At 41.4% G+C, this 144,179-nt stretch overlaps 2 protein-coding genes across 2 annotated transcripts; both read right to left on the bottom strand.

The window, feature by feature from the left end:
- Positions 1–21,307: 21,307 nt before the first annotated feature.
- On the bottom strand, positions 21,308–30,433 carry LOC118770627 (amphoterin-induced protein 2-like). The gene is made up of 3 exons (XM_036518391.1): positions 29,983–30,433; positions 22,721–22,822; positions 21,308–22,662 (listed from the first exon to the last, which is right to left on the bottom strand). Exons 1-3 carry the CDS (start codon positions 30,431–30,433, stop codon positions 21,308–21,310), a joined length of 1,908 nt encoding a protein of 635 aa, XP_036374284.1.
- A 13,477-nt stretch (positions 30,434–43,910) lies between these two features.
- Positions 43,911–137,865, bottom strand: LOC118770626 (anoctamin-4-like). Its single transcript, XM_036518390.1, has 30 exons — positions 137,767–137,865; positions 136,227–136,287; positions 134,354–134,431; positions 127,945–128,169; positions 115,607–115,789; positions 114,155–114,291; positions 105,758–105,910; positions 103,521–103,621; positions 100,533–100,577; positions 97,946–98,077; positions 96,972–97,078; positions 90,936–90,991; positions 87,355–87,476; positions 86,171–86,305; positions 85,918–86,014; positions 85,358–85,418; positions 83,155–83,237; positions 82,527–82,667; positions 81,934–82,098; positions 77,359–77,395; positions 75,907–76,018; positions 75,260–75,317; positions 64,270–64,367; positions 58,491–58,627; positions 58,084–58,236; positions 57,672–57,819; positions 55,212–55,331; positions 54,407–54,512; positions 46,587–46,794; positions 43,911–44,226 (listed from the first exon to the last, which is right to left on the bottom strand). The coding sequence occupies exons 1-29, from the start codon at positions 137,863–137,865 to the stop codon at positions 46,606–46,608; spliced, it is 3,339 nt and encodes a 1,112-aa protein (XP_036374283.1). The 3' UTR covers positions 43,911–44,226; positions 46,587–46,605.
- Positions 137,866–144,179: the final 6,314 nt, after the last annotated feature.

The following is a 144,179-nucleotide window of genomic DNA, read 5'->3' as shown; positions in this document are numbered from 1 at the left end:
CTTCACTTTCCTCAGAACAATGCAGTACAATGATACTATACTAGTATGATAATATCTATGTTAAGATTTTAACAATCCAAGACCTTGGAAAGTCAGCATTTCTTTGGAAGGATCATTTTCCTGGAATAGTCTGCCGTATGATTTGAAAATCATTAACCAAACATCTTAGGCCAAAAGGTCTTTATTCATGATATTACAGTCCTGTAACTTTTTCAAAATACTCTGTTTGGAAATTATAATTATTTCATTTATTTTTTAAAATGAACTTTTGTTTGTCCTTTCTGTCAGCTGCCTTTATAGGACACCTTTGGTAAAGAGGTTACATATCAATAAACTCACTTAAAGTATATGTATAAACAATACATATATAGTCTATAGCAACTACACTCAAGCTAAATTACAGCTGCATTAGACAAAAGCAACACCAGTATCTCCACTCACATAACTCCCCAATTCTTCCGCTCTCCTGTCTTCCTTTGAATGGTGGGGAGCCGTTATGTAAAAGTTATGTAATTTATTTTCCTGCCTGTCCTCCCATTGTGACACTCGTGCACTAATGGGTCAGGGGTGATGAGGTTGCGTCCCTCTGTTTGTGTTCACATCCCCATGAAAGAAGCCTAGCCTTTGCCTGCTGGTGGGAACAAAATGGGGCCCCAGGACGTGTCCCACTCTGGAAACCACCTGCACACAGCCATCAAATAACAAATCTGCCACGAGCCAGCAACCCACTGCACATAGCCATTAAATAACAAATACAAGACATAAGTACTGCATTTCCCACAGAATGTCTTTTATAGCCATTTCATAGCAGCTCTGTAACCCCACCCTACTGAGTAATGTACAAAGTATTCAGATAAAAAATACAACCAAATAATAATCCATATTCTCTTTTTCGATTGAAATAAAATGGCATAGGAACACAAGGCCATTCATGTAATCCAAACTGAACCTCTCACCGTCTAATCTGGCCTGGCAAGATACCACATTCTCTGAGTCTACTACAAATCCCAGCTAGTTATTCTACACATTTTTAACTGTATGTGAGGAAGTGCTTTCTAGTGTCTGTGTGAAAATTATATTTAACTTGTCTGCACCTCTGCACCGGTTGAAAGGAGTTAAAAGTAAAAATCACTCAGATAGTACATTTGTTTCCTTAACTAATATGAACTCTGGCTTGCTGGAATTTGAGCAACAGCCAGACCCAAGGCCATGCTAGTTTTCATAGAGGCTGTGTGTTCCATGCCAAGACTGGCTGCTTGTCTGTTGCTGAGGTTCAGAAATCACCACAATTTATTATTATACTCATCTTGACAAGAACATATTTTAAGGCTCAAGTTTCTCACACTGAGAGAATTTCCAGTCTTGATCATTCAGAACAATCTAATACAATACAACTGAACCATACCCTAAAAGCTCATGGTGAAAGCTCAGTATCCTGAAGTACAGAACCTCCATTTCTTCTCTGATGGCCCTGCCACCCCATACAGACACTTTTACCTGATCAGTACTGAGGGTACAAGTACAAAAAGGGCTTCCACAGTACAGAGTGGAGCTTCTTCCAAGCAAGAAAGCTCTAGACAGGGTCAGAGGTTAACTCGAGGATGACTGATGCCTTGGCCCTCCAGGAGAGGGGTATCCCTTATGCAGAGTCGTTCTCTGGGAACTGAAGGAAGCAGGATCAGTAGTGAGGCTGTTCTATGTCAGCCACCAGAATCTGGAGCCCATGGCACAGAGAATACCGGAGGTGCCCCCTGACCATGAAAACACACCAGGTTCACAGTATCACACCTAACCTTATCAAGTATAGCAATGTTAGCTGCTTCTGGCCTCCAGAAAAAGGACTGTATGATTGTTCATGCTGTGGACTTTAAAAACTCACCCTTGAAAAAGTGGAGACCAAAGATCTTTATGCCTCTGTTCCATATCCATATCCAGAAGTTATTCAGCCTCACCATTGTGGTTGACGATGCATTGTGAACTATGACGAACAGCCATACCCAGGCACAAAACTGGAGGCTTAAGAGCATATCCTAAAACACAACATAAACATTAACATAAAAATAACACACCATGCTCAGAAATGGAGTCAAGAAGTCCAGGAGAAGACAATAACTGGTGTGATAATAGCCACATAATTTGCCTCATATCAGAACCACTTCCAGTCAACAAGAGGTCAGCTCAGATTGACCAAAAGATCTGGAAGTTGCTGGAAGAGCACCTAAGTATGCTAAAATATATGATAATGGACAACAGATGTTTAGGTCTGGGTTTAAGAACTGGTAACTTTTAACACTCAGATGATGAATTGGGTCTTTAGCAACTGAATGTTTCAGTAGCCATGTATTACATTTTGTATCAGATAACAAAAATGTTTTAATGTGTTAATTAACATGCATTTAAGTTTCAGTTATTTCTTGTTGACAATGTTATATCATGAAGTTCACATTTTTATGGTTAGGTTGATCTTCATCGGAAAATAGACTTCAATATTTCAATCATGAGTCAAATTTTTTTCACTAATGAATGCTTTTACCTTTGTTTCCATTATGAGATGGGTCTCATGTAATGGGAGTGCTCTGGTTCTCCTGTAATATAAATGCTCCAAATGTTGAAGTGGCCACTTACTGACTTTTTTAGAGGTCAATGATTATGAATTGATACTTCAGGAATGGAAGTGCTTCAGATATTTGTTGAACACACATATGCATTTCATTGACAGTGTTGTGTATGTGTCACAGGCTGCTGTTAGGCCTTCAACTTCTCTCCCTGGGGGTGAGAGTAAGACTTGTATTTCAATTAACAAGAAGAAGAAATAATTTCTAATAAAATGATTTCTGAGGCATATAATAACAACAAAATGATGGGGTTTGAAATAGTGCTTTCTAAAATCATTATAATATGTCCTTGGTGTTATGAGATGGATTTTTTTACGTCTCAGCAACTTACCTTCCAAATTACTAACTAACTTAACTTCCAAATGTTATTGTTTTTAACCTTAAAAATAGTGGTTTCATTCAATAGTATTGCACAGAGTCCACAAAATATAATTGTGTGAATTGTATATTTTACAGCAAATATGAGAGTAATACAAACAGAAAAAATGTCTTGAAATGGATTTTTTTGCATTCATGATTAAAATAAATCCATTATACTTCACATCTTCACCATCATTATGTGGGAAAATAATTTGCATGGTGTGACACAGGATTTAAAAGATAGGGTTCAGTCCTGTAGGTATTTTTAAACATGCAATGTATGTAACTTAATACCTTGTGCCAACTGTCTTCTTCCTGCTATTCCTAAACGCTGTGTGCAGAGCTGTCTGTTGGTTTGGGTCTGGTATTTTATTACATTCTGTACATAAATGCAGAATGAGCACACAGACACGCTAAAAGAAGTGTGCTTTTCTGATGATAGACTTAGTTGCGGTACAGGAGGTGTGTTCCTGATGCAAAATGAAATGTAATAATGCAAAAAAGTGTTTGTTTATGTACATAAATAGACAATACAATTATACAATGGTCAACAAAGCCTGGAATGAGAATGAAAGTGTTTTATAACTTTTTTTTTTATAAATTTTTTCAAATTTTTTTAATGGTTAAAATTGCTTTAATTTGAAAAATATCCAGAATTCACTTGTTTTTTAAGGAGAAAAAGTCTTCTATATTATCTTCTATATTATTAATAATAACAATACTATGCCCTTAAAGGGCAATAACTAAGTCATGAAAGCGCCAGTCATTCTGAAAATAGCCATTGCCCTGTAGTGCCTATACAGTACAGTATTAAATTCAGATCAGCACTCTACAAACACACACATCACACAGTATTCATCAAATACCAACACAGAGGGTGCAGTGCTTTCAAGCCGCACAGCCACAAGGACTTAGTATTTGTGTAACTTGTGTTAGTCAGAAAACTATTTGCATTATATGGTTAGCACAAGACAGAATGTTAAGCTGTCCAGCGTGTTTTGAGGGGATAATTTAATTGGGTTGTTTTTGCAGATTTTGCAGGAGTTGCCATGGGAATGCTACAGCCACTGCAGGGAGCGGATGCAGTGGGTCAGAGTGATGATAATCTGATGTTCTGAGCTGTGGTCATGTGGAAATACAGAGGGTCTGGTAGATTTCCATCACATCAGTCTGCACTATATCCATAGCAACTAGCACAGCAGGTGCACTTCATTAGTCTGTAAGCACAATGCAATACTGCACCATGTTCACGGCAGCTACCATAACGGCTATGTCTGATTTACCCTGTCAGTACAACAGTACAATTCCGCACATTCTGTACTTGTGTGGCTGAATATGTACTGATGTAATCCGCATTAAGTAGTAACTCAGCTATAAGGGATCACATCTGAGCAAGGGGATATGGGAAATGGAGTCCCTCAGAGAACAGTATTCCGATACTTGCTGTTCTCTGATATTAGAAGCAAAGTAATTCTCAGCAAACAGTTTGATAGGTACTAAAGGCAGGATTATTCTGTCAAAGGTGCTAATTTACAATATGTGAACTATGAAGCTGAAATTTGCCTGGGCAGCTGTAAAAAAGGAAAATATGATGCCCTTGTAAGACCCCATTTGGAGTACTGTGTCCAGGTCTTGGCACCACACTATACAGCCATAGAAGCTCTTGAAACACTAAACAGAAGGTCAACAAGACTCCAGGTGTCAAACATATATATTATTGAGAGAGTCTCAACACACTTACTAGGTTTCAACAGGTACTGTTTGAGTTTTATCAGCTACCAATTAAAAGTTTAAATCCTTTTTACCTGCAGTCTAAGAATGGGTGATGGATAGACTATAAGCTTTAATCTCAGACAGAAGGCACTTCCACAGGTCTGCAGGTAGGCACTGCTTTGAGTAAAGCACTCATACCTTCACTCAACGTTGACCTGTGGAAATGTAAGCTGTGCTGGGACAAGAGAGCCTGCCCAGAAAAAGAATAAAATCCTCTTTCATTTTCACTACAACAAGTAAATGCTGTAATAATAACTTAAACTGAGCTTTGATTATGTCTGTAATTTATATTCCATTGAACATTATATTGCTTTAAACATAAAATTCAATGTGTAATTCAAACCTGTAAGTCTCCTCTAGAGGGCAGTGTAATTCCCCAGAACAGTATTCCGCCTGCCGATGAGGGCGGTTTGTTGCACACCCTACCTAGTCATAAAACTAATTTAGGATACCTTTAATTCCATTTTGACCAGTCATGTTGGAGGACTATTTATCAGTGACTTCTATGTCATTCCATTTAAGATAGCTACAATGAGTTTATGACAAGCTACAATTAGTTTATTCATAATTCCAAGTGAACAAATCCAAGATGTAATTTTGACTAGCCACAATTTCAATACATTCAAATTAAAATTCAATTCAAATTGATTGATGAATTGTTGATTTCTTGAGGCACAATTTCAACTAGTCAGAATGTCATTTTGACCAGTCATCATGGAATTTTTACTTTTTATCATGAAATTTTGGATGTCTGAAAGGAAATTATGACTAGTAAGAAGGAAAGATCAATTAATGTTGCAATATCTAGCAACCACATTTCAAAGTAAGCATCAAGCCCTGTGAATTTCAAGACTCAAACTGATCTGAACCACTGTGATGTTTATCTGGTTATCAAGTGGCAGTTGTCAAGAGTTAGGAAGACACATGTTTCATGCCAATCATTAGCCTTTTTCACAATGAAGCTGGATTTATAAGTGGCTGTCCTTCCCTACAATATAGTTAATCAACTGAGCTACAGTGGGTATCTTAAATTGCTACATTGGTAAAACTGGGAGATTAATGAGAGGGGGACACAAGTGTTAATGTCATGTTTTGCAAATTGTGCCTTTATCAAGAATTTTTTTTATTTTTTATTTTGCATATAACATTACTTCCCAGATTTACTCTGATGTACCCACAAGTTGTGTTTTGTAATAATGGGAACGGTCAGTGTGTGGGAGAGGGCATGATCTTGTGTAATGATACAACCCACTTTTAGATTTTTATTTAATGTTTTTTAGCATTGCTAGCATCATGATTCTGCATGATTGACAGATTCAGCTGTTTTCAAAGAGTCATATATTTTTTAAGTTGCTCTTGTTTCATCAAGCCACGTTCTTGACGGAGATTTGCTCTGTTAAAATCCCACAAAACAACAAGAAAAGAGTCTGGTTGTTTTTGCTCCACACTGATTATCTGGTCGGCCAAGAGCAATTGTGCCTCACTCACGCATACTTGAGGTGGAATGTACTAAGCCAGGTTTCCGTGAAGGACAGGGCAGCAGAGCGAGAGAAATCCTTGTTGGTCCCTTTAAAGACTGACAGCTCAGTGGATCACCAGACCCTGAGGTTGAGAAGGCCTCCACTTATCTTCTGTCTCTTCTATAACTGCCCATTTGATAGCGATGGTGAGGTGATTATGGGGGGAGGGCTCCCTGTTGGGGATGTGGGTGGGGGTGAGCTCTGTTTTTACCTGCTATAACTGTAGTAGCAAGGGGATGTGTGCTCTGTTAGGTGGAAATACATGCTATTACTGGGAATACTAGCTGTAGACTGTGGGGGAGTGCAGGTTTTATTGTCATGGTGGGGTAGTATAAAGAGTGTGACACTGCTAAAAGTGGGAGCACTTTTAGTTCTCAAGAGAACAGTGCTATCTGGTCAGACTGTGATGTGTGTTTGCCACATTCAGGCTCAGTGATGTGTGTTTTCCCCAACAGTCTCATGCCAGGCCAAGTGAGAAAGCACCTAAAATAAGATTTTCTGAGATACCGGGATATACAGTCTGTAAACCAGATCAAGCTGGTTTGCAGAAGGTACAGTAAAAACGCACTATAAACCCTGTTTTTTGCCTAAAGCAGAATTCAGAATTAATACTTCCCTTTAAGTAATCGAGTCACACACGCTCAGAACTCTGCAGCTCAGATTCAAGTTCCAGTTGAAATTCACTTTTTATTGGCATGAAATACATTTTCTTGCTCATTCCACTTGAATTGTGCAGCTCCTGAAAAAATAAGATCAAGTTTGTTACCTGCTTTATGTGTAACAGATGATTGCTGAAGGTTGAGGTCAAATAATTAGAGCATAAAAAGGAAACCAGTAGCCTGGGAGGTCTCAAGTCAGAAACATTAAATTACATACAGTACCAGTGAAACATCAACATATACATCTTATATGAACCTTATATGAGCAATAGTGAAAGTGTACAAGCTTGCTTTTTTTACTCTGTTATATGATTGAAAGCCACAAACACACTGAGGCATCCCTTGGGAGCCATGACCTGATTCTGCCCTGCTCACAGTGATGGGTGGAGCCTCAGGGGAATTAATTGTCCTCTCTGTGTGCACAGGATGGGTTCTCTCCCTCGCGCCTCCCTCTCTGACAAGAACAGGGCCATGAGTCACAGGAGGAATGTCATTGAAACCTAGATCTGTCATGTGAGAGGGTTCCCATTGTACCTAAAGCTGCTTTGCTTCTGGACACAGGCATGTGCGGGGAGGTGAAGAGAATAATTTGCTGTGACCACTAGTGTACTGGAGTGGTCAGGAAACTGGAACAGCCTTCATCGGGTCATAAGGTCAAACTAACTATCACTGTAATTTAGCTATCATCATACCTTATTTTATATCCTGCTGTCTTCCTGCAATCACGCTGCAGTTTTTATTGTACATTGCCAGAATGCCATTGTGGCATGGTTAAAGATAATGTGAGTCCTGACTGGCCAGTACATTTTCAAAGATAATGTGACTAAGTCCTGATTTGCCAGTACTTGGTTAAAGGTAATGTGAGGAGGTCCTAATTGGCCAGTACATTGGCATTTTTCTTAATTGATCTGTTGGGTTATGAATTCACATCTCCTGGAAAAACCAGGTTTACATTTACTGTTACATTTTGCCCCTTGTTGCTGTTATCCAGAGCAACGTATAAGATGAGTACCTATAACATCTTCAGGAGCTTTCAGGAGCAATGAGACCTACAGCATATTCTAAATTGCTGGCTGGCTCACTGGTGTGTATTTGGGCTTCATAGACAATTGGAAATGGACAATTGAAACCTGCCTTAGTGAAGAGAGACGGATTTCATCCAAGCTTCAGGGGTTCCCTTCTCTGAAATATAGCCAATAATCTTACTGGCCACAGTTGACAGATTCAGGCCCTTGCCAGGAGGCAGGCTTTACAGCCCTACAATAATGTCTGCCAGATTCTCAGAACCAGTAACTCATTTTGCTTTTGAGATTATGTCCTTCCCCTTATTTATGCCACAGGGGCATCTGCTATGATAATTGATATTAATACCTCTAAGTCTTCCGGTGAAATGACAGATTATAAGAGTGTATTTCATCAGTTCTAGAAGGAGTATCTACTGTTCTACTACATCAAGTTAGTTTCACTGTCAATAGCCAATTAGTGTTAGCAACATTATTTGAAGCTAATACTCATGTTAATTTGTGCTTTGTCCCTATATTGTATAGCTTTTTACATTGTTTTGTAATATCTAGTAGTTTCTTTGTTCCATATGTACTGCAGTGTTATTGTTTTGATAATTAGCTGGGCATGGAAGTTTTGGTAGCAGGGCAACCAAAACTTCCAGGTTGTTGGTAGGGGTCATTGACAGTGGATCACCCCGGACAACACTGCAATGCCAGCAGCCCTCTCTGGGGCATAATCCTTCTGGGCTGGGCTGCTCATATCTCAGTCCTGGAGATTCTGTGTTCTCTTCCCTCTCATCTCTATCTACTTTTTTGAATTTCATTTTACAATCACTAACCCCTCTATAATGTACATTGTTGTTGTTTACAGACAACCTAGACCCCAGAGAGCCTTCCTTGAGGAACTGGATATTCTCCTCAGCTCTGTCCCTGAGGACGAAACCCCCGATCCTATTAGGGGACTTCAACATTCTCCCAGAGTCCTCAATCTTCTGGATTCTTCCCCCTGCTCCACTCCTTTGACTTTATCCTAATATAGTCACCTCTGACACACAAGGCAGGAAAACAGCTGGACCTGGTCTTCTTGAGGGAGTGGTCCACCTCAGACCTGAAAGTTACCCCCTCCACCTCTCTGACCACTATTTTGTCTAATTTTCTGCACCTCCTCCTCCATGACCTTCCCCTGAGCCTACCTTTGTCACTTCACGAAGTAACATATGCAACCTCCCATCTTCAGCTTTTTCTTCCACAGTTTTTGCTTCTCTCCCGCCCCTTGATTCTTTCACCAAACTTTCTACTTTTCTACAAAATTCCACTGCATTCACCTTTCTCTTCTCTCTCATCTGCCCTTGATTCTTTCTGTCTGGGCTGGTCATACTACAGAGACTGCCCTCTTTTCCATTACTGAAGCACTTCAATCAGGTAGAGCATCCTCTCACTCCTCAGTCTTAATTCTTCTGGACATTTCTGAAAACTTTGATAGAGTGGATTATACTTTACGCCTGTCTACCCTGGCTAAACTGGGGAATGCTGACACTGCTCCTCTTTGGTTCAATCCTACCTCCCTGGATGCTCTTTCAGGATGTCCTGGAATGGTGGTTTCTCTAGACCCCACAGTCTGTCCACAGCCACAGCTGTGTTTTCCTCTGTGACACACAGGTCTCTGTGTGCATCTCAGCCTGACTGAAAGACATTTCACGCCAGATGGTTGACTGCCACCTAAAGCTTAACCTGGCTAATACTGAGATCCTTTACATCCCCTCCAGGTCTTCCCCATTTCAAGACCTCTCCCTCGGCTCAGGCATTATAACCTATTTCACTGTCAGAAGCCTTGGGGTAACCTTTGATAACCAACTGTTCTTCTCTTCACAGGTTGCAGTGATGTGTTGGGCGTGCAGATTCTTTTTGTACAACATCTGAAGGATCTACCCTACCTTACTGTGTATTCTATGTAGCTCCTTGTTCAGGCCCTGGTGCTCTCATGTCTGGATTACTGTAACTCCCTTCTTACTTGTCTTCGTGCCTGCGCCATCAAACCTCTGCAACTAATCCAGAATGCAGCTGTTTACAGCTCCCTAAACATAGCCAAGTCACACCCCTCCTCACCTCACTTCACTAGCTTCCTGAGACAGCGTGCATCAAAGTCAAAACCTTTGTGCTGGCATACAGGACAGTGATGATAGCCCCCTCATATCTACAGTCAGTCTTCAACCTGTATGTACCACCCAGATCATTATACGCTGCAACCATGAGGAAACTGACTGTCCCTTCCCAAGGAGGTTGCTCCTCCTACCTGTCTGTACTGGTCCCCCAGTGGTGAAGTAAACTTACCAAGGGGGTCAGGACAATGGAATCACTGGTTATCTTTTGACACAGACTGAAGACCCACCTCTTCTGACTGCATCTTGGTTTTACTTCAATCCTCACCTCCTAACACCTGCTACTTGTATTACTTGATGTTTATTTTAAGTGTAGTATCACAATGTGTAATGAATGTTGTGATCTAGTGAATGTGATGTATGGTAGTGTGTGTACTTGCTTTCCCTTACTTTCTAGGCTGTATAGTCAGGTTAGCACAATTTGTGGAGGAAAAAATCACACTCCAGTCTGTTTAGGTTAATACATTAAAGTCATTGTGACGGAGAAAGAATTCTCCGCACAAACATGCCCATCCCTTCGCTGTGAGGAAGTGGGGGGAGTGCAGCAATAGATTTATTTGCAAAATTTTATTTATAAAAAAAATAATTATTATTTGTAAAATAATACACAGACTCAGTTTTAAATTGCACCTGTTTATTTCTTTGTTGCAGATCATGCTGGCTAGCCGGGTTGTGTTCAGTCCTGTAAAAGAAAAGAAGAGATTGTTACAACAATGTATAGCATTGTTAGCTTGTTTTTTGTCGCTCGAGGTTTTTAAAACTGTAACATAATGAACACTTTGTTCTCGGGTGAACACGAAAACAAGCAATCATGTTTGTTAATATAACAGCCAATAATTATGGTTTACACTTTAGCCCTGTTTACACTTGGTCTTGGGCGATTGGATCACAAGTGGACAGCCAAGACACACCGCCGTTTACACCTGCGTCTAACATGCATCTCCAAGGGGTCCAGCTGACCGCTTGTGTTCAGATTTCTTCACTGCCTATGTCACCCCACTATGTCAGTCTCTGTCTCCAGATTTGTTTAGCACGGGCTAGCTAAGAAAACAGAAATGTTTCAAGAACTAATATACATGTACAGGCTATTCCAACTGTTGAGATTGGCAGGACAAAGTCATTTGCGACTTGCAAAAGAGCGCAGGACAAGACGAAAAAGGAAGAATGTTAGAAAAGCATTTTTTCGAGCGTTGGCGCACTGTCACCAGGGGTGTTTCTCAAAGTTAAGGAAGGATCCTTAACAGCTGCATTTCAAGGATGCTACGTCATCGAATCCCGCCAAAGGACTGTTCTGATGTTGAGGATCCTTCGAATTCTGCCAAGGACTGAGTCCTTCATTCAGACAATTTTCAAGGATGCATAGCTTGTATCCTCAGTGTCCTTAAAGCACCCACAATCCTATGCGCACGTACAAGAGTCTGTGGCGCGGAATTGAAGGCGGGACCTTTTCAATGACGCACACCTGCATGACCTTCGTAGACCCTGAAGGCCGAACCGAAATGAGACGGTCTGGTCTACGTAAGGATTTCCTATTTGCATCACCAGCTGTTCCAGCCCTTACCGTTGCTTCATCAAGCGCCACTCCTGTCATCAACCAACCTTGACAGCTGCAGTTAAAAACCGGGACACAGCTAGCTAGCTAAAAGATGGAGCCAGAAATTTTCATTTTATTTTTTTGCTTCACCAGCGCCGGCAGGTGATGTATCTCAGGCTGAGAGCAGCAAGTCTTTGCATTTATATAAAGTTTCTATCTTCCAAAATGTGATCTACTGAATAAACATGAAGTTGAACCCCTACATGAAAAAACACTCGTTAATACTCGAAAAAAATCAACCGCTAATGAAATTTACAAAGAAACATCAAAAATCGTTTATCAGCTATAACTCTGTGATAAGAGGACATAACAGGAAGATGTTAGGCAGATAGATGAAGGTTAAAATGCCCTATGTGCTGACCTTAGGATGTGTGTCTATCATCATTGTATTCGAAGAAAACGAAAGTGTTACTTTCACCCCATGTTACTTTCGACCCGCTTCCGTCCTACTTTTAGCCAACAATAATGTTATCATTAGCTAGTTAACAACAGTTAGTTAATGTATGACTAATGTCATTTAACTTTGACAATATAATTTCATATTTATAATTTCAATAACCAGTGGTGGAATGTAACTAAGTACATTTACTCATAAAAGTGTACTCCTCGGCCACTGTGTTGTTTGTAGTGTTTGTTGTGTCCACCATTTTCTTTTTGAAAAGTGATTCATCACCGGCACGCAGTGAATCCTGGGATAGGTTGGCCAGTGAAGGACCCACCTGTTGCATCCTTCGTTGCCTGGGAAAGGAAGGGCGCATTTCTCGGCCGCATTTGAAGGAGCCCTTGAAATGGGACAGCATTGTCACGCCGACTGGGACACAGTCAGTCTTCAAATGCAGCCTTCGGAGGATGCAGCCCCTGAATTGGGACACAGCCCTTGACTTTGAGAAACAGCTCAACAACGTCCTGCACTGATGACGTATTTTCCTGTTACGTCCTTGTCGGGAACGCATCAGGACGCATTACACTACAAAAGATATGTGGTCAAATGCGTCCCAGACCACCTGGGAGTGGTTTGAGTGATCGGATCACAATGCGTCTTGGTGGTTGTTTACACTTGTATTTAGCGCTGTCCACTTGTGATCTGATCGCCCAAGACGCATTATAAAACCAAGTGTAAAAGGGGCCTTTAAGACAATTGTGTTAATTGTAATTAAAAGTTTAAATAACTCACCTGTGGGTTAAAGCTGCTGTCGAGAACACACAGGCAAAAGGAGTGCATACCCTAGTCATGAGAGCTATATAGGATTATGGGTAGTGTAGTAATCATGTGGGGTTGTCAATGAAATGTGTATATTTCATTAGAATTTGAATTACTGTCATAATTTTATGCTTTATTTTCTTGTAGTTGATTTTAATATTTTCGCCAAGGTCAATGGGTCAGGGTGGGGCTAACAACATTTAAGCACTCCTTTAAGGTTCCTTCATTTGAGGAGAGGCTGTAGGAGGGTAATTCCGTAAACCAGTGTGAGAAGGAGATGCTTGGGGCCCTGTTGGTTAGTCGTTATTGTAAATAGTTATTGCTTTATTTTGTCTGTCTTTGTTGTATAGCACTATTAAACGTCTTGTCTGCGTTCACCCCAGTCTCTGTTGTCGTCACCTGTTTGCCGCTTGCTGTCCTGTCACATTCATTTATCACAAATGCACTTGAAGACTAATGCATTAAAGCACATACAAAAGGTACAGTATGCAGAAATCTGCCGCTGGGCAGAACCTCCCCTCAGATACTAAAAACATGTGTAACAACAATGTATGTAAACCAATCAAAATAGAAGCATCAAACATCATCCAATAGTAATGCGTGTGATCATTGTTTGTCAAAGTGAGAACTCCCTACTTTGGGAAATTGTACTTCTGGATTGTCCCTCGTATACCAAATCCATTAACTCTAATAATCACATGTGAAGGCACCATAATTGTAATACATATATGCAGCAGGGGTACCCCTTGAGGGCAGTTTAGGTTGTTTCTGACCCATTTTATGTCTTTGCTGACATTTAAAACTTTCACCAGCCTTTCTTACAGTAACCACTTACTTCACCATCTATTCACTTACTCAGACCTTGAGTGCTCATGCAAACCATTTTCCTGAAGTTTCATAACTTCAAATGGCCATGTACCAGAGATGCTTATCTGTAGGAATAGATTCCTATCAGCCTTTTATGGTAAGCGTGAAGCAATTACTCAACTGACCGGAGTTTCTTCCTTCAACCTAGTTCAGACAATGAGCTATTAGTCACCTGGAGAAGTGCAAAGCAATTCTACCACTAATACATCTCATTTAGCAAAAGAATAACCCTGGGGATGCCTTTCCCCTATGACGCCTTACCAGAATACAGTGTACACTATGGACCAGTCCAGACCTGATCATCTTCGCTGTATGACCTTAAAATGAATGGCATAAGTGGCTAAGATCCCAACAGGAATCCTGGTCACCCACATCACATACAACTAAGAATTGTGGAGGAAAAAGTCATTTATTACAAGTGCACTTGGAGACTAATACATTAAAGCACATACAAAAAGTACGCTTCACTGTTTATCTGTTAAATATCAGATTGACTTCAAAGTACTGCTTACTTATGAGGCTTTAAATGGACTTGTGCTTGTTTACCTGCAGGATCTATTAATTTCCTATAACCTGCCCAAATAACTGTGCTCATAAGAGGCTGGGTTGCTGGTAGTACCACATGTTTAAAAAGAAGTCTGGTGGTGGAGCTTTTTCACACAGAGCTACACTATTATGGAACAGATTACCTAATTATGTTCGGGAGTCGTGCACGATCTTGGATTTAAGACTAGATTGAAAACTTACCTTTACAGCATGCCTTATAGTGATTTGGGTACTGAGGAGAACGGTGGCTATAGAGCATATGAGGTGTTATTAACTGCCTTTGCTGCCACCTCATTTTAAATTTACATTTACATTTATTCATTTAGCAGACGCTTTTATCCAAAGCGACGTACAAAAGTGCATATAGTGGGCAAACAGGCACAAGGGCAAGATGTGTACAGGTCATACAATGCTGATAGTGCTGAAGCTGAGCACAAGGTCGGTGTAGCGAGCCAGAACTAATCTGATCTAAGGTTACATATATCGAATACAATCACTGGGTTAAAGTACCGCTATACTACCTAGGCAAAAACGTGCTACAAATACAAGGTAAGAGATAGAGCAATATAATACAAGACAAGACTCTTAGATTTACAAGGTCAAAATGGCAAGGGTGTCAGTCCAGGTAGAGTCTGAAGAGGTGTGTCTCCAGCCCACGTCTGAAGGGTTGGAGTAAAGGAGTTGTTCTCAGGGGGATGGAGAGTTCATTCCACCACTGGGGGGCGATGATGAAAAAGCGACGCTGTGAGGAGCGTGGGCCTTTCGTTCTCTTGGTGGGAGGAGCAAGGCGTCCGGATGTAGCAGAGTGAAGTTGTCGAGTAGGTGCGTAGGGTAGGATGAGGTCCTGGAGGTAGGTCGGGGCAGTCTTTTTTTCAGCAGAAAAGGTGAGAGACAAGGTTTTGAAGCGGATCCTGGCTGTGATCGGGAGTCAGTGGAGGGATCTCAGTAAGGGGGTGATGCCTGAAAACTTTGGGAGATTGTAGATCAGCCTAGCAGCTGCGTTTTGGATGAGCTGCAGCGGCTGAATGATGCAGGATGGGAGGCCTGCAAGGAGGGCATTGCAGTAGCCCAAGCGGGAGAGCACGGTGGCCTGGACAAGCAGCTGGGTTGAGTAGGTGGTCAAAAAGGGGTGAATCCACCTGATGTTGCAGAGGAGGAATCAACAGGAGCGTGTTGTCTGTGAGATGTAGTCGGTGCAGTCCAGCCTGTTGTCAAGGGTGACGCCCGGGCTCTTCACAGAAGTGGAGGAAGTTACTGTGGTGCCATTGGCAGTAACTGAGATCTCTTGAAGGGGAGAGGGCTTGGCCGGGATGAACAGCAGATCGGTCTTGTCCAGGTTAAGCTTGAGGTGGTTGGAGGCCATCCATCTGGAGACGTCAGCCAGGCATGCAGAGATCTTTTTGTTGACCTGGGGGGTGGAGGGAGGAAAAGAAAAGATTAGTTGAGTGTCATCAGTATAGCAGTGATAGGAGAAACCATGTGAGTTAATGACTGAACTAAGTGAGTTGGTGTAGATGGAGAAGAGGAGGGGTCCCAATACAGAGCCCTGGGGGACACCTGTAGTGAGGGGAGTGGGTGTGGAGGTGGAGCCTTTCCAGTAGACCTGGGAAGATCTACCGGTCAGGTAGGACCTGAACCAAGAAAGGGCGGTCCCAGAGATGTCAATCTCTGAGAGCTTGGTGATGAGCAGCTGGTGATTGACGGTATCAAACGCAGCAGAGAGGTCAAGGAGGATTAGGACCGAGGACAGGTTGGAGGCTCTAGCTGTGTAGAGTGCCGTTTCAGTTGCCCGAGTCTGAACCTGGACTGGTGGGGATCCAGGAGGTTGTGCTTGGAGAAAGGGAGACAGTTGGTTAAGTACAGCACATTCAAGGGATTTGGATACAAATGGCAGGAGGGATACTGGACAGTAATTGTTCATGTCAGATGGGTCAGCAGTAGGTTTGTGGGAACAATGCCAGTAGTTAGAGATGAGCTGATGATGGAGGAGAGATATGGGGCGATCTCACCGGATACAGACTGGAGAAGGGTGGAAGGAATGGGGTTGACAGGGCAGGTTGTAGCATGGTGGGTTGTGATGACTTGAAGAACTTCTGAGTCGCTGAGTGTAGAGAAGGAGGACAGGTGGTGACTGGATGCCTTTCCAGTGGTCAAGGTTGTAGCTGGAGGAGTGAAGGAGTCCCGGATGTTGGACCCCTTCTTCTCAAAGTGAACTCAAAGTCTTCTGCACTCTCCCTGAGTGGTTTCTGCTCTAAATGGGGTGGGACAGTCTGGGATCACCATCATGGCCATATGTCCTAAACTTTCTGCTCACCATAGTCATCCCAATCTAACCACTACATACTCTATTTCTTTCCCTTTTTCTCCTTCCTTTCTCTGTCTCTTCTCCCATCTGAGCAACAAGTGCATCTACAAGATCACTACCAGGCCACTTTGTTGTGGCCACTAACCGGCCACAACAAATGCATTACCCAAACTATTGCTGCACTTTCCGCTCTCAGAAAGAGCATCCCCACTCATAACCTGCCTACAGCCAATATTTCAATCCCACGTCCACCTCATTGGCAGTGGAATGGAACTATTTTGCTGTGAACTGTTGAGATGATGTGTTGCCTTCTGTGTTCTGCCAATGTCATCTTTTCTATTATTACTATAATATTACTTCTGTTATTTTTTCCAGGAATCTCTTGACTGCCTTTTCCCTAGGCCTTCCCTTCAGGTACACTCACAACCCAGAAACTAAACACCAGATTTTGTTCAATGATTGAATGGTATTTATTCCACAGAAATGTGAAACATGGTAGGTAATTTCAGGAAAAAAATTAAGATTTTTAATCCATTCATGAATTCTGAAAGGAAACCCCGATGTGATACCTTTTAAATTTATTTGACAAGTACAGATACAGTAGATAAAGGCGTTTTAGAGAAGATTATTTAAATTTTTCATGGTAGAATCAACACTTGGTGAAATGGCTCAATGACAGCACTCATTTCATGAGAATATGATTGCATTTTGTCAACGTGGCACAAAAACAAAGAAATCTACCATATTAAACATTTATCAAAGCAAACTGAAAGTACAATCTCATTAGCCTAACTAAGGAATCAGTAACAGGTCACACAAGACTGTTTCTCGAGGAATGGAATAGGAGGCTGGGAAAACACAGAACACTGAGAGAATATGGTTATACCAGCAGTTGTTTACATGGTTGTACCACTATCACTCAATATTGAGAAGAGAAAATAAAATGACATCAGTGCAGGAATTGGTAGAGTCTGCACTGAACTGACCAACTACATTCCATAAATGTGTAACTACAGACACCCCTGCCCTTTGACTGCTGCCACATGTGACGCAGCACCCTGCTGACCGGTATCATTACACCATCCACACAGAAATGAGAAAAACTGACTGACAAAGAAAGCTAGAAGCAGACGGCTTTTCCTATTCCCTGAGCAGCCCAAAAATGGGCTGACCCTGACTGCAAGGCAGGGAACTGCAAATCAGTAGAGGGTAAAAGTGTCCCTCAGGGGTCAGTGCTTGGGAACAGTGCTTCCTACTAGGGCTATTAACAATTAATCCACTATCGATTAACTGGTAATAATAATTTAATTGATGAAGATTTAATGAAACAATTAATTTATTTAAACTTCCAGAAGTTTAGAACCGTTTCCTCTTGTAATTAGGGCTGTCAACGTTAACGCGTTAATGCTCGATTGCGATTAATCTGGAAACTTTAACGCATTAATTTTTTAACGCAAATTAATCATATTATCAACTTTGACCGCAACTTCCTTCCGTATTTCCAGCACGGATATTTACCTGGCTGAATTACTGAAAGATGTGGCAAACGCAGATGTGCTGAACGGCAAATTTCGTTTTAACCCTTTCGCGCGTACGGTCGCACTGGTGTGATTAGCCGTTTAGCGCATATGCTAAAACTGGTGCTATCAGAAAACTAGATTGGAGAAATTCTAGCTAATTTTAGCTTTGAGGAAACAGCGATTTAACTCTAAAAATATAGCAAATGCTAACTGAAATCTATGAGAAACTTAATAACACAAATGAAAACATAACGAACCATATAAGGTAACACACGCGCTACATACCATAACAAATAAGTTACATATTCTCAGCAACTGGCCTTACTGTGAACAGACTGCGCACAAGACTCACCCCTGACCACGTAGATACGCTAATCTTCCTGAATAAAAATACTTAGGTTTTAGGTTATTTAGGTCTATGTGAGCATAGGAGATCAGACTCTGAAGTGTGTATGCTTAGTTCAGAAGGCTTAGTTTAGGCCACTGTCGTCTATATCGTTCAAGAGGGATAATGTTAGGCTATCGAATCACTTGAGACAAACGAAACAAACGAATTGTTTTAGTTTTTTCCCCCTTTTTCCTGTTGGCCTTAATAGGAAAACGAAACCTAGGCCTACACAACATTTCTTGATATGCTATACAAGAATGTCCTATATTTTCGATTTACAATAAACATTTAACTGAGGAATATAACATGCATTTGTGTTATGTATATATATATATATATATATATACAAGGTAACTATCGCTTTTATAATAGCCTAGAGTACAATAAACTTCAACGATAGTAGAATTTACGCCTAGCGTACTAAACGGTATTGGGTGGGCTGAGAAAAAAACCAGACAATTAATCGATTATTATTTGATAAGGTTAACAACAATCGATTAAGGACACTTCTTAAAATTCACATCCCTACTTCCTACTCTGCCCAGAGCCTGCCACATAGGACATCTGGGGGCCCACCTCCTGTTTTTCCACACTGTTTTTAAAAATAAAAAATGCTTCAAGGTAAGAACATGCTATTCCCCTAGTCATTCATCAGACAATATTTGTACCTGAGGGGGGAAAATGGATCTACAATGTCTTATAATCTGTGAGAACGTATTACAGAAATACCTAGTTTGTACTTCAATAATCTCATGAAAAAAATGAGTCTCCTTAATATAAATTCTTTCCTAAATGCAACACTTTCAAGTTAAAATCCTTTGTTAATTCCACCGTACTGACACTCCCACACCTATGCATAATAGGTGTAATAATGTAATACAATAATAACCTCGAATTTAAATAAGATCTTGTTGGTAAAATTGGTAAAATGGGTAAGATGTGTAAAATCTGTACTATGGCGTCACATTTATGTCAAAAGTCGCGAGCACAGAAAATATTCTCACGAGTGCAGGAAACATGCTGTGAGCGTATAAACCATTCTCGCGAGCGCAGAAAACATTCTCGCGCACAAAGAAGCCACCACGCGCGAGAGTGTTTCTGCTTAGCGAGCGCTGGAGGGCATACGCTCGCGCGAATCAAGTTTGGGGGCGGAAACCAAGGGAGTCACTAGCCCTCTTATGATTGGTCACTTTCAACGCAATCACACCCACACGACCTCCTTGAATCTTGATTGACAGCTTCCGTTAACTGAACGACAGGCAGACACTGTTTGGCCAGAGGCTTGTTATTTTACATTTACATTTATTCATTTAGCAGACGCTTTTATCCAAAGCGACATACAAAAATGCAAATAGTGGGCAAACAACAGGCACAAGGGCAAGCTGTGTGCAGGTCATACAATGCTGATAGTGCTGAAGCTGAGCGCAAGGTTGGTGTAGCGAGACAGAACTAATCTGATCTGAGGTTACATATATCAAATACAGTCACTGGGACAATAAAGTGCTGCTATACTGCCTAGGCAAAACGTGCTACAAATAAAACGTAACTTTCTACAAGCTACAAGTACGAGCCAAGAATCTTAGATTTACAAGTTCAAATGGCAATAGGGTGTCAGTCCAGGTAGAGTCTGAAGAGGTGTCTTCAGCCCACGTCTGAAATTGCAAACAACTGAGAAATTTCAAACATTTCAAAAAACTGAGTCCTGACAACAAGTTCGGAGTTGATTACACAGTGGACGGAATAATGGCGGCGATACCTTAAGATTTATATGTAAGTGATACTGATAGATGACTTTGTCTAACAACCCAGCAATTTACTTACTCTGAAATTTGGCTGGAACATGTAAATAGCTAACGTTAGCTAATTAACGTTAGCTATGCTTCCCCTATCATTTAGCCGATTGCATGCAATTGACGTTAGACGTAACGTTAACGTAAGTAAATTTCTGGGTTGTTAGATGAAGCCAGCTAGCAGTATCACTTACATGTAAATCTTAAGGTGTTACCGCCATTTTCCATCCACTGTGTCTTCAACTCCGAACTTGTTGTCAGGACTCAGTTGTTTGAAATAACAAGCCTCTGGCCAAACAGTGTCTGCCTGTCGTTCAGTTCACAGAAGCTGTCAATTAAGATTCAAGGAGGTCGTGTGGGTATGATTGCGTTGAAAGTGACCAATCATAAGAGGGCCAGTGACTCCCTTGGTTTCCACCCCCAAATTGTCAAAGCTCAGGTCGATTCGCACGAGCAGAGTTAACCCGCGTGAGCGCGTATGCCCTCCAGCGCTCGCTCCTTAACTCTGATACAAAAATAAACAACTTTTTTGGGACACATAGTTGTTTTGCAGCCTGAACACAAGATGGTCAAAACTATGATGGTAGGAAGATTCCGTCTGAAGAAAAAAAATCACATCCCTATAGATGCTGTGCTCGTTATTGTATTATGAGTTTGGTGGTAACTGAAATAAACTAATTGTGTGTCTGAAAATATGCATTTGTAATTTGGTGATATGTGATTTGGAAGCTGAGGACAAAGTGGTTATACTGAATTTGTGCTTCACCATGTCTCAATTTGACTCTGATCATTTTGAGACACAGCTTCTGTCCAGACAAATAAAAAACAGTTATGGCCAAAGTACTACATACAAAACTTAAAAAAAAAACATTTAATTGGAATTCCCGGTATACTGGCTCTTTGAGACACCATTTTAGGTGGTCTCTGAACTTTTTAACCCTGAGGCCTTTTCCAAGAAATGTCTCTCAAGTCTGGTTACAGGGGGACAGGACACCAAGTTCTTGACCTATAGGATGAGAGATGAATCCAAGAATCCAGCAGGTACGGTGTTGGGCATGGACTCACCAACCTTCAGAATGCCAACTGTGCTATCCCTGGAGACAGTCTTGACTTTGCCATTCTGAGCATGCTCAGCAGGAGACTCTAGAAACATCACTCTCTTCCCAGAACCTGCCCTTCTCTCAATGGAAGGCGTTTGGCTTGCCCAACATCGGCAGGGCGTCAAATACAGGTAGATCAGCACCAGCACAACACTGACCATGCAGGATGCTAGTGTGGTGAAGGCTGCGTGGACATTTTTTGTGGTACGGGAGTGTTCGCTGGATGAATTTGTCACCTGCACAGTCACCTGAATGGTCTCATTGAGGTTCTGTCTGTGGTGGGCCACGAAGCAGGTGTAGATACCTGAGTCATCGGAGCTCATGTGACTGAGGCCCAGGCTCCCATTGGGGAACATGCTTAGGTTCTCAGAACTAGCTCCTGGAGTAAGGACCTTCTGACCTGGAGACACCCAAAAGATAAGTGCATTCCCTGTTGGTATTTTGCTGTCACAGTGCATTACAAGATTGCTCCCCATGTAGGCCTCATAAGTCTTTCCAGAGAAGTAGAAAGAGATGTTTGCTGCCCTATTGGAACAGTTCATGAAGTCCATCTGTGTGAAGACGTTTATGGCCATGCTGAAATGAGGGAGGAGGCATTTGTAATCATCTCTGAAGTCCATGACAGGAGGGAAGTGTCTCTGAGACCAGTACATTAGCATGGCCCACAGTGTGCAGTCACAGGTTAGCTGGTTCTGGTGGAGGTAGAGCCCGGATTGCTGCCAGATTGGCAGAGAAATGATACTCTGAACTGGAATCTTGTGGAGTAGATTGTATGACAGGTCTAAAAATTTGAGCTGGGGGAGGCGGAGCTTTCCGACAAAAAGTTCCAGCGGAAATTGGGTGAGTCGATTCTGGCTGAGATATAGTCGCTGCAGTCTCTGCAGTCCACCAAAGGTCCCAGGACCTAGGACAGCCACATGGTTTCTGAACAGCAGCAACACCTCCAGCTCTGCCAAGTCCTGGAAGACAGATGTGTTCAGGATGCTGACTTTATTGGAGGACAAGTCTAAGTATTTAAGATGCGGCACCTGGGAGAAGGCGCTCAAGGAGATGTGGACAATGGAGTTGTGGTTTAGAATTAAGGTGTGGAGTTTGTCCAGGTGGGCCGTGGTCCAGTTAAAGCTAAGTATGGTGATCCTGTTGTAGCTGAGGTCCAACCATGAGACAAACGAGAAATAGTGGGTTGGCATGGTGGAAAGATTCTGGTTGCCGCACGTTATGATATCACTTGCACAAAGGCATGGCGCAGGACAACCCCCCACTGCATGGCTGATCAGGAGCATGCAACAGAGCAGCACCAATGCCCCGCTGCTCCTTACCCTGCATGGCCACTTCGCCAATTGGGGCATCGCAAGCATCCTTCACCCTCTCCTCCGCCACTTTACAGGATGGACCAGAAATTGCAGCAGCCACAGTGAAAACTGGAGCACACACCACAGCTTAAGGTGGTCTTGTTCCACAGGCTACTGTTCACCGCTTTGCATTGTAGACAAGAGAGTAAGAATAGTAGCAAACCTGTTTGTTTGAAGAAACACCACAATTAGGCAGTGTTTTATTAAGGCATATCAAGCATTTGAATGATCACATCTCACCAAACACATTTTAATGAACTGTTTCATCTTACCAACACAACTCAGATATTCTGTCACTTTACAAATTACCACAACTACTCTTATAATAGTAGTATGAGACAGAAATGCATTCTAGTTTGGTGGAGAAAAGAAAGGACATTAAGGAAGTTAATTTGTACTTCAATAGTATAACATATCCATAATTGTAAGAAATACATATAAAGTGCAATATATAACAAATAAAATAAATAGGCTCATTTACCTTTCTATCTTAATGTAAACTTTTTCAGCGTGGACTAGGTCCCATATTTGGTTCTTCAAAGTGATCGATCTGCACATGTGAAAGCGTCACGGTTTTAGTACAAAATGAAAGTATCTTCCGGTGAAAACTCGCGTATGAAATTCTAAGACCGCATACACATCAGTAAATTAAAACAAGGGATGTCCAACGCTGTGGGTTTTAGCAGTGAAAATTCTGAAAATTCTGTTCCTGTGATCTCCACAAACTGCGCACACTCCAGAATGTGGTTTTGTCTCTCTACAAAGCTCCAGGCGACAGGGAGACACGATACGGGTGTCGCCGAGTGCTGGTAGGAGGTGCTTGACAAAAAATGAACGTACGAGCACCGAATCCATAGTATAGTATAATGCAACGTGTTGCCTCGGGTCCTGGCAACCACTTCCGTTGCTAAGATGCTACGGCGTATCAGCCGTTACAATCTTAAATCCTATGAAAAAGCCGTTGTGTACCGTAAACTCGTGCCTCAAACACCGCCCGCTCATTCCAGCGTCACTTCTAGGAGCAATACAACTGCATATGACACTATGTATTTATACAGTAATATCATTGAATGATTAAAAATGCTAATGATCGATATTCTAACCAATGACGTATCTACTCGTCTTGCAGGACATCCGTGTTAAAACGGCATACATCACATAAATGGTGTGGGTGTGTGAGCGGGGTAACTATTATTTAAGTGAATAGTAAGCAAGGGGGCAAAAAATATGAAGAGACTTGGCTCTAGCGACCCAGTGATGACTCCTGCGTCCATTTGGGGACATTGCAGGGTAAGTGGGGTGGTTTCCTTTCGTTTTATGCACCTGAACTGTGGGAATGCCTCACCCAAGCACACCAGGGCAGCACTATCCTTTGAAATTTTAAAAAGCAACTAAAAACACATCTTTTCATGATTTTAAATTACTTTTATATTAATCTCAAATTTTTACTTATATTTAATAAGTAAAAATTTGAGATTAATTTTTAATATATTTACTTAATTTTTAATATATTTACTTTATTTTACTTAATGTTACATTTGTTGTGCATGTTCCTCTTGTTATTCTAACATTTTATTTTTTAAATGATTTTTTTTTCTGTTTTTGTTGTTGTTAATTTTGTGTTTGTCTCACTTTGCACTTTGGACCGTAAAACTGTGCATGGAAGGTGTTGTAAGTTTAATATTACTGGTTTAGGGAACATGCATAAGTTTAAATTTATACCACAACAGTTTCACAAGAGTATATTGACTAAAATGTGTGCAGTGGAAGCAGTTATGAAAAGTTTGCATTTATTAAAGTGCCATCTTTGCGCCTAAACTTTAATTTACTTGTGCAAATGATTGGTGTTGCAATGCATGTGTGCAGATAAAGACAACTCCCTACTGTAACCGGCATGCTCACTAAGCCTTATGACATCACCTTCAATATGAATTCATGCTCAGTAAAATAAAAATATGGTGAAATTGCCAGGCAAATACTTGGTGCCTTGCAGGTTTTATGAGAACTAGTTGTTCTAGTCATATAACAATATCTGGGGAACATAATACGCATTAATGTTTAATAACACAAATACAATTCAAGCTTCAATTATTATTATTATTATTAAAATATAGGAGAATTACAGTGTTATATGATATAAACACAGACACAAATATCAAAATACCAATAATGATATTGTAATTAGTGCCTGGGTTGATGTTAGCAGGTTTGATATGAAAATGGCTGAACAGATAGATCTGGTTTCCTGTCTTTGGGCTTGGGCAGTGGCTTCCATACACTCTACTGCAATGTAAATTTTGGATAAGCGATATCCTGCGGAACTGATTTCAGGTCAGCAGTTGGGACTAAACTGCTGCTTGTACTTTTGACCCTTGGATTACTAAGAATCTGGGGTTTTCCACTACTGAACTTTGCTGTGCAAGATGTAGCCGAGTGGTTGCTCGTGTGAGTCCTGCGTAAAGCCATAGGCAGCGGGTAGCAGGTAGCTGAGCGGTTGCAGCGGCTATGTCATTCCCCCAAGACCTGGGTTAAGCAGCGTTGTTGCCGACGGGCTAACGGCAATTTGCCTTTAGCTCAACTGGTAACGACGCTGGCTTTAAGGGGTTGGCAGCGAGCAGTGAGAACCTCAGTTAGAAACTTGCTTGCTCGCTTACTCCCGTTAACATCTAATACACAACGCAGCAAGAGACCACCCGTTACACCAGTTCAAAGTCAATGTAAGATGCTGCCACATTGATTGATTTAGCAGATGCTCTTGTCCAGAGCTGCAATGGCAGTAGTGACAGTTTGTGAGGAAGTACAGGACAAGGCTTCATGGGACTGGGGGTCTTTCATCATATGGAAGACAATATTTCACAGTACTGGAGTCTTTCAGCATATGGAAGAGGATAATTCACAGTGCTGGAGCTTCCAGAGTAGAGGGGATTTTACAAGTGAATGTTTCTAATATTGTGGATGTCTCACAGTATGGAAAACTTTCTCAAAATTAAAACTTTCACAGTGTGATTGATGCTGCGTTAAGGCTGCATTTCATAGTATTTGCAACAGTATGGAATCTTTCACAGTATGGTAATTAAATAAATACCTGTAGTTCTGTGTCTTTTGAGTCATGCCTACACACCAGTGCATGGACAGCTCAGGGCTGGAGCCCAGCAACTGCAAACAATAAATAATTCAGCAGGGCTTGAGGAAGTGCAGTCAGACATTATTGTAGAGCCAAGCGTGAAACCCATTTTAAAATGACTTTCATCTGTGATACAATGCCTGCTCCCACAACATGATACTGGATTTTACGTTTCCATGGTCACTAATGAATGCTATAGGTGCCTATTCTACAGGAACAGTAGAAGTAACCAAATCCGGTCTTTAAATATTCAAACGCTGTCCGCCCTGTAGAGTCCTGTGCTTCATAAATGGTAACAATGAGAAATGAATGTCATTTATATGGAAAACACATTTTGAGATGACCAGGCAAAGTAGTGCTTATAATCTCACCACAGAAACAATTCAACAATGACACTGCAAGAATATTACTTAACTGAATATGACTTTCATTTGTATTGCATTTTAGAAGTAATTTTACTCATGATAAAAGCTGTTGTCAATTATTCCAAGTTTCATTCAGAAACATCTGAATGGAAAATGGGATTGGTTCTGACATCTCAATAGACACAGAGGAAGTACAGAGAATACGTAGAAATACAGAGAAACAATGCATCAGTATCACACTGGACACATCAGTAGTGCAAAGAAATCCTAACGCCTCTTGAATATTACGAACAAAATAATTGTTTTCCATCTGAGCAATATTGAAATAAACATGGCTGCTCTCTCTTGTCAGTGCATTATCTTTACAAAAATGTCATTTAGTAGACACTTATCCAAAGTGACATGTTATATCCACTTATAAAGATGGATATTTACTGAGGCAATTGTGGATTAAGTACCGTGCCCAAGAGTTAAATATCAGTTGATTCAGCATGAAATATCATATTGATTCAGCAGGGAATCAAATCAGCAACCTTTTAGTTACAAGTCCTGCTCCTTACCACTACATTATACTGCGGCACTTATCATAAATCATACAATACTTTTACTAATGGTGAGCAACACACATACTGTATTCCCATTTCATTTACATACAAGTTCATTTTTAACATAGATAACCAAATTGAAAGCCTAGGCCTAGTATTTGATTCTCAGCTGGGCTACTGCCTTATTCAGATGTGCAACACACTGGCGTAAATTGCTCCATTGAATATCAAATGACATACTGAAATGGCAAGCTAATGTCTAAAATATACGTTATGTATGCCTAGAAAAGAATGTGGTGTACTAACATAAAACACTGAAACAATAGGCAGAAATATGTATGGATGGGAAGGGTTGGCTATGACCCAGTGTACTGAGGGGTTCGATATTAACAATACTATGGCTAACAGAATCACTTAGATCCTAATAGCAGCTCCTCATTAAGCATTTGTGCTGTGTAAAAGGTCACAGTCTTGTCAGGAAGAGCACAATGTTCTGTGTTTTCTACTGTGTAATTAGAGTTCATTATCACTGTAGAAATCAGTTGGAATTGGAGGCTACTTCAGGGTTGCCATAGCACTGGTAGCTGAATCTCCTTGTCAACACTTCAGTGCATTGAGGCTTCAATCACCCTGTCCAGACAATCTGTGAGGAGCCAAGAGGGGTGAATCTGAAACATCCTTGAGACTGTTATGCTTTTGCAATTCATCAAAAATGCATTCCAACTCTGTTACAGATTTACAGTGAACACATTTGATCTCTGTTATAGATTTATAGTAAACATATTCAATCTCTGTCACAGATTTATACTGAAAACATTCAGTTGTTGTACCAGATTTATTCTGAACAACAACTGAATTCGAAAAACTGTATTCGATCTCTGTAACAAATCTATAGTGAACACATCAATTATCAATTTATCAAGGATTTAATCATTTAAAAGTCTACAGTAAACATGATCTTGATAAGAACATTAGGAGAAAAGTACATAAATTTCAATCAGTGACACTGAACTTGTGGGTAATGCTAACAGTCTGGATGCTACTAACGTGATTTAAATAGAACCATGAACTAGGCCAGACACCTGACAAAATGAAATTTTTCATTGCCAAATGCAGCCTGTGTGTGGGCAATAACAATATAAGACAGAATTATTTTCTGGGAGGTAGAAAACTGGGAGACAGTGACAGAGAGAACCATTCAGTCCAACTGCTGTGCCACTCACAACCTTGTTCATAACCTTGAGTAAGAGCCTCACTGTAAAACTCCATGACATCTGTACCATGGTTACTGCATTGTAAATCTCATAATTTTCCTGCCCTGACTACAGCATTGTAAATCTCACATCATTCTTGATACTTCATGCCATTTCACTTTTTTCCAGGAGTCATCTGAGCTTTTCCAACCATAAGGAACCTTGCTTTTTTTGGGTTTTCAGTTTTTTTTATAAATTCACTCTGGAAAACACTCTATGCTTTATGTTCAGTGCTTTGTGACAATTCAATTGCAAAAAATGCATTGTAACAAAAATAATTAGATTGATTGATAGATTACTTGCCTGTTAGCCCAGAATTACTCCTATTTGCTACAACTGTGAATACAATGCAGTTAAATTCTGCTAAAATTTTGATAATATTTAAATATCTATGTATCTATCAAAGATACAAATGTCCATGGTAATTAACAAGTACTCAATATTGTATTTACACAGCTAAATACAGTGCAGTTAAAATCTGAGTGCAGTGTCGATAGAATACAAGTATCTTTGATAATGAACCTGTCCAGTGCTCAGTCCTGCATTTGCACAGGTAGCAGTGAACACAGGGAACAGTTGTTTTGAGCAAGGCACTAAATCTGCATTTATTCCTCTTTGAAAGCCTTAGGTGGGGACATCTATCATGCAGATGAATACAGAAGAAAGATAACTGGATATCACAACAACATAAGAACGAAAACAAAATGAAGTAGAACCACAGTACCAAAATGAGAAAATCCCAAAGGATGATAAAAGACAGACAGCTCAATTTACTCATCATCCTAGAGTTCGTCATTCTGTACCCATTTTTTCTCATCTGCAAATGTATTAAAGGTGTTGTGCAAATGATATTATTATTACTGTTATTATTATTAGCAGTAGTAGCAGTAACGGTAGCAGTAACAGTAGAAGTGGTGGTAGGAGTAGCAGCAGTAGTGGTAGGAGTAGCATTACTAGTAATATATGCAACATTAGCAGTAGCAGTAGTAGCAGCATCAGTGGTAGTAGCAGCAGTAGTAGTAGTAGTAGCAGCTGTAGCATTAGTAGTAGCAACAGTAATTTTTGTAAATGTAGGTATAATACAAGCAGGACACATCAAGAACTGACTGTCCTCCATCCAAACTCAGGATGATTGGATTAGCACCACACATTCCAGGTTCAAGTCCAGAATTGAGTGCGGCTCGGGCCGCATATTTCTGTCTGAACCGACCCGAGTCCGAGAGAGTAGTAACCGACCCCGACCTGAACCCCACAGGCATTCTGTTTTTTATGTCCGAACCCGACCCGAGCCCGATGCAGATAGTGAAGCCAGTAATAGTAATTTTTTTACACCGTCGCCGACGGTTTTTTCTTCAGCTCAGGGCGTTTTTTTCAGTTGAAAAAAGTTCAACTTCTCAGAAAAAAACGCCCTACGTCAAGCGCTTTTTTTGACGGCTGTCCAATCACAAGCGGAGTAGTGACACCTGTCGTTTCCCATAGTGTACCGAAGTGGGTATGTCATCACTGGTTTTTCGCTGATGTCGGAAGTAAATTCCCTATGGGAAATTACAATGGGCTTCGCACACTATCCATCTTTTCTCAAGTTTGGATTCATTTCAAGAGCTGGGAATTTCCTGAATTAACCTGTTCGGTGTGAGGATATATTTGGACTCATCAAATGTTTCGATATTTTCTGAAAATGTTAAGATTTAAGACTTGTAGTTCGAGAGTTGTAGTCCACTTTTCGAACGACATATCTAATAGAGCAATGTGGGGGGAACGTCCTGACAAAACAGATATCACCATCTCATCCGGGCATTCTGGGATATTCCGTTTAGAAAACCTTTGGCTCTGAACCCAGCTACATTTGCTAGTCAACGACGACCACATGGACATACATCCTTTGGCCAACGTAAAGTTGCGGCGATTCGTTCAAACACCGAGAAGTAGGTATCCACCTCACTTTCCCGGAACAGGGGTACCAGTCGAATGTGTTTAGTCACGTCAAAATCAGGGGAGTCAATAGAAGCACCACTGGATACAGGCACAGGAGAAGAGGCGCGGATGTGCACAGGTGCAGCGGGAGAGGCAGGTATCGGAGAAGGTGCAGACACTGCAGAGCCAGCCGCCGATGGGGATGTGCCGGTCTTTGACCGTCGCGGGAAAGGAGTAGGAGCGGGACGAGGTCTGTCCTCGATGGCTAACTCTAGCTCTTTAAGCTTGATTTCCCGGTCAGTTTCAAGCTCAAATGCCGGAAGTTGCAGAAGCCGGTTCTGGTACTCCTGCCTACACAACTCCAATTCGAGTTCCTTCATGCGCAGCGCAAGCATTTGATCACCCCGAGGCGAGTGCGGATCATCGGGATCTATGCGGGCGGGCGCTTCGGCTTCAGCTGTTGCCGCCCGAGACCTCATCTCCCTCAGGGAGGATCTGCTGCAACACCAGCTCCGCGTACAACGCGGCCTTAATCTCCTGCTTCCTTGCAGTACGAGGCACCGAAACATCAAAGAAGTCCGCTACTAGGAGCAAATCCTCTTTTCGGCACAGCTCGAATTGTTCCAGGGAAGGGCAAAGAACAAACTGCTCAAAGTTAAATCTTGAGGCCATCACCACAAGCTAACTGTAAGCCACAGTCCAACAAATACAAGCACCTACACCCCCCCACCGCAAGAACAAGCGCGGGAAAAGAAAAAAAAAGCGGACGAGCCCCCAAATCTGTTACGGCCCGGTCTAGGGTCAGACCGTAACAGGGGAAAAGAGGGGAGACCATGGTCGCGAACACTGGGGAAAGTGTAACAGAATTTATTACACTTAACATTTAAAGACAAATAAAACATATAACATAAATCAAGTGGGTAACCGGGAAACAAACTCAGGAGTCGACAAGCCAAAATAACAAACAAAACACAATCTAACGAGAGAGGGAAACTAACTGACCTAACAAAATAAATCTCAACACAAAAGATACAGAAAAACTTCCCTTTCTCCCTTCCTAACGAAACCAACGTGAAAAAAAGATGGAAAAGAAAATGGCATCGACTCCCTACTTCCCACACCCAACCACAGTGTCACGAAGACCAAAAACAATACTCACAGAAACATAAGGACGAGAACCTAAACATACGCACAACGATGAACAATCAATAATAACACAATGCAGAAACGACAAGTGGTCTGTTCCCTTGCGCGGACTGAGCCTCTTTGAAGGGAGCGGGCCGGCCAGGAAATGAGGGAAGGCTCCAATCATGGGCGAGGGGAGGAGACACCCAGCGAAGGACACACCTCGGGGAAGGGATGAGACGGACCTGGGGAAAACGTAAAACGACGCACGCACGCAGCCGGAGCAAAACACATATATCGGGGAAAACGAACAAACAAAAACACAAACAGTAACGACCATGGTCGTAACAGTTGCCCTATACCCTGTAGCTGTATAAATTACCTAGTACTGTGTCCTCAAACAGACCTTGCTCTCAGCTCAGAACTAGGCTACTGTCTCATTGTGGAACTGTACACATCCTGTCCCCGTACTGTCGATATACTTACTGTATGCACTTTTGTACGTCACTTTGGATAAAATAAATAAATGTAAAATAAATAAATGCTAAATAAATAAATGTAAAAAGCTTAACGTGCTTTAATGTCCCAAAACAGCAATCAACGATCACCAATTTGTCTGACATCTCACGTGTCATAAACACTATCTCCTATCAAAAAAGCAAAACTGAAATCCAATGAATGGGGTAACTGTCTTGCGTTAAGCCGTTTTTTCTCCATTGACCCCCATTAGGAAAAAGCTTAAAATAGCATTATGGGTCAAAACAGCGATGTACCCGGACTAGACTTCTCTAACACGTTTATGATCATAAACACATTCAAGGACCAATACGACGACCCCATGGGTTTAATATAAACATGTTTTCATTGAAGTTTTTCCCATAGGAACCCATTATAAAGACACTGCTTGCGGCTGGCCTACAGTTGGCCTGTTGGGAATAGCTTAATACAAATATTCCATGTTTAACCTCTTACGACATCACTTGAGCTACAGCCTACACTGTACACATTGTGTGCTGTGTGGCTATAATTGTGACAGTAGAGTGGGCTGTGGGCGTTCATTTTTCGTCTTAAGAATATGATAGGCCTGCCTTTTTCCAGGTTACGCCTTTACCAAAAAAGCAATTGGCTGTTTGGTGTAAAAGCGGGACTTCCCTTAATGCAACCGCCACACTGAGCGTTACGGCCAATGCCATTCATATTTCAAGGAGTGGTCTGTCTCTGACACCCCCCCCCCCCCCTCTCTCAATTTTCGATATCAAATTTGAATTCCAAAAAACCTTATTGGTATGACAAATATACACACATACACATACACATACACCTCTCTCTCTCGCTCTCTCAAATTCAAATTCAAATTCAAATGAGCTTCAAATGGCATGACAAAAACTCAATTTGTATTGCCAAAGCATTTCTACATACATAAAAACAAACAAACAACAAATACAGAAGTGTGTATGTGTGTGTGTGTGTGTGTGGTGTGAGTGTGTGTGTTTGTGTGTGTGTGTGTATTTATTTCTTTAAGTGTTTTACTGATGGAGTGACTCTCTTTCTCTGTGGCAGGCATCCACATACCTAGCTGCCACTCTGGCACTATCTTGTTCCTCGCCTAGTAATATTCTTAGAATCTTACTGTCCTCAAACTTTTCAAAGTCTGGGTAGATTGTTTTGAATTCAGGAAAGAATTCCTTCCAGATATCTTTGAATTTGCAGCATTCACTCTGTTTCTATCATGCCCTGGCTGCAATGGGTACATAGTCTCTCTTCTGTGGGCAGCCAGGTTTGCCTGCGTCTGCCTCTTTCAATAGCCAGGTTATGGTTGCTTAGTCTATACCTGGTCAGGGTTTTCCTTTGTTTTGTATTAGACACTGTGGACAGGTAGTCTGCCACAGTGTATTCTCTGTTTAGGGCCAAATAGCATTGAAGTTTACTTTGACTTTTTGTTGTTTCAATCCAATATGTCAGATAGTTTTCTTTTTGTGTTTTTATAATTTGGTTAGGCCGAATTGTTTGAGCAAGGGTGGCATAGTCCTGAGGCTGATTGTTAGTTGTATTAGTCTGGTTATTCTTGTTAGTCGTATTAGTTTGTGTGAGCCTCAAGACTAGCTGGCAGAGGGGACTTATTTTTGTGCTCATCTCTTGGCTTTTCAGGGCTTTAAAACAAGCGTTGGGGTTACTTGATTTGAGATGTTTCCAGAATTTGATGGCTCATTTCTCAATTTTAATTGATAGGGGATATTGGCCTCAGCCCTGCATGCATTGTTAGGTGTGCTCCTCTGTACTTTGAGGATACACTTAAGGAACTCTGCATGCAGGGTTTCAACTGGGTGTTTGTCCCATTTTTCAAACCCACTGTACATGAGTAGACCCCACACTTCACTGCCATATAATGCAATTGGTTCTATGACTGATTGGAAAATTTTGAGCCAGATTCTAATTGGTATGTCAAATTGGACAGATTTTTATAGAAAGCCCTTCTTGCTTTCTCTTTTCTCTTTTTCATAGAAAGCCCTTCTTGCTTTCTCTTTCAAGTCATTCACGGCCAGGTTAAAGTTACCAGTTGTATTAATCTTCAGCCCAAGGTATGTGTAATTTTTTGCATGTTCATTTGAACCAAAGGGTGATTTTTTTTCCCTGACATCTGGATTTTTTCTGAAATGTTAGTATTTTTGTTTTTTGGGGGTTAATAGTCAGGGCCCAAGTCTGACAGAATTTGAGCAAGAGATTTAGGTTCTGCTGTAGACCCTCTTCTGTTGGAGACAGCAGGACCAAGTCCTATTGAAGAGGGTCAGTGATAGTGGGCAGCCCTGTCTCACACCCCGTTCTTGAGTGAAGAATTCTGTTTGTTTCCAATTTTAATTGCACATTTGTTGTTTGAGTACATTGATTTTATTATGTTATACGTTTTTCTCCCTACACCAGTTTCAATAAGTTTAAAGAATAATCCATCATGCCAAATTGAATCAAAGGCCTTTAGAAAATCTACAAAGCAGGCGAATATTTTGGCTTTATTTTGGTTTACATATTTGTCGATTGTAGGGTGAAAATGTGATCTGAGTTTCTGCATTTAGGTAAAAAACCAATCTGACTTCTACTCAAGGCATTGTGTTCGATAAGGAAGTTTATAATTCTGTTGTTCAAAATACTACAAAATAACTTCCCCAGGTTACTGCTCACACCCTGTTGGGGTCGAATCTGTCTCCGCTTTTGAAAAGGGGTGTAATGAGTCCTTCGTTCCAGACAACAGGGAAGTATCCGACACTCAGAACCAAGTTGAACAGTTTTAGAATAGCCATACAGAGATTGTGGCTTGCGTTTTTGAGCATTTTGTTGAGAATGCCATCAGGCACGCTTGCCTTTCTTGGTTGCAGGTCTTGGATTTTTTCTAATAATTCTTTTTCTGTTATTAGGTCATCTAAAGGGTTTCAGGCTATCAGAATAGGAAATACAACATGTAGCAGCATCGTGATGAACACCGGCACCCCGCAAGGATGTGTCCTCAGCCCCATGCTCTACACACTGTTTACACATGACTGTGTCGCCTCTCACAAGGACAACACCATCCTGAAATTTGCTGACGACACCACTGTCATTGGACTCATTACTGGCGGTGACGAGACAGCGTACAGGGATGAGGTGGCAAATCTGGTGACATGGTGTGAGGAGAACAATCTCACCCTCAACACAGACAAGACCAAGGAAATGATCGTGGACATGAGAAAGGAGAAGAAAACTCATCAGCCACTGATCATCCATGGGCTTGAGGTGGAGAGGGTGAGCAGTTTCAAATTCCTGGGCTTCTACATCTGTGATGACCTCACTTGGACACTTAACACCACCCAGCTGGTCAAAAATGCACAACAGCGGCTGTATTTCCTGAGGAGGCTGAGGAAATTTGGCATGTCACCACAGATCCTCAGCAACTTCTATAGCTGCATCATTGAAGGCATCTTGACCAGCTGCATCATGGTGTAGTATGGGAGTACCACTGAAATGGACCGTAAGCGTCTGCAGAGAGTGGTAAAGACTGCCGAAAGGTAACAGTGTTGTTAAGACACCGTTACCCTCTCTGCAGGACATCTATCATCAAAGAGTCCAGAAAAGAACCTGCTCTGTTGTCAGGGACTACACCCACCCCCAGTGCGAACTGTTCACACTTCTACCCTCTTGCAGGAGGTACAGAAGTGTGAAATGCAGAACATCCAGACTCAGGAACAGCTTCTATTCAACAGCCATCAGACTCTTGAAAGGGTCAAATACACAAATACACACCTCCCTGGCCTAGCCCATGCATACATTCACACATACACACCCACACCGCAACCAACTGCACACAATATGCATTTTGCACAAAACTGTTGACGGGACTATAAACCTGCACCACTGGTTATTGGAACTGACATTGCTGACATTGCATCAACATTGCACATGTCCTTTTTGCACATTTAATGTATATATCCTTTAGTTTATTTATTTTTCTTACACTCTCAGACCTTTTTGTATATTTTCTTTCTTAAATTCTTGTGTTTTCTTACTGAATTGTACTTCTTACTCTTAACGGCATTCATAAGTGGAAGGCAAAAGAAAAATTTCATTGTACATGACAATAAACTTTGAACTTGAATTTGAACTTGAGGTGTTAGTGGTTTGACCGTGAATGCTTTGAAAGTGAATGGGTCCAGATCTTTAATTATATAATCAACTGTTGAGCAGCCAAGTGATGAGCTGTAGGTTTATCTTCCAAAGGAGTCCCCTCACACCCTGCCATTGAGCAGGTACAGACCGAGGCTTTTGCAGAGCTCAATAAGTGATTTGCTGCTTTTGTTTATCAGTTTGTCAGAGGTATTACGGGCAAAGTTGACCAGGTCTTGTGGATAACTGCTGCCAAATATGTGGCTGTTGCCTTCATCTGAATTGTAGTCAGGTAGGGATCCTGTCCTTGCATTTAAGTCTCCGCAGATCAACACTTTTCCCTGGGCCTGGAAGTGGTTGATCTGACTGCGGAGATTATCAAAGATCTCCTCATTGTAGTAGGGAGATTCAGAGGGGGAAATGTACAGAGCACAGAGGAATGTGTCATTTTCTGTCTTAGTTTTTTGTCGATTTTAGCCAGATATGTGATTCTTCTTTTTTGATTGTAGTGATGTATTTCGCTATTTCTATTTTGAACCAAATAATTATGCCCCCTGAATCTCTTCCACGTGTGACCTTTGGATGCTTCTTCGATGAAATTGCTACTTCGCAGTATCCTGTGGGACAGAGAATCACTTCACCAGTTCTACACCATGTCTCTTGAAGGATTATTATATCCATGTTTTTCATGTGTTTTCCTAAACTCCAGGGCTTTAGTTTTATAATCAAAGCTGGATGAATGAATGCCCTGGATATTCCATGCTGTAACCGTTAAAGATTTCATTATATACAAGGATTTAACAAACTTTAACAAGTTTCAAGAACTCTACAATGACCAAAACCTATATTGAATTCTTTCTTTGAATTTTTTAAAATTAATATTTTCACTATTTTGTTGTGTTATTATTATACCTTTGTATTGGGCAAAATCATGAATTATTGTAATCAGTCATCATGAGTTACTCACAACTAGTCCATCAGTCGTGTGCATATGATGCCAAGTAGGTCTCTGATCTCTGCCAGTTTAGTATTGCTGGTGCTGTTTGTTTTACTGAGCACTGCAGTGTAGCTAGGCTGCCCCTGCTGCTCTGGCTTGCCGAGAGGTGTCTTGAGGGTTTGTTGCTGGCCTGCCAGGGGGCTGGGGTGGTTACCCTGGCGTCCTGATGTTGGTGGATGCTGGTGTTCTTGATGCAGATGATGTTGAAGATAGCCAATATGCTGCTGGTGTGGTGGTGTGGGGTGCCTGTTCGGGTGTGCGGGGTGCCTCTGATGCCTTGTAGGGTGAGGGATACTGGAGCTTTTGATGTCTGTGTCGGGTTGCAGGGTTATGGGGCACTCCACATTGGGGACCAGAGTGTAGCCTGGGCATAGGATGGTGGTTGTGGTGGGGTCCAGGATGGTATGTTTTGGCAGGGTGAGGGACCATGGATGTTTTCTTTTTGAGAATTTGGCCAAGGGCAACATCTTTTAGTGTTTTGGCGAATACATTGACAGTGTCTTTGCAGAGGTGCACGTGGTCGTGGAGGCTGTGGAGGCCAAGCATGGGGTGGTGTGCCAGGTGGACGTTTGGCATGAGGGCACATCCACGGGAGATGGCTGCATTCACCTTCTCTATGGTGTCTAGATGGATATCGGTTCTGGTTAAGATGGTGGAAATGACTATCTTGGACATGGGGAATGTCTCTGTTTCTTTCATTGCCACTCTCATAACAGACTCTGCCACACGCTGTTGTTGTGTCCTCAGATCATTTGTCCCCACATGTATGATGATGTGGCTTGGTTTGTTGTCCAGTTGCTGAAGCGCATCATCTGTTTTTGGGCACCAAACCTTTGTTGCTTTTAGGCCAGGAAACAGCTGCTGTTCATTTATGAACTTCCTGTTGGAATCAATTAGGATGACAATGTCTGTAGTTCTAGATGTAGCTGTTAGTTCCTAGCTGTTGGGACAGGGCCCAGAGGTATCGGCCTTTGTGCTGGGTGGTGATGTTGATTTGAGGGGGAGCTCCCTCGCTGCTGGGGTGTTGGGTGCTGGTATCTGTGTAGTAGCTAGAGTGATGGGTGCAGGTGTGTGTGGTAGCTGGAGTGTTGGGTGCATACGTGTGTGTGGGAGCTGGGGTGTTGGGTGTAGGTGTGTGTGGTGGCCAGAGTGTGGAATGTGTGTGTGTTAACTGCAGTGTTTGGTGCATGCATGTGTATGGTAGCTGGGGTGCTGGGTGCAGATGTTGTGGTAGCTGGAGTGTTGGGTGCAAGTGTGGGTGTGGTAGCTGGGGTGTTGGGATGCAGCTTGGTGGCTCACCAGTGTTTCATCTCTCAGGAACTGCGTCTCTCTGGCCTCTCGGAGCTGTCTCCTCAAGGCCCCCTTGTCCTGCTGCAATTCCATGATTTGTCCCCTCAGCTCCTTCACCCATGCTGTGAACTCCTGTTTGAGGTGGTGGAGCTGTGTCTCTAGGTGTTGGTTGGATGTAGTGTACAGCAGTACCTATTCTTTGAGCTCCACTAGTTCAACTTCCTGTAAGGATAGGCTGTCTTTTAACTGGTTGACAGACTGCTCAAGTTGTGCAATGTAATTGCTGGTGCAGGGTTCCTCCTCTTCTGCTACTTCTTTGCAGTCATTATTTGCACTGTGTGTTTCAGGCTGATTGTCGGTGTCTTGCGCTCCTTTCTCTGACTCTGCCAGTCTTTTTAAAATGTCAAAGTCTTTCTGGACTGAGATCAGACTTGCCTCACTTCCTTGAAACATAACAGTGCCGTTTTGGTATAAATTTATGGTGAGGAAAGTAGTACTGTTGTCCCCTTCCTTGTGGATCTGTATCTGCCTTCCATTGCAAATTCCCAGTTTTTATAGTATTTAAAATGTTTGCAGATAGCTTTATGCCATGCATCACTGTCTTCTGTGTATAGGAGCAGGTTTGCGCTGGTGGGCCTGCCCCCTGTTTGAGTGGTATCTGACCATAAAGTCTCTGGATTCTGCCTGAGAAAACTGTGCTTGTATGTCCTTTTCTCCTTTGCATTCCTAGCTGTTGCTGGATACATTACAGAATGGGGGAGGGACACTCTACTAGAGGCTGTTGACAATGTATCCATTTTTTCAACTGTCACTGTCCATTAGCTGTGTGGTAGCTTGTTTAGCTAGTTGTTAGCTAGCCCTTAGCTTGTTTGTCAGGGTTAGAAAAGATTGTACTCTGATTTAATTAGTTTATGTTACTGTGTTTTTCGAGAAGGTAAATTAAATAGAAGCTCACCACTCTCTCTTCCTGTTGGTTGTTTGAGGATAGCTCTTTGGATTGTGTTATTCCTTTTTCTCCTTATTCTCCTCTGACTTGTTAGCTGCTGTTTTGCTGCTGCTGTTCCTCACTGTCCTTTGGTTTAGAGGTGTTTACCTCTGGATGAAATCAGGAGAAAATAGAGAAAACAAAGCACAGAAGAAAGGCCATACAGCAATATTCTTGATCTACTTCTCTTTGTCCACAATATTGAGTGTCTTCTTTTAGGTTTTGTACATTTCAGAGTTGTGAAACTTGAAAAAAAAGTTACATTTTTAGGAGCTCCAGGGGAGCATGACTGCACAGAATCACTCTCTCTTTCTCTCTCTCCCTCTCTTTCTCTCTCCCTGTCTCTCCCTCTGTCTCTCTCTCCCTCTCCCTCTCCCCCTCTGTCTCGGACAGCTCTGTACCATTTCTAGCTAAACCAGTGATAGTCACGTTGAAAAACAAACAGTAGTGATCTGATATGTTAATATCAGAAATCTTATCAACAACGATATTCAGACCCCTAGAGATCACTAAATCTAGGGTGTAGCCACAGTTGTGGGTTGACCCAGCAATATGTTGAGTAAAAACAAAAGAATGTAAGAGTTGCATAAATTCCATAGCCTTGAAGTCCGAGACGTTATCAACATGCAAATTACAATCACCAGTTATAGGAATCCTATCATGGTTAGTAAAACAGGCTGACAGTAGTTCAAACATTTCGGCTAAGAATGAAGCTGTATGCTTTGGTGGTCGATAAATAGTAATCAACAGCACTGATATTTGACTTTCCAATATAATAGCCTGATATTCAAAAGATGAAAAACTACCAAAATGCAAATGCTTGCATTTAAAAGTGTCTGAAAAAATAGCTGCCAGTCCTCCTCCTCTCTTACCCTCACGTATTGAGTGGATAAAACTGTAATTTGGAGGGGAGGCTTCAGTTAAGAGAGAGACTCCATCTGAACCGAGCCATGTTTGAGTCAGAAAAATAATCCCTCATGCTCACCCTGACCAAACCGGTGATATGGCCCTCAAAACAACTAAATTCCTCCACATGCCCTGATTTATAATGTTTTTCGCCCTCCTAAAAACTTCGGGTCTCATCCTTGAAGAAGAGGAGAATATGGCTAAGCGACACCATTGCTGCTAACGATGAACTTGCTGTTAGCGATTGCTAAGGACGAGCTTGCAAGTTAGCCGCTACAGCGATAGCTGATAGCGATGATTAGCCACACTCTAGCGAGCAAGGCCGGAGAGCGGGAATGAGAACGCTCCGTGGCTTCATGGGACATGTAGTTTTTAGCCCGTGGTTGTACTAGCATATAAGATAAAAAAAAAATTAAATTACGTAAAATTTAGCTCGAAACAATTAAAATAAACAATATAAGTCGCAAGTTGGGATCACAATAAATCCGGAAATCGATGGTAAGCCATAAATCACTAGAAGTACTTTAAAAGTCGTTTTAAAAAAAGTCTATGATAAAATGAATGGGGTATTTTACTTCCGACACCAGTGTGACGTAGTCACCTCGGTACTCTATAACAGCCACCAAAAATGGAGAAGGTAGCGGTGAAGTTAATTCTGCTATTTTCTGAGCTCAGTGAACTGTACAACACGACAGTTAAATTGTATCATAACATTCATCATAAAGAGGCCGTTTGGAGTAAACTAGCCTGTTAGCTAACGTTAGCTCTGCACCAATGTATAGCCAGCTAGATCGCTAACAATGTACATGCTACTGTTGTTATGGCAGCAAAAGACGCTCTCAACTGCTTTTTGGAACAAACGCTGCCAGCGTTTTTTTTTTTGTTTGTTTGTTTAGGCCTACTTGAACAAATGCAATGGCCAGCGTTTTCCATCAAAAAAGACGCTACGTTGCTACGTGTGAACACAGCCTTACATTTTGCATAACCAACTGCTTTGTTATTATCTGTATGGCGACTAAATCGAAATACCTCCATACCGTCGACTTCCCTGAATGGTTTTTGGTAGTTTCAAACTTCCCCGATGACAAATTTTGTTTGACGTCCTCCATCTTTAGCCTATTAATATTTATTGCCTGAAATAGCCTGTGTTGCGTTGTCACGTAAATAAACAAACCCCAGCACTGAACAGAAGGTAGCCCAACACAGACAGTAGGTCTATCATTTTTATACTATATTTTCACTAAAAAGAACTTTAAGCACCATGTCAACTAGGCTAGCCCATCCTAATTAGTAGTTCAAAAGTCAAATGTTCGCTGCCTAGTTACAGTTCGGCAGACGTGACCGAACCCGAACATTTCTAAATTTTTGTCCGAACCAGGCCTGATCCGTCGGGTCCCGACGGGTTCCGTCGGGCTCGGGTCGGGTAGCCACCCTCTAGTCCAGAACACTTTCCTACTCGCATGCACTGTACTGAATAAAAAAACGGAACTGGGTTGGATTAACAAATTCTCTTACCCCACCAAGGCCATGAGATATTGTCATCTCTGCAGCTTTATGTCAGAATAAGGACAGGAATTTTACATAGCCTATTTTGTCATTGCAAAGAATTGCCCTTTGTAGTTGTGGCTATGAATGATCATTCTGTTGGAGCTTTCTATTATTTGCATCTCCTGTGGTATTTGCATATTGGATGCCTAATCTTGTTGCGATGCCCCCTGGTGGATCTCGTGTGGCCTTATGCCTGTTACATTGTGAAAATGTCACCGGGAACATGTTCTTGTTGTATGTCCAGAACTTGGAACATGATGACCCAAATCCTAAATCTAATCTGATGTAGTGTAACAGAGATGTTTCAGATGCTTGTTCAACATTATCCATGAGGTAGGATGATGATAGGTAGTAATTATGAGTTAATCTCTGCTCAATTTAATTGTTATAATTTAAGAAATTATTTAGATTTCATTTCAATTCCTATGGATATTAGCAAACAGCCTTCTGAGCATCTCCCTTGGATTAACCACCTGTTGTGTGTTATACATTATTGCATTTTACAAATCATTATTTTATAAGCAAAATTGAACCCACACTTATAACGACTGGATTGTGCTATTATATACACCATTATCTGAAACATCAATTGTCATGAAGTATGTTTCTGTTTGTGGTATCCAGTTCTATACATGCTTGCAACCTGCTAGGTGTCCATCTGTCATAGGGGAACTCAGGTGAAAAATCTAAATGTGATGTTTCATATGTATACAGCACTTTCAAATGTAATTTAACATTACAAATCAGCCTCTAATGCAGCTTTTCACTACATGATACAACCCAGCCTGTGGATTAGAGTCAATGGAGGAAGACAAAATCCTGTCACAAACCATGAATGGCTTAGGAAAGCTTTTGGAGAGCATTTGTGTGCACTCTGCCCATGGTGCTGGTTTTACCACTTATAGCTGGGAGGCAGCTGCTGTATGTGTGATCAAACAGCTAACATCGACATACAACATCCATGAATAAATGAATGAATAGATTTTTGACATTAGTTTTGATTCTGACAAAGACAAGGTACAAAAACATGGTACAGCACATTCCTTACTATTAAATTTACATTTAGTCATTTAGCAGACTTTCTTATCCACACCAACACATAACAGTGCATACAGGAAGGTAAAGAGCAGATACTAAATCATAGGTGTCACTGTATGATAGTAGGAGTGATTACATAACATGCCACATTCTGTGATGTGCCATAGTACATGCAAAAGGAAGTTTGAGGACATAGCATTAATGTTTGGACTCCTGTGTTCAAGCTGCAACGGAAGATGGTCAATGATTTGACAGTTCTGACTGTTGTTGGGAGCTCTTGCCACCTCTAGGGGGTAACAGCAGAGACTAGATATGACTAAGTAGATGGATCCTTTGGGTGAGGGATGACAAGATTACCAGAGGTTGTGGAGTGGAGCTGGTCTGGCAGGAGTGTATGGCTTGACAATGAATTGATGGTAAGAGGGTACAGATCTTCTTGCTGTCTAATAGGCTTGGGCCAGAGATCTGTATTTTTTCTGGCCACAACTGATAACGAATGAAGGGAGATGAGGAGAGGTGTGACATGCGAGTATTTTGATTGGTTATTGACAAAACTGCAGCAGCATTCTGTATGAGCTAAAGGGCCCTGATGGCACATTTAGGGAGACCAGCAAGGAACGAGTTACAGTAGTCCAGTCTGGACAGCAAAGGGGCTTTTGCAATGAGCTGGGCGGCATATGTGGTGACACGCAGATGGATTTTGTGGATATTGCAGAGAAAGAATCAACAGCTCTGGGTAATTGATTGCTAACACTATATTTTCAGTAAAGGACAGCTCATTATCCAGAACTACACCAAGATTCTTGGTAGTCTTGAATGCAGACACTATTAAGCACTGTTAAGCCTAGCAGGATCTGATGGAATGGGCTACCTTCAGTGCTGTCTGGCACCATGAAAGCTCTGGTCAAATGTGTGAGCGGCTAGTTGTCGGTTCCAAGGATCAGAGAAACAGTGTCATTCTACCACTGACTGGGGCCCTTTACTGCAGTTACCCCTGAAAATGCTACTTGTCTTGTGCTCAAAATCAAACATACAGATATTATGAAGATTTTAGGTCATATTTTGTTAACTTAAAATCATCATTAAGGGAAAAAAATAAAACCGGGTGCAAAATCAAGAGACTACAAAGACATTGAGTAGTTTGTAATAAATTCCTTTAATGTCATTATAATTATAATTCCTATTTATTAATTTCCATGTAAATGGAAAGCATCTGATTTTCTCCAGTATGTATCCCCTGCTATACTTCAGATGCAAATTTTTTAAATGATTTTTTGCATTATACAATATAAGCAGTAGCATATTAAGAGCCTGCTGATCTAATGTAAATTGTACATTCTCTTAAATATGTTGCTATTTACAACAAAGCAATATATTATAATTTCTCATAAACATCAGTATGTTAAAATACAAACAGCAGAATTGTAAACAGGCCTCGTCATTCATCAACATGAAAGATAATATAATTCTGATTTTTAATTCTGACTGTGAAAATCATGTGTTCTGTATTTGCATTCAGTTGTTGGAGGAAATGCCCCAGTTTCCTGACATCTATTGCAAGTAGACACCCATAGTTACCCATCATCAAATGTTCGATAATACAACTTTTCCTAGAGTTACAAATTGGGACACAATGTTGCATTGAAAGAACATGCTGGATGGGGTGGAAAATATTAATATCACCAGCTCCCCTTTCCCGTTCCTGCCATGCATGTTTGGTCTCCCCAGCAGCACGCACTGCAGTAGGAGAGAACCTGTGAGGAAACAGGACAGATTATAAGTCACTTGGCCCTTGACTGAGTGAGCCATTTAATAAGGAGTTCACTGTTGGCTAATGGACCACACCTGTAGAACACACATTTCCAGTTTTAAGGAGACAGCGGATCAATTTATGCACACCCACAGGTAAGGAGAGTGGAGAAAGGCCCATGCTTACAGAGTGCAGTGGCAACATACAGTGCAGAAAAATACACAGCAGGAGCACACACCTACACAGGAATATGAAGCATGAAGGGTAGCTTTTCAGTCTAACAGAAACAGAAGTTTAAAAAATGTAATGTGACTAAATCTGCAGTATTACATAACTATATATTTCTTGGTTCTCCAGTCCATGCTGGTGATGTTAATATGCAATCTAGAGTACTCTTTAAGTCTCATTTCTGTTTCTAAAATGTCATCAGGAGTATACTCACTTGAAATGCCACCTGATCCCACCTGAATTGGTGAGCTTGACAGCAGTCATACTTGCAGCATAAGGTTAATCTAAAAACCATGTATGGACCACTGTAAATTTTATGCTTAGCAAAATATTATTTGTGTAGATCATACTGATAATCTTAATCTCTTCAGTATCTGCATATGCATTCTGTAATGCTTATCCTCACTGTGGTGCAACTTTGTGGATGAGGTTTTCAGATATGCCCCCTGTGCAGCTACCCCAAACTGGCTGCACCATTTCACCAGTATAAATATTCCACATACCTCAATCTGTTGACCACTGTTGGTAACATCTCCTAGCCATCCTTTTACACAGGCTAGCGGGGGCAGTGACTTTGTCCATATGGCCATGTACAATCCTTTCCTTGGACTCCGAGCTAAAGCTCATACTAACAGTTTCAGTATGTGACACCACCCTTATGGCTACAGTTCATCAGAACCTGTTTTTTTTTGTGTGGAAATTCCATTTGGCTGAGTCTTGGTTTGAGCTCCCCCTGTGAGCACAAGAGTCTGGGACTATTGCAAGTGTTTGTGTTTTCATGGATTTTCACAGATCAATTAATTCTATCAATTTGATTGGTTGATAAACAGAGGATTGTGGGTGTGTGGAAAAGAAAGGTAGCAAATACTTAGATTCCAGGTATGTGTTACCAGTGCATTAATGTAAATGAATACTAACCTATGACTGTTAAGGCAAATTTGACCTAAGAGAAGCATAAAAGAAATTCCTACAATGCCCCATTGGGTGATGCAGCACTGCTGTGATTACTCATTGCCTTAGAGCAGGGGTCGGCAACCTTTACTATCTAAAGAGCCATTTTTGGCCAGAAAGAAAAAAAAATCTGTCTGGAGCCGCAAAAAATATTTGAGCCTTTTAAAGGGAGGTACCACAGCCTATTAGTCTAAATTAGCCTATCAACATTACAAATAGATCTAAATGAGCACTCATTCGTATGTTTTACCACAAGGTGGCTGCAGTAGGCTATTTATGATTATTTGGTACTGTAACATTTAACTTCCATTACAATAATGCAATGTTTTGGTGCATTTATGAAATTATAGAACTGCTACAAAGAAAACAGTTGACATTTTTGTTATTTTTATTGGGAGAAGGGCATATCTTTAATTTTCTGAACTATCTCAGTTTTGTTTTTTGAAGTCTGAGAATAGCTACTCTGATATTTTAATAAACAATTCTTTCATGTATTCACCGTCTGTGAACAGCTTTCCACGCCTTACTGTCTCCTGAGCTGCCACGAAACTAGCAGCAATAGTGGAGTTTGGAGATTTGATCCATTTCTTAAAACTACCTTCGCTCTGCTCTGCTTTCCGCAGCAGTTCTGAAACTGCTCTCTTTCTTTTATCTCCAGCTGGGTACTTTTCAGCAAATGCAGTGTGCTTGTTCTGGAAATGTCTTTCAACATTACATTTTTTGTTGTTTGCTCACTTCTCACCAGAGATCAAACATTCCGGTAAGCCAGCAGTAGTGGTGCTGAAAGCAAACAAATCTGTCCACGTGCTATTAAATTCTCTGTTTTCCTCCGAGACTTTCCTTTTTTTGGATTTTGAATCCATAGCTAGCTTAGGAAAACACCCACTCAAGCCAACTGCTATTGAGTTCGGCAAAGAGATGTCAGGCCGTGATGTAGCATATGACAAACATTTTAGTTGACAAAGTGTTAACATTTTTTATTATTCGGTGTATAAGCTACATATTTTTACAATTGGATAATGTAAGGATGACTTTAGGCCTACAACGATAGCAAAATGTAAAAAAAAAAAAGAAATTGTTATTCATTTCCATATTTCTTTGACAAAGCTAGGGAGACACTAGGGAGGGGCTAAAGAGCTGCGGGTTGCCGACCCCTGCCTTAGAGGAAGTGATGTCATTGGGTACCTCTGGGGCCCCTAGGACATCAGGGCCACTCATTGTGGTGTGTGTGGCCCCTCCTCTTCTCATTCCTCTCACGCTGCAGACGCTCCAGCTCTGCCTCGTACATCATTTCCTGGATGAGGTACTTTTCACGCCGCATGCGATCGCGCAGGTCCTTCGGCAGGTCTGGGATCAGGTAGGCAATCAGCGTTTTGATGGTGAAAACCAGGTGCTGCCACAAGAGAAGTTCTATCATTAGTCTGATCCAGTCACACAGCACAATTATGGGAGTCATCTTTTCAAATTAGCTTCTGTAGCATTTAGTGACTGTTAGAATTCAGTGACATTTAGGGACTGTCCTTCTGTTATTTGTGTAATAAAATTCTGGTAAAAATGTATGGTGCTGCTAGGATGGAAATTCTAAATTCTGCTAATTTGTTGTCAGTGAGACTGTCAAATGCTCCAATCAGCAACTACTGACCTTATTCTGAATAAGACAATATTCTGATTAAGGTGTTTACATGAGTTGCTTTTAGAATATTCTCTTCATGTTCCCGTTTTACATGTTATAGAGCATAGATCGATTAATGGCACACGTCTATTACGTTCCCATGTCACGCCGTCTGACGTTCCCTCCAGAATTTCATGTAGGCTAGGCTATCGACGTACAGTTCATTATGGTACCTTAAACCTTAAATGGACTTAAACCTTCCTCCATTCATTCTGCCACTCTTTTAAAGATGTCGCCATTCCTGTTCTTACGGCCATCAAGGCACTTCATAATATTCATTTCTTTCAGAATTCTTAACATTCGGATAGTTTCCAGCTTGGACCAAAAATGTGCTTTCTTGCTTGAAGCCATGCCAAAGATCTTACAGATCTTTCTAAACCGTCTATGGCCATGCTCTGGTTTGCCGCCAAACGGTTGACCACTATCGTGTGTGTATGTGTCCTGTCGCAAAATGCAGCAAAAACTTCCACAGGACGTTAATAGTGTGATTAAGGTGTGTACATGTCCTCGCTAATGCGACTAAAATAGGAATACTCCACATGTCTTAATTCGATTAGTTTTTACTTCGAGTATGACCTTAACCGGATTAAGGTAATCAGAAATCGCTGTTTACATGGTAGTTTCTTAATCAGAGTATTGTCTTAATCGGGTTAATATCGGAATTTTGTTGTCCATGTAAACGTACTGACTGTCAGCTCTCCTGGAAAGCACTGAGGGACTTGCAATGTATAAAACAGCCATATTGCAGTTGTGCTTACTGCACAAATGTAGAACTAACAATCCCTATTAACAAAGAAAGAATAACAACATAGCCGCAAGCAGCGATTACAGGGTCCAAGCACATCAGCGAAACATTGAATGGGCGATGGCTGCCATTGTTTCTGAGTCATCAACTTGTCCTTGAAGACTTTATCAGGACCCTTGACCAAGATGCAGTATACAAAATTCTAACTTTATTAGGGAATTGGTTTAGGAGATATGACCACTCCTTTGCTATAGTGCCACCCATTCATGGATTTACACCAAACTTGATCACCTTAAGCCTATTGTCCTATAGATATCAGTTCTCATGTAAATGTGACAGGTAATGTAAATGTTCAATAGGTCATTTTTTTTACCATGAAATACATGTATTATATGCAAGAATGATTGTCATTAGAAGAACCAAAATGATTGCTGCCATCTCAGGTCAGTGAAAGTTGACCTGAGTCTAGGTGTCAGGGTCAATGAATGTTGATCTGGGTGTAGCTGTCTGGAATGTAGCAAAGTGTAGTTTTTGACTGGGGGGGCGGTGAGAAGAGATTTTGCCATGTAATTTTCATACAGATTGCCATTTGACACATCCAAAACAATCCTGCAAAGTTTCATGATGATAGGTCATAATTCAGTCAGTTTAAATGCTGCTGAAATTTGATTGTCTGATGGAGGTCAATTTAAGGGCTCCTGAAATTTGATTTGACATTTGACATTGTCACCCACTCTTACACTCACACCTATGGGCCTAATAGCATGTCCAATTGACATTACCTGAATGTGTTTAGACTGTTGTAGAGAACCAGAATAATCAGAAGAAACCCACATGAACAGAGGTACAAGGTACAAGGTACAAAGTGAATGCAGACGCACCCTGAACATGAAACCTCCATATTGCTAGGGAGTTATGCTACCCATTTGCACCACCGTACTGCCCCCCACTACATATATGTCAAGTTTAAACATAAGCAGTGCCATAAAGTGCAGTGTGCCTTCTTAGGACATTGCAATAAAAAGTGACAATGCTGTTGGAGGAGTGCCATTTTTGGGTATTTGAAAAAATCCAAAATCGTGGGAAAAATGACAGAGAACATACCATATTTGCTGAATATAATAACATGTCCCTGATTAGAAAAGAACCCCCATTTTTCAACACCTTTTTTTGTAAAAGACTTTTTGAAGATCAAGTCTTAATTTTTAAAGGAAATAATTTCATTTGATTTTAATGAATTTAATAAACACACTGAATAAAAGAAGGTATGCTGATCTTTTAAATGAAATTGTCACATTTAAATGAAAAAATGTAATCACATTTTCAAACGAATAAGTTAATTAAATAAAAATAAAAATAAACTAGTCTACTGGGATTTCTAATACTACTCAACAATCTCAGATAAATGGCGCCATCTGCTGTTGTTAATGTATAATTACATTAAAAAGTCTAGTCATCCCATGCAAGACAACCCCACTTTTCAGTCCTTGAAGTAGAATTAAAAACCCTGTCTTTCATTCAGGCCAATATGGAAAATCCAAGTGTTTCTTCAACACTATTTAGTGTATCAATTGTGGCAGTTGGTCAAAAGGTGCAGCAGATGTGCCTATTTTAAGTGCTACAAACAGCAGCCATGCCATTTGGACATTGAACTATGTGTTCATTTCCAAGATAAGACCTGACATGTAATTATGTAATGATCTACAAAAAATTGGTCGCAATATCTGCTTTTCTTTGTGTGGTCTGTGCCTTTGATGTCCATTGGATCAAAATGTCATTAAAATCTAAGTACACAGAAACATGGGTGTTTAAACTTTTGTTTTTCAGTATAGCACCCCAAAGTGGCCAAATTTCACTAAACTTGGTGTGTTCCACCCAGGCCTCATGGTAAGCATGTCTAAACGAGTTTTATGCCAATGAACAAAAGCATTGCAGAGATATGGCCACTCTTCCTTTATGGCGCCTTCACAGGCAAATTTGTGGGTACACTGTGGCCACATTGTTCAAACTGGCAACTATCCTTTAACAACTGTTAAAGACAATGGTCCAAACAGGAAATACACAAAACCTCATGCCATGTGCCCTAACTCTAGGAGGAGGTGGTTAAATGTGTTTTTGACAAAATCAAAGATGGATGAAACACAAAATGGCTGATGTGGAGGTTTCATAAGTTCCCACATAGGATCCTTAAATTTGATGAAGCACAAGAAATTTAGTTGAAATATCTGCTTTCATGCCAGAATAATGGGTATTTTAATGATTTTTAATGGTATAGCACCCCCAAGTGACCAAATTTCATGAAACTTGGGGCATACCCAGTATTGCTAATACCAACAAAGTGTACCAAGTTTGGCATCACTCCAACATAGCACTGCTGAGGTATGACTCACTTCCTGTTTTTGTGTGTACGCCATGGAATTTCATTGGATGACAGCAGCTGTATCTTTTGCCCTAGCAAAATTCGTTGGTGATAAAAAAAATTTTTGGTGGTGATAAAATCAACGGTCTAGGACTAGTTCGCAGAAGTAGGATTTTCAAAAAATTGAAAAAATGTTTTTTTTTTTCCAAAAATCTATTACAGTGGATAAGACTATTCAATTCATCATGACCCAGGGATTCAGGAGAAATAAGGATCACAACTCTAGGACAAACGGTACAAAATTTATAAGCAAAAATGTACTCTGAAATTTGGCCTGTTGGTGGCGCTACAGGGATTGATGGATTGGCTCCAAATTTGGTGCTTGGATACCATGGACTGTGCTCTATGAGGGTGCCAGATTCCACCAACATCCACCTAGGGCTTCTATGGCCTGCCATAGAAAACCATTGAAAAAATGATAATACCAAGATGGCCGAAAAACAAAATGGCCAACACACAGGTTTCATGCTTTCCCAGCTAGGGTCCTTCACTGTGATGATGCACAAGAAATTTGGTTGAAACATCTGCTTTGGTTCCAAAGCTATAGGCATTTGAATTTTTTTCTCTGTTTTTCTGGTATAGCGCCCCCATATGGCCAAAGTTCATGAAACTTGGTGGGTACCCAATATTCCCCCTGCCAATAAAGTATACCAAGTTTGGGGTGACTCCAACCAAGCGTTGCTGATATATAGCTCACTTCCTGTTTTGGTGTCTTTGGCATGGAAATTCAATGGATGACAGTGGTCACATCGTTTGCCCTAGCAAAATTATTTGAATAACTTTTGGTCAGACCCCTCTGTAGATGATAATTACCAAATTTGGTGGTGATAGGATCAATGGCCTAGGACTAGTTTGCAAAAGTAGGTTTTTCGAAAAATTCAAAATGGTGGAAAATCCAATATGGCAGACTTTAACGCCAAAGGGTGCATTCGAATCGTCATGACCCAAGGATTCAGGGAAAAAAGAACACAACTCAAGGACAAACAGCTCAAAAGTTATAAGCAAAAATGTACCTTGAAGTTTGGCCTGTTGGTGGCACTACAGAGATGGATGGATTGACCCCAAATTTGAGGCCTGGATACTTTGGACTGTCCTCTATCAATGTGCCAAATTTCATAAAAATCCACCAAGGGGTTCTATGGGCTGCCATAGACTCCCAGAAGAGAAAGTATAACAATAGTGAAAAATTCTAACAATTACAATAGGTGCCTAGCACCTTTGGTGCTTGGCCCCTAAATATAGCTGCAAGCAGCGATACAGGGGCTAAGCACAATGAGGGCTTGTTTTGCTACAGTACCTCTTTCAGTAATCAAAAATCTATGGACAACTGTTGTGTAGTCTCACTATGCTCTGACTCAATTTTGGTGAAGATTGGAGAACATTTGTGGGAGGAGTAGCAGAAAAATTGTTTTCATTAAAATTCAAAATGGCCGTCAATCCAACATGGCAGACATTGAAACCATTACGTGCGTGTAACTTGGCATGACTGAAGGAATCAGAAGAAGAAAGAATTATGATTTGGCCATGCAATTCAAAAGAAATGTTAAAATATCAGTATAATATGTTATATGCAATAAGAGTTATAGTGCAATAATAGTTATAGTGGTCAAATGACATGAAAACGCTTGGGCACCCTCAGGGCATAGTCGCAAACACAGGCACCAAATTTGGTGTCGGTACATAAAAGCATTGCCGAGATATGGCCTCACTACCTGTTTGGCGTCTTCGCTGTTGACTTTGTTAGCACATTACTAGCGAATGCTTTACATAAGCAGAAAATCATGGATAACTTTTGCGAGGCATGCTCTCAACATGCTCTAACTCAATTTTCGTGAAGATTGGAGAAAATTTGTAAGAGGAGTAGCAAAAACACTTTTCATTAAAATTCAAAATGGCGGACAAGCAAATATGGTGGAAATGAAAATATTACATCTGTTCAACTTGACATGGCCCAAGAAATCAAAAGAAAAAAGAATCATAATTCTAAGCTAAACACATCAAAAGTTATGAGCAGAAATTCAATTGCTTTAGTTATAGCGCCACGTAGGGGTGAAATGACACAAAGCTTCTTGGATACTCTCAGGACTGTGTAGGAAGTCCATATAACAAGTTTGATGTGAAGACACAAAAGCATTGCCGAGATACACTATATGGACAAAAGTATTTGGCCACACCTGTTCTTCAGGGTTTGGGCTAGGCCCCTTATCTCCAGTGAAGGGCAATCTTTATGCTTCAGCATACCAAGACATTTTGGACAATGCTATGCTTCCAGCTTTGTGGCAACAGTTTGGGGAAGGCCCTTTTCTATTCCAACATGACTGTGCCCTAGTGCACAAAGCAAGGACTATAAAGACATGGTTTGATGAGTTCGGTGTGGAAGAACTTGACTGGCCCACACAGAGCCCTGACCTCAACCCCTGACCTTTGGGATGAACTGGAACGGAGATTGCAAGCCAGGCCTTCTCGTCCAACATCAGTGCCTGACCGCATAAATGCTCTACAGAATGAATGGGCACAAATTCCTACAGAAACACTCCAAAATCTCGTGGAAAGCCTTCCAAGAAGAGTGGAAGCTGTTATAGCTGCAAAAGGGGGACCAACTCCATATTAAAGTATATGTATTTAAATACGTCATTACAGTGTAATGGTCAGGTATCCGAATACTTTTGTCCATATAGTGTATGACCTCACTTCCTGTTTGGTGTCTTCGCTGTCAAACTCATTTGCATGTTACAGGCGAACGCTTGGGAATATCTAAAATATTTGGATAACTTTTGTGAGGCATTGTCTGAAGATGATATGTACCAAATTTTGTAAAGATTGGACAGAATTTGTAGGAGGAGTAGCAAAAAAAGTTTTCGTAAAAATTCAAAATGGCGGAAAATCCAATATGGCGGACTTTGATGGCAATGGGTGCGTTGGACTCGACCTAAGGAATCTAGGAAAACGGATCAGGAGGCCAAAAATGTTACCTGAACTTTGACCTGATGGTGGCACTAGAGGGCTTGACTGACTGACCCCAAAATTGGTGAGTGGACAGCTGGGACTGTCCTCTATGAGTGTTCCAAATTTCATAAAAATCGTACTAGCGAATCTATGGGCTGCCATAGACTCCGAGGGGAGTACGTGCTTGGACCCCTAATAAAAATAAAAATCAGAACAAACACAATAGGGTTCCAGCACTACGTGCTTGAACTCCTAATAATGTAAACATTTAACATCAATTTTCTGAACCTGTCTTTCTCCACTGTGCTCAGGGGCATCATGTCTTTCATTATAAACTAAGAAACTGTGCTTGTTATATCCTTGCTCCTTTTTGATCAATTTTCATATGGGGCAATGGCCGCAAAAGACGACACGATTGATTATTGTTTTGGTAACAACCCCGCTAGCGCTGCTAAAACTTCTGGATGGACTAACATGGGCCCGCATTTTCCTCTCTCGGTGTGGTCGCTGGGATGGTACCTTTTCAGGTGATGGAAAAGATTTGTTGTGTTTCCTGTCTTGGTTTGCACCGACCGATGACATATTTTGCAGACTGTCTCAATCTGCGTTTCTTCGCTCTTAAGATATCAAAACCACTTCCATATAATTGATGTCGTGTTACCTTTTTGTCAACAATTTCCTCAGCTTTGGAGGATAACGAGAGTTCACTTTCACTGTTGCTTTCGTGCCCATCACCGGTTCCACTCATTTTTTCCTTGATTCCAGAGCTTTCTTCACTGCCATTAGCTCAAACAATGCATTGTGGTAGGAAATGGGCATGTACTTTGATGTACAAGCCAAAAACTACAGACTGACTGGCTGTTGTCACGTTTGTTGTCACGTGATTGGCTGTTAGATCTATCCATATTGATTAAAAATGTCCAAAGCTTATCATCGTTATCGACATAAATTTTATCGCGATCCCGTTTCGAGATTGTTTTATCACCCAGCCCTAAGAATAAGCAACATTCATTAATAGAAATGATTAACATTCTACTCACATGGAGAATTTCTGTCACACATAGTGCTCTCACAGCCCACTGGATGACATCTCAGTATGAAATCAGCTATCATTAATCACATCTCTGTGAGGCTGAATGGGCTCTCTCTAAGTGAACAGATGGACAGCTGAGGAACTGACACAGTGAGTTAGGCTAAAACATCCTAAAGCAGAGCACACTCACCTCGAACACGATGATGAAAGCGAGGCGGGCTGCAAGCACATGCCAGAACTGCAGAGTGTAGGAGTAAGGCTGCATGGAGTCTGGAGGCTCCCTGTAATCCCGATATCTGTGCAGGACCATGGAGCCAGTATTAGTGTCCTTACTGCTCCTTAGAGCAACAGCTGCTGTAATGTATAACTTCACTCAGTATTTCATTCCTCTGAACCATTTCAGTGGAGGCTTGGGTTTTCAGTGGTTGAGGCCCGTAGGATGTTAAGGCCCCTAGGACACTAAAAACACTCACTCCAGAGCTCCAGAGCAATTTTTTTTATTTGAATACTTCATTTTTGATCATCTTTGAATTAGTCCATCTATGAGCATGTGATTTTTTTCTAGCTTAGTTTTGCTGGTCTTCTAAGTTCTGCATATGTGTTCTTTGAAAATATTAGTTTATTTTCCTTTCAACAGTTTTTAACCATGTAAATCCTGTTTTAACTGTTTCACATATTATTTTATTAATAATTATTAACAGTAATAGCAGCAGTAGTAGTAGCAGTAGTAGTAGTATGTAATGTGACATGTAAGTGCTGTAATAGCATGCAAGTGCGAGTGATGTGTGTGTGTAAAAGCATGTGAGTGGTCGAAGAGTATGTGAGTGGTGTAAGAGCTGGTTGCATTTCTGCACAGAAGCCTTGTTTCTGCTGCACCGACTCAACATCTCATTTCTTCTTTTTAATATTTTCACAAGATTTGTTCAACAAGTGTAAACTTGTGATAAAACATGACATGAAACTTTCCTGAATTTCACATCACATCACAGACTTACCTGCAGTACTTTATGGCTGACCCAAATATATCTGATCCATTTGTCCTGGGCTCTGATTTCTTTTCGAAATCTGCAATCCTAAATATTGATAAGCTGGCATTAACGTACCCCACCATACACCTGAACAGTGAGAAAGAGCACATTGGTTAAATATTTGCTGTCATGACTATGAAGTACACACCTCCCACTGAAGACTCCAGTTCACAAGAGTGCTAGAATATAATAACTGATGGAGAAATGGAAACTGTGTACTATTAAAACTTTTGCATGGATAATAATTATAGTATGGAGCAAGATGCATCTAATAAACTGACAAGAACAATGGTACACACAGCAAATGACAGCCAGCACAATGAGAAAACTAGCTATATAAACAAAATTGCTCACAGCCAGAATGATTCTGATAGAAGGAACCCAGTCTGATACAGCCTCTTTTTGTTCTAAGCTACAACTGTCTTCTTCCTGTAGAGCAAAGTGACACCTTTTCAAGTTTGCCAGCATTGGCAAAATGAATGATAGCATCCTCTGACATCAGCTTGGTAAGCATGACCATTTTCTTTAAAAATTTGCCGTATGTAGTTTGTTCACTTTTCTTGGTGATGTTAGAGTCTGATAGCAGTGCTGTGACAGGCCACTGTTGTTCCACAAGACGCTCTGGCATGGAGCAGGTGGAGTTCCATGGCGTGGAAATAGCTTGGATCAAGTGCTCAGTGGGGTTTTGCGGCTTTCCTTTCTCCTTCAGCCCCTCACGCCCTCTTTCTGGATAGAGCGATACGGCGTCTTACAGCAGCCACAGTGCCACACATGGGGCCTGCTTGACAGCTGTGTTGAAGTGCAGTTGTAAGGTGTGGCCTGAAAACCTGACCTCCTCACCCCTTTCACTTCAGCCCATCCCTCCTCAGGCCATTATCTCTCGATCACTCCCTGTCAGATGCTCTAGCGTTACCCCATCATTACACTTTCAGCAGTGGTATTTTAGTATCACATAAATATTACTGTGGCCAGCATTTCCACAAATCCACACCCCTGAATGAATGGTAACACCCTCATCACATCTACAAGTGCTGAGGGTAAAAAAATGTGAAAAATGGCATTTCTGGCACACCTGTCATTTTTCCTTGTTTGTGCTGTCCCAGTGGTGCTCACACCCTGCATTTGGCAGCCTAGGGGGGTCTGTTTCACCTAGGAATCCTTCTGTTGTATTCCACATATTTATGACTTAAAGACTTCTTAGTTTTGGGTTGAAATTGATCTTGTAACTAATTTAACACCTGTGTCCTCTAGTTCTGCTGACAGAATAGCCTGTGTAGTCTATTTTATCTATCCCCTCTAAAAACCTCAACCAACTCTCTGCTTTTGGCAAGTTGTTACCTAGAAGCAGTACTGTTGCTCTTCTTTTTCAAAAGCATCTATGCCCCCTTATAGTATGGTGCCCAGAACTGGACACGGTACTCTAAATGTGGTCAGATGCAGGCATTGTATAACATTAGCATAACCTCCTTTTTGGGATTTGTGATCAGTAATTTTTCTGTGTATCCCAGCATTCCATTTGCCTTTTTTAAAGCTTTAGCACAATGTCTAGATCCAGATAGGCTTGTGAGCAATTGTGATGAGCCAAATGAGTAACTGTGTGAAGTCAGTAGCAATGATGCAGATGATGACACATAATTGGATGTAGCACTAAACGTCAACCTGAAGTAACCAGAAATGATGTGCTCAAGTCAAACCCAATTTCAGTTATTCATCATGTTGCATAGATTCCAGTTTCGTACCTCCCATTACAATAATGCTGTAGCCCACGTGTAGAACTTGACATTTGGCAAGGCTAAACTTCATTTGACAGCTTTAGCTGTCTTCTCAATTAAAGATTCTATTTAAATCTTCTTGAATCACTTTAGTATCTTCAAAGCTGTGTGCATCACCTCTGAATACAGTGTCATCTGTGAATTTAGCTGTTTTGCCACCAATAGCTTTAAGGGTAGTTGTGTAAGGAATAGAGGAGGTCACAATACCAATCCACAGAACAACTTACCACTTACCACAACTCCCTGTCTGAAAAAATCCTGCTTATTACTCTGCTGATGCCAAAAATGAATCACTTTACAACTCAACTGATTTTTACTGATTTCTGCTTGCTGATTTTGATACTTTGAAAAAACACTTACAGTGAACTTTTGAAAAAACACTTACAGCATATCATATGCCCAATTTAAACAAAACACATTTAGACACTTTCTGGAAGAAGCCCAAAAAACTGTTAAGCATGACCTCCCTTGCTTCACACACTCCTGCATTTGAGCATGTGAATATGTGGAAGAAAGCATGTGTTGGTGCATTTGAGAGTGTGAGTGTGTGAGATTGTGAGTGCAAGTGTGTGTGTGTGTGTGTGCTTTTGCATTTGAGTGTTTGAGTGTGAGTGTGCTGTCCTGTGTGCGTGATGGAAGGAACAGTGAATCTCACCTCTCTCCTGCCTGTCCCTGGCCAGCACAGGGCCCATACTTGTAGGCATATACAAGCCGTGGAATGAAGTCAGAGGTCACAGCAATGACAAACCCATTGGTGATCACGGAGAGTATTCCAATGCCTTCCAAGATCCCATACCAGATGCCTTTGGATAAAGCAGACAATCATTTTAGTCATATGGTTACATTCAACTCCACCAGTTTAACCAGTGCCAGAAAACCATACCATTACAGCTAGATACATTCAATTCATATAACAGAATCAAAAAGAACAACAAGAGCATACAGGTAGAACCCCAGCAAGAAACTCAATCACCATCGAACGTAAACTAGGGGAGAAAAACAGGCAAACAAAAGTAACTGCTTTAACTCACAATTAGTCTTATACTTTACAATGTGCAAAAAATGACCTATGTCTTTGGCTTGTGAGGGCAGAGGTCGTCTCCACTGGGTGACAAACTTGTATGCATCCAGTCGTATCTCAATGATGTTGTTCAGCAAAGCTAGGAGAGGTGCCAGGGGGAAAGCTGCCACAAATATGGTGGTGAAGCCAAACTGCAGAACTTAAAGAAACAGACAGAAAAATGTTCAGTCACCAGCTTCACCACAGAGTCAACATCAACATCTTAAACAAAAAAAAACAATCAAATGAAAGCCCAATTTGATGTTTACACAGCATGTCCCTTTAAAGACATCAATATGCAATGTGTGTTAATCTATGAAAACTGATCTATTTCAGGAATCAGTGCTCATCAGAGAAGAAAAGGCAGGGAAGGCTGGAGGCTTCAGATCTGATAAAGATCAGGAAAGAACTTACTCATCTCAAGGTATTCATCAAACAGACCATAGGCATTCATGGGCTGCAGGTTGTAGTCCTTCTCCCACTGAGGGAACCTCGCTTTTTGGCCATGTTCCTGACGCAGGCGGTGTTGTGTCCACCAGTTCTGGATGAGCCTGCAGAGACCACAGCACTGTACCATGAGAGTTCCATACGAAATGATCTGGTGGTTGATTTATGTTATGTTGGCAAAGCATTCCTTCAATTGTTATAATGTGTGAAAGTGTATTATATAACAAACTCTGGACATATATAGGTCAAAGGCATATTTCTATTTCATTTGATATTCAATAGACAACACAAAAGGTTTTTTAACTTAATTTTGAATAAAGACAGTAGTGTGGAAGCTTTATTAGTGTGGTTGCCTGAAGGGCAAGCACAGTACTGTTGTTGTGTCCCTTATTATTATTATTATTAGTGTGGTTGCCCAAACAAACACACACACACAAACAGACAGACACACACACTCACACAAACAGACATGCGCAGAAAAACACATATATACAGGAACAGATACAAAAAAACACCCACACATGAACAGACACACACACAAACAGACACACACACACACACACACACACACACACACACAGACATACACACACGCGTACTGTCAATAATACACACAGGTCACCACACATCACATTTTCTAGTTCAGCGTTTCTCAACTTTTTTTCAGTCATGGCACCCTTTAAAAGTATGCAAAATCTCGAGTCACCCCAGTCTAAAATGTATTAAAAAATGTACACTCTGCATCCCTCTGACGGCCAACACACACACACACACACACACACACACACACACACACACACACACCATAAGTGGTTATTGAGAGAGGGGGGGTAAATGTGGCTTAAGCCGTTTTCACATATGAACTCCGGACAAAGTGCGGAGAATCAGGTCCGGAAATTGGCCGGAATTGCCCTCACACATGTAGCACACAACAGAAGATTGTCCGTGACAGACGCCTTCTCACCTACAGGAAATACTCCGGTTTGGTTTAGGTGAGAACTCCTAAACCAAAGCTCCTGGGTAGAGCATGCAGAAGGCAGGACATGATGCAAAAAGTACGCTGCAGAAATCGCAGTGGCTGTATTCCGCCTACTGCATACTGTGTACTGCGTACTACACAAGTATATACTGTATACTGCATGCTATTTTTCAGTGTAGTACCCAGTATGCGACCATTAATAATTACATTTGTAGTATGTTACATTGTTGTTTGAAATCATTGCGAGTTTAGAAATGTCCAGATTTCCTCATAGTATTTTCCAGTTAGACGCCACTTGCATTCTCACGAGTGAAAAGTATTGACGAGATCACCTGAAGTATAGCATTTTCAGTTTTTTTCTTTTCAATGTCCTACCTTTCGGTGGTACGGGTACATAATGTGGCACGGAGGAGGAGAAGGCGAACATAGCTATTGTACTTTTGGGTAGTATATATAAAAAAAAAAAATCACACATAGCCATCCGAATGGTGCTACCGGTACACATAATTTATTATTAATTATACATTTATTATAACAATAAGGTAAGTTTTTGTTGTTCGCTATGTAATGTTAGTTCACCAGTTCACCTATCTCACTATACCTATCACTATTACTTAGCTACAGCTTAGCTAGCTACTAACCAGATAATAAACTACTAACCAACGTTATTAATCATCGTAAGAGACAAGTTTTGGCAGTATAGCTATAGCTAACTATCTCTTTAACGATCATTGGACTCAAAATAGCATGTATTTGGACGTATCCGCAATGTCAACGAAACAGTGGAAAGCAATGTACAGGCATGCGGAAAAGAGTACGAGGCAGATGTTTGTATTCGTCTGGTTTCCCGCCAGTCGCATGATAGAAAGATAGAAACGTCATCAACATGCCCACTCACTCGCGGTGGATTCTCCGGAACGTTGCCTGCTCTATTCACATATGGGCTCAATCCGGCATGAGACAGACTTTGTACTAGGGAGCTGGCAGAATGAAGTACGTCACATGTCCGGTGCGACTGATTCGGTCATTTCCGTTCTCACATACAGCTCCTCCAGGTAAGGGCTGGATACATTCCGGCGTCCAGTGCATGTCTGAAAGGGGCTTTACTATCAATGGGAAACCTGAGCCTGGGACGATGCACACAACTGCCCTATTCTGGATGGATGAGAGGCAGACATGGAGCTCCTGGTCCACAGCCCTCAGTTGCTCCCTATACTTGCTCTTGATGTAAGTTAGGCTTGAAAAGCTGAGTTCACACAAATATGTCGTAGAGAAGGGTAGCGGAATTGCAATGGCACTACTTGAAACTATTGGGTACTCTGTCTCCAATGATATCCAAAACCTGTCCAAAGCCATGTCTTGAAATTTTATTTTTAATGTGCAATCTTCCCTGATCTCTGCCAGTTGCTCCTGTGCCAGGAGTGGCAAGTCTTTTGAGCTTTCTAGTGCACATGAACTCCAAGGGTCATGGACCCAGTCAAACTGCCCAAAAGACTGATGGAAAATAGTCACTAAATCTCTCGTCAAGAATTTTCAGATGCTGAGAGTGCTGTTTGAATATTCACTGCACAAGGGAAACATCTCAAGCTTGCCTTGTTCCACAAAGGAGCACCAGAGTGTGAGCTTAGATCTGAAGCCATGCAATTTGTCAGACAAGATTTTCATGTTTGCCTTGCATTTTAGCTTTCAGTTCATGAGATGCCTAAAAATGTTGACCAAGTACGCGAGTTTCGCGCACCATCACACATCTACAATCAACTCCGCATATGCAGAATTCTCTCCTATCAGGAACATTCATGAAGGAGTTCTTCTTTTAACTCGTACTGTCAGCCCAAAACCTTCCCCCGTGAAAGCCAGTGGATAGCTTGTACTTGCAGCTCTTATGCCGGGTTCAGACTACACAATTTTTTTGTCTTTCACGATGGTCACCATGTCAGACTAGGCATTCATAATGCCATAAAATCTTGCCTTGTCTTGGTCGGGAGACTGGCAACACTACAACTTTGACCCTGACCAACCATCGTTCACGTCCTTGCGTGTCGTGGGGGAGGCGGGTCACGAAAGTGTCAATAATGGCTACAGAAGCGCTATGTGTGATTTTGGCGGTCTTCTGTTCAGAAAAGAACAAGAAGAAAAAACGATAGTGGACCCATTCCTGGGTGTCACGAAGAGGACAGTATGGGCTGTCTGTCCTTCAAAGAGAACTTGAGGTAACGATGGTGTTATGTCAAGAACATTACATAAATGTAGCTAGCTACCACATTTGCTGTATGTACACAGAAGGTCTCGTGGAGGAATTATGATTGGGTTTTGGCAATTATATACTCTCTCTGGTAAATGAAGATACAAAGATATGTTTTAATATCAGGTGGTTTCACAATCACTATAACTGAAATCAAGAAAATGGTAAATACAGCTCCAGTTCTTTTCATTGACCACCGCCTGAAGTGACAGCATATGCGTTCAGTTTACATACAAACGTCACATAGCCACATCCGGACCGAACGGCAAGTCAATCTGGACCCAGCCCATACTTCGTGTTATGAATACGTTATGAAGTGTAACGTTTTCTATTTTGAAATAAATTTTCTATTGATCAATAAATTGTTAGTGACATTGAATATACAGTGTAGCTGGAGATCATTCACTGTGATCGATGTCCCCAGATGAATGTGGTTTTAATGTGGCTTATTTCTCTATCGTTGACATCGTTGTCCTGGCGACGTTAACTGCTGGAGAGTGTTGTGTGTTGTTACTGCCGAGTTCACGCATTAACGTTACACCGGAGAATTTGCTATCAGCTCCTAATTTGCAGATACAGAATGTGCCTCGTTGTCTCTAGTACACGATTTCTACAACTACTGTAAATGTAGTTGTAAGTTTAACAAATATGATAATAATAATACTGATTACTGTTATTACTGTAACTCCATGCAACTGACAGTTACTGTAACACTTAATGTGTAACCACAATTAAAATAATATTACTGACATTTAACAATAATATACTGTTACTATTCCTAATTTCCATGTTTGCAGAGAGAACTCTGTCATCCTACTGGTCAACTTTGGAACACGTTGTAGGAGATTCTCAAAAAATTCTGACCTGCTAGATTTTTCATCGGGGTGTCGTGGGGCCACAAACGCCACATCGCTGTTCGTCAATTATGTCACATTACAAGACCCGTTAGTTGTTCGGTGTCGTTCCTGATGTACACATTCGGGCCCGATGCTGGAAATTTGTCAGCTACGACAAAATCGTGTCAAAATCGGGCTAAAATCGTGTAGTCTGAACCCGACATTACCTTGTATTTGTAGCATGTTTTTGCCTAGGTATTATAGCGGCAATTTATTGTCCTAGTGACTGTATTCGATATATGTAACCTTAGATCAGATTAGTTCTGGCTCGCTATACCGACCTTGTGCTCAGCTTCAGCACTATCTATTTGTATGACCTGTACACATCTTGCCCTTGTGCTTGTTTGCCCACTATATGCACTTTTGTATGTCGCTTTGGATAAAAGCATGTCTTCAAAATCTGCAGACGTCATTGATTTGTCTTCCAATTGTACCGTTCAACAGCGGAACCTTTGCAATTTCTTTTGCTGCTTGTGGGCCTAGCATTTTATTGACAATTGCTGTGCATGCTGGTAATATGACTGCCTCGGCAATCGTGTGTGGCTTCTTAGCCTTAGCTACTATCTCGGCCACTAGATAGCTAGCCTCCAGTGCTTTCTCTGACACTTTTGCACACTTCATCATCACTTTCTCTTGTCGGTTGTGTTGACTTTTGCACCCTTGCTGGCTAGTGACAGATGATTTGTTGTCAGGTGTCTTTTAAGTTTGCTTGGAACCATTGCTTGGTTTGACAATTTCATACCACATACCAGGCACATAGGGAGAGGGCATGATGGATTCCCGGTAAAGATGAAACCATACGACAAGTAGCTGTCATCGTACTGTCTTTTCTTTGTCTTGCTGTTGGCCTCTACTACCCTGCTGCTGAGCTATCACTGGATGATAAAGTTGATGGCTCAGATTCAGAGTTATCTGATTCTGGAGCCTTTCTTTTCAAAAATCGTTCCATGCTAGTTTGTGTGCTTCACACAACGCTCTCGTAATGCATCGCGTGGTAATGGGGAAAAAAAACACTGTAGTAGGCTATTTACATAGTCATACGCTGACCCAGGCGTTGATGTTGTGACATGGGGAAAGGGACATGTGAGACAAATTTTGATGATGTATGAGGCAGCTAATGATCTGCGTTTTCATGATAAGTTGCTAACTTGGATTTTTAATTTTTATTATGTCAGCAACGTCAGAATATTTTTTTGACGGCACCTCTGATGAAGCCAGACGGCACCCCGGTTGAGAAAGGCTGTTCTAGTTAGTGTGGTTGCCTGAAGGGCAACTGTACTGGATGTACATTTGTAGTCGGATATTTCCAGTAGTATTTACTTGCTATGTATGGCTTTCATCATGTAGCTCCTGGCTGGATTTGTGTTAATGTTGTGTATAACTGTACATTTCTGCTGTATTGATTTGTGTTGATACTGTGTATAAAAGTAGATTCCTGCTTGATTGATTTGTGCTAATATTGTGTATAATGGTACATTCCTGCTGGGTTGATTTGTGTTAATGTTGTGTATAACAGTAGAATTCTGATTTATTGGTTTGTGTTAATGCTGTTTATAACAGTAGATTCCTGCTGTTTGTAAGGGTAAATGCATTAGATTCCTGCTTGACGTGCTTCCCAACTGTACTCACGGATAGCCCAGCTCCATGAAGTTGTTCCAGGTCTGCTTCAGCACCATGATGATGCCCATCTGCATGCACAGGTCTATGAGACAGCCACTCGGATGGCACTGCAGAATGAAATAGGACCACAAAGAGGGTCAACATCCAGTGCCCACCTCCTTCCATTTCTGTTGTTTTGTCTTAAACCTAGAGCCAAAATATGAACTGGTAACGTTCTCTTTTCTCTTACAGATGGAATCTGTGTGAATTAGCTTGTTCTTTGGACACTACACTGCGAGATACCGCACTACAGTACTTTGCAAATTATTCAGACCCTTGACCAATTGTCACACTTTACTGAATTAGAAATTTGACACATTGAAATTTCTTTTTGTGTGATATGTTATTTAAAAACACTGACACTCAAAATTAATTAGTTTTAGTTGGGAACACAATCTTATGAAAACATGGGCACAAATTATGTTGTGTGCAAGGAGGATTAATAAACGAGCACAAATCATCAAAATGTGTCCACAATCTATATAGTGTGCACGATTCATAAAAAATAATCTGATGTCAGTTCCTGGGTTCTGCAGATTTATATCTAATGAGGCTGTTTCTTGGTGCTGGATGATTGAAATACATTCAACAAAACGAGTGGACCAAAACTCCAGACTCTAATCACTACATATGTGTCTCTATGTCAGACAGAATAAGGCATTAGCTACATGTCTCTGTGCCAGCCTGAATAGGGCATTAGCTACGTGTCTCTACGTCAGCCTGAATAGGGTAAGGTGGCATGCTCTTCAAGATAAAGTATATACCATGATAAAAAGCTCACAGGGGCGTATGATCCATATACAGTAAACACAATGATAAAGCACTGTACTTCATGGTACAAAATAGAAGAAGAATCAAGAAGAGAAGAAGAATCAAAGTTTTATTGTCATATGCACAGTAAAGAAACATGTTCCCTGTAAAATGAAATTCTTCCTTTGCCTTCCACTTATGAGTGCCGTTACGAGTAGAACACAAGAAAACACAAGAATTTAAGAAAGAAAAAATATACAAAGGGTCAGAGAGTGTAAGAAGAAAATAAATAAAGGATATATACATTAAATGTGCAAAAAAGGGCATCAGTGCAGTGTAGAATGTGCAATGTTGATGCAATGTCAGTTCCATTCCATTGCACAGTTGGTTGCAGTGTGGGTGTGTATGTGTGAATGTATGCATGGGCTAGGCCAGGGAGGTGTGTATTTGTGTATTTGACCCTTTCAAGAGTCTGATGGCTGTTGGATAGAAGCTGTTCCTGAGTCTGGATGTTCTGCATTTCACACTTCTGTACCTCTTGCCAGAGGGTAGAAGTGTGAACAGTTCGCACTGGGGGTGGGTGTAGTCCCTGACAATGGAGCAGGCTCTTTTGTGGACTCTTTGATGATAGATGTCCTGCAGAGAGGGTAGCTGTGTCCTAACAATCCTTTCAGCAGTTTTTACCACTCTCTGCAGACGCTTACGGTCCATTTCAGTGGTACTCCCATACCACACCATGATGCAGCTGGTCAAGATGCTTTCAATGATGCAGCTGTAGAAGTTGCTGAGGATCTGTGGTGACATGCAGAATTTCCTCAGCCTCCTCAGGAAATAAAGCCGCTGTTGTGCCTTTTTGACCAGCTGGGTGGTGTTAAGTGTCCAAGTGAGGTCATCACATATGTAGACGCCCAGTAATTTGAAACCGCTCACCCTTTCCACCTCAAGCCTATGGATGATGGCTGATGAGTTTTCTTCTCCTTTCTCATGTCCACGATCATTTCCCTGGTCTTGTCTGTGTTGAGGGTGAGATTGTTCTCTTCACACCATGTCACCAGATTTGCCACCTCATCCCTGTATGCTGTCTCTTCACCGCCAGTAATGAGTCCGATGACAGTGGTGTCGTCAGCAAATTTCAGGATGGTGTTGTCCTTTTGAGAGGCGACACAGTCATGTGTAAACATGGGGCTGAGGACGCATCCTTGTGGGGTGCCGGTGTTCATCGCGATGCTACTACATGTTGTATTTCCTATTCTGACAGCCTGTGGCCTGCCAGTGAGGAAATCTAACATCCAGTCACAGAGTGTGGGGCTGAGACCAAGGTGCAGCAGTTTGCTGGTGAGCTTGTAGGGGATGACTGTATTAAAAGCAGAGCTGTAGTCAATGAAGAGCATCCTGACATAGGCATCTTTGTTTTCCAGATGGGAAAGTGCTATGTGAATGGCTGCAGAGATGGTGTCCGAGGTAGATCTGTTAGAGCGGTAGGCGTACTGCAGGGGGTCCAGTGTTCCAGGTATGCTGCTCTGGATGTGGGCCAGAACCATTCTCTCGAAACACTTTGTGATGATTGGAGTGAGTGCAACTGGCCTGTAGTCATTTAGGCAAGACACTGGGCTCCTCTTGGGAACTGGGATGATGGTGGTGTTTTTGAAACACGTGGGGACGGTGGCTTGTGAGAGGGACAGGTTGTATTTTACTGTATTTATTGTATTTTATTGTATATTTTGTATATTTTTTTTCTCCTATGTCGCGTGCCTTATTTGTACTGTGTGTACATAAATGTTCCTCAGTGCGCTGCTGTTGCAGACCACCCACAATTTCGTTGCACCCCCACCGTGCAATGACAATAAAGTCTATTCTATTCTATTCTATTCTGAAGATGGAGGCCAGAACATCAGCCAGCTCTGTGGCACATGCTTTGAGAGCCCTCCCAGGTATGTTATCTGGGCCTGCTGCCTTGCGGGGGTTTATTCTTCTCAGGACTCTGTGTACATCAGCTGCTGAGACAGTTAGTTGGGGGGGGGGGGGGTTGCATGGTCTGGGTGTTGGAGCACCTCTTCTGAGTATTGCTGCTGGAGATCTCAAAGCGGGCGTAAAATTGGTTTAGTTGTTCCGGCAGGGGGGGGGGGGGGGAGTTGGTGATCTCTTTGGTGGTGCCTTTGTAGTCTGTAATGTGCTGCAGGCCTTGCCACATCCGTCCAGCATCAGCAGTAGAGTAGAAGCCGTCCATCCTTTCTCTGTACTGCTTTTTAGCCTCCCTGATGGTTTTCCTCAGTCTGTACTTTGCTGCCTTGTACTCCTCCTCGTCACCTGATCTGAATGCGAGGGATCGAGCATGGAAACATTTGGCGTACCTGACTGTTAATCCAAGGCTTCTGGTTTGGAAACTTCTTGATTTGTATGGTGGGTACAATGTGGTCTGTTGTATCCTTTTTGGTGAAAAACACATTAAGTTCATTGTTTATTAATTAGTTCATTATTATTTGGATTAAAAAGATAAATAGTAAACAGAGTTAAAAAATACAATTAAAAGCAAGTGATTACTGTTGAGTTATTGCATGTATTGATGGAGTTAACGTTAGGTGTTGTTACTCAGAATGCCCAATAAGTGGCGGTTGTGTTTACAAAACCGTTAGAAAAAGAAACCTTTTAAAAAAAAGAACGGAAGAAGAAGAGTGTAACGGTCAGAATGAAGATACTGAAAGCAGTCTTTTATGTGTATTCCTTTTTTCCTCTCAGTAAAAGTTAAAAAGACCGTTCAGCGTTCGGCTTTGTCATTTTTCCACCCCTTTTGAAGCTGCAGCTAAACTATTCCCACATTTTTTGGTGCCGAAACCCGGGACACGGGACGACTACGACGACGACGGGGACAGTTAGCCGATAGCTGCAACTGCGGCGGGAACAGGAACAATGGCGGAGCGGCTGCAGAGACTCAAACAAAGACACAGAGTTGTAAGAACCTCCACGACGAAACTACTGCGGAACATTGAAGAGGAAATAACCAAGGACGATGTGAGTCATGACCGCATACGGGAGCTATTGTCCATGTTATCGGTGAAGGAAGAGAATCTCCGGGAGCTGGATAAAGAGATAGAAGAGGAGATACCGATGGACGAGCTGGCCGCGGACATCGTCAAGACAATAGATTACCAGGACCAGCTTACACTCTGGAAGTCCCGAGCCACGAGTGTGATTGAAAGAGAAGCAGCCGCCGCGGGCGAGCGGACCTCGCCGCGGCTGAGCGACGTGAGTACCCACTCGAGCAGGATGACCAGCAGACCCACGGTAAAGTTGCCTAAATTGTACATAAACAAATACGACGGAGAAATATCGATGTGGCAAGAATTCTGGGATCAGTTTCAAACCGCTATCCATGAGAATAATGAGTTAAGCAAAACTGAAAAGTTCACTTACCTGAAGTCGTATTTGGTGGGTCCAGCAGCCAGAGCCATCGCGGGGTTAAAGATAACAGAGAGAAATTACGACGCTGCCATAGACATGCTTAAAGAGAGATTTGGAAGAAAGGACTTGATTGTGAGTGCACACATGTCTAAATTGTTGGCCTTGACACCAGTAAAAAGATCTTCAGACATTGTTGCTCTCAGAAGACTTTATGATGAGTGTGAAGTCCAGATCAGAGGCTTGGAAGCTATGGGAGTGGTGTCAAACACTTATGGAGGATTGCTGTGCCCCATATTACTGCAGATGATTCCAGATGATCTTGCTCTTGCTTACACACGCAAAATAGACACAGACCATGAGCTTAAAGTCAAAGAGCTCATTGCCTTCCTGCAGCAGGAAGTTGAGAGCAGAGAGCGTGCCATGCACCTGACCAAAGCAGGCAGCCACAGCAAGGAATCACAGTCTCCCAACCAGCACAGATACAAACCTGAGTCAGCAGGTGGAAAATTCAGGAATCCAAGTCTGCCATCAGCCGCCATGCTCTACGCCAGCAGCTCACAGCCCCCTCCTGGATGCATATTCTGTGACAGCACAAGTCATAAGTCTGAACTGTGTACAGACAGCACACTTAACCTGCGGAAAGAGAAGCTGAAGAAAATGGGACGGTGTTTCATATGCTTAGGACAGCGACACATGGCCAAATTCTGCAAGACCAAGGGAGTGTCGTGTGGTGTGTGTGGGCGGAGACACCACCCCACAATGTGTGACAAAGGTGGGCCCAGTGAAACCCAGAGCAGCGCTCAAGAAACAAATGAAGCTGTCATTTCATCTGTCGCCCCACACACAGTAAAGACAAGCACAGCAAAGCCGAATACAGTCCTCCTGCAGACGGTGACAGCACTGGCAGAGGGAACTAGGGGGAAGAGGAAAGTACGCTGTCTGATGGATGGTGGAAGTCAGCGGAGCTTCGTCCTGGAGAAGCAGGTCAAGGCATTAGGATTACCTGTTGTGAGAAAAGAGACTTTAAAGCTCCACACCTTTGGCAGTGACTCCCCAGTAACAATGGAACGAAATGTTGTGAAATTAACTCTGCAAAACATCTGTGACAAAGAGAAAACCCTTGTCATCGAGGCTGTTGAAACTCCACAAGTCAGCTCTGCCACCATGCAGGTTCCAGGAGAGCAAATCAAGCAACAGTTGGAAAAAAGAGGACTGGCATCAGCAGATGTCTCAGGCAGCACTGACCAGGAGCTGGAACTGTCCGTATTGATAGGTGCTGATTTCTACTGGAAAATGGTTTCTGGTAGAGTTGAAAGACTGTCAGACACCTTGGTTGCCATAGAGACAATGTTTGGCTGGACAGTACAAGGCCCAGTGTCCATGTCAAGCATGAGTGAGGCTTCATGCATGAAGATCTGCACTGAAGAGACCATGCAGGTGTCAAACCAGCTGCGTGCATTCTGGGAAATAGAGTCTCTGGGCATCTCCTGCAAAGATGAGGAACGGGCAGCAGACACTGAGGCTCGAGAGCACTTCAACAGGTCAGTCAGCTACAAAGAAGGGCGATATGAAGTTAAGTTGCCATGGCGTCAAGACAGAACAGAGCTTCCAGATAACCTGAGAATTGCCCAGAAAAGATTTGAAGGCCTGAAAAGAAAACTGAAAGCTGATGTGACACTGTTCAAGAGATACAATGATGTAATGGATGATTATCTTCAACAAGGAATATGTGAGGACGTCCCACAGACCAAGGACACAGTTGGAGCAGAAAATAACAACATCCAATACTACTTACCTCACCATGCTGTGATAAAGGAGGACAAAGCAACAACCAAGCTGAGGGTCGTCTTTGATGCTTCTGCGCGTGAGAATAGCTGTCCATCGCTTAATGACTGTCTGCTCACAGGACCAAACCTGAACCCAGACCTCCTCAACGTCCTCGTCAGGTTCAGGTTGCGCCCCATTGCCTTCATGGCAGACATCACAAAGGCTTTCCTACAAATATCCATCGCAGAAGAGGACAGAGATGTGCTGAGGTTCCTGTGGCTCACTGGTCGCCCTGATGCTGAGGACACAAAACTGCGTGTGCTGAGGATGACACGTGTGGTGTTCGGTGTGTCGTCAAGTCCATTTTTGCTGGCAGCCACCATCAGAAATCACCTGGAAAGGTACCAAACAAGCCACACACAGTTCATTGACACTCTGAAAAACTCTCTGTATGTTGATGACTTTATTGCCAGCTCAAGCAGTGTTGAGGAGGCTTACGCATTGACAGCAAGTGCAAAGGAAATAATGTCTGATGCAAGCATGAACCTCTGTAAGTGGACTACAAATTCCCCTGAACTGACAGCTAAGTGGCAGCAAAGTGACTTTGACTTCACCATGGATCCTGAGACAAGCGGCAGCGTGTTACAGGTGCTCGGCCTTGTGTGGAGGCCAGAGACGGATGACTTTGTTTTTAACCTGAAGCACCTTATGGACATTTTCAAGGACAGGGAGAACACAAAGAGGAGTGTCCTGCGCTCCTCAGCCAGATTGTTCGACCCCATGGGATTTCTGACGCCATTCACAATCAGAGTAAAATGTCTCTTTCAGGACATGTGGCAAAGAGGAATCAGCTGGGACGAGGAGCTGCCAGATGATCTCTCACAAAGGTGGCAGCAGTGGTGCATGGAGCTCCTCCAGCTCCATCAAATCGTCATTCCCAGGTGGTATGGAACAGAGACACTGCAAAACAGTCAAGCACAAGTTCTGCATGTTTTCAGCGACGCAAGTGAAAGGGCGTATGGTGCCGCAGCTTATCTCCAAGGACAGACAGCTGAGGGAGAGTCCATGACTAGACTGGTCATGTCCAAGTCCAGAGTTGCACCCATAAAGAGACTCACACTGCCGCGCCTTGAACTAATGGGGGCTCTGATTGCCGCTAGGATGGGGAACAATCTGCTTCAAGCACTGAATATGCAGCCAAGTCAAATCAGAATGTGGACAGACTCCATGATTGTGCTTCAATGGATTTCCAGCTCACCACACAGATGGAAACAGTTTGTTGCCAACAGAGTGATGGAGATTCAGTCCCTGACCACACCAGAAACCTGGTCCCACTGTAGTGGAAAACTCAATCCAGCAGATCTCACTACAAGGGGGCAGTCAGTCACGAGGCTGAAGGAGGCGAGCCTTTGGTGGTCAGGGCCACAGTTCCTGAGATCAGCAGTGCAACAAGAGTTTCCTGATGAAAGGTTCTGGGAAGAGGAGGTAAAGACTGAGCTCAGACCAAGTCAAGTCACCGTCCAGCTCAACAACATGGAGCCAACGTCACCAGATCCACTGTTAAAGCTGGAAAACTACAGTAAATTAAAGACAGTTCTCAGAGTCACAGCATGGATTAAAAGATTCACGCACAATTTACGCTCAAGTGAAAGGAAGCAAGGAGAGCTGACAGCCGAGGAGTTGGCTGAAGCTGAAAGACACTGGATTCTGGAGGCACAAAATCAAGGTTTCCAGAGGGAGAAAGGTGAATTAAAAGCAGGAAAAGACATTCACAGAGGCTCGAGAATCAGAGACATGAAACCGTTTCTGGATGAGCACGGTTTGATCCATCTGGGAGGAAGATTACAACACTCAGACATGAGCTTCAGTGAGCGGCATCCATACATCCTGCCTTCAGATCACAGACTCTCAGAAATGTTGATCAAACGCTGTCATGACCAAGTGATGCATTCAGGTACGAGAGACACTTTAATGCAACTAAGAGACACATATTGGATTCCAAGAGCCCGACAAATGACAAAGACAATCATTGCAACCTGCACCACATGCAAAAGATACAGAGTAAAGGCGATGCAGCAGACAACAGCGCCCCTGCCGAGAGATCGGATTACAGAATCACCTCCATTTGAGACTGTTGGAGTGGACTTTGCAGGCCCTCTGTATGTCAAGACTAAAAAAGACAAAGTGGAAAAGACATACATAGCACTTTTCACCTGTGCTGTGACACGTGCAGTTCATCTGGAGCTGGTGTCCGACATGTCAACAGAGACGTTCCTCCTGGCATTTAAGAGATTCATATCCATATAAAGTATTTCACTGAAAAGGGCATCGCATGGAAGTACATTGCAGAACGAGCCGCCTGGTGGGGGGGGTTCTGGGAGAGACTGGTCAGATCAGTTAAAACATGTTTGAAGAAAGTGATGGGAAGAGCTTTACTGAGTTTTGAGGAGATGACATCTCTATTGGCAGAAGCGGAAGCAACAATAAACTCACGCCCTCTCACCTTTGTCTACAATGAACCTGAAGAGCCTCAGCCCCTCACCCCGGCCCACTTCCTGATCGGGAGGCGGATCACTTCATTACCGCCCAAGTCCTTTCATGTTGCCAGCCACACCCCCAGCTCCAGCAGAGAGGAGCTAACACGGAGATGGAAATATCGCCAGCGTCTTCTGAACGACTTCTGGACTCGATGGAAAAGGGAGTACTTACTGGAGCTGAGATCTGCGCACACCAGTAAGAGCTCACACTCTACCCCTCTCAAGGAGGGAGATCTGGTGCTCATTGGAGAGGACAGGACGCCGCGCCAGATCTGGAAGACTGGAATCGTCAAGGAGCTTTTTCCAGGAAGAGATGGACTTGTGAGAGCATGTGCTGTGCGCACATCAGACGGGACAATATTACGAAGACCAGTTCAACTGCTGTACCCCCTAGAGCTTTAGTTTTATGAACTGTCTTCATGGGGGGGAGGATGTTGTATCCTTTTTGGTGAAAAACACATTAAGTTCATTGTTTATTAATTAGTTCATTATTATTTGGATTAAAAAGATAAATAGTAAACAGAGTTAAAAAATACAATTAAAAGCAAGTGATTACTGTTGAGTTATTGCATGTATTGATGGAGTTAACGTTAGGTGTTGTTACTCAGAATGCCCAATAAGTGGCGGTTGTGTTTACAAAACCGTTAGAAAAAGAAACCTTTTAAAAAAAAGAACGGAAGAAGAAGAGTGTAACGGTCAGAATGAAGATACTGAAAGCAGTCTTTTATGTGTATTCCTTTTTTCCTCTCAGTAAAAGTTAAAAAGACCGTTCAGCGTTCGGCTTTGTCATTTTTCCACCCCTTTTGAAGCTGCAGCTAAACTATTCCCACATGGTCAACACAGGTGCTGATGTACCCAGTCACATACTCAGCATACTCATTTATGTCAATAGAAGAATCCTCCAGTGTGGCTGCAGCTCTAAACACATCCCAGTCTGTCTGTGCAAAACAGTCCTGTAAGATACTCTCAGTCTCTGGAGACCAGCATTTAACCTGTTTAACCGCTGGGTTCGTTAGTTTGAGTCTTTGTCTGTAAGCCGGGTACAAGAACAGGGAGATGTGGTCTGAGAGTCCAAAGTGGGGGCAGGGGGCAGCTTTGTATGCCTCACGAATGTTGCTGTAAACATGATCCAACGTGTTCTGATCTTGTGTGGGAATCTTTACGTGTTGGAAATATTTTGGAAGCACAGTCCGTAGATTGCAGTGGTTGAAGTCTCCTGCGACGACGAAAACAGCGTCAGGGTGAGCTGTGTCCAGCGCGCTGATAGCGTCATGGAGTTTACCGAGTGCTGCTGATGAGTTCGCTCGCGGAGGGATGTAAACGGCGGCTAAAGAGCATTGAATTCCCTCGGTAGATAGTAGGGTCGGCATTTCAACAACAGCATCTCTACGTCTGGCGAACAGTGTTTGTGGATAGTTTGTACATCTCCACACCACAAGTTGTTTATGTATACACACACGCCACCTCTTTTAGCCTTACCGGAGGCGTCAGTGCGGTCTCATCGGTGAACAGAGTGCGTCTGTAGCTGCACGGCGGATTCTGGTACTTTGGCTGACAGCCAGGTCTCCGTGAAAATTACAACGCAGCAGTCTCTGATTTCCCGTTGTGCTGTGATCCTGGCTCTCAGTTCGTCAAGTTTGTTCTCCAGCGATTGCACGTTAGCTAGCAGGAGGCTGGGCAGCGGTGGTCGGCTAGCACGAGCTTTAAGCCTGGCATGTAGTCCCCCCCTCTTGCCCCTCTTGCGTCTCCGCCTTCGCAGGGGTCTCCTCGGATCGCCAACTTCACCTGAGTGCGGTGCCGGTAAGCTGTCTCGGGGTTGGTGGTGGTCTCGTGTGGAGCGAACAATGTAATGCAGGTCCGGAGGAATAAAACCGATAAATACAGAATCCTGCTGCAGCCTGGCGATGTCCAACAGTGTCTGTTTGTTGTAGGTTAACAGTGCGTTGCATTTATGTGCAATAAAAAAGACTAGATACACAAATACGAATACAAAGACACGGTGTTCAAGAGCGGAACGAGCAAACACGTCTGCCACGGAGGGCGCCAGGCACATAACCCAGTATGTGGTGTTTCCCCTGCCTAGTGTCAAATTTCCTTCTGCAACATCTGAAGTTATGACTGACGGATTATCATGGTAATCAAGTAATAATATGTACATAAAATTGCATTGACTTTGAAAACATTGATAACATTACAAATGTACATTACCAGGAGTGGCAGTGTACATTTTTATTTGATACAGGGGTCACTCGGACAATGCCAACTTTGGAAAAAGTATTTCAGAACTCAACTGTATTGATAAATTGTCACAAATATAATACCGACATGTCTTAAATTTCTGCAAATGATCCATTTATATATTTATCTATTGATCTATTTATATTTGATTTAAGAATGGATTTAACTGAATTAATAATGGAATTGATAAGTGTTTTCAGAACTGAACTAAGGATTAAGAGGATCTGAAGGATATTAAGACAAGGAGGGAGCATTGCAGCTGAACCTACCTCCTCCAGCTTCCAGCGGTCAAGGAGCCGGATGTAGGCTCCTGGACGGCCAGTGAATCTGTTCAGGAGTAAAAGATGTTACAACACTGCAAAAACGTTGTGAAAACATTACACTGGTAGGATTTCACAGTCCAAATGTTCACATGCTCTGATTTTTGTCATATCTACTATGAAACCAGCTTACCATGGCTGAAAGAATCATTTCCTCATAAATCACATTCTCATATTTGAATAAAATGTGAATAGCTAATTTAAGAAAGGAAACACTTATTCTAGTCATCCAGGTTATGAAGAATTATAACATTTAACAGAGGTAAATTCAGTGTTTCAAATAAACAGCCTGTCTATAGAGCCAACATCACATCTTACAGTAGTTGAGAAGAATCAGTACTACTGTGAGTGAATGAGTGAATATGTTAGGTTATAATATAGCAATTTAGCCAAGCTCCTTGAAAATAGTCTCTGTCTGATTGCTACTAAACAGGATTACAATGAATTTGTTTGTTTCATCATAGTGGGAGACAACTGGCAACTTCCAGAAGCAGTTCAGATCTGCAGTGCCCCATGAGCCCATAACCTCATTGCTAGGAAACTAATTTCTTAAAGCTGAGGCTCAATCAAATAGAGCTTTGACCTCTGACTCTTACCTCCCCAGGAAGAAGGCAATGTAAAATGTGGAGCTGTTGAGGTTGACAAACTGGAAGAGGAACATTTTCAGTGTGAAGCTGTTCTCCCACTCAGACTCTGTGCGAGGCTGCTCTGTGATCAGTGACACAGAAACATGAGCCTTACGTCATAACTATAATCAATAAACACTGCATCACTAACATATCTACTACACAAAATTATTATTACTCAACGACACATTGTTTTAGTGTTTCAAAACTTCACAAGTGAGATTTCAAATGATTTCGTAGAGAGGTAATTGTAGAAATTTATGCTGGTGGACGGCTGTTTCTCTCATCGCTTCTGTCACTTTTGAGTTAAAGAATCTACAAAGCAGAATATTTCATAAGATACTGATGCCCCACACATGTGATGGGAAACACAATACACCTTTTCCAAGTGTAAGTGGAGTCATAACTACATGCTTCCTGGACCAGTGGTAAACAACCAGGCCTCATCCACATGCTTTCATGACAGCTGCAGTAAAAAAAAAAAAAAAAAAAAAAAAAACTGCACTCAATACTATTATGAGCATGTTTACATGTGCACATAAGACTGGAGCATGGCTGTTCTATGTGTACAAGATTCCAATCGAGGACGAGAGTTGTAATAGCTGTATCTGCTAGCCCCTTTGTCACCACCATTGATGGTGAAGGCATTCATTAATGAAAGGATTTGCAAGGCTTTACAAAATAATCAAATGATACAAAAGGCAGCCATAAGTCAGCTGTTTGAACTTTATCAAAAACAACCTCACCTTTACTGCTGAGTTACAGAGACTGACTAGAATTGAGCTACAGTGACTGATTTTTTTTATCCTTAAAATTTCTTCATGCTGGGCTTTTGGCATTATATGAATGTGGTGAAATTACTGAATTATTAGTAATCAGGATGTCTCTCTAGAAAGGAATGCAGAGGATGCCATCTTTCTAATCAGAACTCTGTAACTGCAACTGAAGTACACAGCTCCCAAAGAATAACACTGCATGACAAAATGATTATGTCTAAATAACAAATGGCCATTCAACTAACGAGTAATGTGAATTCAAGAGCATTTTGGGTAATGAGTAATATTATTTTTCATTTTTGATACAACAGAGTTTTACTGAGTCATTTAAACCTTCATGTGAGATATGGAAGTACCTAAAAAGAATGCATCATCAAGTATTAATCTAATCAAAATTAAAGGAGATATATTTCAATATTGATACATATATTCAAACAATGTGAGAGGATGACATTCTATAAAATACCACTGGTAGGCTGAAAGCCACACCAGAAAATTAATTTCATTAAGAAACACCCACAAACATTGTCAATAAGCCAACTGCATGTTTGTAAAGGGTTTCACCAGCCTGTGCTGGAGTTGAAATGACAGAACTAACTCACTAACAATAGTTTCTTAGGATAATTAAAAAGTAAGTGCGGCTTACCTAAATTTGTGAGAAAAAGGGCCACCTTTTCATACAGCTGGAGAAAACAGACATGAATTATTCATTTCCATGCCTTACAGGTTATGTTTCATTGAGAAACATAAATAATGCAGATTTACTAATGGATGCCACTATAGTCCCCGGTGGGCTTTTGCCTTTTCTTAATTATGCTGCCACAGTCTTGCCTGAATGATGCCAAAATTCATCTCAAAGTTACCAGGATATAATAATATTATATTATAAGGTATAATGGACATAATGATGAAATCTGAAGATTACACTTCAACAACCTTGACAGCTTCTTCCAAACTTTTTGAATTCACTCAAACTGCAATTCCAGTCCATGCTTTTGCACTTCACACACAAATTTTTCATTACTTGTCAGACACCATGATTTTAATGGTTGTAAATGACTCTCTATTGACTGGCAAGTTCTCCAACAGCTCTGGTGACTGCTAAGTGTAAAAATACTTTGTAAAAACACAACCTAGTCTGTCTTAGCTTTAGACCTATTTCTAACTGCCCCTTTTAGAGCAAGATTCTGAAAAGTGTTTTTTGATTTTGGGTTACCAGTTGGTTGTTTCACAGTCATATCTACATCGAATGGAGCTCAAAATGTAACAGAGGGTCCCATCCTCCCACCCTAACCACCCCTCTGGAACAGCACAGCAGCCTCTAAACTTTCACTCTCTGGTTATTTAAAGGTCATCTATCTACATCTAACCATCTAACATGCCTTACCAGTCAAAAGCAAGTGATTTTAAGATAGCGCTGCCATGTGTTTTGTATGAAGGTGCAGACTATGGTGCCAAATCACTTTGGACCTCACAATGAACATGGGCAACTGGATATGATGTCACACTCCAGAGCTTCTGTTTTATCCTGGCTTTTGAGTTAACATTAGCTAGCATCATGGATTAGCTAGCTTAGAAATGGCATAGGATAATGTTTCTGTGAAAGGTTGCTTGAACTGACACCGAGATGTAACTAGCAAGTAGTTATTTGCAAAAAAAATTGAGAATTTGTCAGCATACTGATTTCTTTGTTATAAACCAGTCTGTGTTTGCAATGTTATGATGAATATTTTTTCTCACAATTTCTACAGTTAACATTCATTCTGAACAAATTGTGATGAAATTAACATTAGCTATTCTCTGTTAGTAGCGAATCGGACAAGACTCCTTCCAAATTGCTGATAATAATCAACAATGGCCTCCAGTCAATGTTCCCCAATGTCTTCATCGCTCTCGGGCTTTTTCTCACCCTACCCATGACAAACTGTGAGGAAAAACAGTCCTTTTCACTGATGCAATGCATCAAGGGTGAACTTAGTACCACCATGGGGCAGCATTGAGCTCTCTTTCTTTGATGGCCATAGAATCTGGGCTTGTCAGGGAGCTGGATTTTAATGATGTAATGGACTTTGTGAGGGGGAAATTGAGGAGGAAACTTTTAGCTTAATTAGCCAATATTAATTTACAGTGTGGTTATCTTTTAATGCACAATTCACGTTTGTAAACAGGAGCTGTTGTAGCCTATGCCTGTGTTTTGTACACCAGCGCACTTTTTCCCATCCCGCATAAGCACACATTGAAACATATGTAATGTAATAAATATCGATTGATCTGGAGGATGTCGCCTTTTTAATGTGACATTCCTCATCGCCATTACTCTGAGATGTGAAATTTCGTACCAAGTGTTTAACAACAAATTAGGCTATAAGTAGCCTACTCTCCAATACACGCTTTACAATATTTTATGGAGTCAATAAAACCCTTGATGTTATGTTAAATTCAGTCTGCTGCTTTGAAAAAATGTTCAGTTATTCATTCAGTTGTGCAGCAAAGGTCTTTAGTATTCTCGATATCTATCCTATAATAATGCTATAATAACGGTGACCTCTAAGTTCATTTCAAAAGGTAACCTACAGCACAACCACAGACATAGAATATTCCATTTATATGGGCAGTACCCTCTTCTATTCTGTCCCATGTGCACTACTTTCTTTGTCATGTTTTTCATGGAGAGGTGACTCAGTAATGGTTGTAAATAAAGACCTCATCATATTGGAATGCCTGCCAAACATTGTGTACTGTAAGCCTCAAACAATCTTATTAAATTTTGATGATTAAATCTTCAATCTTCCTTCTGTCTGCTGGAATGTTGACAAATGCTAACGTTAACGTCCATGTTTTTGTCGCAAACATAAAGTCAGTGATTACCATGCAACGTGTACATGATTGCCTTTGTTGTTGACAAATCTGTGAAGCTTAGTATTACGGTTTTTCAACTTCAGTACATGCTAGGTCTACATAAGAATGAACTAGCAGTCGCAAGTGTGCAGCTATCATTGCATGTGCATTATGTACGTGATTACACATGGGGGGGGGGGGGCTCATGACATTTGTGCCCCAGGGCTCCATGTTCCTATGATCCGGCCCTGTGAACAAAGTCAGTTTTGTTCAGCCACTGTGTGCTCCTGGTCATCATAGACCTCAGCCTTGCACTTGAATATTTGACACTGATAATCATAAAATTTTGTTACATTGTTTGGAAATCTGGGTTTGTGAAACAGTACTTGGAGTGTTTTCATATTATCTAACAAAAGGAAGATTTTCTGTTTTCCTTAGAGACTCAATGTAAAAAGGCTGACATTACTTGTGGGGTCGCACGGGTATCCATCCTTCTCTTTTCTTTGTGTATGCTCCCTCTTGGTAGAATGATAAGTATTCATTTTCATTGTTTTGCAGAAGACACACAATTGTACAGCTCTGTTTCATAAAAGCTAACTTATTTGAGCAGGTGTTATTTGAGCGGATTTGAGCTTTCTGTCTCATATGAAAAGAGTAACAACAGTGGTCTTGTTGTTACTACTGTAACAACCTGGTCTTCCAAAGAAATCAACAGCACAGCTAAAACTTGCTGCAAGCTGCAAGAATTCCTGCAACTACCAAAAACACACATACGTCCCTAGTGGTTAAGTCCCTGGATTGGTTACCAGTGGGGTTGCAAAGGAGATTGATGAATGAAATGAAATTTTCTTTGGGAATTTTGTCTTGGCAGCTTCAGGAATTTATTTATTTATTTTTAAATTCCACACACAAAAGCACACGGTATTCTCAGTCTGAATCATACCCACATTTAAAATTGAGGGATGGGGGTTGGACGACAGACATGTTCTATAGAGTCTCTGGTGGACAAAGCTGTCACTGCTGTTGCTAGATCACATCACAGTAACTCTGTATTCAGCAGTTCCTGCCGTGATCTGCTAGTGACAGCCTTAGGTCTCCCCCATGACTGTGTCACCCCTCTGCTTCTCATCCTTTAGTTATGCTGCCATAGACGTATTCCTTCAGGGTTTCCTTATTGCAGAAAGAATACTCTTCTGCACTTTCTTGCTCATCCAGTTGATCCTATCTCTATCCATTGACACGTTGCTAATAATGGCTTCTCTCTTCAACCCCTCTGCTCCAAAGTACCGTGTGGCACCGACATCTGCTGATCTGACGGCTGCAAAGAATGACATTACTGGACCATCACTGCATTCTCTACTGTCAAATTGGTGGTTCCCGACTCATAGCCTTCCCAAGGTCACCATGCCATCCCCTGTCCTCTTCACTGTCCAGAGGATGGAACAGTTGTCATTAACTGATGCATTTTATTTGCATTTTATTTTCCAGGAGCCTCTTCACCGTGTTTTCCCAGGGCCAGGGTCCAATTTTCCATTCTGTCCCAACTGGCCTGGGTTTTTCTGATTTTTTTATTTTATTTTATTTACTTTACTTTATTACATGTACAGAGCTTTGTGACAATTTGGATTGTAGAATGCACAACAACATATTAGTTTAATTAGATTAAATCTGATTAAGAGGGTAATGCTTAATCTGTAAACAATTTTACAAATCACTGGATCATAGATTATGTTTACTCACAAAGCTCCATGAACAAACACGTCATAAGTTCTGACATCTCAGAAGAACAATTAGGTACCATGTCACAGCAGTGAAGCATCACTGTACAGATCATGCTTTTATTACATGCACACCAGAAAAAAAGCTTGCAACTATTGCAGCTGATATTCAACTCAGGGATGACGAGATAACTTTACATTTTCACACACATATGCTGCTGTGATGTCATTTGTATACCAGAGAAAGTATTGTGCACAGTTTGCCATCTGTAATTGCTAATCAATCACCAAACGTGAAAAAGACCTTCAGAAAAAAAATAATGGTATATTCTTTAAATAGATGTCATCCATGCTAGATTACAGCGCCATAGGGTGACAAACAAGGCTAACGTGGACAACATTTGGATTTGGAATTTTGAATTTTCATGGGGTCAAAGGTCAAATACACAGATTGCATGGTGACATTGAAATAATTAATGTAAGTACGTCACATTATCTTTATTTTTGTAGATTGTATAAATATACTGTTTACTTCATTTAGATTTTGTTCCATGAAGACATTTCAAAATTAATTAAAAAACATTAAAAACAAAATTTAAAACATAAAGCCTGCAGTGAGAACCTCAGAAGGCAGAGCATCACAGACTCAAAGCCCACAGACTCACCACATTCAGCAGCATGATGATGCAGAAATTGATGCACACTGCGGTTCCAGTTGTGGCCACCTGGGAGTTGTTCCTGATCAAGGCCCAGTCGAAGGCAGCAAACGTGCTCACTGTCACCACACGGTAGATCACGATTCCAAACACAGCTGCGATCACCACCAGGATCTGTGATCCCAGTGATGTGAGGGGAGAACACACTTCAAACTTCAACAGTGACCACAATGTCTAACACAGTAATGAAACAGAGAAATGCCTCATTCTAAACATCACCTAATGTGTGGTGAGGGTTGTGCTGCAGAATATAGGAAATGCATTACCCAGGTGGGTGCTACACAATGGTGATGACTTGAATGAGTGACCCAGCTCTCCCGACACCACAGCCTACTTTTTGTGTCATTAAAGTTAAGATCCATGAAAAATTCCACATATATAAATGCAATTATTACTACATTATTAAAGAGCTGTCTTAGTGAAGACTCATTACTAAAGTTAGTGTACTGTTTTATATTTGTAAGGAGTGCTAAAGTAGTGTGTGTATATTTGTAGTGAGTTGCTTAGGTTACAACAATGTATGTATATTTGTGGAAAATTACCATGAAGAATATTCCTGAAGCAGACACAATCAGTCGGCTGTATTTATCAGTGAAAGCTTGATAGGGCTCTGGTCTCCCAGATATAGGATTCGTTCTCTCCTTCTTTGAATATTTTGCCTCAAACTGTGGACGAATTTCTTCCTGCAGAAGGCAGAAAGGCAGACATACGCAGAAGAAAAAAGACACACAGCAGTGCAGGGTTTTATATGAGCGCAATAGTAGTGCAACAGAAGACTCCAGATTGTATATGCAGTACATGCAATATTGCAATATATGCAATCCAGTCACTATTGGGTTTTATTTAATTCTGAGCACCATATCCGAGTAAGTTTTATATTTTAAATTCTTAAACAGGTTTAGTAATAACTGAAATTAAAATGTTATTGCTCTGGGTCAAGATCTGGGATGTATGTTAGCGCTCTGGGTTAAGATCTGGGATGTATGTTAGTGGTCTGGGTCAAGATCTGGGATGTATGTTAGCGCTCTGGGTCAAGATCTGGGATGTATGTTAGTGCTCTGGGTAAAATCTCTGGGATATATGTTTGCACTCTGGAACATTCAATAGGGTCTTTAAACTAATAAACTGCATATGAGACGTATAATATGAGGATTTTGATTAGACACTGACCTCTTCCTCCTCCCAGTCCACAAGGTCCCAGTCATATGCAAGCACAGCACGCCTTCTCTTCCAGAACTCTAGGAACACAGTTGCTGTAACAAACCACATGGAAAACAGCACATATAAAACTCAAATGGTCAACAAGACACACAAAAATCACACAGTCAACAGGACCCACAAAAAAATTCCTTGGTTGGTCCATAAGAATTACTAGTGCTCCTATTGTTTGGTCAACAGGTATAATGCCAACCCGAGAAGAACAAGAACAGTTAATGTTACCCAAGTCAAAAGTAATAGCACAAAATCACCCCACAGCACACCCTGTCACAACAACATTTAGTTTGCTAGCTAACTACGTTATCTGTTAATGTTAGCTAAGTATACTAGCTACTAGTATAACGTTAATATGCCTAACTATTTTTGTTTCTACAGTGCTAACATTAGCAAGACTATTACAATTCCTGGTCTGTGTGCCCGGTGGCAATTGGGGGGCCCCCTCCTACCCATACCTGCCAACATTTAGGTTTCAAAATATGGGAGGTTTTTCAGCTGGGGGGGTGGGGGGTGGGGGTTGTGGATATCATATGTAGTGTGTGGATTGTGTGTGTAGATTGTGTTTCATAGACAATCTGGCAACTTGGGTAACATCAGACAAACATACAAAACTTATGAATCCGCGTATGACGATTATTCATAATAAAGTTTGCCATGCAAATTATGGGAGTTTCCCAGGAGACACACCTGTGCACGTCTTTTGACTACAACTTTTGAATCATTGTAATGAAAAGCAAACATGTTATTTTGTGTTTATTTTTCATACAAAGTGGGATGTAATGTCAGCCCTATGCTGGAGACAATGCTGTCAGTACTCCTGCCTCCTAGTTGTTGTGTTCATGTTTTTTCCCTCCTTCATTCTGGTCCATGTGCTTGTGTTTACTGTTTCTCCCTGTGTGCCAGCCTTGCCCAACTCTCCGCCTTGTCCCCGCCCACCTCGTTACCACATCGTCTCCACCTGCCTGCCTACCCACCTGCTTCCCATCACCTTGTCAGCCCAGCCCTACATCTTCCCTGCTTGTCTCTGTCCCGTTGCTAGTTTGTTGCAGTGTTTTCGTGCCTGTTTCATCCCTGCCAGTTTTTCTGCCTGAGTATTCTCGTTTTCAACCCTGCCTGTGCCCCGACCTTGTTCCTGCCTGGTGCCTTGCCCTGATTGCCTGCCTGCCTGCCTGGTTTCTGACCCTGCCTGCTCCTGTTCCTGACCCTGGTTTTGCCCTCGGATTGCCTTCCTGGTCTCGACCCTGCCTGTTTTGTATCACGATCTTGTCTGACGATTGTAATAAACCCGTTTGGAACCCGAAGCTCCCGTGGTCTGCGTCTGAGTCCGTGCCCGAGTTGTGACAAATGCAGAAATTTGCTGTGACCCTTTGTTGCACAGAGAAACAACTAGTATCATCGGAAAGGGTAAGTTCTGCTGTTTATTTTCATATGTGGTACATTGTGAAGGGATAGGGACTACGTGACTTATTCAACCGAGAAGCAGGAGTGTGAAAATGGTTGAAGAAATTAGTAAAGATATTACTTTGCAGAAGTCTGACCTGTCTTCATAACGTGATTACTTGGCTATGTAAAAATATGTGACTAGCATCATTACAAAGCTCCAGTTCTGCTCTTTCTTGTGATATGTGTTCCATATCTATGCAATGACGAGTTCATGAGTAATTCAAACAATATTAAAGATTTTTCCAGAGACCCCGCTGTTGCTGTTGAGGCTTTCAGGGGGTCTCAAGTGTCAATCTGAGACCCCCCCCCACCCCCCCCATTTCGCACTCTGACTATGTGGCACTGCCCTAAAAGCTTCATTCAACTGCCATGACTGCTGTTACCTCATTAGGAGGGCTTGGATGGAGATAACAGCTAAAAGGCTGTTGCAAGCATATTACTGCCAGCTGAAAGGACCCTGAGCACCCAGAATAATCTGGAATATTCCCTGGAATACTCCTGGTGGAAGGTGAGGGTTAAATGATGTAATTAAATAATTAATTGTATAATTACAAGAGATAGCGAAGTAGAATAGTACCAAAAGAAGATGTAAAGTCAACCTCTGATAACTGCAAATGCTTAGGATTGTTGTGGCATTATGCAGTATACCATTGTGTGCACATAAAAGGATAAAAGCAATATTCAAGGTTTATTGCAATAAAATTTACCAACTTACCCCAAACAGCCATAAACACAGCAAAGAACACTGTGGCTCCATTGTCGAAAAGATGTGTGACCTGAACAAAAACAAATCACAGCACATATATGCTACACAGTAGTGGATGGGCTCACTCAGTAACTAACTATAGTTAGACAGAAATCACCATCGACATGAATCTCCTCCAAACTGAGGTCCTTCAGCACTTAATGTGTGATCTTTGCACTACATATATTGGGCCATGCAGAGAGTAGTCTTGATTTAAAAAACACTTTGTAATAAAATGGGCCATTCTGTCTAACTGCTATGGGGCTTCTTCCTCAACATTTCTGTAACAAGCATAAGTGTTCCCTTTATTATTCTTAATTAATATTCTCCATTAATCTCCCTAACCACCCTACTCACAGTAATTTGAAGCATTCTTTGAATTTACTACTCAGAATAAAGGATGGTGCACCATAAAGGTCAGATGTAATGACCCCCCTAATACTAGGCAAACTTGTGTCTTTGAATTAAGAGAGGAAAGGTCATGCACAGTGGGGGACATGGAGCTTCCAAAGACAAGAGTATTCTTCTACCTTGGCATACACACAGCTCTCTGACAGTCTCATGTAGGGACAGTACTTGTCACACAAGGGGCACATTATAATATCAGTGGCCTGGCATACTTCTTTACTGGAAGAGAACACACAGCATTTAGCCTCAGTGATTACAAACACATCTATACAACGCTCAGTCTGGAATTTGTCAAACAACCTCACTTCCAGTTAGTTAATCGTCAATTCAGAAATTCATGGCTGATTCACGTCCAGCCTGGCGGCTGGAGGGTACCTGACTTGGCAGTGCTCCAAGGTGAAGACTCCATACAGGAAGACTAGCAGCCCCACCAGTGCTGCTGGGAAAAGCATCCCTGTGTACCAGCCCAGCCAGGCGAAATATAACCCAATCTTCTCCCCAAAGTACCTCCTGTCAGCACACACAATACTGTTACAAAGCAGCAGAACCAGCAACACCGATCCTGTTACAGGGCAACAGAATGCCCACAATGGCACCACTGGCTCATGATTGGCTTGGTAGCCAACAAGTTGCGTACATGAGAAGGCAAGCATGCCTAGAACAAAATTTCAGATTTTATATTTCCCTTTACCTTATTTTATATTTCCTTTTAATACTCAATGTGCAAAGACAGTTTATATATCACTTTAATACTCAAAAGCCCAAAGAGTTTATATCACATCTGAATACCTAAATCACTCTTTCACAGCTTCTCTGGAATTCCCTCTGTTGAACACCCTTTGATAACACTGCTGTGCTAGATAAAATGTTATTGAGTATGTTTTAAAGTTCCTCAATAACAAAATTTACAACATTGATTTAACACATTTTACAACTGAGGTTGTTAGACAGTGCTGTAGACAGGTTTTCCAGATGGAATCAAAAAACAAAACGGACCAGTCTGGGGAAAAATTGAAGATGACTCCCAGACCCCTAGCAAAAAGGCAATCAAGTGAAACTTCTAGAATACAGAAATAGTACACATATATAGTGATAATAAATCGTCAGATATAAGATGTACATACATCAACAGTATTCCGAGGCATGGTAAAAAGCAGAGTAACCAATCCTCAGACAATGAGACCACCATGCCTCAGTGGCTTGCTGTTACTCAGAGGGGGACCAAGGGACCGTGTTCTCTATCCTGACTACATTACAGAAGAGCAGAGGGGTCCTAACGAACTATCTATAGGTATCTATGGTAATCATTCTACACTTTTAAATCAGCCTCACATTCCACTTATCTCTCACAAATCATGGGGGAGGGATTCTGAAGAAATATTTTTGTACATTTTACATGATTATGACAAACAGCAAGCGGAGCCTGTGCTTCAAGGTCATATTAAAGAGCCACACCCCTGCTGCCTGCTGGAATAAAGGTCATACTAAAGAGTCCACGTCCCTGTTGCGATAGAGGTCATACTAAAGAAGTCACACTCCTGTTGTGATAGAGGTCATACCTTATCAGATCAAGTGGCTGATACTTGTACCAAACACCCCACCATGCCCAGCACTCGAACAGCAGGTGTCGGTGGTTCTCTGCCCCGTGGGTCCGGATGGAATTCTTACTCCTGTAGCTGCCCTGCAGAGGGAAAGTCGCAATTATGCATTGGTGTGCTCCACTCTGCCAGCACACACCTCAAACACGAAATAAAAACTGAAAAAAAACTTTTTAGGTAGAAAATTTAAGACCAACAAGATACACTGTGACTAGCAAACCACAATGGTCTCTGCGTTGGACAGTACCACTTCTTGGGTAGGGCAGAGAAACAGCTTCTGACTTGATGTACTCTAACAACCATTTTGTAAACATTGATACAATGCAAATTAATCAATCTTACCTATTTTCATGCTTAGGTCCCTGTCCATTCTCCATTTTGTATGAATTTCAAGGCAAGACTACTTAAACCATACTGGCTGGAAGAGCAGAAAGCCACATTCATGTCCTTGGTAGTCTGCAGTTCCAGCATCACTGGACCAAAGTACAACACTAGTGTTTAGAGCTCATCTTCATGCTAAGACCATGTTTCTCCTGTATGAGGGAAAGGTACTCCATACATAGAAATTCTCAGAGGAGCCAAAGGCATACAGGGAAAGTCATGGTCAGTGATAAACACTGTTCCAGCCCAGTATTCTGCACTGTCAGATATTAGTAGTATGCCCTCTGTCGGCAACAGCTTTGTTAGCCCAACAATATTACATCTTAAATAGTGTCAGATGTTCCACAAGACTATGGTGAACAGTGTGCATAGCCCTCACAAGTAAAATATGCAGATGACTCAAATGAGAGGGAGATAATCTGTTAAGAAATTCAATACACAAATGATCAGAAATGGACATGGTCACCTAGTTGTATCAGGTCTGAATATCATCCACAATCAGATTTCCCAGCCCCAATCCTAACATTAACCTGTATAAACGGACCTGGATCTGCAGTTGCTTAGCGCAAAACTACTGAACACTCAACCAATCAAATAAGCCTACCTCCAGATGTTTAATTTCAAATGCACTGGCACGTCCAGTCAGATTTTGTTTGATACGCGTTGATTGGCATGGATTGCAGAGTGCACTGTGCCCTTGATCACTGCGCTAAACTCTCGCATGTAGGGCCCACTGACAACGTTAGCTAGCATAACTAGAAAAATGGACAAATTCTGGAAATCTACTGGCAAACCTCCTTCCAGACCAAGCAGCACCAGCTCGGAGGAATGTTCCTCCGAACCTAAGAGACAATATAAAAGGACATATGACCCAGATTTTCTCAAGTATGGATTTACCTACACTGTTAAACATGGTGAGCACAAGCCATTGTGTGTCCTGTGTAATGAACTACTTGCTAATGAAAGCATGAAGCCTTCAAAGTTACAGAGGCATTTAGAAACAAAACATGCCAGCTACAAAGATAAGCCTCTGGACTTTTTTAAACATAACAGCCAAAATCTTGAGGCTTCCCAAAAGACCTTTGAATGTACATGTACAGTACAGGAGCATCCAGTGTGCTTCCTATCTGGTTTTGCATCAAATTGCTGTGTAAAATATACTGTTGCAGAAGAATTTATCCTTCCTTGTGCGATCGACATGTGCACCAAACTCTTAGGTGAGTCAGAAGCAAAAAAGCAAAAAAAAATAAAGACAATTCCCTTGTCAAACGATACAGTTCATCGGACTGTCTGTGACATGTCTCATGACATTAAGCACCAGATAACCGAGCGTCTCTCAGCCAGGGACTGTTTCGCTTTACAACTCGAATCCACCGACGTGGCTAACCATGCAATTCTGCTGGTGTATGTGCGGCATGTGTGGAATGATGACTTTGAAGAGCAGTTTTTGTTTAATGCGGATTTGCTGAAATCCACCACTGCAGCAGAGATTCTTTCTGCACTGGATACATACTTGAATTCAGTGGGGCTGAGCTGGACAAAGTGTATTGGCGTGACAACAGACGGAGCAGCCTCGATGAAAGGCAAACATTCAGGGGTTGTGAAAAAAGTTCTGGATGTAGCTGCACTGAACACAATGTGGAACCACTGTTTTTTACACAGAGAAGCATTAGCTGCTAAAGACATGGTACCGGAGCTTCACAAAACACTGTGAGAGGTAGTGAAAGTTGTTAATTACATCAAGCATAGCACCAGGAATGCAAGGTGTTTTCAAGCTTTTTGTCAAGAGATGTGGAGTGGGCATGAATAACTGCTCTATCACGCTGAGGTCCACTGGCTCTCCAAGGGCAAAGTGTTATCCTGAGTTTACGAGTTTAGAAGTGAGCTGGCAGCTTTTCTTGTGGAAAAGAACTGATATTTTAATAATGATTGCTTGTCTTTCTTAACTTGCGGACATTTTTGATTATTTGAATCCACTGAACGTGTCATTACAAGGAAGGGGGCATAACCGATTTGCGATTTGAGCAAACTGGCAAAATAAATGCCTTAAAAAAAGTTGACTCTGTGGACCAAGCATGTTACCAACAGCAGGCTGGACATGTTACCAAATGTGTGTCATGAAGTAAAATACCTGACAGATTCAGACAGCTCGCTGCTGAAAAGGGTGATCAGTGACCATTTGAAGAAACTGCATGAGCGGTTTTGTGATTACTGTCCAGAAGAGAAGAATGTGCTGGCCCAAGAGTGGATAAGGGAGTCATTCGGAGTTGACATAGAAACCATGATTTTGTCATCTGAGGAGGAAACTCAACCAGTTGAGTTATCATGCGATTGTGGTCTTCAAAAGACATTCTCAGAGTTGAGTCTCAGTTCTGGTGCAGCATTGCAAGAGAGTATCCTGTTCTTGCTAACCATGCAATCAGACTGCTTTTGCCTTTCAGTACCACATATTTATGTGAGGCTGGCTTCTCTGCTCTCACCCAGCTAAAGAACAAAAGCAGAAACAAACTGAATGTTGAACATGATCTCTGGATTGCAGTTACCCCAAATTTTGACAGACTTATTAAAAGGAGGAAGCCCCAGGTTTCTCTAAGAAGAATTGGATCATAAAATGTAAGTTGGCAATTTTATTTTATAATTAATATTAAATTTAATATTTAAATTTAATTTGTTAACCAATTTTTCTCCTACTTGAAAATGTTAGAATGGCTTATTTAAGATCGGAAATGATCACATTTTTTCAATTATCAAATTGAAGTAGGCATGTTGTTGAATTTGAGAGAGCTGGCTAGTTTGACAACTTTATTTAGTTTTACTACTTTACCATATAGGGTCGTGACTGAGCTGGCATGTTAAAAATTGGGTCACGGTGCAAAATAGGTTGAGAATTACTGATATAGTGATTCTATGTATATGGCATTGTTTTGCCTTTTACATTTTTTACATGTAACAGACTGTAAAAACATACAAGCACATTCAGAATACAAGTCACAGGAAAGCCTTTGATATGGTACGTAAGTCCCACTATGTTGCTTAATGTCATACCGTGGAATGTTGGAAAACCACTGCCAGGAAATTACGGTCCCTACAGGAAATAGTGAGCAGAGCCTTCTCTCACTATAACAAACAAACAGAACAAATAGAAGTGCTGAACACATTACCTCATGCAGGGGAAATGCTGCTTCATATGAATTATTGCTCAGAAGACGATTCAGTCCTGGCAAAATGGAAAAAGGAAGTTAGAAAGCATGGAAATGACACTTATGTGTATGTACTTTCAACTTTCTAGAGTTAAGACTATGCACAATGCCTAGCATAGACTCTAGCAAGTGCCTGCTTACAACGCAGGTTAGCCTATTTAAAATATAGAAAAATAACACAATAACTGACTTTTTTATTATTGTCAATTACATTAGTACATTTATTTATCTACCATTTCTTTGAAATATTTCAGTAACAATTAAATTATGCCATTTCTTGCTTTGTCATTTCCAGTAGCAAAGGCAGTGTACTGAAACTCCAGAAACAATGTCGGGTGAACAAGAAGTTGCACAATTGTGTGCATGGTGCCAGTTTTATCATTATGTAGCAAGAAATCATTTACAGAAATTAACTGCATTTAAGCAAACAGAGATGCTAACAATTCAGGTATACAATGTTTATGTTGGCAACCATAGTTAATACCATAACAGTGCGCAGAAGCTTGTGGGTGAAGCCGGGACTAGTGGGAGCATATCATCCTCCCTACTGACAATGGGTGGATTGCCAATATTCACATTAGTCGGCGCACATACCTGTATACACTGATGAGCCAAAACATTATGACCACCTGCCTAAGGTCAAGGTCAAGGTCAAGGTATCTATATTATCCCCAAGGGGGGCATTTGTTTCACAGCCAGCAGACAAGCCCAAACATCATCAAGCACATAGAAGACATACATAATAACAATAAAAATAAAAAAGTAAAATGCTCATGAGAAAGTATTTAGGAAGCCAATAACAGCAGGTACAAATGAGTTCTTGTATCTGTTTGTTCTACACCTCTTTGAGACAAATCTACAGCCTGACAGGAGCAGAGAGAACTCTAAAAACAGAGGGTGGCAAGGGTCAGCAAAAATTGACTGGGCCTTCTTGACGGACCTGTTCTTGTATAAGACAGGGAGGCAGTCCAGTGAAGTATCTGCTATTTTCCTACACATATCAACCACATGCTGAAGGCGGGACCTGTTTTTCTGAGACAGGAACCCGTACCAGCAAATAAAAGAAAAAGTAAGAACAGATTCTATAAAACAACGGTAGAACATTCTCATAAAAATACTGTCCACATTAAAATTTACGATAAAAATACAAGCGTTGATGAGCTTTCTTGCAAACAGCCTCCACCTGATGCTCAAAGGTCAGCTTACTATCAATAATAGTTCCCAGATAGTTGTACTGCTGTACGACCTCGACAGCCTGACCTTTAATCTCAACTGGAGAGATAACATTATGATTTTTCCTAAAATCAATGAACATCTCCTTGGTTTTTCCCACATTTAACTCACACCAGTTAATAAATGTGCCTAATATGCTGTTGGTCCTCCGTGTGCCACCAAAACAATGCCGACCCGCCGAGGCATGGCCTCTACAAGACCCCTGATGGTGTCCTGTGGTATCTGGCACCAAAACATTAGCAGGAGATCCTTCAAGTCCTGTAAGTTGTGAGGTGGATCCGCCGTGGATCGGACTTGTCAGTCCAGCACATTCTACAGATGCTCAATCGGATTGAGATCTGGAGAATTTGGAGGCCAGGGCAACATCTTGAACACTTCATGTTCCTGAAACCATTCCCGAACAATGTGTGCAGTGTGGCAGGGCACATTATCCTGCTGAAAGAGGCCACTGCCATCAGGGAATAGCACTGCCATGAAGGGGTGTACCTGGTCTACAATGATGTTTATGTAGGTGGCACGTGTCAAATTGACATCCACATGAATGGCCGGACCCAGGGTTTCCCAGCAGAACATTCCCAGAGTATCACACTCCCTCCACCGGCTTGTCGTCTTAACGCAGTGCATCCTGTTGCCATCAGTTCCCCAGGTAAACGGCGCACACGTACACAGCCATCCACGTGATCTAAAAGAAAGCGGGACTCATCGGACCAGGCAACCTTCTTCCACTGCTCCAAGGCCCAGTTCTGACACTCACATCCCCATTATAGGCGCTTTCGACGGTGGACAGGGGTCATCATGGGCACAGTAGACCTTCTGTCGGTTTGGACCAGACAGGATAGCCTTCGTTGCCCTCGCACATCAATGAGCCTTGAGCACCCAACACCCTGTCGCTGGTTTGTCCTTCCTCGGACCACTGTCCGCAGATACTCACCACTGCTGACCGGGAGCACCCCACAAGCCTTGTTGTTTCAGAAATGCTCTGACCCAGTCGTCTGGCCATGACAATTTGGCCCTTGTCCAAGTCACTCAGATCTTTACTCCTGCTCATTTCTCCTGCATCCAACACGTTGACTACGAGAACTGATTGTTTGCTTACCATGTAATCTACCCAGACCTTGACATGCCCTTGACGTGCCCTTGTTTGGAGATGATCAATCTTATTCAGTTCATCTCTGAGTAGTCATAATGTTTTGGCTCATCAGTGAGTCACTTACTGCCCTGTACAGTCAAAGAGGTACCACTGTAACACAACTAGCTAAATATGGCTTCTGCGATTTATTGGGCCTAAAAGTGATGTAAGTAAACGCAGGGGTGGACCTGGATGATGACTAGGGGTGTAACGGTTCTGAAACCAAAACCAAAATCGCAATACAAATGTCCATGGTCTCGTGTCGCGTTTCCGCGGTTCTTTTTTGAAGCTGTCAGCATCAGCGTCTGTTTTACATAATAATCCTATGGAGTAGACTGTGTTTTCAAAAACATCCTGAGTTTTTTTTTTTTTTTTTTTTTTTAACATAGTCGTCGGCGTTTCTGCAGCTCAGGGCATTTATTTCAGTTGAAAAAAGTTCAACTTCAACTTCTCAGGAAAAACGCCCTACGTCAAGTGCTTTTTTGACAGCTGACCAATCACAAGCAGAGTAGTGACACTTGTCGTTTCCCTTAACAACCACCAAAAATGGAGAAGGTAGCAGTGGAGAAGTTAATTGTGCTAGTTTCTGAGCACAGTGAACTGCACAACATGACAGTTAAACTGTATCATAACATTCATCATAAAGAGGCCGCTTGGAGTCAAACTGGACAGATCCTAGGAGTTTCTGGAAAGTGTTTATGTTTGAAGTTGCTTGAAGCTGTCGTTCGCAAAAACTAGCCTGTTAGCTAACGTTAGCTCTGCAACAATGTATAGCCAGCTAGTCGCTAACAATGTACATGCTACTGTTGTTATGGCAACAAAAGACGCTCTCAACTGCTTTTTGGAACAAACACTTTTTTCACTTGAAAAAATTCTCTGGCCAGCGTTTTTCATCAAAATAGACACTCCGTGTGAACACAGCAACTGAATTAGCACATGTTCAGTAGCGTAATCTCCTACCGTAGCGTAATCGATAGTTCCTATCATTATTCAACTGAAATCGGGTATGTTGCTGGCAGTACGTTGAACATGATTACTCATTTGAGACGGCATCATCCAAATGTGAATATCACCTGTACAAGAAAAAACAGTGGAGTGCCCTGTGGCATTTAACTAATTAACCTGTCCCTGCTAATTTAGGTCGGGCAAAAGCAATAACAAACACCATAGGTGTTTGCCTTTTTGTGCATTCCTTGTGTATTCAGGAAATAATGGCCAGTTTGCCACTGTTTACAGGTTTGTACAAGTTTATATGTTTACAGGTTAAGTTCATAGTAAATGAAAAGAAATTTCATGTTTTGCATGTCTTTTTTCACTGTACCAAAAACATACTGAACCATGACTTCAAAACCGAGGTACATACCAAACCTTGACTTTTGCATACCGTTACACCCCTAATTGATGACACATTTTGTCAAAAACAGTTTCAAGAGTTTGAAGTGTTTATGCTTGTCCTCAACATGGGCTCTGCATTCTGGACTAACTTGGGGGGTGGTTTAGCAAATCTGATCTCTATCGCATTTAAATGTCTTTTGAACATTTACACCTGCCCACCAACAGACTCCCTCCGCTCTGACAGGACTACGCTGCAAGCTGCTGAGAGGAAGTGGAGGAAATCCAGATCCTCTGTGGACCTGGCTACCTATCACTGTCTCCTAACAGCATTTACAACCACAACTACATCAGCTAAGTCCTCTTTCTTCCAATCCAAAATTAATGCTAACATAACTAACCCACGAAAACTTTTCTCTACCTTCTCCACCCTCCTCTCCCCTCCTCCTCCTCCCTCCCCCTCTCTGCCAATGATTTCAGGGTTTACTTTGAGGAAAAGGTGACCAGCATCCGGGACTCCTTCACTCCCTCAACAACACCCTTGACCACCACGACCAACTGCATCAACCAGCTGTCCTCCTTCATGCCGCTCAAAGACTGCAAAGACTGTAGTGCTTCAACTCATCACAGACCACCATGCCACAACCTGCCCTCTGGACCCCATCCCCTCTACTCTGCTCCAATCTATATCTGGTGAGATCGCCCCATTTCTTTCCTCATTCATTAACGCCTCACTAATCTCTGGTACTGTCCCCACAGACTTCAAGAAAGCTCTGGACACACCACTCCTGAAGAAACCATCCACAGACCCATCAGATGTTATGAACTACCAACCGGTATCTCTCCTCTCATTTCTACCTAAAGCCCTGGAACGTGCAGTACTTAACAAACTGTCCCCTTTTCTTCTCAGGAACAACCTCCTGGACTCCCATCAGTCAGGTTTCAGAGCTGGCCACTCAACAGAAACCGCACTCCTGGCAGTGACAGAGGCTCTCCACACTGCTAGAGCCTCCGACCTGTCATCTGTCCTCATCCTCCGCGACCTCTCCGCTGCTTTTGACACAGTCAACCACCAGATACCAATATCAAAGCTGTCAGAGATGGGCATGTCTGGGACCACCCTCTCTTGGTTCAAGTCTTACCTGACTGGTAGATCCTCCCAGATCTACTGGAAAGGCTCCACCTCTGCACCCACCCCTCTCACTACAGGAGTTCCACAGGGTTCAGTACTGGAACCCCTACTCTTCTCAATTTATATCAACTCACTTGGCTCAGTTATCAAATCATGTGGCTTCTCCTATCACTGTTACGCTGATGACATCCAACTCTTTTTCTCTTTCCCTCTCTCTACCTCCCAGGTCAACGAAAGAATTTCTGCATGCCTGGCTGACATCTCCAAATGGATGTCATCCCACCATCTGAAGCTGAACCTCAGAAAAACAGAACTGCTCTTCATCCCAGCCAGCCCTTCCCCCCTGCAAGACCTCTCCATCACCGTCGATGGCACCACAACACCATCCTCTCAGCAAAGAGCTTGGGCGTCATCCTCGACAGAAACCTGGACTTCAAGGAGCACATTGTTTCTTGCACGGTCAAGGCAGGAGGTACTCATTCTGCTAGGCAACAGCGTTTCATCTACATCGCTCCCCAGTGGTGAAACGAACTCCCTGTCCTGCTACAGACAGCTCCATCACCCCATCCCTTCAGACGGGGTCTGAAGATGCATCTCTTCAGACTCTACCTGGACTGACCCAGCACACAATTGCTGCCCCCTCCCAATCAGTGCTGTTGTAAATTGCTGTGTGCTTTTTGAATTGTTTCTTGTTGCCACCTTTACTCTGACACTCACTGCACTGTTTGAAGTTTGAAGGTGTATCATATTAGTTGCCCTAAACGCCGTAATTGTACAAATCAGATAGTACTGTGTCCTCAAACAGACCTTGCTCTCAGCTGAGAACTACTGTCTCATTGTGGAACTGTACACATCCTGTCCCTGTACTGTCGCTATACTTACTATTTGCACTTTTGTCCGTCGCTTTGGATAAAAGTGTCTGCTAAATAAATAAATGTAAATGTAAATGTAAACAAGCTCACCATTGTGAAAACAGCAGCACTACAAAGAGGTGCTGATAAACCAAATGATTATGTCAGGGTGTAATTTTTATTCATATCACATAAAGATGGTATGACTTTGACCATTTCCCTTTAAATATAATCCACTTTATAGAAAAACAGTTTATAGCTGCTGAACTTCACCTCGTCACTTATTCTTTCAATATAATCGTGACCTTATGAGAACTTACCAATTTTATTTTTGCCTTCTTCATATTTGACTCTTTGTAGGATATGATGGACAATTCGACTGCGGGTGGCGTTGCTGAAGAAGGTGTCTTTGTTGTGAATGATGAAACTGAAAGAGAGCAGAAGTTTCACAGTGCACCTCCCACAGCTGGACTGATGGCCAGTTTTAGTGAAATGGAACACTCTACCATTTGATGATATCATATCATATGTATAGGGGTGTCAGAGTTTGCAGCTATGACATTAATTGTTTGATTATATCTCTATTATATTTCCCTAGATCTATTCTTTGTAGTGGGTTAATCGATGAATCATCGAGGAAGGAACGTGCCAACTTGAAAACCCCTGCATGTTAACCCTGTACCACTCCCAACATCAAGGCAGTCTCAAGCAAGTGCTCACTACCAGTTGGGACAAGGGACTATTAACATCTTGTCCTGTGTTTTTTTGATTTCAAAAATTACAATTTTTCCATGTACCCACTGCCAGCTGAATGGCTCCACCTGCAGTAATATCCATGTCTGCTGGTCAGCCCAGACTAACTCACATAACTTTGTCCACTACTTTGGGTCTGCTGAGTATACCCACACCACTGTTTTGTTTCTTTTGATATCCACACTACTGCATTGGTTCTGTGAAGTATACCCACATTACTGCTTTGGTGCTGCTGAGTATATCCACACTACCACTTTGTTTCTTTTAATACCTAATTTTTAAATTGATATTCTTAGATCCTTCATTGAACCTCAATGTCCTTTATGTCTGTCCAGGAGGAAGTCCTTAGTCTTTCCCAAGAGAGTCACATTATATATCACCATGATGATCTACAGTATATTCTATAACAGACTGGAAGAGTATCTGTACCAGGTGTTTTCTGGACAGTGATCTGGTTATAGGACCAGGTGCATTCTAAGAGAATGACCTGGTTATAGGGCCAGGTACATTCCAGGAGACAGTTCCAGTTTGAGAAACTCACTGGTGGATTCTCTGCTGGCTGAATGGAGCAGTGAAACTTTCAGTCTCCTCCAAGTCGGGTAGAGTGTCATCATCAAACTTCATGGGCTTGCGAGGGAGCCACCCCCGAAACCTGCTTATCCTCTTCTCCATCCTGCCCAGCATAAACAGGAGTAACCTTAGCACTGCTATCTATACACTTTAGTCTGCCAAACCAGTTTATCCCTTAGTCTGATGTTATGGTTGAATACAAACATGTATTTTCATTTACTGCAGCCATTATTGTTGTAAAATATCACCCAAACACTGTGAAAGGTATTTGGGAATATGCTTCAATTTTGCTTTCAAATCTTGCAGCCCGTGCAGCCTGAACATTTATACTAAGAATTAAAAATGTTTGTACTGAGTTAACCAAAGGACAGTGAGACTTTTGCTCTTCATAAATTCAAATGTTAGGGTGGTTTTTTGACATCTGGCCACTATTCTGTTTCCTACTGGGGTTGGTTTGCTATCTAGTAGTGCTATGAAAGTCAGAATCCTTCATGTTTGTTTTGCCTTGTTTTGTGAGGCACATGCTTAAAGGCACCTGTTTCCATTCTCCTTTTTTCTTGTCCTTGTCCAGGCATTATTAAGTAGTATGGTGAGATCGTTAGAAGACAATTAGAAGATCACTATATATTATGCACATGGATTATTTTTTCATTCATACAGTTGTATGCAAAGGTTTGGGCATCCCTGGTCAAATGACATATTTTGTTGATTTTTTAAATGAAAAGTAGTCAACACAACCTCTGCAGCAAAGAGTTTTAAAAAATGACATTTTTTTGCAAATGTTAACGCACTGTTACTTTTGATTTCCTGAACTTTTTCATATGCAAATGGCATGGCATATGGCATATGCAAAAGTTTGGACACCCTACTAAATCAGTACTTAGTAACATCCCCTTAGGCAGATAATACAACTTGCAAATGCTTTTTGTAGCCAGCTAAGAGTCTTTCTATTCTTGACTTTTTCACCCACTCTTCCTTGTAGATTGCTTCTAGTTCTGAGATGTTCTTGGGTCGTCCTGCATGCACAGTACATTTAAGATCTACCCACAGATTTTCAATGATATTCAAGTCAGGGGGCTGTGAGGGCTGTTCCAAAAGCTTCAGCTTGCGTTTCTTGATGTAGTTCATGGTGGGTTCTGAAGTATGTTTTGGATCATTGTCCTGCTGTAGAAGTCAGCCACTCTTCAGCTTCAGTTTCTTGACCCATTTCTCTACCCATTCCTGTGCCACTGGCTGCCACACAACCCCAAAGCATAATAGATCCGCACCCATGCTTAACAGTTGGCAAGGTGTTCTTTTCATCAAATGCTGCTCCTTATTTTCTGCAAACATACCTTTGGTGATTGTGACCAAAGAGTTCTATTTAAATTTCATCAGTCCACAGCACTTATTTCCAAAATGCCTCTGGCTTATCAAGATATTGTTTTGCATACTTCAGAAGTTGACTTTTGTGATGATGTCACAGGTAAGGTTTCCTTCTGATGACTCTTCCTTGCAGATCATCTTTGTGCAAGCAACGCTGCACAGTAGAACGATGCACCACCACTCCTGTGTCAGTTAAACCTTCCTGCAGGTCCTTTGCAGTCATATGGGGGTTTTGCCTTGCCTTGCTGCCCAGCATATGAGCAGTCCTGAGTGTTTTCTTGGTCTTCCAGACATTGTCTTGACTTCCACAGTTCCCCTTAGCTGCCATTTCTTAATGATATTTCAGACAGGGGAAATTGCGCTTGGTCTTCCAGACATTGTCTTGACTTCCACAGTTCCCCTTAGCTGCCATTTCTTAATGATATTTCAGACAGGGGAAATTGCGAGCTGGAAGCGTTTTGATATATTTTTATAGCCTTCCCCTGCTTTGTAGGCATCAATTAGCTTCATTTTCAGATCGTCAGTCAGCTGCTTAGAGGAGCCCATGGTTGGTCAGCGTTGGCACAAGGTTTGTAGAGTCAGAGAATTTATGAGGATCTGAAATTGTCATCAGTTGATAATTCCTAATGACAATTCTTGACCTGCCTAATGAGTCCTAATGAGTCAATTAAGGCCTAATGAGTTAATTAAGTTCTGAGACTTTACAGCCAGAAGGGTGCCAACACTTTTGCACATGCCACAATTACTATTTCATTTTTTTTTTTTAAGTTCATCAAATATAAAGTAACCATGCATTAACATTGGCAGAAAAATGTTATTTTTAAAATAGTATCCTGCAGAGGTTGTGTTTACTTCTTTTCACTTCAAAAATCAACAAAATATGTAATTTGGCCAGGGGTGCCCACACTTTTGCATACAATTGTATGTTATGATTTAGGTTTTTAGATAACCATTACTAGCAATTAGTATGTAGCATAATTTCTGAGGCTGTAATTAGCATTATATTTTGTGTGCTGTTGTATAGTTTCACACTGGTTCAATGAACCATGTTCAAAATGTTCACCTGTCTTAAACAATCTTACTGGACAGTGTTAAGCTCACTGCCAAGCTGTGTAGGAGAATACAGTGAGGGCAGAGGATCCATCCTGTAAAATGATCTGGTCTCAGAGCCCTGTGTAGCTCCTCCCACCTACCGGCTCATGAACTTATACCGTCGATGCAGATAATATATTTTCCTCCTGAAAGAACATCAACAGAAAAACCCACCTCAGCCACAGAGAAAACAGACTGTGACAGGTACATGGCTTCTGACACCAACACTGTATAAACCATGTAAGTATTCTTTATTTGCCTGGCAGACACTTTCATCCAGAATAATTTACATGGATTATGTATAATATACTACTCACATATTCCAGCTATTTTACTCATATACTCATTATACTCATATTACAGCTATTTAGACAGCTGGATATTTACACAGCACCTATCTCAAGGGTACAACAGCACATTTGACAGTCAAAACCTCATGGCTACAAGCCCTGTTCTTATGGATTAATTTCCTGCCATGTTTATATGGCACAGGCAACTGTAATGCTGTTTGGCATTATACTACATGAGAAAATGAAAGCATTAATGATGAGAATGGACCATTCAACCCAAGGCTTGTCATTTTTCCTACAGTCTAGAGCATATTTACCACTGTGTAAAGAGATATACTTCCTCATGCCAGTGCAAAATTAACCTCTTTTCTGCTTATTGGAACACAGCTTAATCTTCTGTAGCCAACAAACTAATCCCTTTTAAAATGTAAAAAACAAAATATTTTAAACAGACTCTTCTATATTAAACTACTCCACAACAATGTATTCATTCGCTGTACAGGCCGTTATTCAACTTAATTCTGTTTTCAGTAATTCTGTATGAATATACACTGAATACTGAGTCCCTCGTTTAAACACTCTTCAGCCAGCTCAAACATATGCTGGTCCAATGTATGTCTGGATCAGGTACAACCCAATGTTCCTAATTAATTCTGGGGTTTCTGTTTTTGATTCCCTGTTCAGCATTTTGTGACAATTCAGTGATAACAACTGTAAAAATTAGGATGACTACAACTGTAATAATTCAGATCCAACACATGAATTTATTTGCTATCTACACTCTAACCAGTGAATCCACCACTGTCCTGAACTGGCTTTCCTTGGAGGACGTGCGCTCAGAATCATGGGCCAGGTGTTTTCCCTCTAAATTGCATATGACTGTGGCAAGTGATAAATCAGACAAAAGCAGCAGTAACAGAACAGTTACATTTTTATTGTAATAATTACATTATTATATTAAATTTCTCTTGTGTAATCTTTCATTATTTATCTGTCCCTTAGAGTTCACTCAATATTGTACCTTCCAAGAGGCATCTTTTCAATATTCTGTCTATAAACGAGTTCAGTTTCATCTCGTGTGGCCTACGAGATAGCAATAGAACCAATTCACTGGCAAGATTGATCGAATAATTCTCACTGAGTTTCAGTTTGTAAATGTGTCTCTGGGAATTTCACAGAAGCTGCTTTGCTCACAGCTGAAGGTACAAAGATTGTCTTTGGGTCTTTTTTCAGTACACAGGGAATAATAATAATAATAATAATCATCATCATCATCATCACCATCATCATCATCATCATCAATTAAAGCAATTACGTGTGTTTTGTAGTAAAAATGAGGGGTTTACACTGAATAAACAGTCTCTCTGCACTGTGAAGTAAGAAAACAGTTATTCACCAAGTTGTTGATGAGTGGCAGGTTGTTTCTTCGTGCAAAATAGATTTGGGGTTTAAAATTCAAATAAGAGGCTTTTGACCCTGACGACAAGGGGTGTATACAGAATATGAAGATTAGAAAAGGGTTAAAAGAGCCTAGGTGTTCTGTTTATTTGGAATATAGCTGTTTTACACTACAATAAAAACCATAATAAAAATATACAATCTTTTGTGATACAGACATACCCCATTCTAAACAAGAGATTGGTCCGGGTCATCATTATTACTTTACATTGAATGATTAAGAAAAGGTTTTATATGCCCAAATATGAATATGAAAATAATTGAAATAATTGTAAGAATATTCCATTAATGTGATAAACATTATGATTGGTCTTGCTTTGAGTAGCTAGAATGATCTGATTCACAGGCCTCATACAGGAATCACATGGAGTCGTTAGTCAGCTAATGACAGCTCTATACAGTTGTAGCTAAGAAGAGAGAGGCAGTATCAGATTGGGCTCCTCCTATCAGAATCATTCTGACTGAAAAATTTCATCTATATAGCTAGCTACCTTTCTCAAAGTGTTGGCTGTCATTTCCTGTGTGTACCATTGTTACTGTCACCTCATAAGATGCACTTTATAAATATTAACCTTACTCTATAAGTTGCTGTGACCAGTGCCTTTGTTACACCCTCTGCTCATCAAGGAGGTAATCCCAGCCCATGTGCACCTTCTGCCACTTGCTGTTCCATCCCTTAAACTGCAAAACTGGCCACCACCTTCCATATTAGCACCATGTGTTTTCATTTGCCTTTGATTACTGCGTTTCACCAATTAGATCCACCCATTTCACTGAATACATAGACTTGCCTGGAATCCAGGTTGTAGGTTTTTACTGTCTGAAACATATTCAGGCATTATTCAGAATGAGCCATTGTGCTACTCTCATTCTATCAGCTCATCTTAATTGTATTTTTCTATTCTAGCAGCATTCTCTAAGCAGCATTCTATTTAATCATACATGAATTACATAATTACAACATTGTTTATGACATGCCAGTGTTGTGCTCGACAAGCACTGCAACTCTCTTAAACAAATCCAACACAGAGGGCATTATATGATACATACACCTGAGATAGGAGGTGGAATCACTGGGCACTGTAATGAACTGGAGATTGGAGTTACTGCTGTTGTACTCCTGAGAAAAGTAGAGTGACTGGTGCAGTAAATACTCATCTGTATGAATGGACAATGCACATAATGTAGCACTGGAAAAAACATATCCAATAAGCACATATACAATGTCACAAAATAAATTGTATTTAAAAAGATAGTCCTTCACAATCTGTCCTTTTCATCTGATTTCCTTAACATTTACTGGAGTCTAAAGGTTTGACAAGTGTGTGAGGTATGGCCTACCTGAAGGGCATACGGATGTTCATGAGCTCAGCATAACGACAAAGCACCTCCCAGGGTGCATGCAGCTTCAGAAAGATGACATCGCTATGTGTGATGGAGGCCTGGGGACATACAACAGCTTCAGGAAGATTACATCACTATTTGGGAGGCCCATGTGTTTACAATATGAATGCTGTATCAAAATGCATGAGTCCTGCCACCTGATGACCATCATCTCCTCCTTTGGCCAAACAGAAGAAACAAATGTCAGGTCCAAAGATATTTTTCATCACCGAAACAAGACAAAGTCCGAGAATAGAGATGTACAGTGCTGTGCAAATGTATTTGCCCCCTGACCAATTTCTGACATTTCTTGCACGTTTGTCACGCTCATCCATTTCAGATCAAGCAAACCTGAATATTATACAAAGATAAAACACAAGTAAACACAAAATGCAGTTTTCAGTGCCAATGTCATTTATTAAGGGAAAAAAAAACATCTGAACCTACATAGGCCCATGTGAATAAGTAATTGCCCCCCTAAACCTAATAGCTGGTTGAACCGCCTTTTGCAGCAATAACTGCAGTCAAGCGTTTGCGATAAGAGGTGATGAGTCTTTCACATCGCTGTGATGGGATTTTGGCCCACTCTTCTGTGCAAAATTGTTTAAGATCAACCAGATTGGATGGTTTTCGGGCATGAACAGCCTTTTTAAGGTCATGCCACAGCATCTCAATAGGGTTCAGGTTGGGACTTTGACTAGGCCACTCCAAAACCCTCATTTTGTTCTTTTTTAGCCATTCAGAAGTGGACTTGCTGGTGTGCTTCGGACGTTGTCTTGCTGCAGAACCCAGGTGCGCTTTAGCTTGAGGTCTCGAACTGATGGCCGAACATTCTTTGCCAGGATTTCTTGGTAGTGAGCAGAATTCATGGTTCCATCGATAATGGCAAGTCGCCCAGGTCCTGAAGCAGCAAAGCAAGCCCAGATCATCACACTTCCACCACCATATTTCACTGTTGGCACAATGTTCTTTTTATCAAATGCAGTGTTCTTTTTGCGCCAGATGTAACGGGATGCATTTCTCCCAAAAAGTTCAACTTTAGTTTCGTCAGTCCAGAGGACATTTTCCCAAAAGCTTTGGGGATGATCAAGATGCTTCTTGGCAAAAGTGAGTCGGGCCTTGATATTCTTTTTGGTCAACAGTGGCTTTCACCTCGGAACTCTTCCATGGATGCCATTTTTGCCTAGTGTCTTTCTGATGGTGGAGTCATGAACATTGACATTAACTGTGGCAAGTGAGTCTTGCAGTTGTTTAGACGTGGTTCTTGGATCCTTTTGGACTTCTGCAGCTAGTCTGCGCCGTGCTCTTGGAGTAATTTTGCTAGGTCGGCCACTCCTGGGAAGGGTCACCACTGTGCCATGCCTTCTCCATTTATGGATAATGGCTCTGACAGTGCTCCGCTGGAGTCCCAAACATTTACCAATGGCTTTGTATCCTTTCCCAGACCGAGACATCTCTATAATCTTCTTTCTTGTTTGCTCCTGAAGCTCACTGGAACGCGGCATGATGATGTGTGTTCAGTATGGCCTACCTCACCTTGTCAGACAGGTTTTATGTTAGTGGTCTCCTGATTGGAAATGTCTGGCAGCAATCAGTCCTGGGTGTGGCCATGAAATTGAACTCAGCATTCCCCAATAATAGGATTTATCACAATTACCTCACCTTTTAACAAGGGGGCAATTACTTTTTCACAGAGGATCATGTAGGTTTGGATAGGATTTTTCACTTAACAAATAAAATCACAACAGGACAACTGCATTTTTTTAATACTTGGGTTATCTTTGTGTAATGTTTGAATTTGTTTGATGATCTGAGAAGGTTAAGTGGGACAAAGGTGCAAAAAGGTAAAAAATCAGTAAGGGGGCAAAAACTTTTGCACAGCACTGTATATGCTAAGAAAGGAAGGAAACCAACATAAGAAAAGAAGTACCTCTCACAGAAAATAAGAACAGAGATGCGATTGAAAAAGACTTTCTGGCCAGCAGACGATCCAGCTGGAGATCCAGTCTAAGAATATTTCCAAATTACTACTGGCCTCCTGACACATGCGAGTCAGCACAAACAGCACCTACACTCAGCGCCCTGCCTCATTGCTCCTACTTTCCTGTGTGGAAACACAGCAGTCATTAAAATCCTTCAGCAGTGTGCTTCCAGTGTGTTTTTACACTTTTAAATATTCTGATTTCGGCATTTACCTCCTTTTCCATTTGAAGACCCTCTGCTCGAATGTTCCTCTCAAAGACTTTTCGTTTCTCAGATTGTGGATTAGACTTCCTGTAAACCAGAATGTAATCGATGCGGCACTTCCCATCACTGAAGTACAACCCACTGGACCTACTCCTACCTCCCTGTGGAAGACAACAGACAACCCAAGGACAACATTAACTAACAATCAACCCACCACAGGGCTATCAGCATTGTCCCTGCTGGTGCCTAGTGTCATTCTTTTCTTCATGTTCTAAGAAAAGACATCAATTTTAAGCAAATATTACAATTTTTGTTGCTCAAGCAACATGTTTTGGTGAGCCAAAAGCATATTGCATCATGTTGGTATCTGTGGTCAAAGACGGGGAGGATGACACAATGCCACTACTACTGATCTGAGACCAGAATGTCCACTTTGAGATCAAACTGGTTAGGATTGTTTAAAAGTAATCAACTCAAACTGCATTGTGTGGAGGGAACACAATATTTGGTCTGAGCACCCAGGGATAACATCTTGAATTTTTAATATGATGTTCCTGATGGTTTACCACTGGTGGAGATGACACCTCTGCATCATTGCATTGTAGAAGGGACAGACGTGTTTAGTTTAACAATTTTGCTGTCACTCCCTGGGGTGCAGTCAGGGCAGGGGCTGTTATCTCACCCCCCAGAGGAGAATTCCCCCTAACTGTATAAGAGAAAACCCAACTGTAACGTAATTTGAACATGCTGTAAACTTCATATCTTGATGATGTTCCTGTGGATGACTGAAATAAAGCTCCTTTCTTTCATTATGAACATCAGGTCCATCTCTTATTGAACACAGAAACCTTGCTATTACATTGGACCTGATATTTATCAACAGGTAGAGGCCATCTTGAGGTACCTGTGGATCTCTCATGTTGAAATATGAGGTGAGGATATGAATTTTACCATCTCCATAGCTGGATAACAACAGAGAGAAATATGGGAGTCTGATACCCCTTTACCACCAACGCGAACTAGGTGCTAGTTCTGGGCTGGTGCTAGTGCCAGTTTGGAGTTGCTTCAACTTACAAACTTTCTAAGGACCGGTTAGCTTTTCCATGGGCTAGAGAGCCACGTCATTACGTCATTACATCACTGTATACCAGTGGCGGCTGGTGAGCTGGAAACAGGGGAGGCTGAAACATTACCTTTAAATCTATCATTACTTTCAACCTGTTCCCCTTTACCCCCTTGATTAACAATAAAACAAATAATTCACAGAATAATTGACACCAATGCGTAAATAGAATAAATGATTATGCTGGCGAAACAACGCAGATTGTCCGTAGTTTGTGCGCTATTGCGAAAGCTACAGCATTGAGGTTGTTTAATTAACAAGGATGGCAATTTGAACAATTAAGTGGCTGTGATGTGTCATGAGCATTTAATGTAATTTAAATCGATAAATGCCATTCTTGTTAATTAAACAATCTCACGTTGTAGCTTTCGCAAGCACACAAACTCCAGACAATCTGCGCTGTTTCGCAAACAAGGTGATGTTTCAGCCTTCCCTGTTTCCAGCTCACCAGCCGCCACTGCTGTATACGTCTGTATACGTCTCCGCTTTCCCGCTAGCGCCAAGCTAGCAGTGGTGACTGGTGAGCTGGAAACAGGGAAAGCCCAAACACTACCTTTAAATCTATCATTACTTTCAGCCTGTTCCCCTTTATCCTCCTTGAATAACAATAAAACAAATAATTCACAGAATAATCAACATAATCGCATAAATGATTATGCTCGCAAAGTATGCTCGAGAGTAAATGATTATGCTCACAAAACACCGCAGATTATCTGGAGTTTGTGTGCTTGCGAAAGCTACAACGTGAGATTGTTTAATTAACAAGGATGGCATTTATCGATTTAAATTATGTTAAACGCTCATGACACATCACAGCTTTTGTGAGGTCTGTGTTCTAAACGTTAATGTTCATTGCACTTAACCTAACCTAAAATATTATTCTCAGTAATTTAAATCAATTTAACTAAATTTAGCCCCGTTCTGTAATTTGAATTTTGTAACACAAGAAAGCTATAATGTGACACATTTAAAAGAAAGCTTTGGGATTAGTTGCCACTTAATTATTCAAATTGCCATCCTTGTTACTTAAACAATCTCATACTGTATCTTTCGCAATAGCACACAAATTTCAGACAATCTGCGGTGTTTCGCGAGCATAGTGTTTCTCTATCTTGCAGCCACCACTGCAAGCTAGCCAGCGGGAACAAACAACAGTACTTTAAAAAACAAATTTGTTCACTACATTTTATACAATGTTAGCCTTTTATGAATCCAAATGTTAAGTGACATCAGTAGGTGAGTAAATGGCAGAAAGTTTGTTAGCTCTGACTCAATTTTTGAGAAAATTGGAGAAAATTTGTGGGAGGAGTAGCGAAAAGACTGTTTTCATTAAAATTCAAAATGGCGGACAACCAAATATGGTGGAAATGAAAATTTTACATCTGTTCAACTTGACATGACGGGTTGGGATCACAATATATAATCCAGAAATCGATGGTAAGCCATAAATCACTAGAAGTACTTTAAAAGTGTGTTTTAAAAAAAGTCTATGACTAAAATGAATGGGGAATTTCACTTCCGACACCAGTGTGACATAGCCACCTCGGTACTCTATTACTAGCTATGCTTGCTTGGGTAATGTTAGCTGACCAAAGGCTAGCTAGCTAGCCACCACTGTTACGTTCGTAACATTGAAGTGAGAAATTAGTAGCTCACTAAGAAGAAATACATAGCTGGCTGGCAACAAGGTGCAACATTTGAAAAATAAATCTCTTATTTTTTCCTCTATTTAAGCAGACTAGCTCCAAACCAGGCCCGTCGCCAGAACAAACCCAATGGGGGGGTATTTGGTTTTCACGGGGGGGGGCACACATTCGGCACATAATTTGAGCACTAAAGCCTAGTTACTGCTAACCCAAACACATGCATATGCACACACACAACGTGGTTAATAGTAGGCTATTCGTACACTCGGACTGCATGTACAGACAAGAAAAAACCACAGAAATGAATGGTTTATAGGCTACTGTTACAGGTCATTTTTTGAAGTCCAGCGACAACAACAAAACAATGTTGTTAAATTATGCTTTAGTTATATTAGTTGCACAGTAGCTACACATCTGTTGAAGGGCCTAAAGGCTTACCCTGATAATACCACAGTAATGCATTTTCTGCACATGTGGACTCACTCACCATTAGAAGAGCTGAAGTCGACGAGATGTACAGTGGAATCTCCTGAGCGCCTTTTCCTTCCATTCACTCAAGCACTTTCGTGTGAGGTCTCTCTCAAAGGCAAGTTGCACCAGCCAGGCCTTTTGTGAATGCAGCATAGACCGACGGTGGTCTGTGAAGACATTCCCCAAAACTGAAAAGGAGTTCTCACACATAGCAGTCGAAGCACCCAGGGTTAATCCGAGTCACACTGCAGTCGTTACACTTGGCATGGCTTGCAGTGTGTTGTGGTATGTTGAGAGCAGTTTTTGTGTTGTCCAATTCTGCTTTTCCTCTTTTCTGATTTTTGTTGAAATAAACTGCTTGGCAACTATACACCCCGCTTCAACGATAGTTGACTTTGTTAATGCCATGATGTACTGGAGTGAGCGGGGATCCAAAAAAATGTCATTTTCTGGATTCAAAGCAGCCAGTGACCATGCAAGTTCTGTGTTGCGCTCGTTGAAGCGATGGTCCATCTCTCCAAGAACCGTGTCAATTTCTCTGCCAAGTTCTTCTTGCAGCAACTGTTGCACGCCACCATGTTTCCCAGCCATTACTGAGGCTCCGTCAAACACCTGACCAAGGATTTTTGACGTGCCAAGTCCAGCTCTTTCTAGCCCTGCTTTTATCAAATTGGTCAGTGTTTTTGCATCCCCTGCATTGGCTGTAGCGATCGTGAGAAGTTCTGTAGGTTCGTTTGATTGGGATACAAAATGAACCACAACCAAAATGTTTTCACATCCAGTCGCATCCTTCGTCCCATCCACTTTAATAGTATACCACGATTCGCCTGTTTCCTCCACAATGGCATCAGTCACCATATTACTTAAAATGCTGATCAGTTCATTCTGGACGTCAGGGCTGGTATAGCTTGCATTACGGGGAATATCCTTTACTATTTCAGGGAGTTCAGGGTCTTTGTGGATTGTGTAGTTTAACAGCGAGAGACAGAGACCACTAGACCCTTCTTCCATGTCGTCAAAACTATCAAGACTTCCCCTGAAAGCTAACTGATTCTCTGCGAGGAATCCCACCACATCAAAAAGAGATGAGACATAGTACCTGTTTTTACATATCTGGTCAGCATGGATGAGTGTGGAAGTTTCCTTGCTGCTACTGATGTGATTCTCCTGTTCCTTCCATCTCGGCAGCCATATTGAATATTCCTTTGAAGATGAGTGTCTGTGGAAGCCTTTGCCTCTTTCAGCAGCATGTTTCCAATTTTGATAGTAAATATCACTGTAAATATCAAATCCATTTGGGAACAAGCACTGTTGAACATTCTGCATGGGTAGCAAAACGCTGCATCTGCTTTCATGCTATATTCCAGCCATTCAAGGCTCTGATACCATGTAGACACAAAAGACCGATTCCTATTCTGAAACAGCCGGACAGGGTGTAGTTGTAATATTGGTTGGTTAGGGTTATGTTTTCAAAGATCACCAGGCCCAGGTTGAAGAGGTGGTCCACTTACAGGAGCACTTGACCCTGATTCAGCAGCAGCTTCTTGAGAGGACGGTGGTGCTCCAGCTAGCATGCTAATGTTATTATTTACATCTTGACATCCTGCTGTCCCTCAAGTGATGCAAAACTGGGTGAAGCATATGCCACTTCATTTTTGTTATCAGAACCTTTGTCTTTCAGTCACTTTCTAATATCCATTATTACTACAGGTCCTAAGTAAAAAAAAAATAATCATAAAATAATAATATAACCTTTAGGCTAACCTACTATACCCGTTACCCGTGCACTGCTGCTGGTTCAAAGGTCACTAATGGTACGCTTCCAATTTCACTTCGCTCGCTCTGATTGGGCGAAATCGGAGTGAATCCAGCAAAGCGAGCGAAGCAAGCGAAACAGAGTACCGAGGTGGCTACGTCACACTGGTGTCGGAAATAAAATTCCCCTTCATTTTTGTCATGGACATTTTTTTAAAAAGCACTTTTAAAGTACGTCTACTGATTTATGGCTTACCATCGAATTTCCAGATTATATATTGTGATCCCAACTTGCAACTTATATATAATTACATAATTTCATTTTTTAGCTTATATGCTAGTACAACCACGGGCTAAAAAGTCCCATAAAACCACAGAGCTTTCTCATTCCCCCTCTCCGGCCTTGCTAGCTAGAGTGTGGGCTAATCATTGCTATTAGCTATCACTATAGCAGCTAACTTGCAAGCTCATTCGTTAGCAGCAATGGTGTCGCTTAGCTATATTCTCCTCTTCTTTAAGGATGAGACCCGAAGTTTTCAGCAGGGCGAAAACCATTATAAATCAGGGCATGTGGAGGAATTCAGTTGTTTTGAAGGCCGTATCACTGGTTTGGTCAGGGTGAGCATGAGGGATAGACCTACAGGGTGTTGGTGAGTGCAGGCCAGTGTAACGTTAGGTAGCACAGCTAACCAGCTAGCTAGCAAACAAAGTCAGGTTACCGCATCATCACCCATTGAGCTTGCTAAGTGGACCGATTGTTAACCCACGATTTTGAATAATGAAAAATGCCGGAAGCCTTCAAGACATAGAGTCAGAAACACCTTGATGTTTAAGCAAAAAGATAATTCTGCTTACATGTATAGATTTGGGCACGTGACTTGAGTGAAAATGCACATTTTCAGTTAGCTACATTTGATAGACGTCTCTCTGATGGTGTGCTTACAGAGATAACCTTCATGGTTTCCATGATTTAAAACTTTGCCGTGGGGCATTTTGGAAACCTGAAAAATTTGCAGTCGTTCACATACGTACGGTGGCTGCAGTCCGGGACAAAGCACTGAACCATTTTATAACGACTACGGTTGTTAGCTAGCTAACTACCAACTGTCGTCATCTTCGCTACTGTGTCTTCCACTAGCAAACCTAGCTGGGTTCAGAGCCAACGGTTTTTTAAAATGAAGATCCCAGAATGCCTCGATGAGATGGTGATATCTGATTTGTCAAGACGTCCCGCCCCCCCGCATGGCTCTATTGGATATGTCGTTCGAAAAGTGGACTACAAAATTAACTACAAGTCTTAAATCTTAACATTTCCGGAAAATATTGAAACATTTGAGTCCAAATCAGGGGCGTTTCTACCCATTGAAAAGATCAGGGGAAAAGATCAAGTCAAGTTTGTCTGGGGCTTGTCTTTTTTTTGAAGGGAGATCGGCATCGGTAGGTTGGGGTGGTTATATCTACCTTTATAATAAATAAATATTATCACACCTTCGGACGCTGCAAGTCAAGTTCCGCTCTGTTACACAGTCTGTCTGTTGTTTTGCTATAAACACCTCCTTTTTCAGGGCGAAAATATTTGGGGCTAGGTTTACAATATTCGTGACATTCTCTAGAGAGGTGGGAGTAACAAAAAAATCTGACCAAGATGGCGGAGGCTAAAGGCGACATGTATATGAATAAAAGATGTATGGGCAACCATTTGTGTCATGAACTGTGTCACGTAACCACATGTTACATGAACTTAATCGGGGCCAGAGCAGTAGAAAAAACTCTCAGCGGCTCTGGTTAGGGCAAATAGACCACTGCAGACCTTCATTTAAGCACTCAAACTTTTGAGCTAGGTGACTCGCTAAAGCCAAAATGCTTGCTGTTTTTGCGACCATGCCCCCAGAGCGAAAAGTCGTCGGGCGAAATTTGCGAGGTGTTTCACTGTGTGGGAAGCCTAGCGTAACGTTTGTTCTTGCTAGATGATTGATTTATTTCCTTGCATCACTTTTGCGCATTATGTTAATATAAAATATATCCACGGTGTATTATTATTATTGTGAATTAATACACAAACACCCCCCCCCCCCCCCCCCCCATAGCGACGGGCCTGCCTCAAACTGCCTTGGTGGTAAAGGAACATGAGTGCTCCACCCAGAGGTACAAACTCTAGTATGTCAAGAAGAAACAATTGAGTAGTAAAGAAATACAATTGTCTATTGTGACAATTGTCTATTGTATTGAAGACTACGTTTTGTGTCCTGTTGATGGTGCTGTTTAAATGTGTCATTTTTTTTCCTGAAACTTGTGCTCATTCTGTTGTTCACATGTCAATTGTGTTGTCTGAAAACTGTCCATCAATCCTGTTGTTGAAATGCATTGATTGTTTTGTCTGAGAGTTGTGGCACCTGTGTTATTTTTGTCATTGCTATGTATTCACAAGCTACTGTGATTACAGTTGACTCTGGGACGCTTGCATGAATTCTGTCTCAGATTCTGGAGGACTGGACGTTTTCTCTTAATTCCAATGGGAGCCCCAAGTGAGACTGCGTAAGTTTTAGCAACCTAAAATGCCTTGTCAAATATGTCCCTGATCGTTTTGTGTTGAACCCATCACTGCCTCAGGGTGTAGGGCTGGGCCTTGGAAAGCTCATGTAAATTTTGTTGAGGACTATTGAGGCTGTGTGTTTTGTGTTCACACCAATGTGAGCCCCAAGTGAGACTGCGTATAAATAATAAATATAGCAAATAGTCTTGTAGGCCATAGTTCACAACCTGGAGCACTCAGTAGAAGTAGCCATACAGTCCTACACTAATGTCCACCTGCTTCTCAGAACCCATAACTAATTTCCCCTAACTAGAGATGAACACACTGAATACACTGCAGCTATCAGTAGAAGCAGAGTGTGTTGCATACAATCCTTTTTTTACTGACTTACTGACTTTTTATCTGATTTAATACCTTGTAATGTATGTTTCTGGTATAGAAAAAAAAGAAAAAAAGGAAATGTTTCTATATACTGACATGACAGAGATTAAACAGATGAATTGGAGTTCTTTCTGAAGTAAACAAAAGAAACGGCATTGAAAAATTATAGACATGCTCTGCGTCCCTTTTCCAGAGTCAGTTTTACATTTATTGATGTATTCTTCACATGGAAAGCAACAAACCTACTGTACATGGCAAAATAAATGGGAACTTTGCATGTGGAAAAGTAAGTTATTGAGTGGACAATGCGACAAGCTCATCGCCCACATATGGCCTCAATTTGTGGCTTTGGTGTTGTAGGGGATAATGCCTCATGAATGTGCATCACCCAGAAGAATGTATGCTCTGAGTACTCTGAGAGGCACTACATGAATACAGTTTAAATAATGATGCCAGATACATTGCTGTCTGCTTGCTGAATAGACCATGTACTGACCTCTGTGGCGTGGTCCAGTGTACTGTGTTCAGTAAGACTGCTATTTTGAGTTCCAGGGTTCAGTAGGGAGTCCTCATCTTTGGACAGGCTGTCTCCCCCCTTTGTTTCCTCCAGTGAAATATTCACATCCTTAAAGACTGAAAAAATGATAAGTGTGTGGACAGAATGATAGTGAAAGCATTGATAGCATGAGTAAAGCAGCAGGAGAAAGAAAGCAGGAGGAATCTGTGGCTGCTGTCTCTTGCTTCAGGTACTGTTGAGAAACCAAATAGAATACAGGTGAGAATACTTTAGAGGGCCACTGTGTCAACCAAAAGCACCACTCATTTCTCACAAGGGGGTCAACCATTTCCATCTAGTGGGCAGACCATTTCTCACTAGTGGATGAATCATTTCTCACTAGTGGGTAGATTAACAGTTGTAATAACCCTGAGTCAAAATTATATTAATAATACATTTTATTAAGGTATCTTGGAAGGGTGGCGTATCTAAGTCAAACTTCTCACTATACACAACCTCACTGAGCCCAATCATTCAGGCACACAGCTTCTCCTACTATTGCTATTCCGATGATACCCAGCTCTACCTCTCATTCCAACCTGATGACCCCACAGTCTCAACATGGACTTCTGAGCCGCTCAGACATCTCAGCCTGGATGAAGGAACCTGGGGTAGTGATGACCAGCTAAACTTTACCAACCACATCGCAATGACTGCCAGATCATGCATATTTGCACTGTACAACATCAGGAAAATTAGGCCTTACCTATCTGAGTATGCTGCACACCTCCTTGTCCAGGCTGTTATCATCTCAAGACTGGACTACTGCAATGCTCTCTTGGCTGGCCTACCTGCACGCACCATAAACCCTCTGCAGTTGATAAAGAATGTGGCTGCGCATTTGGTTTTCAAAGAGGGCCCGCATTATACCTCTCTTTGTCTTGCTCCACTGGCTCCCTGTAGCTGCCCACATCAAGTTCAAGGCCTTGATGCTTGTGTTCAGAACAACCAACAAAACTGCACCTACCAACCTGAATGCACTATTCCAAGCCTATGTACCCTATTGACCACTACGCTCTGCTACAGAACGGCATCTGCTGGTCCCGTCATATTGCAGCATAAAATCACTATCCAGAACATTCTCCGCCATTGTCCCCCGATGGTGGAATGAACTTCCACACTTCATCTGTTCTCCCTTCAGTAAACATCTTAAGACACAGCACTTCTGTGCTCACCTGATCATCGGTTCTGGTAGAATTCTGCCACCAGCATTCTGAACAAGTTGTAATCTCCAAATGCTTTCTTTGACAACCCAGTAAAAATGCATTACAGGAAAGACCTAATTCTAGTTTTATCCTGTAGCACTTAAATGGCCAAGGTGACTAGAAAATTATTCTGTCTTTTTGAGTTGAGTCGGCCCACTCAAGTGAGGGGTGGGGTTTGAACACTCACCTGAGAGTGGAGCTTCCTCATGAGTCGCTGTGGAGTCGGGGGCTCCTGAGGAAGACCCTTCCATGGTTACTGGTGGGGAGCTGGTTACCACTGCCATGCAGCGGTGCAAGGGATGGTGGGGAACACTGCGTATTTGGGGGCTCTGTCTCTGAAGTTCTGCCCCATGAATAGATAGACTTACTCCTGCAAAAGAGGGGCAAGGCTGACTTTGTGCTCTAGTTTCTGAAATTGCTAAGACACATACAGAACATCTATCCTTTGTAAACTCGTGTGAACCAATCAGCACCTACACTGCTGATGTTCAAGTCATGTCCATAACAGTTCATTCAAATTAAGTTTCTGACTTCACTGCTCATGTAGTGGGGTAGAGAGCAGGAGAGTGCAAAGTCACAGAGAGGTGTTATTAAGTCTATTTTTAAACTTCTTTATTAAACTTACTTAGTTTAGCTAAGTATTTAAAATACTAAAAATTACTTAGAGTTTATCTTTAATCATCAAACAAAAGACAAAATATTACATTTCATCAGCTTGTTTTCAACCAAAGCACAGTACACTCATTGAATAAAGGTCTATTCAAAAAATAAATTAATCCCACTGTACGTAACATTTTGCCGCTTAACAAACGAATACAATACAGGCCTTCTTTGTTGGAAAAAACAGTAATATATCTGGAATATACAGTGAATAAAGGCTGTACAAGTAAACTAACAAAACTGTTCAACAAAACAAACAGTTCTTTTTGGAAGAATGGAGGGTAGTTAGGCAAAAAGTTCTTCCCATCTAAATAAGTAAATTAATTCTCCATTCAAGCTTGGTATGTGTGGTAGCCTTAAAACCATTTACTGCCATTGTGCCATTAATTGAAAATTAGATTGTAATTAGAGTAAATAGAGTAATTACAGAAATAAAAACCTCTTCCACCATACCCACACACATGAATACCACCGCTATGACATTACTATTAAAACCCAACAAAGATCCAACTCACCCCTCTAGCTACTGACCTCTTTCACTAATGAATACCGACTTGAAAATTATCACCAAAGCGCTAGCAACCAGAATAGAAACAGTCATCCCCACGTTCATTCACCCAGATAAGATAGGCTTCATAAAAAATAGACACGCCACAAATAATATATGCAGACTTTTCAGCCTAATCAATATATCACAACAAACCCAACAGAAAACCATTATCATTTCACTTGATGCACAAAAAGCTTTTGACAAGGTAAATTGGTCCTTTTTATTCAACACATTACACAAGTTTGGTTTTGGAGAGTCGTTCATCCACTGGATTAAAACACTGTACACATCACCCAGAGCCACCATTAACACTAACGGAATCACTTCACCAAGTTTCACACTGCACTAGGGCACAGACAGGGATGCCCACTCTCGCCTTCTCTCTTTGCTATTTTCATTGAACCTCTCGCAGCAGCAATACGACAGAACAGCCAAATCCAAGGAATTCAGGTAGCCAACACACAACATAAAATCAGTCTATATGCAGATGATCTACTACTCTACTTACAGAACCCATACGTATCACTTCAAGAAACTTTCAATATCATCAATAAATTCTCAAAAATTTCACATTACACTATAAACTGGAATAAATCAGTCGTATTACCCCTCTCAGAGGATGCCCGGGATTCTGGAGCTCAGGACTCTCCCCTCTCTCTTCACACTGGCAACATCAAGTACCTAGGGGCTAATATCTCCCCCAAACTCCCTCTCACACTCATCGGAAGGATTGCTGCAGTCAAAATGAAAACCCTACCCCAGATTAACTACCTATTTTCTATGATCCCCACTACCCCTACAGATAAATGATTTAAAACACTCAATTCATTAACAACACAATTTTACTGGAAAAACCAAAAACCCAGAATTTCACTCTCAACACTACAAAATAAAAAATCATATGGTGGGCTCGAGGCACCAAACTTCCTTCACTACTTCCTCGCAAATCAATTACATTACTTAGTCAAATGGATCCAAATACACAAATACAATTACCCCTGGCTGGATCTAGAACAAAAACAATGTACAAACATCTACAAATTGCAGACCTCCCCTTCCTCCCACAATCAATCAAAAAATCTAACTACTGTAAACTCATTACTATCTCTACAACTCTGACAGCCTGGTGGAAAACTAATCAAATCACTAAATCATCACTAGCACTAAATAAGTTCACCCCACTCTGGCACAACCCAGACTTCATGTTACAGAACAAACCTATTTACTTCTCCACATGGGCACAAAAGGGAATCACACACCTTCACCACCTGTTTGAGAATCATCTACTCATATCATTCAACACACTCATACAGAAATATGGGGTTGGGAGAGACCAATTCCTTCAATATCAACAACTTAGATTCAGAATTAAAGACAAAACCAGTTTAACCAACAACACATTACAACCCTCTCAATTAGTTGATGAACTCATGAAAATCAATAACTCAATAATAAAAAAATTAACCTCCAGACTATATATACTGATCTCCAACTCAAATAATATAATAACAATACCAACAACCAAGTGGGAAGCTCTAGCCCTCTCTCCCAACCCTGATTTCTGGGAACAGATCTGTAAGAATACCTTCTCCATGACCACTAACACAAACCTGCAGCTCATACAATATAAAGTCATTCACAGAACTCACCTCACTCAAAGTAAAAAGTTAAAAATGGGACTAGCCAACACAGATATCTGTTCACAATGCACTTCAGGTAGCACAGACAACTATCTTCATGCCATCTGGCTCTGTCAACCAGTTCAGTCTTTCGGATCACGGTTACTGAGACACTCTCCACCATCCTGAGCTACAGAATCTCACCATGCTCAACACTCTGTCTCCTTGGTGATATCTCCAAAGTTCACATCCCATCAAAACTCAGGAATCCGTTGCTCATTTCTCTAACTGTCGCTAAGAAAGTAGTCCTCCAAAACTGGAAATCAAGGAAATGCTGTCACATCACTCACTGGACTAATCTAATTTCAGAATACATTTCAATGGAAAAAAGTAATGCTCACAAAAAGAACCAAAGAACTATCAGCCTTTGAAGACATTTGGTACCCATTTCTAACTTTTCTAAATTCAATCCAAGCATAACTACAAGCCGTGTATATTACCAGACACATACCCCCCTGCTACCCTTTTTCTGGCGCTCCACTCCCCCCACCCCACCTCACCCCCTGACCCCTAACATTCCTACTCTCGGTTCACCCCCCCCCCCCCTTTTAACATAGACACATCACTTACACTCTTGCAGAATATATCTGACAACCTCTTTCAGCATCCCTAAACCATGACCACCCAATGTGAATCATAGCTTACTTTACTCAATCTCTAATAACTTGCCTCTTCATGTTCGTCAACTGTCTTGTCTAGTCCCGTCCTACTCGTCCCGTCTTACTCGTCACTTTGTTTTTTCTTGCGTTTTATTTCATTCTGTATGTTGTGCTATACACAATCCCCCCCTTTTATGGATATCCATAAGTATATTATTACAAATGTATTGCCTTATTAAAAATAAAGTTGTCCTCTGAAGAGGGGTGGTAGTGGTGGGTCTTAGAGAAAAAAAAAGAAAAAAAAGAAAATTGGATTGTATTCCAGATTTTACACAGTGGTGCTTTCAGAACCTGACATCCAGGAACGTTAAGACTGACCCAACCTGAATATCTATAGTATGTCTATGTCTAGCTATGGGAGTCCATCGAGAGACACCAGTGGTGCCCCTGGGTATGCGCTGGTATTGTGCTAGAATGATCCTATTGGCATACTGTGTTGCGTGTTAGACCAGGTGCGCATTTGTGGTCTCAGCCTTGTGTGTTTCACAATGGCTGTTGTTCATGTGTGGATGGGGTCCTTGTTTGTGTAACATTTGTATCGTTTTGCTAGATGTCCTTTGTGCTTGAATTCTGGAATCGCTCTAGACAAGAACATCTGCTGGATGTCAACTATGTAACATTTCATATACCCACATCTGATATGTTGCTCTGGATAAGAGCATCTACTAAGTGACAAATCTAATGTAATGTAAATAATAACAACAATAATATTTACTATATAATACCTTCCTCTCCTTTCGAGCAACACACGTGCCCACTGCTTTTCACAACAATATGTCAAGGGACTTTAAAAAGCTCTACTATAACATTAGTAGATGAATCATCGCTACTGATACTTGTTATATAGGCTGATGCTACATGAGAATGGAAGTGTAACATGAACCTATTTTAATATCAGACAGTTATATAAAAAACAGTCAAAATCTTCAATAAAGATTGACATCAGAGACCAGTGTCTGTTAGAGACATAGCGTCTCTTTATGTTGTATTGTTTCTATTTTCAGAATGCTCATAAATGAAACAGGTGTACCAATGGTTACAATATTTGCAAACTGCATATGTCAAAGTGTCAGTCTCCAGTCTCCTGCCAGAAGGGTTCAGCTCCATTTCAACAGTGGGAGCCATGTTCAGCAAAACAAAAGGTACTGTTAAACCAGTTAACATTGGTATTTCCTATACCATATTTTAGTAAACTGTCACAAACACTTAACAGCATATATTTTCATGAGGAAAGTGAAGGTACAGAATATACAGGAAACAAACAGCAGAACCAAACAGGAAGAATGACAATATTACTATTATTATTACACTTATTTGTTGCGCTCTTAACATCCCAATGAAAGGGCTTTCAATATGAAAATAAGAAAAAAATAGATTAAAATGTTTAACAGAATCTCCACAGATTCATTGTCTGGTTTTTGCCCAGTCAATCAGATGTGACTGAAGCTTTTGGCAAACATTGACTTTAATATTGAGATTCACACTTGTGAGCAGTTATAAATCATTAAAAAAGGAATATATACCCTTGATGGTGTTTTTACTATAAGAAAGATAAAAGTTAATTATTTCTATTCTTATTTCTATTTGTGCTACTTAATCTTATTTAGACAGCTCATATTTAAGGTAGTAGATTCATATAAACAGTGTTTTCAATTAATTTAGAATCAATGTAACCTAGAATAATAAGTTCAACTTGCCTGCATCAATCATGTCAATTGATAGAGCTACTCTGAATTTGTTAAAGGGGCAGAGAAAACGACAGTATTTTGAACATATTTCCTTAATCCGTTCAAAAACATTATTTTCAGTCATTTTCAGCATAAAAATTAGCGTAATATGTGCATAAACTCTCCTGCAACTACACATTTCTGACTTTAAATGAATGTATGATACAGATCAGAAATAATGTCACCACTCAGTCAATGTCTACAGCCAAGCCAGTCATTAAAAAGCGCTGTTAAATCTAAGAAAGATCTCAGTTAAATGCAAGAATGTATTCAGTTAACTCCTTAAATGAGGCTGCTTCAATTTACTTTTGCCTTATTTAGGTCCTTAAGTGAGGATGCTTATATTTGCATTTGCCTTGACTAGGGCCATAAGTAAGGATGCTTGGATTTACTGTTGACTGATTTGACTGATTCTTAGCAAGCCATTTGCTGGTCACATTCCACTCAGTATGAGTTCATGAGGGGAAAGTTTTTAGTTTTAGAAAAGTTTTAGATAGTTTAAGTGAAATTTTAGAAAGCACTTTAGGTAATAGTGGAAAAACCTGCCTTTTAATGCATACTATTGTACCTTAAAATGTGGTTACATGTCAAATGTGAACGAACACCTTTCATTTTTTAGGCTTAGTTTTTTTTTTTGGAGTTTAAGTTTGAAATCTGTTCATGCAGTCTATTGGTTTTGAGGTGTACGTTTGTATTCCAGCTGTTTTCTACATAAAAATGGAAGAAACCCTGTAGCGCTAAGATGAGTCTAATTCTTCATGTTACAATCAGCTGACTCTTATGCTAGGGACACACAGACCTTCTCAATCCACTCATTGCACAAAGAATTCACTTTAGTCTATGTTTTAACCTTATTCCTTTTACTTGTGCCTGTTTTAGCTGATTTAAGTTGTCACATTTATAATAAACAAATAGATTTTCTGATGTCTCTGTTTCTTATGTCAGCATGAGCCAGCTTCTTCACAGAACATGGTGAAAAAAACTGCATATTAAATACACATACAAGTACATACACTTTAGGAGCTCCAGTCATGATCAGTTACTGGTGTAGTTTCACATTTATAGAAAAAGTTATGTCAGGGAAAATGGATGTTAAACATATATTGAATAGTATATTAAATGTACAGGAACAGTAACAACAGTATGTGACACATAGGTTAACATGAGCTGATAAAGTCACATAGAGGGACACTGTGTAGCTTATTTAGGGTGCATCAGGCACACGTTCAGTTGTGTGACCTGAACTACTGCATGTGCATGAATTATATAGGTTATGCTTACATAACTGACACTACAAATAACTCTAGCCCTAAGGCCTTCCACCATGCACTCACAGCCCTGAGGACACATAAGGTCCCCACATCCTACCACATCACCCCATGACGAGCTGACTATACGAACTGTTAGTGAGTGACATATTCATGTTACATATATACATACATACATACATATATGTATGTACACTGGGGTCCAAAATTATTGGAACACTCACTTTTTTTTCTGAAAACCCACAATATTTTTGCTGCATATTCCATCAGATATTGGGAAAGTCATATTTATGTCAATGTCAATTTCAGCTTCATCTTCTGTGACCATGTTCCAACCTTGTTAGGTTTATATAGGCTTCAGTATGAGTGTTCAATTAGGGGGCCGGGCAACATTCAATCAGGCCTATTGAAGTGATGGTCATTTTTGTTCAATTGTCTATATTCAATAAGTATGTAGGTACCTTTTAAAATTAAGTTAATGTCATGGAATTGTCGGTTTGTTTGGCAGAATTAATGTCATACATATTATTAAAATGTTGGAAATAAGGGTAGTCATCAGGCAATCATGTGCCAACCACATAAAGAGATGTTTTGAAAATGTTAATAGTTGCCAAAACATGTAACTGTTTTTGCCACACAATAAATTAGGTTCGAGTGATAAAACTAATAGCTACATGAACACATCCACACTTAACCACAAAATGCCCAGGTGTCCCAATAATTTTGGACCCTAGTGTATGTACGTACGTATGCATGTATATATGTAACATGTCTAGTTGCACATGACTTATATAAGTTAAGCTTACATAACTGACACTACAAATAACTCTAGCCCTAAGGCCTTCCACTGTCCACTCACAGCCCTGAGGACACATAGGGTCCCCACATCCTACCACATCTTCCCATGAAGAGCTGACTATATGAACTGTTAGTGAGTGACACAGACATGTTATATTCATATATATATATATATATATATATATATATATTATATAAATAATCAAGAGGTTTATCTACAGGGATCAGGTCATCATTTTCCCAGTTTTTTCCCCATTCAGTATGACTTTGTTTTCTTTTTAATCCCTATAGAAATAGTTCTCTGTAAAGTGCTGTGTGACATCTATTTGTAAAGTGTGCTACACCAAACAAGTGTTGATTGGTTGATCAGTTGCGTGACTCAATAATGGTATCCTATCATAAACACTGATCATGTGTAATGGAAATATAAGTGATCCACAATCCACAATCCAAAACTCTTGGATAAGTTAGTGGTGTCAACATGGCTCACTGCTGTAACATGTCTGTATGCTGAGATATCTGATAATAACCTCTAGCAGGGACTGAGCTTTGGCTGTACAGCTGGATGAAACAACACATACATCATGCACTATATACACAGAGGGAAAACCAGCTCTGCAGTTTCAAAAATGAATTAACATTTCAGGTCATTTTCACAAATATGCACACACGCACACACACATGTTCCCTGTTACACGCATGTACACATGCATGCACACACAGACTTTCTGTTACTCACACACACTCCTGCACTGCACACACACAAACACAGACACGTGCACACACTCTTTATGTTATTCACGCACACACACACATAATCTCAAACTGATAAACAAACAAACATACAGCAGCATGGTTGTATACATTTCTGACCAACTCACATGTAGACCCACACATTCACTTAAAAAAAACACACACACACACACACGTACATGTACACACACACATACACATACACACACACACACACACGTACAAACACCAATACAAACATAAATATACACAGGAAGGCACAGGTGCTTTCGGACAGCCCAGAACTGTTAATACTGTGCTCAGACAGAGCTCCCCGGTGTGTGACACATTTCAGAGAGACAGTGCTGACATACACATGCTGAAGGTCACGCTGCTCAGCCAGCACTGCACCAACACCTGACACCGTGTGCAGCCGAGACCCACATGCAGTCGGGAACCGCACACTACCACTCACCACAGCACCAGCTGAAAGAGTCCGCGTCTGCCAGGAAGGACACCAGGAAGCCTGGCGTGAGAAACAATCCCGCTGGAAATTTGGAGGGAGAGAAATCTGGGTGGAATGCAAGAGCTGCGCGAGAAGCAGTGGGGGAGCGCGCTCCTGCGGCAGCGGCAGAACAGCCCCCCTCATGTGCCCTCCCTCCCTCAGAACCCAGCGCTTACAGGGAGCCGACGCAGAGAGCTGGCTGCTGTCACTCTGTGGGCTGAGGCATTCCGTATGTGCATGTGTGCGTGCGTGCGTGCGTGCGTGCGTGCGTGTGTGTGTGTGGCAAGGGAACACTTGAGGGAAATAAAGAGGATTCTTCATGCAGAGATGTAGGGATGGAGCTGCAGGAATATCAGCATTTGTGTTCAGTCATCCCTATCAGCCAATCAGAGGAGGTGCTGTGCCAGCAGCAGAACTGGTCACAGGAAGCAGAGCCAAGCGATTCAGAAGGACAACAACTCCCATACAGCACCGCAGCCCACTCAAGGACTGGCAGCAGTCCACTGCACACTACACAAGCCTGTCTCCCACTCCACCCAATGTACACTCTATGCAAATCTTCCCCACAAAATCCACCCACTAATCAAACTGCCCCCCCCCATAAAAATCCACCCAGTAATCCAAATGTGTCCACCCTGCATATAAAAATCCATACAGTAATCAAACCTACCCCCAAGAAATGCACACACTAAGCAGACCCCCCCCCCCCCCCAAAAAAAAAAAAAATGATGCATTAAGCAAACCTGCCTCCACACGTGTGCAAATCTTCTTACAAGGGGGTGTGTGAGTGCTTAGAATGTGCTTATATGTGTGATGCATGTGCATGTGTGGATATACGAGTGTGTGTGTGGAGTGTGAGTGTGTTTGCATGTGTGTGTGTGTGTGTGTGTGTGTGTGTGTGTGTGTGTGTGTGTGAGTGAATGTGTGTGAATGCAAGTGCGATTACTTCCCCATCTTGTGTACAGGTAGAGTATGCAAATCAGATATATAGCATTTTGAATATTTTTTTTAAATAAAATCTGACTAACATGTCATAAAATAAAATAAGTGGTAGATTTGAAATAAGTGCTATGTCATTTTTAGCCCACATCATAATCAGATTGAAAAATGTAAAATCATACTTTATCATTCTTAAATACTATCACATCGATAATATCCATTTTATCTTAATGTCAAGTTATCAAAAGAAATGCAATGGATATACTGTTCTGTAATGAAATAGGAGTTGTTTACCCAAAATTGTCAAATTATTAACTAGTCATGTCTGTGTTCTTCCCCCACCACCAGTTTCCCCCAAATAAGTCTGGACGTTCTGTCCATTTTCCATGGGTGTACAGGTAAACAATATTTTGATTGTTATCTCTAGAATTTTTATTAGGAGACATGAAAATGGCTTGCTAGCCAAAGACCTGAGGGGCAGATTTCTTCACTTGAAATAATCACTCACTTTGATATATTATAGTTGCAAATTCAAATGATTATTTGGTACTGGCGACATGCAATTTATTTATTTGTAAGTCACACTGCTGTAGCCAGACTTATAATCCTCAATCAATTCTGCAGATATTAGGAGTAAGTCTGTATAACCTACTGAAATATCATAGTGGTGTCAGTATAATTTTGCTTTACTTTTATTTTTACAAGGCTGACTACAGCCAGAGCTGTGCACAATGGCAGTAACTTAAATTCTCTCACCCAAGATGTGCCTGTTTAGTGAGCAGTGGCTTTAGCCTGTATTGTATAATTGGAATTTAATTTATGTTTTCTGATGCAGTTTGAATATTGACATTTCACAAAAAGATGATGATCATTATATGCAACTGGACAATTACTGTTTTTGAGGTCTGAAACAAGGAGGTCACTCTGTTAGGAGTACTGCTATCTTTAATGCAGTTGCTTTCAAAATCTCTGAAAAACTGTTTCAAATCGCATTGAGATTGCAATGGCATTGTAGTTGTTCCTGGTAATTGTTGACTAATGAAATGTTCTGTGTTTCCAGTAGGGCTGGGTGATATGGCAAAAAATATTATCACAATATTTTTTCCACATTGACCAATATCGGTATTTATCACGATATATAATTTGATAATGCTGCCAGTTTGAAGAGTATCCTGATAATGACTGAAGCCTGAAGAAACCAGAGGGTTCATTAGTTAAACTTTAAAATAGTTTATTAACAAGAATAGAACAACATAACGTAAACATTTAACATCAATTTTCTAAACCCACCTTTTTCCACTGTATTCAGGGGCATCATGCCTTTCGCTATAAAGTAAGAAACTACACTTGCTATATCCTTGCTCCTTTTTGATCGCATTTCATATGGGGCAATGGCCGCAAAAGACGACACAATTGATTGTTATTTTGGTACAGCCCCGCTATTGCTGCTAAAACTTGTGGATGGACTAACATGGGCCCGCATTTTCATACTCTCGGTGTGGTCTCGGGGATGGTACCTTTTCAGGTGATGGAAAAGATTTGTTGTGTTTCCCGTCTTGGTTTGCACCAACCGACAACATATTTTGCAGACTGTCTTAATCTGCGCTTTGTCGCTTTTAAGATATCAAAACCACTTCCATAATTGACGTTGTGTTACCTTTTTGTCAACAATTTCCTCAGCTTTGGAGGATAACGAGAGTTCACTTTCACCACTGCTTTCGTGCCCCTCGCCGGTTCCACTACTTTTTTTCCCTTGTTTCCAGAGCTTTCTTCCTTTGCAGTAGGAAATGAGCATGTACTTTGATGTACAAGCCAAAAACTGCAGACTGACTGGCTGTTCTCGCATTTATTTCTGCTCTGTGATAGGCTGTTAGATCTATTCATATTGAGTAAAACTGTCCAAAGCTTATCATTGTTATCAAATTTTATCGCGATCCTGTTTTGAGATCGTTTTATCGCCCAGCCCTAGTTTCCAGTAAAACTTTTCACTGAATTTATGTTTGTTGAAACAGTGTATGGAACTAGTGAATTTAATGTATTAATGTCACAAAATGACTACTACGCTACAGACTACTCAGCTGAGTCAACATGCTATCCGTACAAGGGCAGGGGGTTAATCTGTGATTTTGGGTTTCCTTTAGAAGCTGAACAGAAATATTCTTGGTATTCCATCTAATGCATCACTGAGTAGCATGGATAACAGTGAGGATGATTATGTCCCTGGACCACTGGAGGAGAGCTCTTCAAAAGAGAGGAGTGAATCTACCCCACACAGATGCCATCAAAGATGCCAGCGTGGTCATAGGAAGTGATGAAGTTCTGAAAGAAGAAGGATGGGAGGAGGGTATACAATAAAAGCACTACTATCTGTCTGCCATTGAAGCCATTTTCAAAAATTGCTCGCAACTTGCAGCATTTTCATAAAAATACGGTAGAGGCAGCCAGAGCATTTAGATTCCCAAAAGCTTCAAAGGGAAGAAGAATTCAGTTACATTACCTGTGGAAAAAGGATAACCGTGAACACAAGATCAGTGTTTTGTTAAATTTTAGGAACAGGTTTACACAAGATAGTTATAAGAGAATAGAAATGGAAGGTCTAACAATCAAAAACCCAAGTACCTTTCAGACTTTTGCTCTGTTTCAGCACTAAGAGGAAGTATGCAAGTTTAGACATGACAATGCTTCACATACTGCTGAATACATGGAAACTCAGACTGTCAGTGTACACTAAGTGTGTATACAGACCATCAACATAAACTAAGTGTGTATACATGAATGAGAACCTAAATAAAATATCAAAATAGTTGTATGTATGAATGTGTGTGAATGTGTGCGAGTTAGTGTGAATGTGCACGTGTGTATGTGAATGAATGAATGTGAGAGTGTGTGTGTAAGTGTGTGAGTATATGTGTGTGAGTGGAAGTATGCATGTATGTGTGTGTGTGCGCGTGTGTGTGTGCGCGTGAGACAAAGAGAGAGGGAGAGAAAAGAGGGTGTAGGTATCTTACCTGTGCTGCTCTCACTCAAGGTCTCCTGGCTACTGCAGTAGGAGGGCACTGGGGTGATTGACAGGGAAGCAGGGCAGGACACTGGATCAGAATGCTCCACACGTGCTGGTGTCGCTGCAGCCTCAGAGTGTGCTCCATCCGGACTGGGCAAAGATGGGCCGTCCTGGGCCAGAGCGTTCCTCCAGCGAGAGATCCCCAAAGCAAGCTGTCCTCCCAGGTCAAAGCCTGCTGACACAGGATACATGAGCTAATGATCACTGCCATGGGCACTGCATGGCTATGATTAGGGGTGGGACAAAATATCGATACAGGAATATATCATATTACTTCCTCTTATGATACATTATCGATACACTGGTGCCAAATATCGATATTTTTATTAAAACATGCAGGCGCTCTAAACAGATTCCCCTGCCAATTTGACTTACTAGAGTCATTACTCCTTATGGTGGCGCTTATCAAATGAATGAGGGTAAACTTGCAGTGAAGAAATGCGCACAACTTGTCTTTCTCAGTCCTCCCTGGCAATGAGACCTGTACAACTCAATTTCAGTAAGTAACGCTGACTAAACGGTTTGGATGGCAGAGACTGTTGTTTTATATAAGTAGCTAGCTTCAGTTAAGTAATTAGCCAACTTAGCTAGGTAGCTCCTACTTACAAAATTGTCTAAATTGAAAGGTACTTTACAATTATATCGCTAGTATTCTGCGTGATTAGGCATTTAAACAAAAGCTTATCTACCAAACATTATCCAAAAAAAAAACCAAAAAAACAAAGTGGCTAAAGCATCACAGTCTCAGCTCGAATTCGTCGTTGGTTCCCGTTAGCAATTATTTAACTAACGTTACCTAGTCCTTTCCCTGACCACCCTGAACGTAACTCCAGACCTACACCCCGGTGATACTAGCTAGCTAACGACTAGCTACGTTGCATAATCCTTAAACTTGCAGACATTCATTTTAATAAGTTATTAGATTAACCATAAAGCAAGTTAACTAAGTAGGTCATCATCGGACAACTGACCGCCATAAAGATGTAACAACTGTGGGATCAACTAGCTAGCCAGCTAGTTGGCTAGCTATAATAGCACGTGTTGGTGAAAACTGAACATCGACTTAACTGAGATAAGTTAGCTAACGTTTCCTAGCTGGCAAAGTAGTAATGTTATGCAATTTAAAGAGGAAAACATATCTTCACTTACGGCTGTCAAGTCGGCCAAGCGGTCCCTCATCACACTTCTTTCTTTCTACCAAATTTGGTTTTAAAAAGCATCACCTAGCGTGCTAGCTAACGTTAACTCCCTCTTACGATGTAATCCAATATCTTGGTACTATTTCCCAGAATGAAGTTGAAAGTGTATCCACACACATCGGTTGTTGTATACGGTGATTGTCACGTTGATTTTTGCTGTTAACTTTTCACTATATAAGGATGAGCAGCAGTGTTTAGGGATTTCCGTGGTTTGTGTCTCCCTTACAGTTAGCCAACCTCCCAACTCTTCAAAACTAATTTGATCTGCCCCTTGGCCTCGGAAATGCCTCTTCACACTCACGATTGTCCACCATCACCACATCAGTGGAGACCAGAGAAAGGGCGTATTCAGTAAAAACAGTTTTGTACTGATGGTGTGGGGTTGTGTAGCGCTCTAGGGAAACTAGACTTAACGATTGAACCATTACAAGCCAATCCAGGTAGTTCACGACACACAGGAGCTTGTCATCAACGTGTCCCTACAAGAAATAACGAAGCCAGCTGATAATGGGAAATAGGCTACTCAGTGTTCTCAATCCTCCTCCTGGAGGCCCACTGCCCTGCATATCTATCCTTGCTCCAAACACACCTGATTAGTGTGATTAACATGCTCTTGATTAAATCAGGTGTGCTCAGCTAATCAAAAGTGCCACTGATGAGTTCAGACAGGTAGGTGGAGCAGGGAAAGATGGAAAACGCGCAGGACAGTGGGCCTCCAGGAGCAGGATTGAGAAACACTGGGCTACATGATCTAACTTGTCACCAAGCCTAACCACTGTATTTCAATACATATGGAGGCCATAAAGAAAACATCTAATGTAAAATATAGAATGAACTCATGACTTGAATTGAATGACCACAAAATATGTAACACAACGGCTGCATTTTCCAATGCCTTCTGGAGTCAGAATTTGCAAAGTTTAGATAATTATCAAATTCTGTGAAACTGACACCACAATGTAGCAGATAAATACATAATTCCTGCTGTTTTCATTTTTCATCACTCATGTGATTTCATTGGGAAATATTGACTAATTAAGAACACAAGAATAAAGATGAGGACAAGCACAACCATAAAACACAAAAATCTCCACCCACCCCTTACTCTTAACTGCACTAGAATATAAAGCCCCAGTGACCCGTTCTCTTATCTGCATTACAGTACACAGCCCCAGTGACCCCTGCTCTTACCTGCATTAGGACACACAATCCCAATGACTGCTACCCTTACCTGCACTAGGATATAAAGCCCAGGTCACTTACACTTTTACCTGCAAGCAGCCCCAGTAACTTCAACTCTTATCTGCACTAGAATACACAGTCCCAGTCACTCCTGCTCTTATCTGCACTAGGGTACACAGCCCTAGTGACCCCTATTCTTATCTGCACATAGGTGCGGTGAACCCTATTCTTACCTGCACATATAGAATGACATACAGATCCCCTCTGTAAATAGAGGTCCCATGTGTGGTACCTTGAGCAGCATCACCTTATATTGATTATTTCAAGGTAATTCAAAAACAAACATGATCTTAACTGTCTCACAACACTATTAGCATCCCTATTAGCCTAGTTTTAGTCTCGCATGACTTAACTCAAACTCTTTAACAGCTTCATATGCTCAAGACTCATATTACACAGTCAAATAGAAAATGCACACAACAGAAGTCATATCAGTGGGCTCATAAGGAGCAGCAGCACATTGTACAATAAAACTGAGCTTTACTCATAAGGCCCATTGAACATATTCATCATGTGCCTGACTGAATAAGGTTACATATATGAACGAAACCCAGAAGAGCACTAGGAATCTGATGCAGGCCGCCTGCTCTGCTGTGACCCACTTCTCATTCTTCTGGCTGAATCAGCAGAGATCTGCACCTGCTTGCAGGACCAGAAAAATGTAACTGGAGGCAGAGTCCCAAGATATTTTACTCTGTAGTTTTAAAATGCACCTCATGATATTTTCCTGTGTAGTTTTAAAATACACCTCATGATGTTCATGTGTAGTTGTAAAACTAAATCTCAACCACATTTTGCTATAGATCATTTTAGGAGTAGGTACAGCTCACATTGGAAACACATTTAAGAAACATCTGAACATTTTTTTCTGACACTCACTTTGGGTAAGTGATGGCAGGGTGTGATGAAATGAGCTAGTGTATAGGAAACCCATCTCCATGCCACATCAAAATATACTACTTTTCCAGTACATTTTGCAGATATGCAAGATGTTTCAGCAACCACAGTTTCCTATATGGCACACAGACAACATTACATTACATTACATTATGCTCATTTAGCATATGCCCTTATCCAAAGAGACATCCAGCACAAGAGAATATAATTGTATACATCCAGGTTAAACGAGCAAAAAAAAAACTAGAAAACTTAGGGAAGTCAAATACATACACTATCATGTATCTCAATGTCAGTGGATCACAATATCCACAACACGTGGCAATACTACAATTAAATAAGCGGCAAATAATACAAGTAGCAGATGTTAGGGGGCTGATTTGAAGTGGAACCAAGATGCAGTTTGTAGGGGTGAGTCAAGATGACCTCTGTCCTGACCCCTGTGGGAAGTTCATACCACCACTTGGGGGCTAGCTAACTCAAGCTTGCTGGCTAAGTCAAGCCCATTTGCAATGGTCTCCATTTACTATATGAAGTTGTATCTAAATTCTATGTGTTTAACTCAAGTTAGAGAGTACAGACCTCAGGACCATTTCATTTCTTTCTGTAGTCAAAGTTACCTCAGTCTTGATACTATATATGATTTTGCCATACCTGCCACCTGAAAATTATCTCAGAAATTTTACTGTGATTTCTCTGTGTAGTACTGATGGCATGTTACTGCAGGGGGGAGTGTTGACCGCAATGTCACTGTAAAGGGCAGCACTGATCACTATGTTACTGCAGGGGTTAGCACATCATACAACCTGAGGATACAACCAGTAAATAATTTCACTCTGGGAAAATTTTTATGTGTGAGTAATAATACACACATATCCGGTCATATTTACATTCAGTCACTGAGCAGATTTTTCTTTACAGAGAAATTTACAAAGTAAGACTACAAAGAGTACTCTTAAGATGCCTAGATACACATGTAAATAAATATGGACTGTCATGCATTACAGTTATGCATAGGTTTGGATTCATTGTGTCTCACCAGTAATCAACAACAAGCCCCCTTGCTGCAGATTAAACCATTATTGACTCATAACAGCACACTAGGACAGGCACTCTTACTGGAACTGGATCAGCAGAACTTTCCAAGTTAAGTACATACTTGCTGTGAAATTAAATATTAGTGTCATTGCAAAATGTCAGTGGCTCTGAGGGAGCAAAAAAATTTATTTCCTGGAACCTTCACTTGATTTTTAAGAATAAAGTTTCACACTGGGCACAAAGGCACCATTCTATTTATGTGTGAATGGTTTTAGAAACAAAGTGTGTGGATTTGGTGTGCTGATTAAATAGTTTTTCAACATAAGCCAAAACACTTATTATATGCATCCTTACCCTGTAATTCAATAAAAAAAGATACAAATACAAATGTAAACATGAGCAGTAAACATTACTGTGCTATATATAAATGTACACACACACAAACACACGCACACTTTTAAGGTTTCTTTTTTTGCAATGACAGTGAGACAAATACTGTTTATAACCACTTTTTGTTGTGGGTTATAGATTGTTTAAAATGACCTTTGAAACAAGGTACATTCAGGTGTGCATGATATCACATAACCCTGAGCAGTAACTGGTTATATGCAGTACCTGTATTGCTGTCATTGCAAAAAAAAAAAAAAAAAAAATGCTATGAAAGCTTTCTGTAGAGAAGTATTACTGCAGTTTCATATTGTACTGAACAATAAGTGCAGAAGTGTAACATTGCATATTCTTTCTCTCCTGGAAATTTGACATTTGTGTATAAGAGCCACTATTTCTACAGCTAACAATGCTGACAGTGGTGCCACAACTTTGCATTTCAAAAGTAAGATGCTAACGTTGAATTATTTGTACTGTGATGTATTGATTTCTTTGAGAGTAAATGGAGTCCTTTCTATAAAGGCATATTGATTTTCCACTTTGTGCACTTCTTTGCAAAGCAGAGAAACCACTGCAAAGCATCTTCCATTTATGTCTTCTGGTCTGGGTGAAACAGAAAGAGAGAGGTGAAAAGAGAGAAGTCCCATATTAAGTATTAGTGATAAGCAGGGTGCGGAATACGGGGGGTCTAATACCCCTTAATTGACACTTGAGACCCCCTGAAAATTTTTTTTAAATTTTAAAAAATTGTCACTTGCAATTGTTGCTAAAAATGTATTTTAACCCTTAAAGCCTGACAGAAATAGCCTGCGTCCAAATCCACATCCCTTCTTCTCGGTTGAATTGCTCATGAAGTAGCCTAGTTGCTAGTTGCTTGTCTATGCGACAAAGTGTTGGCAAGAAAAATAATTTTGAATTTACACCAAATTTAATCATAGTTACAATCTGAGACAACAAAGTACACTATACAGTTGCTGTCAGCGGTTGACATTAATTAAGCAAAGCAAGGATTTTATTACTAAATTCACTCCTTTAAGTTTTTATTTAAATTTACTAAATATTCATCCAATTAATCTAACAATTAAGCTAACATTTAGATGTGTGCACGTTTTTTTGCAGTTTGGGTTACTTCAGAATTTTATTTTTAAATCATCATTTGTATGGCTTATTGGAAATCTGTTTTCAAAAAATGAAATCGGAAAACAAATGGGAGTTTGTTATGCTAATAAAGCTGATGCGAGAGCGAGAGAGAGAGAGAGAGAGAGAGAGAGAGAGAGAGAGAGAGAGAGAGAGAGAGAGAGAGAGAGAGAGAGAGAGAGAGAGAGAAAGAGGCCACTCTCATGGATGTGGGGTCATTCAACCTGAATGACGTACTCTCAGGAAAGGACAGACGTTTTCACAAGCAGCATTGCTGTCAAGATGCATGCAGAAAGGAATGCATACAAAATCAGCCATCAGCAATCAGCTAAACCTATGCCATACACTACACCAATAAAGCATTTGCATTTACATATCCTATAGAGTTAACTTAATATACAATTTCCTAATCTCATTCATACAGCTGTAGTATGAAAGGCCCAGTTCAGTACTTACCGATAGTAATCTGACTCACACAGCTATAGTAGCTGGTCCCAGTAGAGGGGTTGTAGCTCCCACTGCTAGGCTCCCTTTCTGTAAAGTAGAGTTTGTGATATCAGTTCACACAGCCACACATAATTCACTCATAAATGCTCCATCTGCCCAAACGATCCTTGAGGACTGTGCACTAGCGGAGCTTCAATGGGTGCCAGCCCCACGACTAGCAAAAATAAATTCTGGAGTCAGCAGTTTTGGTAGCTTATACTCTGATCACTTTTAAAGATATGTTCAACAAATGTGTTAACCACAGTTTCTGGTGTCTTTTAATCAAAGATTTTAATCGATAGTCCCCTCTAAAACACACACTCATGGCTGCCTGCAGAGGGAGAAATACGCCACACTATGCTCTGTACCTGTAAACAGTGGCTTCGTTAGGTGCGATCATTCGGGACTATAGCCCCGAATATTTTAAGCCTAGCCCTGAATATTTTCACCCTGAAAATGGAGGTGTTTATAGCAAAACAACAGAGACTGTTGTAAAAGTGTGATAATATTTATTTATTATGGGCCTAAAGGTAGATATAACCTCCCCAAGCTACCGATGCCAATCTCCCTTAAGAAAAAAAAAAACAGACAAGCCCCAGGCAAACCTGACTTGGCCCCTGATCTTTTCAATAGCTAGAAATGCCCCTGCCTGTAAACAATGAAAGCTTGAGTTCCACAACGTTCTAGAGCAATTTTCAGACACGAGATCTATGGCCAAGAAAAATCAGGCACTTAACCCGAAACACTTATTTAATTCCGAGTCAGTCCAAAGTATACATGAGTTGGCAATATATTACAGTAGTGATGTTTCTGCTTCTGATGTTCCTGATGAATGCTGGTCCTTTCGTGAAATGTGCAGAAGTCTGGAGATGGATGAGCTCTCCACTGGCCAGGTTTTAGCCTTTCTTATAGCCAATGACATGGATTGAGCTTTCCCACATCTAGCAACCTTTTACAAAATATATCTCACAATTACTGTGAGTAGCGCACAGGCAGAACGTTCCTTTGCATGCCACCATGGGCGAGGAGCGCCTCTCACAACTCTCACAGCTGCAAACACTGATTTGGATAAAGTGGTCAACAAGGTTGCAGGAATGAAATGTCGCAAGGTGAATTTGACAGATTGATGTGGCTACAATTAATATGTTGAAAATTACATCTGTTCGATGTCTTTTTTTTCCTCTTCTTTACCTTTATCTTATGTCCACAGTCAGGGACGTTTCTACCCATTGAAAAGATCAGGGGCTAAGTCAAGTTTGTCTGCGGCTTGTCTTTTTTTTTGAAGGGAGATCAGCATTGGTAGGTTGGGGAGGTTATATCTACCTTTATAATAAATATTACCACGCCTTTGGACGCTGCAAGTCAAGTTCCGCTCTGTTACACAGTCTGTCTGTTGTTTTGTTATAAACACCTCCTTTTTCAGGGTGAAAATATTCAGGGCTAGGCTTAAAATATTCTGGGTTATAGCCGCAAATGATCAGACCTAACAACGCCACTGTCCACAGTTCAGTTATTTGCGCTTGGAGCATGATGATTATGGCTACGGTCTGTGTGTGCTGTAGCATATGTGTTTGTTACGTTTGCAGTAAATAAAGAAAACACACATGCACTAACAGATGGACATAATAAGCTATTAAAAATGTTGATTTCATGTAATTCACTGACTTTGAATTAGTGGATCATCGTTTTCATTTCCCACCAAACAAACTGGCTAGCCTAAACTATGACTTAATTAGGATAGCTGCGGTCTAGAAATAGCGTACTTCAGTGTGCAAACACATTTTCCTTGGTAGTCTATAGACTATCAGGGACAGAAAGTTGTGTGCGTACAAAGAACACCCACTGTTCCACTGATTCTGATCATTCGCACCCATCAGCAGGAAAGGCATGCTCCGCCCCTGGGACTGTGTATGAGCACAGGGGTCACTGTTTATGAGCACAGGAAGGGCTGTAAACAAGCGGGGGGGGTCACTGTGTGCGAGTGCAGGGTGGGCTGTGTATGACCACGGGGGTCACTATAGGAGCTCCTGACAATAGCAGTGTTAATGCCCTTGTTAGTTTTACAGTAATGAAAATCCAAACAAAACACCACTATTTCCTACCCATGTCTGGCTCATTATGCAGATGTGAATGACACAATTGTTCAATAGCTTAAGTATTCATTTCCCATTCCTTGTCAGTTTGTCTATTACATTGTGCAAACTTGTACACACTCAACCAAATGCCAGTTCATATGTTTACAATGTATAAGAGTGTTATTACTGTTATCTCATTATTTTCATTTCAGAATGTGCATTTTGTTATGCTCATGCAGACTCAGGGGGAATACCCCTACAGCCTGTGCTGTCACTGTGTCTTTTATGTTTATCCATACCCCTTACTAAATAAGAATACATAATCAGAAGAAAATACGCTACAATAGAAAATTTTACATGTGTATTTTAAACATGAGATCGATGTTGAATATTCCATGCTGAAACACTGTTAAAACTGCACTTGGTCTGCCCAGGGTAGGCTGGGTAACGCTTCGGGACTAGGGCTATGCATCAATACAATGTCTTGATGACGGGGCACTAACGCCCAGTGGTAAGTCCTTTGATGATTCACTTTCATACGAAAAAAAAAAAAACATTCAAAACAAAACTATAATAAAAATACATTTGCTATTAAAGACCTAATCTATTTAAACAAATTATTAATGACTGTATTGCTGTTGCTCTGTAGAACACATTTAACCATCTAAAATTATATAAAGGTGGCTTGCCTTAGTAACCTTAAGGGTAGTGATATATTACACCATTTGTAACTTTTGACTGCTCAAGTAAAGTTGAATATTGAAACAGCTTTATTCTACCCAACAGTGACTGATGCTCGAAGAACGTCATTCAAGTTAACTGAGTATACAATAAATTTAAGCTATTTAGTCCTTAACCACTGCTACGAGCTAATTCTACACACAAACGCCATTCAGTTGTGAGCAACTCCCACATACAGCGACTGTTTCCCAGAGTAGCCTACTTATTCCTAGGCAGGCCACCATACAAGTAGCTAGTCAGCCTACTTATTCGCGTATGTGCAATGGAATGTATTTTTATGGTTTGAGGCTAATTTTATATGGCATTTATACCATTTTAAAATGAATAACATTCTTTAGAATAAATGTGTGTGGCTGCAGGCCGCTGGTATGTGTAAGTAGTTAAATATCTACTTTGTTCAATCAAAGTTTAAGCGTTGACTAACAAAATAAAAACAGTTCTGCGATCCTTAAGATGCTTATCAGTCAAGACAAAACCAATGATCAGAAAAACTCATGCGGCCTTAACGTGGCTGCATTTGCTTTACCGCAATGCTAGTGACAAGTGTTGCTAAGTTTCCCTCATTACCTTGCGCACTTGACGGCAGCCTTGCCCGAGCAGCCGCCGGGCTCTCGGGACGCCCTCGCGGAGTTTCTCCAGTGGACTGAAAAGAGACAGGGTCTTCATTATCGTCTACCCCGAGCTCTGGGTCCAGTGTTTTGCAGCGGCTTTGCTCAACCGTCCTGCCGCAGAGAAACGGCTGAATTCTCATTGTCGGAGTCTGCTGATAGACCAAATTTTCTGCTGTCCCAGGGCAATCATCCTCCCACATTCTCACCGGACGGCTGAGAAAAGAGAAACATGGAATCGGTGCCCTCAGTTGTATTTTACCAAAAAATCACTATGCACGCTTTCAAAGACCGTCGGTACCCAAGAATGTGTGTCCGTAAGAAGATGCAGCCTCTGCCTGCTGGGTTTCAATGCAGTTATGGCTAAGGGTGGAGTATTTACGTAGTACCGATTTACTTGGTGCAGGTGGCGCCTCGCAGTTTTTGTTAGTCTGTGGCAGTCGCCCCAGATCCAGGAACAGTAACCAGAGGCAATAGTCATGTACAAAACAAATATAGACTACAGTAGTTTCAGAAAAAGGTGTATCCTGAGTCAGGATACGGTGGCAGGCTCCACCTGGGCAAATGAGCTGACAAGGCTTGGAAAATCAGCAGCAGGAACATAGGAACATACGAGTCATAATTTAAAAGGAAAGAAATCTCAACTCCAACTTCTTTCTCACCATTAATGTATTCCAACAGTACCACCAACTCTTCAGAGAACACGATCGCCAGACTGACCTCCAAAATTCACTTTTAACAGACGAACGTTGGTCGGTTTACGGCGGGAGCATATCCAGATGAACCGGGGGAATCGCTGACGATTCTCATACAAAATGCAAAATAATTATTTATATAACGCGAGAGCAGTGGCGGCGGGTGAGCTGAAAACAGGGGAAGCCCGAACATTACCTTTAAATCTATCATTACTTTCAACCTGTTTCCCCTTATCCTCCTTGATTAACAATAAAACAAGATTGTCTATAGTTTGTGTGCTATTACGAAAGCTACAGCATGAGATTGTTTAATTAGCAAGGATGGCAATTTGAATAAAGTGGCAAGTAATCCCCAAACTTTCTCTTAAATGTTTCACATTATAGCTTTCGTGTGTTACAATATTCAACTTACAAAACGGAGCTAAATCTAGTTTAATCGATTTAAATTACTGAGAATTAACTTTTAGGTTAGGTTGAGTGCAATGAACAATAACGTTTAGACCACAGACCTCACAAAAGCTGTGAAGTGTCATGAATGTTTAACGTAATTTAAATCGATAAATGCCATCCTTGTTAATTAAACAATCTCACGTTATAGCTTTCGCAAGCACGCAAACTATAGACAACTATAGATCTGCGCTATTTCGCGAGCATAATCATTTATTCTAATTACGCCATTGGTGTCGATTATTCTGTGAATTATTTGTTTTATTGTTAACGAAGGAGGATAAAGGGGAACAGGTTGAAAGTAATGATAGATTTAAAAGTAATGTTCGGACTTCCCCTGTTTTCAGCTCACCCGCTGCCACTGCGCGAGAGGGAAAGTAACTTAGTCCCTCCAGTTTTTCGCGATTCTGCGATCGCGGAAATTAACGCAAAACCAACAGTTTACCGCATTTTTCCGCGACCATGAATAATTTCTACTTCACCGCAAAATTTCTGCAAAAATCGCCAAAAGACCTTGACTTTAAATCACAACTCATTTATTCCTGCAGGTGGCAATCTTTCTAATTCACGTACACAACACTGCTGTCTAACGCACGCCATGTTTGATGTCGAGTGTATAGGCCGTGGTTGATATGGCGAGTAATAAGTCTCATTTACCGTCGTACATAAGCGCAAAGGACCAGGCAAAACAGTATGTCTCTGTTCTTCATGAGAGTGGGGGGGGGGGGGGGGGGGGGGGGGGGATTATTTTGCACACCTTGCAATAAGGTACTTCACCACCGTAGGAAGTCTACTGTAGACTACCATTTACAAGAAATCAAACACCAACATGCTGAGGAACACTTCAAGAAGAGGAGGCAGCAGAGACAAATGACAGTAACCGAATCACAAACAAGAGTGACCATGGCGGGTGCTGAACGAAACAAAGTAAGAAACTATTTCATTATGTTGTCTATTATTATCATTAGTTGTAGCGGTATGTTTGCTAAGCCAGCGAGCTTTACAGCTAACATTAACGCTAGCACCAATTGGAATGAAATTCACGGACTGACGTTACGTGTGTTAACGTTAACTTAATTATGGAGTGGCCAAGTCAGTGTATGTGCAGTGTATGTGTAGTGTCAGTGCTTTTTTATTTTTTGTTCTGTTTTTGTCACCCTTAACATTTTACTGTATGTCAATGCCATTCTGCTTACCAATGTTTTAGCCAATTATACCCTATATGTTAAGATGTGGGCAATGCCGTTGTGAGCTGATATCCATAAATTTGGTTTATTTCAGTTTTCTTGTGGTAACTAAATCAAAACATACAAATAACTTTGATTTAGTCATTCTTGACTTATCACTTTATTTAATTTAAGCTTTTCATAGATATATTTTTCAGAATGACCTCTGTTATTTTGAACATATCAAAGCCGTTAAATTCAATTCAATTGAATTCATTTTTATTTGTATAGCGCTTTTTACAACAGAAGTTGTCACAAAGCAGCTTTACATTGTTCCCAGGCCTGAGACCCCCTGAGAGCAAGCCTAAGGCAACAGTGGCAAGGAAAAACTCCCTATCAGGAAGAAACCTTGAGCAGAACCGGGCTCATGGGGGGGCCCATCTGCTTCTGGCCGGCACTGGGCAGATAGAGTTAGACACAAAATTATGCAATGTACTTTAAGACATTTGTGATTGACAAACAATAGCAGTTAACAGTAGAGTGATTATAAGAATGTCTCCTAGGATGTCCAGGTCTTGGAATGCAGTTGGCTTTGATGGGCAGGGCAGCGAGGTAGCAGGACTGGAAAACGGGATGAGACGCTTGGGCTACAGCTCCGGACAGGAGCCCGGAGCAGGGAATAGGAAGCAAACAGAAAACAGTGGTTAGTGGATGATAAGAATGGCAGGGATGTAGAACATAGAGGCAGGAGAGGAGGGGCAGAGAAAAAGGTGTGCAACAAGGAAAGACCCCGGCAGGCTAACATTATGGCAGCATACCTAGGGGACGGGAGGCAAGGGACCGGCATAGTCATGAGGGCGACCCTAAGACAGTCAACACCAAAGACATGGGTTATGTCAGTGTCGGCTAATATTGAGCTATTTCAGTTTTCTTGATGTAATTAAATGAAGACATAAGAAAAGAAAATAAAGAAGAAAAATGTTTGTACATCCAATCTGTCTGCCTGTTATATTTTTTCCTCTCACCCATTTTTTTCCTTCTATATGTAGATTTTAGATGGGGTTTAATGAGGAAAAAACCGCAAAATTCCTTGCAAAGTTTTAGAAAATACCACCACAAAATCAGTGATTTTGATCGTGAAAAATCCCAAAAACAATCAAGAAAATCAAGGGCGGCAGTGTAGCATAGTGGTTAAGGAGCAGGACTCGTAACCAAAAGGTTGCCAGTTCGACCCCCGCTGGGACACTGCTGCTGTACCCTTGGGCAAGGTACTTAACCCACAGTTGCCTCAGTAAATATCCAGCTGTATAAATGGATAACATTGTAAAGAACTGTAACCTATGTAAGTCGCTTTGGATAAAAGCATCTGCCAAATGAATAAATGTAAATGTAAGAAACATTCTCTTTTAAAAGTCTTTCAATCTGGCGAGAAAATCGCCACGCAATTGCACTTCAAAGACAGAATGACAGAACTACATTCCATACCAATTTCTCATTTGATCCGTGATACACCTCAGCAGCTCCTGTTTCAGATTCAGGGACAGAGACTACTGACAAACCACTTGAGTGGTAATTTGTTCCTTCTACTCGCCGCTCTCAGGTACCCTGTGATTCGTCAGACGCCTGCAAGTATCTGATGACGCCAGATGATTGGCCCAAAGTTGCAAAATTGGTTAAATTGTTAAATTCATGTGCTTTAAGTACATTCTCCTAAAAGTGCAGTCTCCACTGACATCCAGTGTATTATATTCTCAGTATTAAGGTTTGGCAGGACCAATTACCTTTCATTTATGTTATGATCATCCAAAAACGTGGTTTTAACCCAACATGGACAACATTAAGAAAAATAAACCACAAATGGATGGCAAAACTAAGCTGCTGCAACTGAGGCCCTGTTCAAACCTGGCATTAACATGCGACTTGGGTAATACGATCACAAGTGGACAGCTGTAAGTACATCTGTTCACACCTGGCATTAAAATGCGTCTCCACATGCCTCTCCAGTGACCACTTGTGATCGGATCTCACTTCCCCGCTCTATATGCAAATAAACACATACATCATTTCCATTTGCAAACGTAAGTTTACACATCATTTAAAGGTCTGTTTGAACAAATCTTGTTATGACTGTCACTATGAAATAATGCATGTTGTATCTGTAAATGAAAACCCAGTTGACTAGCAAGCTAGATTCCGTTCATCACTGAAATTAAATACCCTTAACTCAGCTGCAGCTGATCTTTTGTTAAATTCTGTTTATCCTTGGTAAAAGCAGAAACGCTAGATTAGAACATTTTGAGCTTCACCATATTTCTCAGGCACTTTGCCAGTATGGTTGATTTAATAGGCTAAGCAAGATATTGTGTTTCTAAAGTTTCTTACGTTAATTTCACTGCAGTGAAAATGTTTCATGATGTAGTAGTCAAAGGGTGCTTGCTGGTTTGCTAGTATTTTGAATACATTTATGAATTAGCCAACTTTTCTAAAACCAAAGCGTGCTTGTTATGGAAGAAGGGACATTCCAAAACGCTTAACATGAAAAGGCTTAACGTGGCTTAATGTTCCAAAACAGTGATCAATGATCACCAAATTTCTCTCGAACATGTCTGGTCATAAACACTTCCACCTGTGGGTGCTAACCTTCGGGAGGGAGGGGCCGAGTTTCCACCGGGGCTTACAGTGGGAAGAGCAGGTAAAAGCGGCTGACTCCAGGGTGTGCTGTTAATGAATTTTATTACTGTAAGATTTTAACCCCAACTTGTACCAATAAAGTTTCAGATTTTGCTACCTGCCTGGTCTCCCGTTGTGGTGGGCTGACGGTGGTCAGGGCAGTTTGGTGTCCAGGTCTTCTAACCCAGCAAACATGCCCGTGCGGGCCCACTGTGGGTAGGTGTGGGTTTACTGTGGGGCAACGTGGGCAGGGCAAACCCACACTAATCCCACATGGGCCCCATGTGGGTTAGCCCTCGCAGGGCCCACAGCAGTTTTGCCCTTTGGGGCCCCTATGTGGGGTTTATGTGGGCAAGCCCAACTGTGGTCTTGCCCACAGTAGGCCCACATGGGCCCCCTGTGGGTTAGCCCATGTGGGGCTCACAGTAGTTTTTCCCTTTTGGGCCTCCATGAGGGTTTTCTGTGGGCAACCGACTGTGGACTTGCCCACATAAGCCCCACATAGGGGCCCCTGTGGGTTAGCCCATGTGGGGCCTACAGCAGTTTTGCCCTTTGAGGCCCCTGTGTAGGCTTACTGTGGGCATGCCCCCCTGTGCCAGGCTCGTTGGTATGGCAGTCAGAGCGCATACTCAACCGTAGTGACGGCACTCCGTCACACTGCCCTCCCCTTCGGGAAGCGCGCCCATGCGCTTCACGCACCATGGCATCCCTCACGAATTCTCTTGCTGTACTTCTCCCATCCCAGGCTGCCCCACTCACCAGTGCTTCACCCATCTCTGGGGTCCCTCACACCGTGCTTCACCCATCTCTGGGGTCCCTCACACACCGGGGTCAACTGAACCTGGGGGTCCCTCATACGCTTCACACACAGGGCACGCCTCTGATGACCTCGCGGCAAGCCATCCCATTCTGACACCATTTGTAGCGAAGGGCGGGGCAGTCTTTGTAGCGAAGGGCTGTCTGTGTGTCTTTCTGTCTCTCACTTTCTAACCTGCTGCAAGACCTGTAATATTTTCATCTCTGCCCATTAGAGTATGCGCTCTAACTGCCATACCAACGAGTCTGGCTCTTTGGCGTTGTGGTCAAAGTCGCATGTTTGGTACTCCATAGACCCGGGTTCGAGGCCGGGTGGGGTGACTGCTCTCGCCCTTTGCTACAAATATATATTTTCTTCATTTTTTTGTTTAAGCTGGCTGTAAATAAATGTATTTGAAACATATATGACTTTTAGTTTATTTTTTAGTTGATTACTACTACGTTCAACAAGTGCAATTATTCTAAGCATAATTAAGTAATTTTGTGTTATTGTTAAGTACCACAAAGTACACAGGTACACTGAAGATATGTGAGCCCACAGTATACTCACTAGCATACCGAGCCCACATGGAGCACTA

This window comes from Megalops cyprinoides, chromosome 23, assembly GCF_013368585.1.
Source record: "Megalops cyprinoides isolate fMegCyp1 chromosome 23, fMegCyp1.pri, whole genome shotgun sequence".
NCBI lineage: Eukaryota > Metazoa > Chordata > Actinopteri > Elopiformes > Megalopidae > Megalops > Megalops cyprinoides.
Note: the sequence above shows the minus strand (reverse complement) of the source record. Positions and strands in the feature narration are given on the sequence as shown.

Coding starts and splice junctions, on each gene's coding strand:
- LOC118770627 (XM_036518391.1), bottom strand. CDS start 30,433: ATGAGGTCTCGGGCGGCAACAGCTGAAGCCGAAGCGCCCGCCCGCATA. Junction 22,823..29,982: donor GGTACCCCTGTTCCGGGAAA/GTGAGGTGGATA, acceptor TGTGTGCTCCAG/TTTTCACTGTGGCTGCTGCA. Junction 22,663..22,720: donor TGGCGAAGTGGCCATGCAGG/GTAAGGAGCAGC, acceptor TCAGCCATGCAG/TGGGGGGTTGTCCTGCGCCA.
- LOC118770626 (XM_036518390.1), bottom strand. CDS start 137,865: ATGAAGACCCTGTCTCTTTTCAGTCCACTGGAGAAACTCCGCGAGGGC. Junction 105,911..114,154: donor CACTGGACCACGCCACAGAG/GTCAGTACATGG, acceptor TGTCTTCCACAG/GGAGGTAGGAGTAGGTCCAG. Junction 100,578..103,520: donor AACATCCGTATGCCCTTCAG/GTAGGCCATACC, acceptor ATGTTCTTTCAG/GAGGAAAATATATTATCTGC.